At 38.4% G+C, this 143761-nt stretch overlaps 2 protein-coding genes and 2 long non-coding RNA genes across 11 annotated transcripts; 2 read left to right on the plus strand and 2 right to left on the minus strand.

The window, feature by feature from the left end:
- The first annotated feature begins 1926 nt into the window (after positions 1 to 1926).
- CSRNP3 (cysteine and serine rich nuclear protein 3) lies at positions 1927 to 111019 on the plus strand. 8 transcript variants are annotated; one of them, XM_072874408.1, is made up of 8 exons: positions 1927 to 2199; positions 34448 to 34618; positions 79383 to 79553; positions 95194 to 95453; positions 102532 to 102828; positions 104365 to 105813; positions 109886 to 110020; positions 110933 to 111019. In XM_072874408.1, the coding sequence occupies exons 2-6, from the start codon at positions 34471 to 34473 to the stop codon at positions 105406 to 105408; spliced, it is 1920 nt and encodes a 639-aa protein (XP_072730509.1). In that variant the 5' UTR covers positions 1927 to 2199; positions 34448 to 34470; the 3' UTR covers positions 105409 to 105813; positions 109886 to 110020; positions 110933 to 111019. The 8 variants fall into 8 exon arrangements, with proteins under 8 accessions (XP_072730509.1, XP_072730510.1, XP_072730508.1 ...); XM_072874409.1 differs by adding an exon at positions 31606 to 31657 and having other exon boundaries at positions 109886 to 110970; XM_072874410.1 differs by lacking the exon at positions 1927 to 2199 and adding exons at positions 21246 to 21260; positions 31606 to 31657 and having other exon boundaries at positions 109886 to 110970.
- On the minus strand, positions 56117 to 66210 carry LOC140657433 (uncharacterized). Its single transcript, XR_012044315.1, has 4 exons — positions 65746 to 66210; positions 62010 to 62333; positions 56796 to 56951; positions 56117 to 56360 (listed from the first exon to the last, which is right to left on the minus strand). It is a non-coding gene; the product is annotated as an uncharacterized lncRNA (long non-coding RNA).
- A 15965-nt stretch (positions 111020 to 126984) lies between the features above and the next one.
- Positions 126985 to 138163, minus strand: GALNT3 (polypeptide N-acetylgalactosaminyltransferase 3). Its single transcript, XM_072874416.1, has 10 exons — positions 137646 to 138163; positions 136097 to 136269; positions 134703 to 134852; positions 134211 to 134445; positions 133317 to 133434; positions 132712 to 132912; positions 131451 to 131582; positions 130421 to 130522; positions 127612 to 127764; positions 126985 to 127107 (listed from the first exon to the last, which is right to left on the minus strand). Exons 1-10 carry the CDS (start codon positions 138155 to 138157, stop codon positions 126985 to 126987), a joined length of 1899 nt encoding a protein of 632 aa, XP_072730517.1. The 5' UTR covers positions 138158 to 138163.
- LOC140657434 (uncharacterized) lies at positions 132469 to 135342 on the plus strand. Its single transcript, XR_012044316.1, has 3 exons — positions 132469 to 132932; positions 133372 to 133478; positions 134257 to 135342. It is a non-coding gene; the product is annotated as an uncharacterized lncRNA (long non-coding RNA).
- Positions 138164 to 143761: the final 5598 nt, after the last annotated feature.

Consider the following 143761-nt stretch of genomic DNA (forward strand, 5'->3'; position numbering starts at 1 on the left):
ATGTGTACATGATGCTTAAACCCCTTTTTCATGTCAGGTATTCTGAGACAACTAGAAAAACAGATGTTAAAGAAACTATCTAGCTATCAAGGCTGCAAACCAGTGTGTATAATTTCAATGATATTTTACATTTGAAGTGAATAATTATCTTTGTGTTATAAGAAAAAATTTGTTTGGTACATAATTTGTAAAATATTTACAATTTATTATTTTGCTTTAAGACATGAGGGGTAGAAGTCAGCAGGAACTTTGCTGGAAGTTTTGGTAAAGCATCAAATTTGTAGGTTTTTTTTAATCTTAGGGTGCTGAATGCAATTATAACGTGAAAAACACTATCATTTTTAACTTCTATGGTGAATTTACAGACAGTACTTTTCACTGTCAGGGAGCTGGCATACACATTGAGTGATGTGAACATGCCCATGGAAGGGCTGATACCAGAATGCAGAAGGTAGGTGTAGAACAGGCATTGCGAGAGTGGTGGCAGTGGAACTGAGAAGAATTGTGAATTTGGGGGGAAACAGAAGCATTCATTGTGTCAGTCTTGTCATGCAAATTACCTAATCTATCCCCACTTTACAGAATCCCTCATGAGATGCTTGGAAGTATGTTGGAAAAATGCCTGGTATCAAAGTATTTCTTTTTCCCCTAGCAGGGCTTCCTATACTTTGAGACACAAAGCAGTTTCCTGAAAAATTGAAGGACAAGAAATTGTCATGAGGCTTTCTTTTGACTATGACATATGACTACCCATCTCAATGCATTAAAATGAGATTTCATTTACATTGTTGCAAAGTCACCTGTGATCCTGTAAAACATGTGAAAATTGGTTCTGAATAAAATAGCATTTGTGATGCTGAAAGCACTAGAGCCAAATTTTTAGGGAGCAATCACATTTGAGTGCTATTTCTAAAAAGAAATTTTCTCTGTTGTAAAGTAATGCCTTGAAGGTAGGATACACTGAACAAATTAAAAGCTAAGGAAAACATGCACAAACTCTAATAATCATCACAGATGTGCAGACTTGTATCTCTGTAGAGTATCAGGAAAACCAGACATACCCAATCATGTATGTCATGTGTAAGTCCTAGCTTTGGGTGTGGACCCCAGACCAGGAGAAACACTTCCAAATGGAGCAGTAAGATGGTGCTCTTCGTCTCTTTGAAGAGCTTTCAATTACCAATGGTCTGTTGAGATTGTTTACTCCAAAAATGAGTATTGCTGTACTGATGGAGCAAGCTCTTAGGCCACAGTGTCGCAGTTAGATTTTTTTACCTCTGCTTATGAAAAACAGTTGTCAGGGCTGGGCCTGAGATACGAAGAGATGCGAGAATCTGAAATTCTGTAATTTAAGGACCAAAGTTATGGCTGGCAGGTTGGTTTTGTGGAGGGAAAGGTATGGAAGAAAATGCAGATACATATATTTGTACGAATTAGACCATTCAAAAAATAATCAGTATGCTTCTTGTAGGGATTTATACTTAACAGGAGAGTAGTACCATTAAAAAAAAAATGAAATACCTCAAAACTGACAAGCAGGTGGTTTTGCTTGGGTCACCCCCCCGTTTTTTTAATGTATCTGTAGATTTCCTAAAAACACCTGCTAACACATTGAAAACCAATGATGCACAGGTCTATTCAGCCCAGCCACCTCCTGCAGTTCACCCGCTCGGTTACAGACGGCCCCCCGCTCCCCCCCCGCCCTCTGCGGCAATCGCGGCCCGGCTGAGGTACGGCAGGCGCCGGGGGCCGAGTAGCCCTACTGGCCCCTCTCTCCCTTGCTGCTCTTTACGAAGCCGCAGCGAGCGCTGCCTGAGGCTGGGTCCCCCTAGGCCCCCTCCCGGCTCACAGAGGGGGCCCGCGGTGAGGCGAGCGGCGGCCGCTTGGCTCTTGGCCGCTGCCTGCCGGCACGCAGCTCCCGCGGCCGAGTGCGGCGGGGCGGCCCCCGGCCCCGCCGGCTTGCGGCACGCAGCGGCCCCCGGCCCCGCCGGCTTGCGGCACAGCGCCGCTCCCCGGCCGCTCCGCGCGGTGCGCCTCGGCCAGCGCCGCCCCATCCTCCGCTCGGGCGGCGAGCGCGGCGCGGCATGGAGCGGCGGGGGGGGGCTGTCTCCCGGGCGGGCAGGTAGCGAGCGCCCGCTCCGAGCCCGGCCGCCATCGGGTGCCTCGGGACCTGCCCGCGTCTGCAGCCTCCGGGGACGGGTAAGGGCAGCGCGGGGAAAGGCCGGGCGGTGAGGGCGCGGCGTGCCGCGGGCAGGCCGAGGGCTGCTGATCTCCTGCGGGAGGCAGCGAGCTCCGGGCGGGAGGCGGGGGCCGCGCGGCACGTCTGCCAGCGGCCCGGGCAGGCGGTGCGCGGCGGCCCCGGCCCAACGGCTGGCGGGGGCGGCCCCGGCCCGGCGGCAGGTGAGGGCGGCCCGGGGGAAGGCGGCGGCCTGGCCTTCGGGCGCCGCTCGGTGTCACCCAGCGCCAGAGCTCGGGCAGCGCCGCTTTGCAGGGCCTTCCGCTGGCGATGGAGGGCAGCGGGCCAGGCGTTCCCGTTACTTGTGTTATGCGTAGCTGCCAGCGTAGGACCGGTTAACCTAGGCGGGGGCAGGATTAGTGGAAATACCAGTTTTTCAGGTGAGGACCCGTGAGCGCGTTGGGTGTTTCTAACCGCAGAGGAGGCTGTGGAGCGAAGCTAACGGGCTAACCCGTTGTTAGCCCGGGAGCTGCCGGTTTCTTAGTGAGGAAGAGAACGAACTCCACTAGTACACGGCTCTGTAAGTTGCCCCGAGAGAGCAGTTGTCTGTAAATCAAACGCTTACTGGATCCTCTCCTATAAAACTGCCCTTCCTGGTGTTTCTGACACTTGAGGCATACAGAGGTGAGGCGAGGTGGCCTGCAGCACCCTTTTAGGGCTCCGTGGGTTTTAGCTGTCCCCAGGCGCTGCAGGTGCCCCCGCACCTTCGCTCCCGGCTGCGCCAAGCGGGTCAGAGCCCCTGGGTGGAAGTGGGTCTGCCGTGCTGAGCCAGACTGGGGAATGGGAGGGCTGGCGTGCAGGTGGGCATCCAGGCCTGCCCGCCTCGCTGCACAGGTGGTGGCAGAGCGCTGTGAGGGCGGCTGGTGATAGCTGGTGTAGCCACAGCTGTCCGCTGGGATAGCGGAATAAATGGGAAATGTTTCATGGGGTTTCTGTGTACTCTGTGGTTCTGGATGAATCCTGTGCTGCTGCAAGACTGTGCTAGTCCTGTGTGAGAAACCACGTTCTGAATCTGCTTAGCGCGGCAAACTCTGGAGCAACCGATACCACCAGTTCTCTCTTTGCCTGAAACGCCTTCTGGTCTAAGTAGGCAGGAAGGACAAAGTGTTGAGCAGGGGCAGCGGCTGGCACAGACTAAAGAGCTAAAGAATAAACAGGTTGCTTCAGGATGAAAGACATGCTCAGTTTTCCCTGTTCTTTCACTCATACTGGTGAATTGTACCCACCTGATTTTGCAGTGTTCTGAATGAGGATGTGTTTTACTGGGGGAAGGTTTGTTAATTAAAGTCCACCACGAATGATTGCACATCCACATCTGTTGCCTTTGTTTCATCAGTGTGCAAATTGGAGAATGTATTTTTTCACATAGTACGTGTGGAAAAAATAAAGCTCTAAGAAGTTTGTAAATGTTAATGTCTTTACTCTGGGAAGTGATGAAGTAAATAAAGACACAGGGGCAAAGGTGCTGGAGTGGCATGTCCTAGGGTGACTCCAGGACGACTTCTGTGCTGTTTAGTCTTGTCAGAGGAAAGCAAACTATAATAATTGTGATCTCTAAAATACTGCTTTTAAAAATTGACTATGAGGAAAGGTCTGCCCTTTCTGTATGCCTGTTCTTATCTGTGGTTTTTGTTTTGATATGTTATTTTTGTGTTTATTGTATGAAGCATATTTCAGGCTAGCCCAGCAACATACCTCCCTAGTTGAGGGTGAGTCACTAAAAATCTCATCTATCACTTGTTTAAGATAGAGAATGCAATAAAGAGCAGGAACACCAGAGAACTCACAGAGATTGTTTATCTTTGTGATTAAGCATCCTTTATTTTAAAATGTTCTTAAGTATCTTAGCTCTTCAGATCTATCTAGCTTTTATCATGAAATAAACAGAACTTTCTGCAGCATGTGGTGTAAGTTTGGTTGAACCTAGAGAAATCTACTTGTAATTTGAATTAGTTAGGTAGTCTCAGATTTCTGGAATATAAAGCATGTGAATGTAGGCTGGCTTCTGCACTCTGTGGGGACCCTTACTTGTGTAATAGACTGAGAAGTGCTTGCAGCATGCAATGTTACCTTACTGTGAATTTATCGTTGTTGCATATCTTGTGTCTTACTGTTTAGATTTTTGGATCCTGTCAGGTCGTTCTAATGACAATTTAAAATTATTTCCTGCCTTTGTGATTGCATAGCAATGGCGGCGGGGGGGGGGGGGGATAAGCAATAAACAACTGCAGGAGGTTGTAATTGTGGTGTTAGAACACACGTCACTATTGTAAATTGTTGTACTTTGGAAACAAATGGCCTTGTAGAGATGCTGCAGATCAGAATACAGCCTGGTTTGGTATTTGTCACACTGGTAGTACAGTAGTAGAAGTACTAGCTTGCTTTAACCACAGACAGATGTTACAGCACTGATGTAATACATCGATCTATTTGTTCAAAGGAGAGGGGCGTGAATGGGGCTGAACTGTGGTTTGTTTTCTTTTCTAAAAAGCTAAATATAAATTAAGGAATCTACTACAAGTGGTTGATGGTGACTAATTTAGAGAAACAGTGAGCCAGAGGAAAAGGAGAGTTGGATGTCCCTGGCAGCGAAGAGGTCTGCCTAACAGTTGTATGAATCTGAGAAACACAGAGCATCCGTATTACTGAAATAATGACTCATCGAATAGACGCAGTGTTAAGTGAAGGACTGATCTATGCAGATAAAATGATCTACAAGGTTAAATATTTTCATGCGTCTTTTTGCTATTTGTAGTATACTCTGTTGTATTATATTAGTTACTTTCTTACTCCACAGCCCTTTTTCCGCACCAGTCACCTCTGAGGAAAAGACACTTGTATTTTTGCTAATCCTAAAAACTTGTCAAATGAATAATGCCACACTATTATGAATACAAAATTTTACCTTTAAAAGTACTGTTTCACTTTGTTGTTGTAAATTGCTTGACTTCTTGAGCCCAATTTAAATACATTTGCAATTTTTGCAAGCCATAATAAGGATGCAGGTATCACCCCCCTGCCAAACCACCATCATCCTGTTTACTGTATGGCTTGGACAGGTAAAAAAAAAAGCCTGTTACATTTCCCAGGTGAGTACACGCTCCATTGGAAGAGCCTTCCATTACTCTGAATATCCTCAGTTGTTTGATGATTTGTCCAAGCATTTCGCAAGACCTGTGCAGTGCTGTGCCAGGGTGTGCAGGCTAGGTCAAAAAGGAGAGTAGGCATGGCGAACTTGTAGGTAGCTGCCCTAATCTGCGTTCCAGGGAGGGGGATGAAATGAAGAGTTAATCAAAATTAATTGGTTTCAGTGGTACTATGTTCTGTATAATGTGCTGTCTGATAAGCAAGTGTTGTTAGAACAGATAAAAAAGTATGTGTTTTAAGAACTGATAAAAAAGAATGTATTTCCTGATTAACGGTTCCGCAGAGCCATCTGGAACCATGAACCAGTCTGCAGATAAGACTTGTACTTAGTTTGCAAGGTTTCTTTTTAAAGTAGTTTGTCAGAATCTAATACTTAAGTAGTTATAATGTTAAAAGAAAAATCTATTTTAAAATATATATTGAGACTGCTTTGATGTGCAAAAGAATTTTTGCAGATACTGTTCTGCAAAACTGTTTTCTCCAAGGTTCTTCCCACCTTCATTGTTGTGTTACAAATCAGCATATGGCCTAGAGGTCATATCATTTTAACAACATTTCTATGTAGTACTTTTCTATGTAATGTTCTCAAGACATTTTATATCATATACATATTTGACAGGAAAATAAATCTAGCACCTCTATAAGATTATAATGGGGTGCTGAAAAGGGTATGTTTGATAGTATGAATTCCATGTTATTACATGGATCCTTTGATCAGTGTGTTGGTTTTTTTTATTCACACTTCTGGGAACTGTTTGTGTTCAAGTGGGAATTGCATGACTCTAGGTTTGACACTGATTTTTTCACTTTGCTTTGAAGTGCCAACAGCTTTCTCAAAAGGCATGATATTCTATTTTAGTAATCAAACACTACTTTTTGTTACCTGGTGAGAACACAGATACAAAGGACGAATTGCATGTATAACTAACCTTGAAATATTGTTTTAAACAATTGCATTATAAATCTTGCTTTATACAGTCTGTCTTATGCAATATTCTTTTTTTGTGTGTGCTTCTCATCAAGTGCTTTAGTCTTTTTTCTTTTAAGATCTGTTTATTGTCCTATGTGTAGATGGACTGAGCAATGTAAATCACTAGTGCACACTCTGTACCAAGTACATCTGGAAAAGACATATGTACAAGTTGGTATTCTTGCATTGTATATAGTACATGCGAAACAGTAATTTGCTTACCTTGTTTTGTATAAACTATATATATTAAAACAAAGGCAGGTTTTAGTGAAAATTTGCAAAATATTTGTGGGAGGAGAGTTTGGAAGTAAGATTTGAGGAAGCATTTTGTTTTCAGGTTGAAAATGCCTAAGCATTTTTGATATGAAAACCTGGACTACTGGTAATTTCTCAGCAAACATGTTTCTGTATAGCCTTGCTATGTCATGACTGGTTTTTCGTGCAGTTTCCATGGCAACGAGGATTTTTGATCTGCAAAGCAGAATACTGTATATGGTTTGAGGGGGTATACATTTTCTTTATTACAGAAGAAGTTTTGATCCATGAAAGCTGATCAGGCACCCTGCTGCCCCCCTGCCCCCCCCCCCTTAATCTGTGTTTTGCCCATAAGAGTACACGTGAACGTGAACTCCTATTTGACGAGAATATAGTTCCCTGTTCTAATTTTTGACATAGTATAAGAGATGGTGGAAAATTTGTAAAGGCTTACTGTAGTGATAGCATGGAGAAAGTGTCATCTTCCAGGTGGAGTCTTGACAAACAGGAGGCTGTTGTATATGCATATAATTTGTATGTGTATATACTTGTGAACATTGTACATGCATAGAAAAGCAATGAGAGTTAAAGTTGCTCAGGATTTGCATTGGCTTCTGCTGATGTTTACTTTGGCTTGGACTGGCTTCCAAGATGCATTCAGAAAATATTTACTTTTACATTTTAACTAAAGAATCTCAAAATACTGTACCTGATTCACAAACTAAAATTTGTTAACAGTGGCAATAATCTTGTGTTTTTGTGTGTGTGTCTATCCCTCATCTTCTCGGATGAATACATGGGTGGTATGGGATGTATCCTGAACCAAATAGTCAGAGGAGAAGCCTTGATAGAGTAACTATGCTTAGGGCATGGGTCATTTTTTTTCTAAATTAGATAGGTTTTCTGTGGTGGTGGTGTTTTTCTTTTTCAGCACTCGTTCCAAAGAAAGAAGCCAATTCAGATTTGTCGAGTTCCCTCCACACCCTGATTAGCTTCTTTTCTTTTCTTTTCTTGGTAACTGCTAAAAAAGAAAATGGGAATGATGAGTTACTGAAACAAACAGCATAGGTAAACTAGGCAACTACTGTTTTGTAAAAGCCTCTGAATACTATAACTAAGAAAGATATCTTCATGACATCTGAAAGGCAATTTAGAGATGCACTAAAAACAAATTTGGAAAGTAAAGTCTGCTGCCAGTGGCCTGCTGGTCTTCATGTGGTTTGGGCTGGGAGACCTCTGTCTCCCCCTGCCACCGTCGCCACACACACACGTAGGATTATTATGGAATCATGAAAATGAACAAGCACCGCATTGGATGAGTAGCTTCCGTTGCAGAGATCAAAGACTGCATTCAGTTCTACTGGAGAAGTATTGTACAGGAGTAGGGCAACCTAGTATTTAGGTAACAACTTCATCCAAATACCTGTTTGTAAAAGATTTTTCACTGGTGCTATCGCCTGTCTATGTCATAGCTGTGACAAAATAACTTACATATACATGAGAGAGAAATCGAGCTTCTCGCCTGTAGCCAGGCATGAATATCCTGGATGTATTGACATGTGCAACAGTATCCGTTTTTTCAAGTGAAGCTAGACGTTCTGAAATGACTAATTCCCCCCCCCCGCCCACCCTTCGTGACCTTCTGGGAGATGGATTGAACATGGTAGGTGCAGGTAGTTTAGACCTCTGTCACCCTTCTCATGAAGAACAACTTTCAAGTCAGTTCAGTGCTGATGTTGGGGGGAAAAAAAGCTTATAGCCTACAGTAGTGTATCATTCAGAATCCTGTATGTCATTCTGGAGCGTCCTTATGTTTGGGACTTCAAGAAAATCGAGGTATGAAAACTGAAATTTTGAACATGGGTCTGCAAAGATTTACGGCGACTGATAGCATCTGGCAGTGTATTGCATGCCACCTCCTCCCCCGCCTCCCAACACAACCTCAACCCATTTGTAAGAGCTTGAAGGTTTATTTTGATACTTGTTTTTCTGGCTTTGCTTGTAATACTAGACAGTATTACAGTTTCTGCAGTTTTTCACTGAATAATTTGTCCAGTGCTCCCTGAGAATGCAAGACAAAAGATAGTTGCTAGCTTGGGCTTTATGCTTGAGAAATGTGCAAAGTTTAGGAGAAGGGATCCCCTAAATGCAATTAAAGAATAAGAAGAGTTGTGAGTTGCGATGTCAGATATTTTCCATTGTATATGGAGAGGACGTGGGGCTGGTGATTCTACGTGAAGCTGGATGAATAGGTCAAACAGCTAGCTTCTGCATCTCTGCTGGGACGCATTAGGAGAAGTGACAATGCGATGACATAATCGCTGACCCCAGATTGTTCTTGGCTATAAATCCTCTGGATGCAGTCTCCGCTGTTCCTCAGCATGTGCCGTTCATGTTTAAGGGCTTTTCAGATCATCTCCATCACCATCTGCTACATAATGGCAACAGAACAATTGTGCTGTGTGTGGAGCCAGCTGACTCCCCAAGGGGAGACGGAGGTTTGCAAAACACATCTCGTCTCTGAGAACTTGTTTGTCTGGTTGGTCTCATTCACACACTGTGCACTAGTCACTAGGCTGTCGTTATGGATGAAAAATAAAACGAGGTAGTGACTCATTTACAGGGACATGCACGTTTTCCGAGCAGGTCAGATACTGCATGCTATACGTGTGTTCTCATGCTTGTGTACAAGAAATACTGCACATCCTAATGCCTCTCTAATTAGAAGAAGGGAAACGTAGTCCATATGTGAAACATCTTGTCAGCACAAATATATTGGTACCATTTGTCCTGCATGGGCAATGAGAAGATAAGCAACGGGATTTCTTAACTGCAAGTGTTCACTAGGTGTCAGTGCATGATCACACCACACTGAACTTCTCGCTGAGAAGTTCTTTGATTATTGTGGTACCTCCCTTATGAATAGGGATTGTAAAGAAAATTCCTACTTTTGTCTCCAGAATGTAGTGTGTGTTAAATTTTAAAGAATAACTAATGATTAAAAGTAATTAATTCAGTCTTGTTTTTAGGAGCAGTCTGATAAAAATGCTGATTTAAAAAAACCCAACATGTTTTGTGCATAATAAAGGTGACTTAAAGACTTAGAGTAATCCCTGTGTTGATCATTTTCTGGCTTTCTTGTCAATATCTGCTATATTACTGATCAAACACTCTACGTGATACTGCTGTTGATCCTGGATGTGACTAGAATTCCTCTTAAGATGAGGAAAAATTACAGTTTTCATAGTGATACATTATTTGTAACACAAACACATTCACTTAGTTATTTGCAAAACTATTGTTTTCCTTAAGGGATGTAAAAGATCAAGTCTGTAAATGTCAGCCGAAGTGGAGGAAAACCCTGTGAATATAGCTAAGAAAATCTTGTCCTCTTGCCATATCGTGTCACTAGAAGGAAATGTCATGTTTATTAGAATATCTTGTATTCCTTGCATCTCAATATTAGGGTTTTTTTTTTATTTTTAAGCAGATTTACATTCATAATGTTTACCCAAGTTTTACTGATGGATGATTAGGGAATGTATCTTTTCAATCTGTATAGAGTGATCAGCATTCATTTAGAATTTTAAATTGTTGCAAAATGGTTTTTTTTTCCTGTCTTGTATGTGAAAGTATTTGGTGAGAAATGTACCTTAGTAGGTTAAAATAGCAAAAATAGTCATTTGCTTGATAAATTCAAATATTTGAAATGGTTCTCCTATATCTTCCAGTTCATACTGAACTTTTCCTAATATACCTAATATATTTTAATACATAGTGCTTAATGGTGAATGATAAAATCATTTACATGTTACCCTTTTATATCTAGTCTATTTACAGGTGAGGCCTTTTTTAGCACTATTCGCAGGTACCCTAAGGGCAGTGTTACTACTTGTGCTAATAGGTAAGAGAAGTTAGTTTGGTGACACGTACACATTTTTTCACTCATGCTTAACACTATATTGCTACATATTCAGTATGTAGCAGAAATACTGATGTGATTGTTCAATGGCTGACCTTCAGTATTTTCCCTATTGTTGTAGATGCATAAGAGGACCATCTTTGGTGCCATCTTTGTTTATTCATACCATTTAACTGTCAGATAGTTTCCATCTGATCATCAGACGAAGGCATATTTCTTCCACCCCAGTGTCCCTCCGGTTACATCATGCAATGACATTTAAGCACTGTATCTCTTATCATGGGACACAGCCACCTTGCCTGTCCAGATTTTAAGACAAATTCTGATTGAGCTCGTATAAGAAGGTCCATAAGAGATATGGTAGAAAGACTGTAGAGATTAAAATAGACCATTGTCTGACATACACCTCTCCGTTACACAGACAGACTGAATATAAACACATATAACAAGTTCTCAATCTAGGAGAGCTTTAGTGACTTCTCATTGCACGTGACTCTTGACTTTGTGTCTCTGAACGTTGAATGAGCTTCATTCAGTGTTCATTCTCCAGCTTCAATTGCTCATTAACTTCACCAGAATTATTATCTATTCACAAAGATGCAAAAGAGAGCAGATTCTGCCATTGTCTTAAAAATTGTTCCTAACTAAGGCTTAACAATTTATGTATAAGAAATGCTGATTTTTGTTTTTAGTGACAACTTTGGGATTCTTCTAGGACCTCTCTTCAGAAGTTGGTATGTCTGAAAAGAGATCTCTCTGCCCAGTGACAAAATTTTTATCTTCCCTTGTTTGACGTGTCTTGATAAATTTGTTTAAAATAATTCCTGATGCTTGGTTTCTACTGTCCTGCTTTTCATTGCCAACCGTGACATTGTGTTGGTATGGTTCCTTTGAAGGTAATGATTCTGCTGAGCATTTTCTTGCAGGCCTAGTGCTGCACTGAAGGTGATTAAAAAGGCATTTGCAACTCAGGAAATCAGTTTGGTTCTCTGCAGCTGCAATTTTTGAAGTAACACATGCTGTGTTTTTAGCATAGAAAATAGAGCTTGTGTCTGTGCAAAATATGCAAAGAGAAATTCAGTCATCCTGCATTTCACTGGGGTTTCCACCTTGCTGAAATGGACATGCTAGCACAGTAGGATGTCTGAATTTCTGAGCTGCTTTAGAATACAGGCAGCTGTGTGCTCTGACAATCCAAAGCACTGATCCCTCTTCTATGGGTGGACTCTTAACGTAATACGATTTTCTCTTTCATCAATGATAGACATGTACTTGTTTATTGTAGTTGAGAGCGCTTCCTAAGAAAGTGAGAGACTTGGTTACTGTTCTTTCCTCAGCCTGAAAGTGTTCAAATCCACAGCTGCATCATCCAGAAATGTACCATAATTGACAAGCTATAAAATAATTAGGGGAAGATAGTGCTAAGCAGGGGTCTATCTTTTCTTTTGGGTGATACTGGATGAAAAGGGGCATAACACTCTCACCTAATATTAGGTCATTCAGTTGTGCGGAGGGGTATCTGGGCTTTCTTACTCACAAGATTGTTTTGGAAATAGGGGCTAGACTCCTGTTCCCTCCCAAGTGAGTCTTCTCTTCTAGAACTTTTGCAAATCTATATGTGAAGACACAGGTGGATTGTTTGCAGAACACTGTTGTCTTTGGTGCAGCTGAAGTTCGTGTCACTTGGGGAACAAGTACATTCTAATTTATCAGCAAAACTATGCATTGACATTTTGAACTCCACCTTAGCTATGACAGAGCAAAAAGGTAATAATAATGACCTTTCTTGTTGCAAGGAGCATGACAAATCAGGCACCCGCTGAATTTCTGAAAAGGCAACTGATCTTTCATATAATTTCTTTAGGGTTTTTTCCCCTTCTTTTTTTTTAACAGCTCTGCTGCTTACAAGCTTTATGTTTGTTTACTTTTCATTCAGTAGCTTAATTTAATGCTGTACTGGTCATCTGTTAAGATTAAAGATCTTTTATGTTTGTTGCATGTGCAATGGTGAATTTTACCTTAAAGAGCCTATTATGGTTTTTTAAAAAATACCTACTAGAAAAAACACAAATGGAACCAGTGAAAGAATGGCTCCTATAAAGCAGTAGTATTGAAAGGCTGGTAAGTACTGGTTAGTTACATGTCCTTATGGACTGGACGCGATTTCCTCGGATGCTCTCTTTCCCTGTCTGTTTTGGTGAGCTGTGCATTGGCAGCACTGGGAAAAACAGTGGTTACAATCAACAGGAATGGTGCATGGCCTTTCTTTAAAAGTATGCATGGGGTAAAGGAGGAGCTCCTTCAAAGACTTCTGGAATTAATTTTGCACAAGTGTATTTAAAAATGTAGTACTGATATTGGTAGAAATATAAAGTAATGTTATGGTTTTTTAACCAGAAATGAGTTTATTAAAAAATATATGTTTTATGCTTGTATAATGTACTTGAGGACCAGATTCACCATTTGGTCCCTTCTCTTTGATCACTGGTTGGCATATGGATGTGCAGAAAATCCAAAATGAGACAGAAGGAGGTTGACTTTCAGATATTACTGTAGCCTCGTGATCTCTCTGGTGATGTATGTGGACTGATTGTGGGCAATCTCCCAGTATTCACTGTGCCCGAGTATAACGCTGCTTTTAAGTGAACGCAACCAATATTTGAGGCTGAGGACAGGGTAGCTGTAGAGTCATGCGTGAAGTTGGGCTGGGTGGAGAGAGCAGAAAGTTGTAGGGAAGAACTAAATTAAGAGGGCTAGGACACTGTGCATATGGTTAAAATCAGGATGGTAGCACACAGGGCAAAATTTATCAAATACAAATTAAGTTGATTTTTAATTTCGTTCTTTGAAAAATGAGAGATGCCCACAATGCTAACTTGAGGTCAGCATCAAATGTTTGGAGGAAGTGTACTGTGGTATTATTCCTGTTCTTAATGTTTTTCCACCTTTCCTGTCTGAATTAGATGCTTGTAACTAACTGCGGTATAGCTGCTTAGGCTTAGAATATTCGGCTTCACACTTTTATGTTTTTGGACTTCTTATTATGTTGTAGTACTCTCTGCAATTAAGACTTCTGAAAGAACTACTAAAGACTGTCAAAGAAAGAAAAATATTTATGATATCTGTTTGTTATTAATAAACTTCCAGGAACGTTTGAATACACACACATGCACATATCTCTCAAATCAAATTTCAAGCATTTTCTCTAAATGTATGTTCAGTAACAACATCTGTGGGAATCAATTACCATGAGCATTCCATGTAAACCATGCTTGCTTTTGAATAGGAACTTTGATCCCATGACAGAAATACAGGTATTAAAGTCTGATGTTGTAGTTCCTTCATCAATAAAATCCCTTATTCATGACCGTAAGAGAGAGGGAGGGGAAATAGATCTTATACTTTCCATGTGTGGTCTTTGGTATTTATTAAAGTAATTATTAATAAAAGAATTAAAATCTCCAGGCAACCTGGGACACGGGGAAGCATATTTTTTTCAGGCATTGTTATGCGTAATTGCCAGCTAGGTCAGAACTGGCTTGACTCAAAATCAACTTAAAGGTTTCATCAAGTCGGTGCATTAGGTAGGGGAAGAAGGAATATAAATAAAAGAAGAAACTGGTCTAACCTGCAAAATAAGCAGAAAGAAAAAGAACCCTTATTAATCTTTCAGGTACTCAGCTGTGGTGACTAAGTAAGATCTCATACGGCGCCTGTCATAGCAATGAAAAGTGGTATTCCTCCCTGACCTAGCTGTCAGTCTGTGTCTGTGTTCCTTCCAAAAGTAGGTTCCTTCCAAAAGTAGATGAGGTAGTACCTCATCTTTTTTCTTAGCCGTGCTGTGCCAGCATTATGCTCGTCACTGGAGCAGATATGGCTGAAAACCAAGAAATTTTTTTACAGCTAATAAAAACTGGGTTAGTAACCTTGTTCAGGTTTGCTTAATTTTGCCTTTCAGTCATGAAGTCTAGATTATGGTTCAAAAAACCCTTGTTTTTAAAGTCTGATGTTTTAGGCTTGTGTACTGTTACTTATTTATGAGAAGATGATTCCTGATTTTTGGGAAGAACTTACCTGACTTAGTTGTTGGTATGTAAATAATTAGAGTTGGTAATAATTTCCATGATAGAAAGCTGCTTTATAAGATAGTCACAGATAAATTAATGGAAATCTATGTATACTCTTGTGCAGAAATTCTTTGCTTACCTTTTCTCTCTTTGGTGTCATATATTATACTCACTGAAGGCAGATGACTGTACTCTTGAGTTGATTGAAGGAATATAAATGGATGTTGGTAAGTGGGTGGGAGTCTGAGGAAGTTGAAATTTATGTAACTTGCATTTCTAAGAGGTGAAAATTAGTCTGCCTTGAATACGTTTCTCAGTTTTGCCCTGAGATTTGTTCCCACATGGCGCTATTTTCATGGAGGTTTCTGGTGGTTTTTACACAAGCTGTTTTTTTTTTTTAAGAGGAAAGGAGAATTTGGTTTTGTTTTGCTTGGTTTTGTTTATCAAGGAGTAAAGAAAAACTTACCTGTTGTAACAGAGATGCTGCAGTACTGTTTCTCTTAAAACTAAGGGAGGAACTAACACACTCTGCTTTCGGCCTTCAGCTGCACAACAAGCAGTGTAGTTTTTGTGTGTGGGTTTTTTTGTGGGTTTTTTGTTGTTTTTGTTGTTTTTGTCGTCCGTCGTCCCCCCCCATCTTCGAATGGTTTTTATAGCTCCTTGGTAGATAATTCCTCCTAAAGTAACATGTATTCAAGCATCAGATCCACTGACCAGTATGGTCACTTTCTGGCATCCTGGTGTGCCATATAAAACAGGCTGGGTTTGTTACTGTTTTAAACTGGAACAAATGCTGTTCAGCACAGCTGCTTCAGAGACAGCAGAGTCTTCTGGGTTCTATTAAAGAGTAAAAATGTATGAATGCTCTGGTAAAGTAATCCTATTCTTCATTCCTGAAGCAGTTTTGATTTTCAAACTATAGGGTGATGTGTTTTCACTGTGCATCGCCCATAATTATCCAGCTTCTTCTCCAACCAGAACAGTCATCCCTTCAGGCTTCATTAAATGCAGTCAGTAGGGCATTGAAGCCAATATAGCTTGTTGTATGGCTTCTGCATTTTAATACGTTACTATTTCTGACTGCGGAGTTCTGGTTTGTTCAGAGACTCATGGAAACTATCACACACGTCCTATTTGATAGCTTCTCACTATTTAAACCTCGGACTACTGGAATCCTACATGCCTTCAGAGATTTCTGTGGCTAGTAGATGATGGCATCTGTCCACCATTTGTGAGAAAGAAACCTCAATTCTCCATTTGTTTTCAGTCATAAATCATAAGTAATTTCCTTGCAATGGCAGCAGCTTCAAATTAAGGAAACCTTGGCCTGGATTTCATAATCAAACATCAGTGGGTTCCAGTTCTTTTGACCACGCAGGATTTTTCCAGGCAGCAGCCCTGGGTGCACACCAGTAAGGCATACATACGTCATTTGTCACTTTCTTCTTTTTTCTCTGTTAGTGTTTACTCTGCTCGGGGACCATGCTTGCACATTTCTTAATGACACTGGATGCTGAGTTGCCGCATGGAATTGGCAGTGGCTGTGAAATCCAGATAGTTTTTTTGCTGCCTTACAAGCTTGGTCCATCCCTCTTCCAGGATCTTTCCACAGACCTGTAGGATGCTGAGAAACAAGGTGTTACAATGTCTCTCTCCATTCAGGAGATCTAGTCGATCTAATGTGTGGAATGTGACATACCTTCCTTGGATCTTGCTAGCAGAATGGTGAATAAGGTCCTTATTTCTAGACTGTGTGAGAAATTTGTTCTGACGTCCTAGTAACAATATTTCAGGAGAGTGATTATGGTGTAGGAAATCTGACCTCTGCCAGCATTAGTAGGTGAGGTGATAGCTCTTTTGCTCCTGAGCTGGACAGTAGCCACTATTTTTCTGTGGCAAATGTCTGATCCTGTGGTCAGTAGCCTGGTGAACAAACTACTAACAGTCTCAAATGTCTTCCTGTAGCTTTCTCTAAATATTGAGCTCCACCTATGTCTTCATTAGGCAGACTTAGAGCTGATCTTGGGCTTGACAGAAGAGATCTACAGTAATTGGTTTCTAATGAAGGACTATGTGATCAACTGTCACAAAGTTGCAGAACCTGAGGATAGCTGCTGGGAGTCACACACCGTATGAATGCCTGTGTGGATTATCGAGTGGAGATCAAGAGAGATGTTACTTACCAGTAATCGGAGTTCTTTGAGATATATAAATCTACAAGTACCTTTTGCCCCTGGCCATCGTTTCCCTTTCCTTCTCTCCTACTTGCAAAGATTTGCATTTCGGAAGAAACTAAAATGGTGCAGAAGGTGCTACCCAGTCTCCTAAACGTGAGAGCAAGTGGGAAATCAGCACATCCTATACTAGACTGCAGAAAGAAGAAGTGGTCTAGTCTTGAAGTGAATGTACATGTGAACCATGGGGAACTGCAGTTACTGATGAGCTCTCATCCCCATCTCACTATATACCCCCCCCCCCCCCAAATGTGAAATAAAGGCCAGTAACAGAAAACTGGATGCAGAACTTAACAAATCAAGGATCCTCTTTGATAATGAACACTGTTGCAAACAGGTTTTAGTATTGATTTAGCTTTAAAGAATTTTAACTCCTCTGTCTTTAAGTAAATCCTTCATGGTTATAGGAAGGAAACTGGTATGTGCACTAAAGAAGCAAGTATGGACCAGATGTGGGATAGAATAAAGGAGAGAGAGAGGAAAATAATCTGATAAAATAGAACAGCTGCAAATATTTTTTTATTAAAAAAAAAAAAAGTAAAAAAAGTTTAAAAAGCATAAGGCCTACCGAGAAGGATAACTGGACTACTGGTAGAGCCTACCAAGGGAGGGGAGTGGAACAATTAGCTCTGCTAAAGGAGGAGGCTGAAAGCAGATACCATGGGAAGGATCATGTTTAGTTTTAGCAGCATATGTTATGAAATACAAGAGATTTGTTGGAGGTTCTAATTATTTACTAAGCCGTGTCAGTTCATCTTTGCAATCAGGGTTGTCTAAAGTGTTAAGATAAACATGGGTTTTATTTGTTTTTTCCAACATCCCTGAGTGTGGAAGTGTGTATGGTTTAATTATCATCATAAATAACTTGTACTATATGAGTGTCATTTTGCTTGTCTCCCATGGGTCTGTGCAGCACCTTTCAATTTTGTGTCCACCGTAGCTTCTCACTAACTCTGGAGCAGGAAGTAAAAATCTTGGCTGATAAGCCTGGATGTTACAAAGAACTGTGAGTTGCAAGTGCAACCTGAACCGGGATCTGTGAATGGTTTGTAATGAACCAAACCAAGTCAGGAGCTGCCTTCAGCCCTGATGGCATAGCTATATAGATTTAGTCAAAGGACACTGGCAGCCTTGCGGTTTCTGATTTCAACTTACATTCTTCTAATTTACTTGGTCAGTACCATTATATGGTAAGGCAGAGTGGATTACTGAGAAGTAATTTATATATACTTTCTAAATTTTTTTCTCTGAAGCTTTTTTCAGGAAGGAGGTGATCCTGTAGCATATTATCCTTCCATACAGGGATTGCCAAAAGAAGCTTCATTCTTTGTAGAGCCAGAGAAAATGGAAGCAAATGTTTTAGTAGCAACAGACGTAATCAGGGAAAGGAGAAGTGAAGAAAGTCATTGCAGGAATCTGCTTCCTGAAGAAGCCTTCCTTTTGTTCAATGTAATAGCTCTGGAGTAAAAAATTAAAATGTATGTTGTAAGGAGTATTAAGGATAGAGAAGTTTTAAAAAAAAAAAGCTGAAATAGCCAAACGAATATAAGCACACCCACTAATCACTTGAGTCACAGCAGGGACTAGGTACAAACCTGGATTCGAAAAGGACCCAATTTCCCTTTCTCCATCTCTGTGTGTATGTGAGTAATTAGTCCAATAATTGCACTTTGGAGCCAGGAAGCATTGTTAAGGCTTTGCAGGTGCTGGCTCTGGAAAGGAACGGTTGGGTTCAGGCGCCGTGCTGGGGAGCGGCCAGGGCAGCAGGCGACTTGGAACGGGCAGGTGAGCCAGAAACCGAGGGCGGCCCAACAGCACCGAGCGCGGCCGGCCTGGGCACGGCCGCCAGGCTGAGCCCGGAGCCCGGTGGTCCGGTCTGTAGCGGCGAGGCAGGCCTGAGGGCCCCCTGCGGCAGGCAGGCAGGCAGGCCTGTGCTCAGCCGCACGGCCTGGCTCAAGGGGGTGCCTGGCCAGGTCCGGGCAGGGCTGTGGCAGGGCGGTAGCGGAGCTTGGGCAGGGGCCCAGGGCAAGAGGCTGAATTTGCCAGCAGCGTCCTGGCGCAGGGTGGGCAGGCCCACCGCGGGGCTGCGGCTCCCTCGCTCTTTCAAGGCCACCAGCTGCGCTGTCTGGAAGTTGGCCTTGTGCCCAGGCAGCCGACCCCCCCCAGCCCGCACAGGGGAACGTCGTCAGCGCCCCGGCGTACTAGCAGCAGTGAGTTTCATCTATTTAAAATGCATTTGTCAAGTAAATGGCTTTACTTAATTTTTGATGTGGAAAGCGGGGCAAATTTCACGAGGGCTGTCTGAATGTTACGTAGAATGCTGAAGAAACTGGCAAGTGTAGTTACAGAGACTGCACAGCCACCGCTCTGCTGGGGAGGCTTGTGTGTGCAGCGCTTGTCAAGCGCGGGGGCAACGTCAGCCTGCTTAGTGGGGATCGTTTCTTGTAGCAGGGCTATTTGTGTTTTATTTTAGAAACACTGACTGTATTACAGTTGCTTCATTCTGGGACTATTTTAGAGGTGTTGGGTTTTTTGTTGCTAATAACCTCCTTTTTTCATAGTAGACTTTGCAAGGCACTCTGATTTACTTGTTTGGACTGCCTGTTTCTCTGTGATTAGTTATTCTAATAGTGCTTCAGGGCTGGAACAGTGTTGCACCTTGCATCTGTCTTGAAAAGATTTTTATGAAATCCAGTTATGAGACTACAATTCTGTATGTCCATGCATCTCCCTTGGCAGTCAGGCTGGTTGAAAGATGAAGCCTTGATGCTCAACTCCAAATTTCTTTCTGCAGATAAAAAAGAAAACGAAGTTGAAGATGTCTTCCAGCCAGTTGCTTACAAGGGCAAAATGTCCATTTAGATTTTCCTCAGTGTTCCCCACAGTTCCTTTCCACTAAATAAAATTGTATTGATTGTCTGGATTTGAAACCTAATAGTTATTTTAGTTTTTTAATGCTTGCGGGAACGGATTTCCATTTTCCTAGGCATCTAGGAAGGGGTTTTATGTTAAACTGAGGTAATTTGGGTAAAAAGACACCCACTTTACTTGTTAAGACAGAATCTGAATGTTATGCACAGGATCCACTGGCAGTTCGTTATGATGAGACTGACAGCTAATTTTTTCAGAAGCTAAACCAGCTACTACTTTATAGTGAAAGTATGCTAATTGCTATAGTCTTGCTGTGGTTAAAGATCAATAGTTCAGTGAAGAGGATAGATGCTCTTATTTAAGGGAATTCACAGTTAATTTTATTGGAAAGTCATAGCTGAAGATTGAAATTTGTAAACACAAAGGTATTTGTCAGCTTCTGCTGCATAACATTTTTCCTTTCAAGGGGAAATCCTGGAGTACAAATGCTTTGATGTGGCAGTAAACGTTACCTTAGCTAAGACTGAAGTCTCGTTCTTGATTTTGATTTTAATTTTAAACTGTCATAAAATAAATCTAATGCTCTTGTCTTTAGCTGAGCTGATACCTGATTTATATGGATATATAGAAAATAAAAATTCCCTGATCTTGGAAAAAAATTTTTTCAACTAGATTTAAGAGGCTACAAATAGACTTAATAGGATATTTGAGGCACATTAATTGAAAATTGTTCACGCAGTCATTTTTTGCATTTGAAGTCTTATTTAGGTAGAAAGTTTTGTGTGGACAAAGTTCACGCAACACATTGGATTTTGGCTACTGTATTATAAATGCAGTAAAATAAATGCACGTGCACCGATTATACAGGTAGAGCTTTATATAGGTACAACTTCAAGAAAAAGTATCTAGTAATTATTCTCTTTCAGGTATTTTATAAATACTGCTTCAAACGAAAGAAAATGTATTTAGTAGGAAATTACTGACATTCATCTCTGAATTATTCTAAATTGTATTGAGATTTCAGATTCTTGCTTTCTATAAAAGCACCACTTACTTTGATAATCACAAAACTTCTTAAATACACAGCAGCACTCTTCACTGAAGATCTGGATAGCTGAGTGAGTCTCAAAGAAAGTATACAGGCAATAACTATGTTCTTACAGCTGTTTGCTTGTTTTTTCCTTACAAAAAGGAGCTGAAAGGGAGAATTGCTATTCACTAGTGGAGCTGAAGGTTATTAATAGAAAGAGTTATTTTTTTTTCTTGTCTTTAGATTTTGTCATTACCTTCCAGTACAGAGCACCCTTGCTGATTACTAAGTAGCTCATTAAAGCGGGCTTTTGGATGTGCTTTTTTGTTTTGTTGTCTTCTTGCTGTTTTCCCATTTTGCTAGCATGCAGATGGGGGTGGGGAGTGGGAAATAAGGGAGAGAGCATGTTCCCGAGGATGCCAGGATGACTTCAGTTATTGGATGACTGCTGTCTGATGGATGGAAAAAGGGGGAGTAAACCTTCCAGTCTGCACTGACAGAGCTGAAACACAGAAATCCGATTTACAGGTAAGAGGGAAAAAAATTCCTATTCTGAATAGCTATTCTTGATCCTTGCCACAACATTTCTTGGGTGTAAAAAATGCATGTGCAAGCATCGTATTGTTTGTTCTTCATTAATGACTTTGAAGCAGCTTTTCAGGTTATTTTTTCTCCTGCCTAGGAGGTTTCAACCGATGTGAGATCCATAGACAGTGAAATCATAGGCATGCCTGATGCTATCTTGACAACTTTCTCATGTGACAGTATAGGCATTGCATCTCATTGATGCTGAAGTTGTTCAGTAAGCTGTAGGAAGAGAGGTCTTTTGTGTGATGGAAATACTCGCTGTTGAAAATACAGTGTATGCTACCAGCAGGAAAGTAGTGCTGGAAGATCTAAAAATGTTTTCTTTGAGTTTGGATAAGAAAAGGACTTACAAATGAACTGCTTCTAAAACCAGATGTGTTTTATTTAGTGTTGAACGTACAGTAAGAATGGCTCCTCAGAGCAACTCTTAAAAGGTTTTTGTGGATTTTTGCATTATTTTTTAGGTTTAGAATGAATGTGGTTTATAATTCAGTCATAAAATTATCTTTGTCATAAAGAAAAAACGTGATGCATATAATTAAATTATGTGTACAAGACAGATGAATCTTGTAGTACCTGCAGCAGTTACATACCAGTTTTAATAAACTGTTGAAATAGCTTGTATGGAACCTGCTCTGCCGAGTTTACGTCTTTATCAGCAGCTGTTAGTTCACAGACGCTGGGGATGGCAAGTAGCAAATAACTTGCTTGGAACAGAAAATAGATTTGTTTATCAAGCCACGTTATTTGAGGATACAGGACTACAGGCAGAAGTCCTGGCCCCACTGAAAGAATTGGAGATTTTGATATTGGCCTCACTGGGGCAAGGATTTCAACGCATCAGCTCTCTATTGACTTATTTCTACGTTTTACATGTAGCAAATAATTGTTATACTACAGGACCCCGTTTTGCTGGTTTGAAGCAGAAATCTTCATTGAAATAAATGAATTGTGATTATAAATTGTTGCCAATGTATAGGTGTGATTTTTTTTTTTTTTTTTTTAAAAAGCAGTCAGACATTTGCATTACTTCACATTAATGATGGAAATAGCACTATGGTGGGAAGTAATTTGTTTTAGATAACTATATATTTGGTGTATTTAATCTCTTGAGTATCTGCAGTAGCTCCTTTAAGATAATTAAGTAACCGCTATATATTTCTAATGTGACCTTTTTTCTGGAATTTCTTGAAGTTAATTATAGTATATTATTAAGAAATATCTAATCTATAAGCAATTATCAGTATATACGTTTTATGGAAGAGGTTCCTTTTTAAAATAATATAAAGCAGTTGTTAATTCTCGTGATACTTGTCCATGTCTTTTTAATGCTGTATTCTAAATTAATCCATTGATAGAAAAACTGGGGATGTTATTTTGTGAACAAATCGTTTTTAATTAGTTCATCGTTATACCGCATTGAAAATATAATAATGGGATTATTGTCACAGTCCCTTTATATAGCACTGAAATAAAGGAAAAGATCAGAAGCTTTCTGCTTGGTTTGAGAATATATAGTCATAAAATATATTTATAAAGCTAAAACACTGGGATTTAGTTTTAATACATTTCAGAGATTAAAATCAGTAAATGTGTGTATCCTTTTTTGTTGTATTCACTGAGAGTGAATGCCCTTAGAGTAGACCTGAAATTATTAAAAAGTGATGTTATTAAAAAAAAAAACTGGACAAGGTCAATAAAACTCTTACTGAGTACTAAAGAGGACTGGAAGAAGCTTTGTCCTCTGTCCACTTATTTATACACCTTACCAGCTGCAAGCATCTGGAGTGGTGTCCTTTTCTCCTAGCTGTTTCTTCGGAGAATGGAGCCTGATATGTTTGCTAAACAAACAATCAAAAAAATTAATAACTTACAGCAAATGTCAGCGATTCACAAAATTATTTTAAAAGATTGACGAACTGTACTTTTTTTTTTTTAATACTGGAATGTGAAGACTGGTAAATAATACTGACTGAAAAATAGATGAGTTGCATCATAACATTTGTTATTTGTAGGGGATGGATATCTATCTGAAAGCATAAGCACAACTGTTAAATTACAATCTCAAATCTATGCATTCCAATCACTTTTCTTTTCCCCCTCAAATGAGAAATCTGACTCAAAGCAGCTCCAGTAACAGAGAGGAGTTGATGAAAACAGAGATCTAGTTCCACATTAAATTATTCTGTCTCCTTGGAAACGCTGCTGCTGCAGATGGATTTGGCTTTTGGTGGCTAAAAATATCTACCGCTTAATAATGACAGCATGAAAGATACTGAATAAAACTACTGTGTTGTCACTAGTTTTAAAGTTCCCTAATGATTCAGGTATTCTACGTGAACTATAGATTTGCATTTTCCGTCCAGTATTCCCTATCAGGGGCTGCCAGCACTCACCAGCTCGGTGGAAATGAGATAAGCCCATTAGCCTTGGTTGCAGACCCTACTGAGAGTGGGAGGTAGGACAGCCGAAGAGTTTGAAAGCAGGTAGAAAGTTGGAAAAAAATTTCATGGTGGTGGTGCGGGTATGTGTTGTGAAATATTTGACGATACAGGCTTATTCCCAGTGAAGTCAGTGGTAGGAAGACTATGCTTAAGCCCTGCCTTTGTAAGTTAACAATTTGTAAATAAAAGAAGGTATTTTTCTTTTATTTATTGCAGAATCTTTAGTGAACGCTTCCTTAGCAGTTGTATGTGTAGGTGATTTAAATATCACACAAACCATTCTAAGTCAAATATTAAATTACCTTAAACAAAAGCCAAAACCTAAATTACTAAAGAACTTCTTGTAAGCAAGAAATAGCATTACCTTAGTTAGCATTACTAAGAAATTTCATCCTTTAAATAATTAATTCTTTTCAATTAAGAAAGTGTAGCCACTACCTTTTTTTGTTACCCAGTTCTTCATTATTTATAGTCTCCACATATCACAACTTCTTTTGTTGTTAGCTGGTATTCAGTATATATGAAAAATACCACTTCTATCTCTTTGATCTCTCCATTTGCATTGGATGGCTTCCTGCTTGTGCCCAGAGAACAGAACAAATGACAAACATGTCCTCAGTGCTGCGTGGTGGGCTAAATACACCTCTCTTATTCTTTCGTTTTGTTAGTATATATGTGATTTGTTGTAGCATAGATCAAAATTGCCAATTAATTTTCCATTATTGAATGAAGCATTTTTCCTGTTCTGCAGTGTCTCAAAGGCAACATTAAAATATTGCAAGGTATTGTTACACATATAAATAATTAATTATCTGCAAATTAATACTAAAATCCATTTTTAGCTGACAACACAAATACCAAAGGTCATTTAAAGTAAAAGTTGAATACTTGGTTTTGATTAATTGAAATGAGTAAGAGGAAAGGATCTGGTATCTTTCATTCTATAAGAGACTATTAACATATTAATAAGGCAGGTTATTAAATGGATTATAGAAACTTGTCTGTGAGGACAATAAAATTTAATCTTAGCAGGCCTTCTTATAGAGAATAATTTGTTTTGTATTAAGATGAACAAACCTGGGTTGCTTTAATTTTAAAGACCCCTTTCCTATGGTATGTAATTTAAGATTCCATGGAGAAAATAAATAAATCTAAACACTGTTTGAGGAGGTAAAGGTGTGATAAGTTGCTGGAAGTAGCATCTTTTAGTGGTAGTCAAGTTGTGGCAATTTGATGTGAATCCTTTGATTTCTGGATATAGAAGCAGAAGTTCTCATCTGCTGAAAATAGTAATGGGAAAGTTTGTTGCCTGTTGCCTGTCATTATGTCTAGGTTGTGGAAGATAGTGATGATAACATGGAGAAAGTACTGCTTTTTTGTTTTGTTTTGGTTTTTTTATAACAAGTTGCAGGCAGATGAGCTGCGGTTTCTGCCAGGCTAGGTTTTTCCAGCAATTTGCAGCATTATTTGTTCATGCCTGAAGAAAGAGAGTTCTGTGCTATACAGCTAGTATCAGACTGTGTAGGTGAAGACAGACTATCTTACCACATTTGTCACTCTCCAAAAAATCCCCAAACTATCCATTTGTCTTCTTTTCTAAACTCCAGTCTCCTAAAATTAGACATTTTTAATCTTGTCACATACAAGTAGTACCATCATTGTCAATAATTATGTCAAGAGCAAGGTATGAAGGATTTGGTCCTTCGTTATCTAAAATTTGTATTATACACTCCCCTATCCCCCCTCACACACACCCCTCCATACATAAACCGTTAAGCTGGAAGAGTTTGCTCCTGCCTTTTCAGGTAAAAGAGGAAAACCTAGTTCAGAGTTACTTTTGCAAGTATGTTCCAGTACATTTTTGTGTCACAAGTTCATATTGCACTTCTTGCAGTTCAGATGTTCTGGGTTTGGGGGTGTTCGGGTTTTTTGGTGGGTTTTTTTGTTTGTTTGGTTTGGTTTTTTTGAAACTCTGTTAAACAGTACAGATTTCAGAGGAGAGAATAGCTAACCCTGTGTCAAGATGCAGAGATCATGGGGCAGAAGGGGAGAGCTGTTGAATTCATGCTCTCTCTGCTGGCTTTGGTGGCAATGGTGAATGAGCAGCCAGGCTGTGTGTTAAATAGCATGCAACAGGGGGCTAAGTGGCACGTGTCAGGGCTGTAGAGGTGTGAAGGCTCCTTTGGCATATACCAATCTTGACTGTGCTGTACTTTGGCAGGAGCATACCGAGATATACAAGATATCCTACCACGTTGTGCAATTCCTCTGCAGGCAGTGCACAAGATTGATGTTCATGAAAGAACAGTGTGGAAGATCAGTACTGAAATAGTACGAAGACAGGTTGCAGTGTGCCAATTAATATTACTACCTTGGCTAATCGGGGCAAAATTTATATTAAAGAACACTTATTTCCAGCACACTCTAAGTTGATGGCATTTCCAATCTCCACTACAGAGCTGGACCCTACTGCCATTCTCGTAGCTGGGAGCAGCATAATGCAAAGCCGCTGTGCCAAAAACATGCTGAAAACACTACTGCCAGTCTCAGAACCTCACTCCAGTTGCTGGGGAGGGGCTAAGCAAGCCAAATGTTCTCTGTCCTTTTGCAAAGAGGTGCAATAAGGATGTGTTGTTAGTATGCTGTCTCCCATATAGCAGATGGAGCGGTTCTTCCCATCACCTGCATGCTCACTCTTTGCTAAAAGGCTGTGTATCTGTAGAAGTCAGTAGGACTGGTGGCAGTGTTTTTCTGTTTTCACATTTCAATTTTATGAAGAGTTGTAACATCTCCTGGTCAGAGCTCTGCTGCAAGCAGTCCTGCAATACAGTCTAAAAAGTAGCAAGTCTTTTCTGGGAGCCGACATACAAACGTAAAAATTTCTTCTGGGGTACAGATACTTCTGTAGTGGAGGCCAAATGGATTGCACTGTATTTTTTTTTTTCTTCAAACAGAAGCAAGAGAAAATCTTCCACAGAGATTTTGAGTGAAGAGATTTTAAGTGATGAAATCTCATCATCAGAGCTTAAAACCTAGAAGAGAAGTGGCCAATACCAGGTCTTCAGCAGTGTTACCTGAAGACTTTGGAAGGGACTTAATGACAGGCCCAGCTAAAAGTGTTCTAGGTGGCTTAGACAGAGGTTAGGCATTATGAACCTGAGTTTGTGACCCAGCTTCAGCATGACTTTCTCCTGAATCTCCTGTTTTGCCTCTAGAACTCAGTATCATTTATGCATCTTTCACTCTTGTAGAAGCAGTTCTTGCTGCAGCAAGCTTAGAAAATTGTTATAAACGAAACACAAGCTTGTGTGGGCAAATCTCATCTTGTCAGGAAAGTTGTCTCGCTGAATGCCTCTGAATCCCCTTCTACCAGGTTATGCCTTCGTCATTGGAGACTGGAATGCTAAGCCCCTGGATGCCTGGTTGAGTTATCATTGCCTCTCACTCATCTCATTTTGCTCTCTGGGGAGCATGCTGAGAGAAGACTTAGGAGAACTAGCCTAGAATTTTCTTCTGTTGGCTGAATTATATGAGCATTTCATTTAACTGTTAACATCAGTTGATGTAGCTAAGAGTTGAACTCGGGCATCAGAAGGCCATTTCACTGCTGCCACGTGTGGGAGTTTTATATTTGAATGATGGAGAGGGGGATGTTTACTTGCTTGGTGCATGTAGGACCTTATGAAATGCTTCTGGAGGACTAAGGGAGCCAGATCTACCACCATGGCATCTGTACTGCGTGTAGAGACAGGAGGTGAGCATATGCCAACATCCTTTCTGCATTCTAAATTCATTGCCAGTGGAGCTAGTTGGCGTGTGTTGGAGTGTACAACAATGTGTAGGCAGTCTAGAAGATTAGTGGATTAGTACTCAAGTGTGAAATCAGGAGTGCTGTGAAGCGATGGTATAGAAACCCTGCAAAGCGCAGACTTGGCAGGATTTGGCTGCAATGCCAGACCAGATTCCCTAGGTTGAATTGTGCAGCCTTAGCTTGCAGGATTTACTTAGTGCTATGGATTTAGCTAGACTGAAGCAAAGAAGCAGAGAAAGACTTTTCCTAGTTTATGTCTGTGTAGCTTGACCACTGCTGTAAGCACAAATTTATGAGTAAGATTATACTAATGGTATTCCCTGTGCCTATACAGAGCAGTCTCTTAAGTGGAATTAGCTTGCTATGTGTGTTTAATTTTTACAGATTGTAGTTGTGAAACTATCGGAGCCTACCTCTGGCAACTGGTACTTGTGATTACAGCTGCCAAATACAGCAAAACATGTATTGCAAACATTAATTTGAATTCTGAACAGCTGTTTGATTCATGTTCATGTACCTCTGTTGTTCACTGTTTGCAAGCATTCATGCAAATTGATTTTTGTCTGCATTAATGCAGTCCTTTACATGAATAGTCATTTTCATAAGCAAATGATATTCTTTGTGTGAGTGATGTTGTCACTGTAGATGCTTTTGGTTTTGACTCTTCCCACCCTCCCCCCCCCACTTTAAAACTGTCAGTTACACAAAGACCAAAATAATTAAGTGCAATATGTGGAATCAAGCAAACACCTTGATTAGTTCACAACCATCTCTGCTGCTGACATTTATTCAGCAGGTAAGAAAAATGTCTTTAAAAAAATCAAGCTTTGTTTGCAAGCTAAGAAAAAGATCTAAATTCAAAAAGAATATTAATCACAACAAATAATCCAAACATCTCTGCTTGTGAGCATCAATATTCATGATTTAACTGTGAAATTATTTGCCAAGTCTCCCTAGCATTTTGTAGTACACGCTGACTGGCCAGTGGGTGGGAGTTGTTTGTGATGAGTACTTTGCAGTCATGTTTTTTGTGTAACATCTGTTTTCTGCATCCTCCTGTTCAGTTTGCAGTCATTTGCATAGAAGTGTTTTCTATTTGGAAGCAAATCTGTATTGCTACTACAGACTTTGTCTAAATTTTTCTGTACTTTCAGTTGATACATTTGAGACAAAGCAAAATGCGGTGTGACTCATAGGTCAAGTCTTTGTTTGATGCTTGCCTTTTTATTTTTATTTTTGTTTTTATTTTCAGATAAGAACTTTTATCCAGGTAGATTTTGTCATGGTATGTCATCAGCTCTCAAGAAGGAATTAGTACAAAATAAGGTTTCATACATGAATGAAAGAAGCAATTACTTGGATTTTTTTCTCCTAAATGCCAGTGTGTTCTTGGACTTTTTCTCTTGTTTTTCCTGAGCTTTATCAATAACGGATACCTATAGTGGGGCTTTGCTTTAACTAATGAGGATATATAATCTGAGGCAGGTCCTATTTTATTATTTAATATCTGTTTTGTTATGCTTACTGCATATGGTACATACTTGATGTTTATGTCTTCTCAGGTATGTTCCATACCTGTTCAATTTCCCATGGGACGTTGTATGAGCTGTATACTATAGTGCTGAGTTTTGCAAAACAGTCATTTATTTGAAGATTCTGACCAGGATGAAAATGTCTTTGGATTTGTCTTTGTCACTGCACAGAGATTTTTGTCAATTCCCTATTTCCATATTGCAGCTTGTTGTCTGTTTTATTAGTATCTTTGAGCACATTTCAAAGCAATAACTGAAGTGCAAGTTAGGAGAAATGCTTTTACCTCTCCCTATAGTGCCTATCCAATGTGGTCCTGGCGCTTTTGTTTTGTGGATTATTTTTTTGTTTTACTTTTTCCTGTCCATGGGTGTCAGTGAAACACTGAGGATATGGCAACTTAAAGTTAGGTTTTGTAGAGCAAGTTTGGCAGTGTATGTTATGGAGAAGAAGCCTGGGTTGAGAAGAGGGGTGACAGGTAATGTGCTGTCACCCCTCCACTCACTGAGTAATTCTAGCATCACCTTCCTTGGGCTTGTAACTGGGATTTGGAGATACCTGCTTTCTAAAAGACTGCTGCTATGAGATTGTTACCATGGTTTTCTAAAATTTCCAGCCCTTTCAGGTACAAGAGAAAATCAATCCAGCCAGGCTTTTACATTATTTTACTTTGTAGGTTCCAGGTAGTATTGTGACTGTTTTAAATATATCCCCCACATTTACATGGGATTTTTGTCTTCTAGTAATAACATGTTGCCTCTGAACTTTTAAAATGTATAGCGCCTGCCAATTATCTGGCATCGTAGCAAGGCAAAGCCGGTTGCCATGGAGCTTTGAGGACTTGCTTCGCCAGTCAGCGTACCTGCAGCTAGAGAACTGGTTAAATGATCTCTTTGTGGCAGTAGTTTCTTCAGGGTGGAGGAAAACTAGGAAAGGAAGGAGGAAAAATGGATGGGGGGTGTTTAAGAAAGATAGCTCCTTCTCCCAGCCCACATCCACCATATGCTTCTCCTGTGGCGAGTTGCCATTTCCTTGAAGAATCCTTAACTGTGTCAGGCAATTGGTGTTTGACCTAGAGCTCACAACAATGTGTGTAGCTGATTTTCCTTGCTTTAATACTGTTCCCTCTGTTTCAGCTTTGTTTTGCTTTGCTGTGGATTAATGCCATGTTAGCATGGTGAGGAGCATGGCAGAGGATGATGTATCACATCGCCGTGCGGGGATTTTTTTGTTGTGAGGGATACATCAACAAACAGGAAAGCTTCCAGTGTCTGCTTGTTACTCAGTTGTGTGAATCAGTAGGATGCTGCTCCAAATCAATCTTAGCTGCTAGACAGCTATTTAATAATTATCCAGAAAGGTCTGTTTCTAATTGAACTTTTCAAGCCAACTTTCTCCCTTTTTCACCTAAACTGACAATTTGATGTAGCAGTTCTCTAACTGTAGCTGGTGGTTGTTTTTCAGAGTTTGCCTCTGAAGGCTGGACCTCACTGGTGTCGTACTGGAAGTCCAAGAATAGTGACTTACCACCCTGTGCATTTGTTTTTCTTAGTCATGTGATGTTGTTTGGTTCCTATAGTCAGTCATGGACTTTCGTGTACTGGATTTTATGCAGAAATACGCACATCTGCTCATTTTTCTTCAGAATATACATATTGCTATAGTACTTCTCTGTGTTTGAGATTATTCCCATCCTAAATGATGTACTGTTTTGCATGCCAAAAGTGACTTTTGTGTTAGCAAAACTGTACCACCGTGTACTTATATTACCCTTATGATTCTTGTTATCAGATATGAGGTTTATTTATAGTTTTACTTTCCATTCATGTATTGAAAATTTGACTTATGTAAGTCTTTGGTGCTTTGTCCCCTAAACTTGTAGAGTCTTCAGTTCAGATGAGCTTGAATTTGGATTTTTGTGACTGCAGTTGCTTCAGTTTGATTCCCCAAAATCTGAAATTACTGATTCAGTCATAGCTATGGTGCAGGAAAAAACCCGACAATTCAATTTGAGTTCCCTGTCCTGGTTCCCTGATTCTGGACTTAGGGAACCTTTAGAGATATCAAAACTTCGTGACCTCATTGCTGTTAGAAGTTTGACTGTTACTTATTCCTGTTGGTCTCTGTCTTCCACTGGGATATAGCGCATCATCAACAGAGAGTGCAAAATAATGCTTTCATAAACAGTATTGGGTTCTCTGTCACCATGCTTATTATATCCTATTTCCTGGAGATGTGGATCTCACTCAGGTACTACAGGATGCCTATGTAAACAAGGCATGGGTTAAATGTATCAGAACAGGCCTCATGCGCTACTGTGCAGATGTGCCTCTTTCTGAAGAATATTGGCTTATGGAGCGGCAGCTGTTTATACAGATGTTATTCTAAAGGGATCTCCTGCTGGTACATAGTGTGTACAAACAGTTTTAGATACTCTGTAATCTATCTCTGTGATACCCAAGCTCTTGAATAATGGAAGTGTCTCCTTTCCCCTGTGTAGCGTTCTCCTGGGGAGACTTCATAGCAGAGAGACTGGAATCCACAGATCTCAGGCAAGTGGCAATGCCTAAATTTCATCATGACTACTTTGTCAAACCACCTTCTTGATAGTCTTCCTGGAAGAGGTTCAGAATGAAAATTGGGCAACAGTGAGACCAAATATATGTAATGGATAGTTATGCCTTCTTTATGTGTTGTGGTGATACTCAGGTTCTGCAGTATTCCCGTACCTCCTGGCTTATCTTGATCAGCTATGCTGGGTGTAGAGCTAATCTGTATGCCACTTCCAAGGATCCTCGGAATCATTTGTTATGGTTCATTACGTAAACCTTCTTAATGAAACAGCTTTGCTGCTACCGGGTTGTGACACATGGTGCAAATGTAGGCTATGCTAAATGCAAGCAAATTTAAAACCCTTTGGTGTGAAAAATACTTGTTTCTGCTACTAGCTGTAAACAGTTCTGGGTATTGAGACTCTCACTATCTGCAAAGACTTTACTGATTTGCAGAATGCATGCTAGTCATCTGGTTGCTGTGTGGTATACTTGCAGAAGACAATGTCTGACAACAGGGCTTTTGTCTGGAAATCACTTCAGTCTATGAAATCAGTTTTTGCTCTCTGATGGTCAGCACACTAGTGATGGTTGCAGCTATTAGGTTTGCCTTGCAGTGCAGTTATGACTGAGGTTCTTTGAACCTGGAACTTCATGACTCCTGTAGCAACAATTTCAATGGGCATGGACGTGGATTTGACGTAGGTGTCACTTGTACGATAAACTCTTTGTCAGCCCATTTCTCACTCTCTTCACTGAGATGTTTGAGTGTAAGCATTTTCTTTCTCACACTCCAGCTGCTTCTTTACCCTCTTCTGCAGTCAAGCTGTAATCCTGTGGTTTTGATATTGCAGGCTGTTGCCATGGAAATAATGGTGATTTCACAATTTCAGTGCTGTAAGCACTGCAGGAGGCAATGGGAAAGGTGGTTGGCAAGAGATATAGTGAGGACGTGGGGGACAGTTCAGAGGAGTCAGTTCAGAGTTCTGAACCTGGGGTTTTTTTGGGTGTCTTCCCCCTCTCTATTATTGTGGGTTTTCAGTGTGTGTGTGTGTGTGTTTTGTTCCTCCCCCCCCGGTAAATGTGATTTTATTAAAGGTTGATGATTAACAATTTCATGTATTCTTACATTTTTTGCAAAGGTTATTACAAAGTGATGCTAAATGCTCCTTTCCTTGTCCTCAGAATAAAAATGCAATGCTTTCTTTGCAGTTTATAGTAATTCATTTTTGGACAAAAGGGCAAAAGTTGAGATCTAAGCATGTTCTGTTTAAATCATGTCTTTAGCCCGCAGAAATCCTTTTCAGGAAAACAGTTTTTTCATATATAGTAAAACAAGCTGAGAACATCATGACAGGCATATGCATTTAAAGCTGTCTGTGTGACTGACAGTATTAAAACCTAATATATTCGTTACTTAATTTTTAGTGTGCTTTGCATACAAACAAGTTCGGTGCTGAAGATCCTCTTACGCAGCATCTGTTCTTAGCATTATGTTGTGATTCCACATCTATACTGAAATCTTCTCTCTAAAGTAGACACATCCATAAAGGTAGAATGAAACTTACTGGAGGAAATCATCTTTGTTATAAAATGAATTGAATTGGCATCTTAACAAGCTGAAGGCAAGTAGCTTTCAGAAGAATGAGAATTTTTGATACTATATGCTTGAAAGCATCAAACAGCAGCCTTTTTTTCCCAGCTATTTACAGCAACGTTCCACTGATTAGTGTACTCAGAGAGTAGATATTATCTGTAACTTTTAAATTAAGATCTTACAATTAATTTTCAGCCTTCAGTAGGATGTAATCAGTAACGATGATGACAGTAAACTTTAAGATCTCTTTTTAATTAAAGATAGAGAAAAAATTGTTTTGGCCTATCAGATGCATTAAAATGATCTAGGAATTGCTTTAGAAATATTTTGATCTTTTTCTGCTTGGTATTCCATAAATGGAGATAAGAAGATCAGCTGTTACATATGAAAGGGAAATAATAAGGAATGTTCAAATGACTCTGGCTTTGTTGGGCAGTGTTATTAGGAAGGCAAGTTCATAAGGATAGATTCAGTCCCTTTATACTTTACTTGTGTGAATGGAAATAGTCTACATGTATGCCAGTACTCATATCTGAATTTCACAAAAGCTCTGCAAGAAACTTCTGCATAAATTAAAATGACAAAATGAGCCAGAACTGTGTTTGCAGGGCCTGGCCTGAAAAGATGCTGAGTATCTCATGCTCTCAAATCTAATTGAGAATGTGGGCATTTGATAGTACTGAGTATTACATAAATCAGACCTTTAAAATAAATCAAAAGAACATTTTCTTTCTGAACTATATTTGTTAGTGAATGCTGATTTTTGTCATGTAATGTTTCTTGGTGCTAAGTAAGTTTTTAAGTGTTGTATAAAGGTGCATTTCTGCTGAATTATATTGGATTCTATATACTTTATTCTTGTCCCAGATTTGCTGCATAACTGAAATACTTACTTTTTTTAATGTATGAGATTGGTTATAGAATTTTGCCTGTGCTGGTAGAATACAGGTAACGTTTCCCTTCTGTCTTAAGAAAAGACTGCCCGTAAGAAAGTCAGGGAGATGATGAATATACTGACGATGAGCATTTTTGACTCCTTCCTGGAAAGGTTGTTTAAAACTCTTGGTAAGGAGCTGTTTAGCTACAGGTAGTAGTACCTGATTGATATAGGAACTCCTTCATGGTAAATGAATTTGAAGACCTGGACAGCAGGCAGGTGTTTCAGTGCCTCGTTGCCTCTGTTCCTGTTACAGGTGCATGTGACAGCATTGCAGTGATGAGTGGAATTTTAAAGAGGAAGTTTGAAGAAGTTGATGGCACCTCACCTTGTTCCTGTGTGTGGGAATCAGATGATGACATTTCTAGCAGTGAAAGTGCTGACAGTGGAAGTAACGTCCATCCGTCCACTTCTAACCATTTTACTCGTAAGTACTAAAGTGGTGTGTAAGGCATGATACTCCTTTTTATTCAAGCTAAGAAAGGTTCATTTTACTTGGAAGAAATACAGTGCAGGCTGTCTGCTTTTATTTTGAGGCATTTTTCTGTTTTATTACATTTAAATGTTGACACTATGAGGAAATACTACTTTTTTGGAAAAAAAAAAAAAAACAACCAACAAAACTATTTCCTCTGGTAGTCATTTATGTAAAAATTTGTACGTTGGAGTGAGTTTCAGAGGAAACTCCACTTTTATACTATATCATTTACATATAGATAGTGTGAAATGCTTTGAGTATAGAGGAGAACATCTTCCATTTTGGATGATGATTTGGGGGAAGAGGGGAAATCGTCAGTAGCAAAGCTTGAAGGCTGGTTCTTCTGCTTGACCCTGTCTGTTCAGAGTTGAGAGTAGCCTGCACGATCTGCAACAGAATAGCTGATCCCTCTGATCATTCATCCTGGCACCTAAGCCAATGCAACCACGCAGCCCTCAGTCCTTTTCTTCCATGCATTACAGGAGTAAACAGAGGAAAAAATGTGTAATTCTCCCTGAGAAGATGTTAGATTCATATTTGATATCTCCATGAGACAGTTGAAGAACAGAAATCCTGTTCTCATTCCAACCGGCTGTACATGAATAGTTAATTCACTGCATATTTTTCTTTTGACTTCTCAGGTTGAGGTTACCAGTTACTAAACTCGCATAATTTGTGGAATCTACATAAAGCCTCATATCTGCAGTAAACCATGTGTGTAAATGAGTAGCAGTAAGTGATCTGGACTTTATCTGACAGTTCATATATAGCAGCTAGAAGGGTGTCTACTTTTTTAAGTTGTCTGCCTAATAAAGCTAGGCTAGAGCTATTTGTGAATTACAGCTGACAGTAGGGTTAGGGTTAGAGTAGGGTTAGTGTAGTTCCTTATCTGAAACAGAAAAAAGCTCCTCCGGGTAAAGGACACTTCTGTACTGCCTTCGCTTTGAGTGGACTCTTCAAAAGCCCACTGAGGACTTGGATGTTCAGCTGAGGGTGGTGGTGAAGGGGTTGTCCTCTGCCTTGAGGAGGCACCACAGGAGACTGACCTGAAACCTGTCCTGCTTAACATCTTTATTGATCACCTGAAGGAGGTGACAGAGTGACTTGCATCAAGTTTGCAGAGAACCACATTGAGGGGAATAGTTGATGCCCTTAAGGGAAAAGCTGCCATTCAGAGGGACCTAGGCAGGCTGGAGGTATGGGCTGACAGGAGACACAGAAAATTCGGCAAGGACAGAGGCAGAGTAAGGCACTGGGGGTCTTGGCAGACAGGCAGTAAGGTGCAGGTGAGCCAGCAGTGTGCCCTGGCAGCCAAGAAGGGCAACAGCCTCCTGGGCTGCATGAACAGAGTGAGCTGCACAGCTAGCAGAGCAAGGGAAGGGACTATCCCCCTCAGCTCAGCACTCATCACACTGTACCTAGAATACTGTGTCCAGGTTTGCCCCCCTAAGGCAAGAAAGACATTGATAAAGTGGAGCAAGTTCAGCAGGGGGTCACCAAGGTCATGAGGGGGCTGGAACATTCACCGTGTGAGGAGAGGCTGAGGGACCTGGCCTTGTTTGGCCTCGAGAAGGAAAGGCTGTGGGGGGACCTAGTAGAAACCATGCAGTACCTATGAGGAGCTTATGCAGAATGTAGGCAGGCTCTTCCCCGTGGTCTGTGATGGGAGGATGAGAGACAATGGATGTAGATTGAAACGAGAGATGTTCCAACTGAATGTAAGGAGAAACTTCACCATGAGGACAGCCAGGCACTGGAACAGATTGCCCAGAGAGGCTGTGTAGTCTCTGTCCTTGCACGTTCTCAAGATCTGACTGGCTAAAGCATGAGCAGCCTGTCTGATATCTTAGCTGACCTTACTTTGAGCAGGAGGTTGGACTAGAGACCTGCTGGAGTCCTTTCCAAACTGAATTATTTTGTGGTTTTATGGCTTGTGTGCATCAGAGATTCCGAGAGAACTGAAGTAGCACTGCTTGTTCTTGTTCCAGAACTGGGCTCACTGGTAAGCAGAGAGTGGTAGCAGCAAGCGTGTGTCCAGAAGCAGTTTGTAGAGTGCTGTGAAACCTCGACTAGGCTGCTTTTGGGCCTGTTCTGATAAGTCTGTAGGGAACTGTGTTTTGCTTCATCAATTTACTAGCTCAAGTCTCTGCTAGCTCTGGGATCTATTTGCCACTTCCCACTGCCAAATGTGCCTGTACATTCTGTGTTGTGATTCGATACTTTCAGTTTTGCTGCCCTACCTCTGTGAGTGCAGGTGGCAGCCAGTACTGAGTGGTTTTGAAAAGCCCAGGTTTTCTGTAGGCTTCCTGCTGAATTTAGAGTGCTAGTGGGAAGAACAAAGACTGGGATGATTTGACGCACAGGTAGATGTGAGATGTCCCCTCCCCAACTCATTACCCGGCTTTGATTGTATTTGAGGCTCTTGCTGTTGGCTCTTGAACTTGAACTCTCCAAATTTAGCGATGGGATTTTCAGCCTGGAATTTCTTCCACTTGGCAGTCTGCCAGTGCTTTTGTCTACTGAATAGGCTTCAGGGCACGATGCAGATACATTTATTTTGCTTAGCTTTCATTTGTTTTCCATTTTGATGTGGTTTTTTGGTTTGTGGGGTTTTTTTGTTGGGTTTTTTTGGTTTGGTTTTTTTTTTTTCACTTTCATTCTTGACAAAGCCACAACCTCTTTGCTTGTGTTTCTGTAGGCAATGGCAGTACTTTTTAAATGCAGCTCAGTCTAGGTAAGTACTTTGTAAGATTTTTGTGGAAAACAAAAAAAACCAGAACATCCCTGACTCCTGCAACAGCAGACTTTATAAATCACAAAGTAAATAAACTAGTTCAAGTGTTTTTGTAAAGCAGAAATAAACAACGATTGATTTAAGGAGCTTGGCTCTCCATAGTTGAATCTTGTACAATTTAGTGGTGTCAAAATAGAAGCCCTATCTGCTTCTTTTCACAGTGGTGTTTATATAGAATGGTGAAGAATCAGACCTATAGCCCAAGACAATGTAGTATTTCATGTAAATTAGCTGAGGAACTTCTGGCTATTTTCCTGTTTGTTACCTCAAAGAAAATTTGGCAATTCCTATATAACGGTTTTATTTTCCCAATTTTACTAGCATCTGTTGTTTTTTGGAAGTATACTTTTATATTTTTCTGGGGAGAATGGGTTTATTGGAGCGATTACTGCAACAGTTTACTACTTACTAAAGGTTTTTCAGAGGATCTGGAATTGCGTATTTCATATCAGAACTCATTTCTTTTCAATCAGATACCTGTCAGTAGTGGTTTTCAGATTCCTGTCCTCTGTTGTTGTTGTTTTCTATTAGTTCTCAGCTTCTGCAAAAACCAAATGACAAATTTACTAACAGTCCAAAACCTGTAGATGTAAAATGGAAATCATTAAGAATATTTGCAAATCAAGATTATTTGTGTGAGAGTTGCAGGATTGGGTTGCGTAATCTCTAGCCTCATCTGAGACCAGTGTCAAATTCTTTCCTCCTCAGCACACTTTTATGCAGTAATGTGTTTATTCTGTACACACGTTCCCTGAAGTCTGGGCTCCTATTGTGTCCCCAAAGCCACTCTGCTGTTCAGAAAAATCTAAAAAGATTCATATAAATTCTTACTACTCTCTATCAATACATGTGCAGATTCATTGCTTCTCCAAGGGACTGCTGAGAAACACAACAGCAGTTTAAAAAATCCTCTAGTATGCCACGAGCTCCATTAACCCCTGTCAGTACACAGTAATTCTTTGTGATAATGGAATGTAATGTTATAATGGTATTTTGTAAGCTGCATGTAGATTAGGACTGTTATTAATAATTAATACTCAACATTTTACATTAATCTTTAAATTTCTTTTCCTGTGGTAGCATGTTTTCTTCAAAAGTAAAAGTTGGGCATATCCAAATCAATTAAATGATTACAGTAACATTATATTGCTTTTCATTTTCTCAATGGCATCCATGGAAATGAATGTGCCTTTTTTCATAAATATAGATATAGGTCTGTGTGCATGCGTACACATGTGTGCATGTATTTATAGCTTGAAAAAAGCATAACTATATATGTGTATATATATGTAATTTTAAAAAGCATATATATGTGTTTGTGTACATATATATGTACAAGTGCAGTAAATGTGGTAATGGTGTGCAGAAATATTGAATGGTATTTTAAATGTAAAGCTTGTGCCAGAATGCCACAGAACTGAAGAGAAGAGTGAGAAGCTACAGGGTTTATACATATTGTTTACTAGGGTCCCAGTCATGGTAACTGAAGAAACATATCTGTCTCCCTCCCCACAAGGTTTAGGGAGTTGTGTGAATCAGGTGCTTCTTTTCTAGTAAGAAGCCTGCACAATATATGCAGGAAACAAATTAATTCATGCCATTCATGTTAAGGAGAGGTGATTTGTGCTTGTTTCTTTGTTCCTTGAAGAAAGTTTACTATTTCACTCATGGGTTGTTTGCTAATCATTTTACTGGAATCAGGATTTAACTTTGTTTTAAATCAGAACTTTTTTCTAAACTCATGGTTAGGGAAGTTGACAGGTGAATCTGTGCTGGCCCAAACTTTATCTCAGATGCAACTGGAAAGTTTCTCTAATTTATGTCAGTTAACCTTCTGTGAATTGCTGAAGCATGTTACAGACCAACTGTGCTCACCCCGCCATTAAATACAATTCTTAAGCAAGGTGGGGGGGTGGGGTCAGTGAAGTTGTCTAACAGGTCTGAAAACTGCTAGATACAATCATTAAACAGTTTTATATTTAAGATAATTCTAGGAAAGCACAGGGAACACCAGTACTTGTTTGCTCTTTATTCAAAATATGTGTACCTACTTATTTGAAAGAATAAATTAAAGCTATATAGTGAAAACAGGTCTCAAGGAAACTAGCTGAAAAACCAAAAAAAGTTGTTTAAATTTCTCCATAAAACTCAATTCAGGGCTTCTGAGATTTTTTTTTTTTTAAAGATCTGAATACTTCCACATTCACATTGCTGCTTTTCATATTATTCATGGTTAAGCTACTCAGTTTGCTCACCCGCAGTGAGGCCAGCCCAGCAATATTCCTGTGTATTATGTTTATTTTCTTTTCAGCAGGATCGTCTCTGCTTAAAGGGCAAATGGGTGCAGTAAGCCAGTCCTGTCAGTTAGTAATTATGAAGTGTCAAGTGGTTCCAGTAAAAGGCAGGAAGAACTCTGGTGTGTGAAGTTGCTCTGGGAGATGGAGAGTGAAAGGCTCTTGTAGCCTTTGTTAGTCGAGAGCAGAGTTTTATTTTACTGAGTTTCATGTCATAGGGAAAGAACCTGAAATAATGTTTGGCGTGCAGCTGGACCACCTTGGGTTGGGGCAGAGGCCTGCAGATTGTAATTCTTTTTCTGAACAGCATCTGTAAGAGACAGAAACTAATGGCAATATAGATTTTTAAAGTGATTTGCCTCAGTTTAAAATGCCAAAAATGGGATCTCAGGAATGCTGAGAACACTGACCAAACGTCCCTCCAGGGTATCTCAGACGTGTAATCAAAGAAATTCAGTCCCCTTACGCGGAGGCTTGTACCGAATGTTCTGGGAAGAATCTGTCTGCTGTTAATGCAGCCAATGTGTAGAGCAGGAGTAATAAATACTATTACTTTCCAGACTCTGACCGGATTATAAAAAACAATAATCATACCTGTTGTTATAAGATTCTTTGTTAGATTTGGGAAACTGCTTGACTCCCTAGTTAAATTCACTGAAGCATTTCCAGCATGAAAACCGGAGCCAGCAGACATTTTCCATTATCCTGTTATGTCATGACTGACTTCAGTTTTTACAGTTTCTATGACAACCGTGATTTTTGATTGGTAAAGAATAAAGTGCTAAAAGATTTTTTTTTGACTGTACAGTATTTTTCCATCAAAGGAGTTGAGTGAAAACATCAAGATGTTTTTTACTAATCAGTATTGTAATTGAATTGCTGCCTAAATGTGGATACCTGTTTGTGGCAGACTCCACATACACTAATTTTTCAGATAGAACAGATGAGAAAATAGCCCTGTTACAGTTGCCAAATAACTTTTGGGAAAATTAATGATAATTTATACTTACAATTTAAGACATTCTTATTTTTCAGATCACGTAGATATTTACATTCCCATGTTAACCCCTAAAGAAATGTACTTATCAAGACATGGCTCGAAGCAACACACCAGGTCATTTTCTGAGATTCTTTGCAAGTCATCAGCAAAATGGTACTTGGGAACTAATGACAGAATTTCATCAGGTGGGAGTCAAAAATAAAGGAGAGAGGAACAAGAACACGACTTGCTGGATTATAAGAGAACAGAGCGAGGGGTCAGAATGCACAGGTGAACAATTAATTGTTACCGGGGAAATACAGAGAGGAGCTAATAAAGAGCTGATCAGGGTGGGAAGATGGCTTGCTGATTGTCGTGTATGAAGGAAAAGAGAGAAGGAGGTTCCCCAAGACAAGAGGAGCTTGACAAGCATCAGGGTGTTTTTCAGTAAGAGCAAGAAAGCAGTGGTAACAGATTTTACTTGGTAAATATGTCAGTTTGCAGAAAGGGCTACAGATTGGCTGGCTCATAACTGGCAAAAGAGGGAGGGCTAATGAACAGAATGAGAATGAGCTAGCTTATCAAGATCAAAGGAATTTAATGCTCCAGCAGTTGGCAAATTCTTAGTCAGTGAAAGTGACTCATCCCCTTTCACTACATTGATGTGTGTGCAACATCTTTCAAAAACACATTAGAAAATTACTGGGAAACGTTGATTTGGATTCTGTAGCACTTCTGGATCTGTTCTGCGTTTATTAGTTAGAGAACAGCACTTTGCACTAAGAACATATGTATAAATCCTGGTCCATATTCAGGAGTATCTACTGTCAGCAGGTCTGGAACCATCTTTTGCAGGCAAATCTGGGATCCCTAGTTCAGAATGATGCTAACATGATGTGTGAAATGATATTTGCTGATTGGCTCTTGTCTGTAAGATTTGCTAAAAATTAAACATGATGATTGGATTTTGTCCTTGATTTGTGATGCAGAACAAAAATTAGAGTCGCAATTGGAGTAGTATACTAGATCGAGTCTTAGCCACTAGTTTTAGACATTTTATAGCGGTTGATGTCTTTAGATGCCCTTACAAGATGCAAAATAATTTTAATAACTTCACAGTCTTATTTATAGACATAGAATGTGAAGTTTCTTTTTTCTCACCTGGGACACGTGCATGCAATTTTAGAAACACAAAATCATGATGACCGTGGCTTTCTTGATGAAGAGGAATGTACCTAAGCCCAAAGTCTTTAAAATCCTTTCAGAAGTTCTTCTTTTCAGCTAACTTCTAGCTTGGATTTGAACTAGTCTTACCCAACATCCTTTTCTGGAGAAACCATAAGGTTGGGATGTAGGTGGGCTTTAATTTAGTGAAGGCTTGCTCCATGGTCTTTGGCAAATAATACCAGAATTTTAAAATGTGTTTCTAAGTGTAAAAAACGTAGATGTCTTGGGTACTAAAAGTACATGTCCTGCTCTTCAGGCATCAAGAAACATTATGACAACATTTGGATACTAGTGAAAGCTATGGGTGGCCTGATACCATTACATTAGCTTCTGTAGAGAAATAATTCATGAATCAAATCATAAAGGAGGGAAAAATGGATTTTTCTGTTACCAGTTTATAACTTCTAATAGCTTAATTTTTGTCTGAAAAATTTTCTTCATGCTTGCTTTCAAGACTGCTCTATCCTAACACTAGCTTTTACTCCTAGTGAGAGTCCCAATGGCCCTTCACCAGCTTTCTTTGAATTTGCTTTATGTGCTCTTACAAAGCAAATGAATCTTCAGAAAGACTTACAATATCCTCTCTTCTTATCTAGTGCCATGTTTTGTTTCATACGTTTAGTACATTTTCTGCATTTTACACTGGTTTACAACTCTTTACTACCAGTCTTTAAAGATGGCTTTAAAGATGTTTTGAAATGTAAAACCAAGTTAGAATTAGTGCTTTTAACAGATTATATTGTCTTACTGTCCGTTACTGTAAACTTTATAACTAATTTCAGTGTGTACCACCCTCAGTACATGAGCCGTTGGGTAGTGCTTTCTCCTTGCTGAACGCGGCTCTGCTGTTCTTTGCTTACACAAGCAGTAGGCACGACTTAAGGGGATTTAGCAGTAGGCACAACTGAGGGGAGTTAACACCAGGAGAACAGGGACATAAAGGCGCAGTTTCTACTGGTAGTGGATCTTCTTTTAGAGGTTCCTTCCATCCAGTGGCTTGTTCCTGCTCAAAGGTTTTCCCTATCAGTTGATACAGCTTACAAATCTGTTGTTTGTGTGACCACGCTGTAAGAGATCTTAAGTCTCTAGCAGTGAGCTGGGAGCAGCCTTCTGTGTGGTTTGGTTTTTTTGGTGTGGGTATTTTTTGTTTGTTTGTTTGTTTGTTTTTCTGTTTGTTTGTTGTTTTTTGTGGGTTTTTTTAATAGACTAGCAGTTGTGCTTGCAAAGCAGAATTAACAGGGATGAACTTAGGAGTTTTATCTTTTCTTGGTGCTTCATGATGAAACTTTTTTCTAATGCATACAAGAAAGATGCAACTGTGTTGTCTTGTCTGTGTTTTCAGTATTATCAGCCTTCAGTGATCAAGAGCTTTATATTCTGATTTTTATTATGTCATTTGTATTGTACTAGGGCTTTTTGGCCCCATTGGGCCTAGATTTGGACCTGCTTGAGATGAAGGCCTGTATCTGCATACAGAAAATACAGACAGACTTCCTCAAATAATTTACAGTCTTATAAGACAGCAAGCATATAGAGTAAATGTAGAACTGTAGGGAGGAATGGATCCATGGAAATTACTGACCTGTGAGCAAAAAATTAAAGAACTTTGATTGAAACATTAGGGGAAAAAGAAAAGTACTCTGCCTTCTGGAGGCTGTATTGGCTCCTTGCTTTCTTCTTCCTTTGTAGACCAGCTTCATCTCCCACATGTATTAGAGTCTTGCTGTTTGCTGAGATGTCCTGGTGCTCATGGCAGTCCACTGGTGTGTACCAAGCATGAAGTGTATTGAAGATCCTGATACTTACAGGAATAAAAGTAAACTGAGTATCAATCCCCCCCAAAATACCGTAGTGACATTTTCAGCAGCTCCAGTTAGGAAAATACATACAAACTATTATTTCTTTGGAATTTGCCAATTCAGTGAAGTAAAAACAGTTACAGGGATTATTTGATTTTTGCTAAAGCTCTGATGGAAACCAGACAGCTTTCTCAACTTTCTCCGTTCTATGACAGTTTGTCTGTTTGGTTTCCCAGCAATCTTGCAGTGGTGTCTTGTGTTCATCTACCAGTGGTTTTGAGCTTGCAAGAGTTTAAAGCAAGTGAGGGGACATGATTCTTCATTGATGCTATTCAATGCTATTGATCATCGTTCTGTTCACTAAATATGGTGTTTTGATTGTGTATGTGAATACTGATGCTACCCTACCACAACGTATTTGTAGCACTAATAGCATTAAGGCATGTGGGTACCATCCAGACCTTGAAGCTTGTATTTCAGAGTTTTCATAATAACCTGTAAAAAAAAAAAAAAAAAAAAAAGGTAAGTAGCTGGTTTAGTCTGAACTCACGAAATAGTGAAATGACTCTGTTCTAAAGGGGAAAACCAGTTAGCAGTTGTCAAGGACACTGACGTGTCCTGTTATTTCCCAGTTCACTATCGAAGACCATTAGAGTCTTTTTGTAATGTGGAGTCTTTTGTATTTTAATGAATTCATCATCAACTATGCATGCCCCAGAGTAATAGTGGTGAGAAAGGGATTTTCACCATCAGACTGACTGAAGACTATACTACTTCCTCCCAAGTGAGGCTTTAACTGTTATTATCCATGGCTCCAGCCTTGTTACATGATTGGGTTTCACTGTGTGCTTGTGTGCAAAATAATAATACGCCAACCCATTAAGTCCCACTTGCAATGACTGTACTGAATACATCATTGGAGAACTCACTGCATGCTTATCAAAGACAGCTTAACCTAATGTGAGTGCTTTCTGAACTTCTGTATTACTGACATTTGGTGGGTTGCTCTGTATAAATATTTTTCTTATTTGCAATTTCTTGTAAAGTTGGTTGTCTCCATTTTGGAGACTCCAGGCTTGAGATGCAGATAAAGAGTAGATTTTTAGACTCCAGGCTTGAGATGCAGTAGAGTAGTACTGAAAATTAGTTTTTGTGTGCTTCCAACTGGTTAGCCGAGTAGTTTACCTACACAAGGATTTTAGGGGATACTTTTGAAAGTGTTAAAGCAGGAGTTATGTTTGGAAGTAAACTAATTGCAATTCCAAGCATTTCTTTAGCTCTTTCTTATTTCAACTGAGGCAGGGCTGTATTTGTACATCACCTGCTAGCAAAGAAAGCAGCCATAGGCAGTGGTCATCTGTAGAGCTATAGTTCAGGACTGGTTACTATGGAAACCGTAGGTGACCTACATTTTACCAAAAAGTGATAAAGTTTCTGTGACTTTTTTTTAAGTGAAGCACACCTATTGATTTCTATTACTGTTTATAATCTTTTACACATTATTTCACTCAAGTAGTATTATTAGTTTTGAGTGATTAGTGTGAAAATCTTGGAGCAGAGATACCATTTCATTGTTACACTACTATTTAAAATTAGTAAAAATCATCACCTTTGCTGTCATGTCTAATTGTATGTTCTTAGGAAGAAGGTAACACAATTTAATTAATTACAGTGTGCACTATAATAATGTGTTATTTATATAGCTACCAGTGTACGGTCTATAATAGCTTGCAGTGGAAAGGCTCATTCTTGTGAACTTATCTATTTGACTAACATTACAAGTCAGTAGGCTACTGTATGAATAAAGTTACTCAAACTATTGGACTTTGAAGAAGCATCAAAGATGCTTCTGGCTTTAGTAAATTCAGCTTGTCGTTGCCTTTAAGTGAGAATTTTCTCAAAAAATGAGAATATATTGCAGACATTGTTAGAGAAAAGAGCAGCCAGAAGAGACGACAATGTGTGATATCTGAAATAAAGCTCGAGTTGGCATTTTAAATATACATTTCTCACTATGAGATTAACACCAAAGGGTAAGTGTTGGGCTAGAGCATGTGCCTAATGAAGTCATTAAATGTTGTGATTTGTCTAGAACTTTGGCTTGCAGATGAACCAGGCCTGGATTTTCAGAAAATTTTGTTAAAACAGGTTCTCAGAGAAAGGATTTACATTTAATGTTTTTTATTTGGGTGGCTTTGTTGGTATTTAGATAAAAACCCTGTTCTACTTTGAATTGCTTATTGTACTTTGTAGTGTGAAGGAATCTTTAGTTTCAAAGAAATTAAGGACAGAGAAAAGCTAAAATATAGACTTGTTTGGGACCAAATATATTTTCCCTCATTACTTGATGGACCACCTGCTAATTAGAACCCTCTCTCATAGCCATCAGAGTCTATCATGACATTTGGTGGGACTACTAGAGGTTGAGGTGGGACTATACAGATGTATAACTGCCCATATTTGCAGTCCTTCCTCACTGTTCATAGATGATCATATGCATCCTGCAGCTGATAATGGAACCACATCCTGATTTTCTCCTCTATATCCCACTTTCTCTTCTCTGCCCACACATCTTTTGTAGCCCCATTTATTGCTCTGAAGTTCATACAGCCTGCTCAGTTTGATCTATACTGCGTGGCGTGCTACGCTCCATCACTTCAGTCCTGTGTTACTAGATTAGCTACCAACTCATTTGTTTGCATACCTCAAAAAATAAAACATTTTTTGTTTGTTACCTTCTTTCTTGCCCCAGAAAGCTCGAGTTGCATGCACTGTGTCCATCTGCCTACACTGATACATTCAAACGGCAGCAGTAGTATTGGCAAGAAACATTAATTACTTGTGTGAAACAGCCAGTACTAAATGCTTTTGGGAGTTGATCTAGTTTGCCTTTATGATGCAGACTTTAATTATCACCTAAACTTCCTGTAGCATGATCAAAAAATTTGTTTTCCCAAATTATTTTGAACCTAAAAAATCTTAAGCATGCCTTAAATAGAGAATGGCGCAATAAGCGCTGCACCACTGATGCTTAAGATCAGAGCAAGGATGGTGTGTGGGAGTTATATGCCCAGAGAGTCACGGCCTGTGCTGAAGGAGGATATGAAAATTGCCAGAGGTCTAACTGGAGTCTGTACCAAAGCTTCTTTGTAATCACATCGTTCTGAACTAGCCGTGAGCCCAAAATACCTTCCAGGCACATTTGAAGTGTATCTCTACTGCTTCTGGCCACAAGCCTGTCTCCAGCTATGCTCAATTTTCAGTGCCACAGTAGAAGGTGAAAAATGATCAGTCAAACCGTAGAAACCAGATTCTACATTCAGAAATGTTGAAATGAATATTCCTTTCTGATCCTCTGCAAGTTGAGTTGAAATACAGAACCAAGATAAGATTTTGATGTTGTTTTAAAGCAGGATCACAAGTGTTAGGGGCCAGAATGGAAAGTGACACAAACAGGCATCTGTGATGGCAAAGCCAGAACTGTCGCTGGCTTGTGCCACCAGACCCTTCTCCCTTTACCACAGCCATGTCCACAAGTGTGCAGTATGGATCAAATATTTTTTTCAAAACCTATATCCAAAAATGTCTTCTAGAAAGATATCAAACCTTGCTTTAAGGACTTCAACAGATGGCAAGTCTGTCACCTGCCTTGGTAAGCAGGATTAATGTTTAATTGTCTTTGCTGTTACTGAATTTTGTTCTCTTCAGTGAAAGCCAGGGAGGTTTGCAGACCTCCCGTTGTGTCAGAGCAGACGTAGCTCATGTGTACCAGAAACCGAATGTGCATACGGGCTATGTGCTCAAAGGTTGTATGATCATTTATACTAAAAAGTCAGGTCTGCTCTTCTGAAATTATAAAATATTTTATATGTTAGTCAATAATTGTTTGCAATAATTAAATATTTTGGTAAAATAACTTCTGTGGCTTACTCATACATGTGACTCATGCTGTTCTGTTTTTTTTCCCCCCCTAATATGGTAATCGGTTTCATTGCAAACAAACTGAATTTTCTGTTTATTCTGTGAGTGTGCATAAGGCGTCGCTAATACTTTGATAGACATTCTAAAAGTTTGTTGGTATCATTTTAACAGTAATGAGACGTGAATTTCATTTTTTTAAGGACAGATTAAGGAAATGTCTACAGACTGAAAACATGATTTCAGAGGTCTAAAAATCTCCTGAGAGAAACTGGCGTTCTTTGAGGTCACAAGGTCAGTAGTACAGTAGCAGTTATTCACGTGCGTAGATCTATACAATTATGCAGGCCCAATTTCAATTTTGTACCATTTGATGGTACAAAACATGATGTTATATTTTACATCTCTGCAGAGATTTTATTAGCAATTTTAGAACAACATTAGTAAAAAATTCCAATTTCCAGCTGCAGCTTTATGTTTAAAAATGCTTAAAATTCATGCTAAAAGCTATTGGATTAGTATACATCAGCAGCTTCCAATGTAATTAGATTTATACGGGGAAAATGTTTCTAACTTGTTGCCCGTGTTTGTAAATGAATTAATTATTGCATATTTGCATCTTTCTTCACTTGCTTGCAAAGGTACAAGCTGTTTAATATTTTGGAAAAGGAAACACAAAGTTATCTGAAGAGGTACTTTCAAAGCTTGTATTTTAATTTGTCACATCATGATGTGATTTATTTTTTTCCAGAGACTAGAAGTAGTGGATATGATTTATTCAGCTACAAAAAGCTAGCCAACACATCTCAAGTAGTAAATGTGTTCAGAGAACTGGGTGTAATCAGTGTAATGTTTTAATAACATCACAAAGTAATTTCAAATGCTTGATAAATAGCAAGAAAATGATGATAGCATCTTCTCTTGGATAATGTGTTCATAATTTGTTGTAAGTTTTGCTCAGATACTAGAAAACATGTATAATTGTTATCTTTTAGATGTTTGTTATTAGAATGTTATTTTTAAATGCTACATGTACTGATGAAGGGAAAGTCAGAAGGCAAAAGTGTAGTTAACAGTTATCCTGAAGGGTCTGTTTGGATTATGGATTAACCATGATATGAATGCAAACGTTAAACCTGGCTTTTCATGAATGACTGTGGGTCTAAACGTAGTAGTATGCTGCTTATGTACAGCATCATGTGGACATGCACATGTAGGGCAATATTCCATGACCACAGAGTTACTGATCTCCTTTTCCTGTTTACCTTGTTGAACATTTTTATAGCCTGACTCAAATGAACTTTTTATATGATTTCTTTTTACCTTATCTGGATTATCCTTATCACATATTACTGAAGGCAACTGGCAGTTGATTCTCTTTCAGTGGCTTAAGCCTTATATTATGTTGTGTCTGATTGTGATTATCTGATGAGTTTCTACAGTGAAGAGGAGGACGCATGCCGCTTAATGAAGGCTCACTTGGCCCAACTTTCTTCATCTTTACTGTATAAGTGAAGATGAATTCATTAGAATTTTCACGTAATAATAATTTAAGAAAGAATAACACTTTCAATATAGAAAGATTTTTCTTTTGCTATACTCAAGTGATATGAAGTGTATTCCTCTTACTTGTGTGCTTAGCATGCAGTAAGGTGGAACTATAATGGAAAAAAACCCCAGAAAACAGTACTGCTGACTTAAGAGGTGCTCCATTAAGTTAGATTGGTAAATGCTGCAGGATAACTTTCCAAATGATCCTTGGTGTTACCATTGTTCCACTGCTGGGTGCAATTAAAAACGTGATTTAGAAAGGTAATAGACCAATATTGCTTTAGTGGCTGCATCAGAGAGGGGGGTTGTGGGGAATTTTCAAGTACCAAGTCATTTACATTAAGGCAAGCTGAATAGCTCACTGTTAATTTGTGCCCTTCTCTAGACAGATGGGATATATATGTAAAATTTTGAGAAAATCTTCAGAAGCGTGTTATGTTTGTGTTGCGGTATAATAATAACTTCAACTGTTTTTGAATTATGGCATATAAATAGATCTTGCAACATAAGGCTTAATCATACAGTCATTATTGAAGAAGAACTTGAAAATGAGGCTTACTATCTACATGATAATGCTGTATGTGTAACTTTCTTTTCAGGGTTCTGGTGATGTTTGTTTGTTGTTTTTTTTTCTTTTGTTCCCTCCCCACCTTGGCTTCATTAACTCTTAATGGGTTTTAGAGATCAGAGGAGGCCTGGCCAGAACTCAGTAGTAGTAACAAAGCTGTAAAGAGATTTGGTAATTAATAGATGTGCAAACATATAGAATCCTTTGGATTGTTCCTCCAGAGCATAACACTGAAGATCATCAAAACCAATGCACTGAGTGCTATGACATTCTGTTCTGTCAACAAACTATAACATAATTTTATATTAAAATTCATTTTAATTCAAATCTTTAATATTTATATCAAAGGAAGAATGTATTAGGATTTCTCAAAAGTACATGATTTAGGAATCTAAGCCTCATTACTTTTTAATAGAATGAAGGCTTGTCATTCAGTTGTGTACTTTAATCAAATTTCTGTCAAATAACGTTGTGTCACATTGCTCGATCTTTTCTTGGTAAGAGTAGTATTTTAGAGCTCAAAGGTACTGTAGAGGAACCATTGTCTAACATAACCTCAGTTTACTAGATAATGCTTGCCCTGATCTTGCTTAACATATTTTAGCATTTATTGTTTTGCTGAAAATGGAAGTAAGAAAAAAAAAATTCATTTATTTCAGTAAGCATGAAAACGTGTCAGATTTCTGAAATTAATTTCTTAGGTGCCTAAATATTACTGAACTTGCAAAAATTGTTGATACAATTGTACCTAAAATTCTGGGTCATCATCAGACACTGGAAGACAGTTACTGCCTACTACTAATTCCTGGTTATATCTGCTATCGTAATCCTGCAGTGGGAAGCCAAGCTTTTGTCATAGTGTTCTGATTTGAGACGTGGAGGAAGGATCCGAGTTCCAACCCCCATCCCCGCTTCTCCCGCTGGTACTCAGAATTAGGTTTCTGGACTATGTAAGAGCTCAGTTGAAAGGGGTTTCCTTTTCCAGGCTTTATTTAGGAAATAACATAAGTAACCTATCTAATACATGAGGTAATAGCATAAATAAATAACATGATAACAGATGCTATCTATTTTTTTGGATTTTTTTTTTTCTCCTTGTCCTCCCTTTTGTGAAGGGGAATTTTTGTTCTATGTGCTTTTTAAACGGCAGGTTAACTGCTGTAGCTAATTCACAGGAATAAGCAAATTCCAAAATAAGGACAAGCTGGGAAAATTAATAATTAACCTCAGAGAGGTGGGATCTGCACAGAATTACAATGAAAAATGTTTGCAAAGGCTTTTGTGTTAACCACTTAAGTTTAAAGTAGCTTCGGAAGTGCTTGTTCTGCAGTTGTTTCATGACAGACTACAGTCTGCCAGTTCAAGTGTCTTGTCACTTCTGTGCCTTCTTCCTCAGGCATCTTTTCCACGCTTTATGGACACCCCCTCTACACCTCCCTTCCCATACAGTGTCACAACAGCCTCTGCTTAATTTCTTTCTCCCTGTGGATCGGCCCTTCTCAGAATTGTCAACAGTCATCACAGCCTCAAAAGAGCAAGCGTATTAAGGTATACACTTTGATGCATCAAGCAAAGCCATTTTTCCATTTCTGGAGTGGTTTCCCCTCTCTGAATATTACTGGATTTGAATTTCTCTTTCAGTTACGGAACAGACAAATGATAGAAATTTCTGCATACCTGTAAGATGACAGATACAATTTTGAAGAAATAGGTTTTGTCTCTACCGTCCATAAGAGGGAGGAATTGCTAGCTGATAACAATTCTGCTCTTGATTTTTTTTTTTTTTTTCTTTCTTTCTTTCCGTGTCCAAACACAAGGTTCCTGTCCACCATTTATCTCCACACCCCAATCTCTGGCTAACAACAAAGGGAAAACAAAAAGCAAAAAACCTCAAACAGACCCCAAACCAAACCCCATCTACAACTCTTGAAATGACTCCACATTTACAAGGTCTGAATGGTGATGGGGATGAAAAAAGTACATACTCAAATCTCAATCCACTGTCTTAAATGGGGGGAGCAGAGGGACAGCATAAATCACTAATCTAATTGTGCTGGAACAGCTGCCCAGATATAACAACTGTGAAATCTGTAGTAGAAACCTGATTAAGTTGTTTTTTAACCACTGTGTTATCTAACTTAGCTCTATGTGCTGTATCACAGTGTCTGGATCCAGTGGCTGCTTTAAGACATTTTAGCTGGTGGGGATAAACCCCGGTGAGAGTTACTGCACAAATGCAGTATATACATCCTCTTCAGTGGTGCTGGCTTGGTGCTAGCATGTGTACTCACTTAGCACAGGAGAGATGTGAGACATGCAGAGATTTACTAAAGGCTATAAATTGCTGAAGGGGACGACTCCCACTATCACAAATCCAACAGTTTTCCCATGCCAGGATATATAAAACTGCAGGACAACTGAACAGAGGATATTTCAGGAACAAGTGGCATAGTCTTATTTTTAAAAAGGACATAATTCAATTTTATGTGATGGTGCCTGCATTTTAATGCATAGCATAATAAAGCCTGAACCCTTTGGCTGAGGTCAGCCTATCTACTAGTGTCTTCTTTTAGGAGTAGTTAAGCATATGAAGAAAAATTATTCTCTTCCCTTAAACATTTTCCAGTGGTTCAATACAAGAGTTTTTAATCAGAATCCCAATATATGGGAACTTGGAAGGTTTATGTGACTATAAATTCCCTCATAGCACTTTTCTCCATAGAAGTTAGAAATACAGAATAAAAAGGCATGTGTCCCATGTTCCACCTCGGAGAACAACTGCTGAAAAATTTGTCTCATAGTACTAGAGGCTTGTATGGTAAGTTGTGGGGCTGTGGTTTCTATTCTGAGAGTTTTGCTCAGATACCAGTATTAGCTAAAAAGAATTATTTACTGGAGATGGCAAACCCCAGTATTTAGAGAGCAAAATTAATTTGTACATTTTGTACTTCTTATTATGTAAGCTATAAAAATGCCCAAGTTGTCCATTTCAGGACTGGGAACCAGTTTAAAAATCTGAAGTAATGCCACTGGAGAAGGTGTGTATTATGTAAAGAATAAGTACTTTCATAGTATCTCTACCCTTTTGTCTGTGAAGATACAGATTGTGTTGATAATATGATGTAGTGTTTGAAATGGGACACAGGGACTTCAGAGACTTGTATTCTAGGCTCCAGAGTTTCCTTCCTTTGGGAATTTGAAGAATGAATTAAATAAATCTGGTCAGGAGAGATTAAAGCCCTCTTTTAGCAAGGTGCTTAAGTTATATTCATGCTTAATGGGAATAACGGTGCTGGGATAATTGTTTTTTAATATCTGTTCTCACTCAAATGGGGCCTTAAAAAATCCAACCATCTAAAATTACAGCAGAATAAATGGTGAAGGATACTGAAGAAGAATTTCAAAAAAACATATTATTCACACTTAAATATTTTAACAATCTCTTTCTCCCTACCTCTGTTTCTTCATCATCATCCCTATTATAATTTTGATTGTTTGAAAAGCATTATAATTCAGTGGTCCAGTTTAGTACTTAAGTAAGTCCTAGACACATTCTTGTTATTTCTAATCCATCAAGAGTACCCAACAGCTCCTTTATTTTCTTTATAGCAGTCTAATGAGGTCAGAAAGGTCAGAAGAAACTAGCAAGAAGGGTCAGAATGTCTTATGCATGGGTCCTTTTCTGTAGGCTGATATTCAGCATGCTGGGAACGGGTCAGGCTCTACTGTTTGGATTGTGCAGCGAAATAATGACATGACCAAGTTGACAAGTAGTCTTCATTATCCTTTCCCACAGAATGTATTTCCACGACTAGAGCAATTAGTAGGGATTATCTTTGAGAAGAGAAATAAATGGCTTTTAACTGCTTTGTGTGTACTAAAATAATGGTAGATGGTTTAAATTTTTCCTAGCTGAAGAATTTTTTTTTTTTTTGTAAATTCAAGTGACAGGTATCACCCTGTATGAGAAGAAACAGTACTTTCCCATCCACTTACTGCTATTACTTAGAAATAGAATTGTAAAGCTCGTATCAGGCTTAAATTTTCAGACTTGCTACTATAATTTTCCTTTTTTTTTGTTTTTAATTTTGTTATTGACAACAGTGCAAAACAACTCCTGATTGATTTTTCGTCCTCTAATAATTTTGACTTGTTCAATGAGACAGATTCCCTCTAACTGGTGGTCTTGAAGCATACCTTTTAATCACTAAGAGCGCAATTGTGGGATAAGTAACAATAAGATGATGTTTGAAATTTTTTTTTTCATATGGAGAAACTTGGCATGGAATAGTTAAACTGCTCGAGGTCTCACAAAATCACTCGTTAGAAATGGCTTTCAGGGTTTTAACTGTTCAGGGAAACTGATTTTAGGTCTCTGCTGCCAGTCCAGTGCTAGCAGCTAGATAGATTCTCAGTTTTACAATCCAGAGAAAAGTTTTGAAATAGAACTGTTAGTTAAAAGTATTAATAACACCTGTGTAGTGAAAATAACAGTTGTGTAGCAATTAATAAGTGCTTGGCAGCTTCTTTGTAATATTTCTCTAATAAGAATGCATGCTATTTGTTGCTAGCTTTTATTCCTGCTGTTGAATTGTACACAATCAGGCTATGGCTTGAGAGTCCTCACTGATTACTCACTGTCTAGTAAAAATTCCCCTACATTGTATTTGACATTTAATGTATATGTGCGCCTCTGAATTTTTGGCTTTGTTCTCTGAAGGTTTGGCTTTGGTTAATGGTTGGGTGTTGGATAGAGGGTTCCAGTGCTCCTACCACTAGCAGAGTCACCTTGTTTGTATGCTTAAATTGAACAAAACACTGGATGTGTGGACAGGCAGGAATTTTCACTCCAGTTCTGGTTCAGGCTACATTTGACTCAGCTGTCAGCCTGTCTAGTATTTTGGGTGTTGGCTTCCCCCACCCCTATCCATAGTAGTCTGAGGTCATTGGTATATTTTCACCAAATATTCTGATTTTGTGTCGCAAAGTGATACCTTTCATATCTTCCACTTTTTGCTCAGTGCACATTACACTTTGTACCTCTGAGTTTGCTGGAGGGTTTGGATGCAAGGGAATTGCTTTTTATTACTTCTTTTTTAATGGATAGAATTATGTTCCTAGCAAATGTTGGCAGTCAGTGTCACAGTATGGTATTTCTGGTATTCTCATTCATTTACTTTACTCTGTCATTCAGTTACTTTAGGACCCATGTGCCTTATTTTCTGTATATATGCATTAGATACAAATGTATTTCCTAGATCTCAAAATAGACATTTTGGCCTCATCTTCCACAACCCATCTTCAAGAGTTTACCATCTTTCATCTTCTGAAATGTTGGCTTGCCTGTGCTTTTTTCCACTCTTGGTTCTTCTACTCCTCTAATTGCTACTCAGTTTATTTTTGAAAAGGCACTTCATTTTTTCCTTCCCCATTCTACACCTTTCTATACAGTTACATTTTGAGTGGCCTTTTCATTTCCATCTGTACTTTTTCTGGCTAATCAAAAAAAAAAAAAAAAAAGGAAAAAGTTCATTTATGTGGTCTATGCTAACAATAGATGTATCCCTCTCAGAGTTTTACTATAAGATCATTTTCCAGTGAGCAGTTTGTCTCTCCTCCAAGATAGTTAACTGAACTCATCTGTGAAGCAAAAAAATCTTACGCAAACTTTTTAGCATTTTCCATCTCAATTTTCCATCTCAAGTACCACTAAATCCTGGCCTTAACAAATGCTTTCTTACTGCGCTCTCCTGTATATCTTAATGCTGCTTCAAAGGTGATGTTACTTTGACCTGCTGATGCATCTCTTTGTATCCCCTTTAGCATCACACTTTTTTTTACTGTCATAAATGTATATTCTTTGCCTCTGCCTCTTGAAATAGAGGCAAGTTCTTCTTGGTCTTTTCCTTTCCACTTACCTGTCAGTGTTCATTAATATTGGTAGCTCTTAAAATTTTCAACTCCCATGCTGTTTCTAATGTTTTGGAGCAGTTCCTGCAAATGTATTTCATTGGTTTTTAAATTCTTTTATAAAACTCACCTTTATCATTATGTATATAAAATTTTCAGTTGGCATGTAAAAATAACTGTTAGGAGATGACAAGTGATACCTCTTTGTTTTCTCTGCAATCCTAGGTCTTTGAATCCACCTTTGTTTCCTGCTTGACATTTAAGATATTTAGCTTCTAAGGCTATATATCAGAGAGTGTTTTGAGGCTATATATAGCTTTTAAGGCTGTTAATGCTGTCATTATTGTGGTATGATAATCTAAGGATAACCACCAGACAAGGTTTGTTGGGAAATTAGTATTTTTTAATTAGATTAACCTCTACAGATAGAAAAATAGACAGGCTTTTGTATGTATGAGCCCTTTCTCGTGTCCTCAAAAGGTTCAGTTTTCCTCGTCGTCTCAGCTTGTCTGCTTAAAGATACTGCTTTTCTCTGCAAACTCTGCCTTTGTCATTGCTTGACATGCTGAATGTCATGACAAGGGTAGCAATTGTTGATCTGGGTCTGTTCCAGTATGATTATGGATGTAACTTTTTAAGAGTTGTTTGCAACTGCAGGAAAAGAATAAGATGATCAGCACAGAGTATGTACCAATTTGCTGTTTTAAGTATGTTACAAGCTAAATATGACAACTTTTCAGGAATTCTCACAGTACTGGAGATAATGAGAAAACTGCAGGATACACAATGCACAGTTATGAACTCACTGCCATTGTAAATGACACGAAATATGTTTTCTGCCTGTAAATGGGGCCACTCCTGTCTCTCAATCCAAGATATCCAGGGCAGTGAGAATGTCTTTTGCTCTGGAAAAGCAGAACAGTTGGCCCTGGCAAATCTTTGAAATCTTAAATGGCTGAAGTCTGCATTTACGATCCTGTATCCTGGAGACTTACATAACCGCTACCGACAGCGGACTTAGGGCAGAAGGAGAGCAGTTCCAGGCAGGCAGCTAGAGCAGTGGTAGGGTCACTGAAATCCACTCACCCCAGGAGATGGAACGAGACAGCCAAGGACCTTGTCTTCCTGCTCTTCAGTGACAAAACTGGTGAGTTCTTCCATGAGCTTGGAGCTGTTAATCTGGTAAAAGTCTGTTAACAGCAAATGACAGCTGGTGCTGTCAGCTTGCACCTTTGCTGTAACCTGGAAGGTCAAAACAGACACGTTGACTACACTCTTTCTAAATATCTGACAAGACTAGTATTATCTCCACTTATTATAGCAGAAATAAACAGTCCTCATGTTCCTAAAAGGAAAAATATTGTGACAGACACATTATCCTCAGTGCTTAAAGATGCCGGGCCAATGGGATGAATCTGACTGAGAAACCACATTCAATGCAGGGATGCCAAAAATCAGACCGAGGTAGTAATTGCTTCTTTTCTGCAACATAGGAAACTGTCAGATGATGCAACTTCCTATCGGGTGATATCAGTGGTTCCTACAGTCCAAATTTTGTCTGTGCCATAAATTGGTGAGCCTTATTCAAAGTATTTGAATATAATCCTGGTTGGAAGTCTTACTTATTTTTTTAATCTGTTCACTGGAAAAGATGTTGAATAATGATTTTAAAGAAGAGGGGGGAAAAAAAAAAGACTTTTCTCTACTGAAAGTGCACCAACACAACATAAGAGGCTGAAAACCTTCAGTCTTTAAGGGACTGTAGCCTGACATACTCCGCCTGTGGCTATTGTACTTCAGTCAGGTGATGTGTATCTACTTAGTACTGTGAACAAAAATCTAACTGGAACATTAAGTCCTGCAGCTGGTAGGTATCAAGCAGTTTAATTAAAAAAAAATGGATGAAGGTTGCTGAAATCCTGAAAGAAGTTTGGGCTATTAAAATGCTCTAATAAAAGTCTTCAGTGCTGATGCCTTTTAGGTAGAACTCTTAGATAAAACAGTCACTTGATTACCACTTCTACAAAAGAACTTCCAAAGTTGAGCATGTTGCAGAAATGTTGATCCTTGCACAGTTTCGGGGCATGTGACTACTGCAGTTATCCTTTGTACTCTTGGAAAGTTAGACTGAAAACACTGTGTCTTTGAACACCAGTTGAAAACTGTGTAATCAAATTGTAAATCAGCAGGCCATTTTGATCATTGAAGTCATGGATTTATATCAGTGCATCCTAGAACTGTCCACTGATTTGCTAATATGAATGTGGTTATTTAAATATTGCTAATTTATCTTCTTCCTATATGAAAGAAATGGCAGTCAGCATTCCTTAGAAAGCATATTTCTGAATTGGAGGGGCTTACTTTCTGAAGCTTTAGAACATTAGAATGACATAGTAAAAAGTTTGCTGTAAGAGTATTGTGGCTCAGGTTTTAACTTGATGAAAATCTTGTATATATGCTATGAAATTTATTTTGGATGCGAAAAGATATGATAGGATTTTTCATTTAATTTCTTTAACACTGATTTCAGGGGAAGTGAAATTATTACCGTGGTTTTTAGGGTATGAGGAGGGGAATCTCCTTCAAAATACTTTTACTTTCTTAATGTAGTCTGCTGTCATGGAATATATGGGGGGGAAATGTGTTGTGTTCTGCTGGTAGAGAAGACTTAACATAAGCAATAAAATTCCCAGTGCTGTGCTGATGTTATCAGTGATGCTGGTACACAAAGTAGTAAATAAAATTTATTTTCAAGCTCTGCTGGATACACATAAGGGAAAGAAATCAATGCTGGCCAAATGGAAATGGACAGAATTATTAAAGGAGAATCAGTTTCTAGGCTTTAAAGGTTATTTGAAACAGTGAAAAGTTACCATACAACCTAGAATTCAGTGTCCTTTTAAGCTTTAAATGAGAGATCTAAGGTGGTATGTGGGATGTACAAAGGCAGGAAGAAGTGTTGCAGCAGATTCACTTCCTGTGGAATGAGACCCTAAACTGATGTTCAGCAATTCAAGGCAGAGACTTTATTTTAGAATTTAGATATCTTCTTGTCTATAAGAATAAAAGTCCATGATGTATCTTATTCCAAGTAGTGCATTGAAAATGCCTTGTGTTGTAAGTTGGGATGCTTCATAAACTACTAACTGCTATAAAATGTGAAAAACTGTTTACGTTGCTGCTTAGATCTGTCTGTGTGTCTATTATTTTTTAATGTCTGTCTCTGCTTGAATTAAAATACTTGTGTTTATGGTAGACAGGAACAAATTCAAAGATTGTAACAATGAAAGATTCATCTTCCAGTGGAAGATAAAATCTAAAGAGCTTGTCTGCTCCACTACGGAAATGGTGAAGGTGAGGAATGCGGCAAGGTTGCTGGTTACAGTGGTGCTTTAGAAAGTTCTGTTGACCAGTCCAGTAAGGAAAGATGGTCTGCTTCCTCCTGACTGTATTGTACTCCTGTTTCAACTGTGTTGACTCAGTAAACTTCTTTTTGGTTTGCTGTGGTGTAAGGGGGACTAGAAGAACCAAACAGCTAGAGAAAAAGAGAAAATACTAGCTATCATGCTTGCTTCAAATATCTCTTAATTTTATTTATTTTTAAGCTTTTTGCGGGTCAACAGCCAAGTGAAATTTGTAAGCTGGAAAATGGTACTATGAGAAAAGGTGGGCTTAGTAACCAAGCAAGAGAAAAGGGATGGAGTAGGGAGTACGTCAGTTAATTAAAAACGAAAAAGCACCTTTGTTTCTTCCGTTTATGTCTTGCAGTTTCTAACCGCACCAAGCATAGCTCTGTGTAGTTCTGAATTACTCCCCGGCATGGATCATGTTGCTATGTCTGAGCTGTCATGGAAACTGGCTGGAGCAAAGCTGGCTTATGAAGCACATACAAGACAGCACAGGCAATCTCTCTTCTTAAAGTATCCCTCTTCTTCTAAGTCTTTTTTTATTTTCTTTTTTTAACAAGGTAACAAGCAGTTTGCTCTTTTAAAAGAGAACTTTGTTTTATTGGGGAAACTCCATGCTCTGCTGCTGTTTTGGACCTTGCATAAGGCATTACAGCAACCAAAATTAATTGCTTTCATTATTCACATCATCTAATGCAACAGCAGTCAAGAGATTCTTTTGCTGCTTGCTGTACATGTCTCAGTCATTAATTTGTGTGCCAAAGTTAATATGTTCTTTGGTTTTGGTAGTTAACCAGCAGTTTTGTGAAAGCTTGCGAAAGGAGAAAGAAACCCTGTATGTTTACTACAGAGAAGTATTTTTGTTCGCATGCAGTAACTCTTCTAACGCATAGTACCATTCAGTGGTATTTTCTGAAAGGAAGTGCACATTCCTCTGAGATATCACCCTGGTGAGGTTTGTTTTATCTTACAAAAATGAAGGTATTGTAAGATGTAGCAAGAATGTATCATTAAAAACAAGGTTGCTTTCAAGAGCTGTTGTGCTAAAAATCATGAGGAAGTGGTATGCTGTTGTATACCTCATAGTATGTGTAAAGAGAATTCACTGTTACTCTGTGGCTGCTTTGCACCACATGGTTTAGGAGTTGCTCCTGGCCAAGGAGATACTTTTTTAAGAGTCAGAAAGAAAGGAAACTATACATGGTGTCCTTCAAATTGACATGATGGGGCAAATGTGCCAGAAGTAGGAGTGAAGGGTGGCACTGGCAGCCTTACATTGACATGCTAGGGGTCACTGTATGAAGTTTGGAGATGAGATTGCTAAGGTGCCAGAAATCAGAACAGCTTCTCGCAGGCCAGTCCTTCAGTTATAAGCTGCTTTCTCCGTCCATCCGTTGAGCTGAGGATGTCGTCTTACCTTTCAAATAGATTTTGTCTGTTTTCCTGCATTTCACTGACTAGACTTTTATTTCAAAATATGGTTGTACTTCTTTGTTGAAATTGTCATTTAGGAATGTGTAAGTTTTTCATATTTGTGTAATTCAGGAACCCAAAGTATGTTAATCTTTCTGGCAGGCTATTGAAATCCATCAGGTCCCAGTATTTGGAACTGCGTAGTTCATGTGGCACTACTTGAAGATAGTTTAGCTGTGGCTGTGATGTATCCAGAGAAAGCAAGACATTTGGGGCCAGGGTGAGGAAATTAATTTGATAAAATTATATTTGGTCTGGAAAGAAATATGTGGAATTTATACTTTAGATCATCCTACCCCAGTGTTACTGACAGTAACTTCAGGTGGAGAACTTTAATTAATATTACACCGTTTTCTCTCATAGATGTGCATTTTTAATTCTGTAGGACTTTTTCTGTAATGGTAGAGTGCCATGGGAGGTTTGCAGCTATGCCTCATCCTGAGCTCAAACTAGAACTCAGGATGCTGGGTGCAAGTTTGCAGTGTGCAAGGTTTATAGATCTTACCAAAGGAGTTATCACAAACCATCTACTTCCAAACCTGAAAGCCAATGCTGAGGCATTTGGAGTTGCTGCTGCTGTAGCTCATAAAATGCAAACCATGGCATGCAAACCATGCTGTTTCTAAAAGCTGGAGTAGAGCATGTATGTTCCACTGAACACGTTTCATAAATCCCGGACTTCAGATCTTTTTTTGGTGCTAGACTGCAAAAGAGAGTTTCAGCCATTTCTTTTTCTCAGCTGGTGTGGAAGTTGTTGCATTTCTGATGGACCTGGAGAAGTAGGAGCTCTTGCATTTTATTGCAAGGTACAGGATTCAGCCCTTTAGAGTAACAAGGCATTGAGTGCAAGTTCCTCCTTTTTGTTCCATGAAATTGAATGGTGCTGTCCCAATAATTGTTTTGATTCATATCTGATTCATCCAACTGTGATACAGGATACTGAACAGCAGATTAAGCTCAATACCTAACAAAATAATTTAGTTGTGTAAGGTGGGAATGATTTGAAGTTCAAATCATAGGCTTAGTCGGTTTTGTGATATATGGCTGGTTTGGGGTGGTTGTTGTGGGTTTGTTGTTTGTTTTTCAATTCTGTGCAAGATCTGTATTTCAGTGCATGTAACTTGTGTAAAAGTACTCAAGTTTAAATGCATATAGGGTGGAATAAACCAGGCTTTACGTAATTATTCCTTACTAATGATGGAGATGATTCAGAGTCTGAATTTCCTTAGCAGTGCCCTTTTGCTGTAGCTGCTGTGGAAAGGGAAAGCATAAGAATGTTCCTGTGGGTTGCTTTTCCTACAAAGCAGATGTGGGATCTGACAGTTTACCCTTATTTGCAATTTGTCAGCAGGTTCTTGATTCTGTTTTCATTTGGATTCACAAGGAACCTTTTATTAGAGAAGAGAGAGCCCTTGCTTACCTCGACTCCCATGGGAGACTTTTGGTGGAAGAGACTGCTAAGCATTTGCATATCATTCTTCCACTGTTGTTTCAGAGAGTGGTGAATTTGGATTCTCCTGAAGAAGTCCTGTCTGTTACAGGGTGGATACCAGCAAGTATTGTCTCATTTGGAGCTCCTCTTACTATGGAGTGACAAGGGAGGTCTGGGTTCTAGCTACTGTGAAACTCTTGGGTGATCTATAACTCCTTTCACGGTGGCAAAAAGGCATTCCCCTCAGTAGTGTATTTGGGCGGAAATTCAACAAAATGGCTCTGACAAAGGCTTCCTTCCTATTTAGTAAACCTGTAAGAAGAGAGTATGGGATGGAATATAATTTAGCTACCTAAAAATGTCAAGGTAGAATTAGGAAATCCCACATTCCACTATGGAGGATTGAAGCTTCCCTCCTCCCACCCCCCTCCCCTCCCAACCTTGAAGAACTGATTAACTGAGGCTGCCTTTCGTACAGCATGAAGACTGCTTGCTGCTATTGTCTCCTGCAGAAACAGCACTTTCCTGCTAACTGGTTTAACTGTATCGTGTCCTTGAACATGTTTTCTGTAACATCCTTTCAGGATTTGAGAAGTGCTCCATAGCATATATAACGACACCCAGAAAATGTGACAATAGTACTCTCTTCCTGATCAGTTTTTGTTCTTTCCATCTGTCAAACATTTGCTTTTTCTTTTTTCCCCTAGTGCTACTGCAGCAAAAATGCCTGCCTTTTGTTTATGTCTTCCTACACTGGCATCGTGACATCATCAATGATATCGCCAAGGGAAAAAAATATGCATAGCTGTAGCTAAACCAGCTGTTCGTTAGCAACCCATCTAGTCTGCTTTCATTTCTTCTCATTAATGTATACGTGGTAGTGTTTCCTGCTTAAGAGATGTAGAAGGTTCTCAGCCACGAACCATCTGCTCGGTCCGTGTCTTTGGGTAGATAAAAATGGTGGCACTTTAAAATACACTCATTCTTGATAATGGCATTTTTTTATTAAACAAAATGAATGTGAGAGTCTAAAAGATGTTCATCACTGGATTTAGTTGTGGGTAATTCTCAATCCTGTACTACCCATCTTTTATAATTCAGTGTAATCATAGAGACCACATATCAACTGTTAGAAAACCTTAATAATACACGATGAGCAAGATGCCGAGAACAATAAAGGAAGGGGGAGTTTTGTCATTGATTTGCATGACGACACAGTAAAGCGCATGAATCTGTGTTCGTCACGCTTGTCCCTTCTTCCATGCAAATCAGTGGCAAAACTTCCACTGACTTCTATAGGACCAGAATAATGCCAACAATGAGCAACAAGCTGTCATTTATTCTAACGAGGGAGATCTTAAATAGAATAAGTAGATATTTCATTTGTGGAATGTTAATCAGAAAACAGTTTCTTTTTGCCATCTTATATTTTAAAAATGCTATGAATTATTCCAGAGATAATTGACTATTTCATAGAATAGCTGCATCTTTGCAATGTTAATATTACGGTTAATTATGTGTTCAGTACCAGTTTTCAGGGTGGAGAAGAGGTGTTCATTTATCATCACTAGCTGTATGTTAAGAGTTTTAAATTAGAATATTCTGGGAATTCACTCTGCAGTAGGAGTTAAGCTATCTCCAAATATTCCAAAATGGATCCCCGATATCAGTGAAAAAAATCATTAAATATTTATCTTTCTATGTAAGTGCTTTCACAATTTTGAATATAGATATTCACTTATTCCCACATAAAATGCTTAGGTAAATATTAAGTATTTAACCAATATAAAATGTTATTTAAATTTAGAATTTTGTATTTAAAAAAAACCGACAAAACCCAAACCAAACAAACACCACCCCCCCCCCACCCCCCCCCCCCCGAAAAAAAACCCAAAAAGCCCCTCGAGTATCACTAGCTATTATCAAGAAGAGATTAGACTTCATTGTACTATGTAATTTGTCATTTGGATTTGAGACTAATCCTTGCTCAAACGGCTAATTCTTATTCACCTGAGTAGTCTCACTGAAACCAGCAAAACTAATTTTATGACCAAAGATTACAGGATAATGCCCTTGACTGATGAGACAAATTTAAATCAAGGGGCTCCTATTTAGGAACAGTTTTCATTCAGAAGCTCGTCCTCTACGTAAAGGATAAACACTGACAGATCAAGTGTTGGCAAAATATTACCTCTTCAGAATATTAATTTCAGTGTGCGCTGTATGTGGAGCGATGCAGACAATGAATGTTTTTTGCCACTCCCCGCAAGAAAAAATTACTTTTAACAACTCTCTTGAATTTCTACTTGAACCTGTGTTACAATGGGAGTAATAGTAATAATAATAATTAAAAAAAAAAGTTGAGGGGATTTCCATAGCGACTGCTGTCTTAATGAGGTAAAGAAGCTTTAGAATTTGTTATTCCTTCCTCATAGTAGACCTCAGCTGATAAAAATATCCACAGCCGGTGAAATCAGTGGCATGCCTGGCTTCCTCAGACAAAACTCCCATGTGATCACACAGGCAGCCTCAGTGAGCCCGAAGCTGCTCAGCAAGCAGTAGGTAATGAGTCTTTGTGCAGAGCGAAGCTCTTGTGGCTGAACAATAAAGCATATGGTACCAGCAATAAAGCACAGTGCTGGGAAATTTAAGAAGATTCTGCTGGAACTAGGAAGACAGTGAATATGTCAAACGTTATAAAATGATGATCAATCTGGTTTGGTTCCTAATTAATAAAAACAGTGCATGGATTGGAAAAACAACAATTTGAACAGGTCAGTTGCGTTACAGATTCTTCAGTATTTTAAATTACACTTCAGTATTTTAAATATAAGCGGGGTTTTTGCTATTTCCTTATTATTAGTAAAGCCAGGGTTTTTTGCGTTTTGTAAGGTGGGATTGGAAGGATGCACATCAGTGTGATACCAAGCTAAATAAATTAGACATCTAAGTTCTGTGATCAGATTCACTGTAAAAATGTTTTTACTATTATTCCTATGCAATTCAAACTTCAATTGTGCATGAAAAACTGGATAGCAAGTAAAATTAAATTTATGCTAGATGGATCATTTACCAATATCATAAAATATTTAGTAACAACAATCTATTATTCTGCTATGTATTCAAGACTAATTCTTTCTCAGTAGGAAATCTGTAGTGTCTGTGTTTGGTTAAAAATAATATAACATTGGAGCATATCTAACAGTGCACTTAGATTTGGTTTTTTTCCTCCCCATTTTCCTTGGATTATTTTGCAAGTGATGTTTTGTGTTGGTTTTTAATGCAATTGTATACACCCAGGAATGATGCATTATAACCCTCTGCATTTCTTTCACTCTAATATTAATACAAAATATGTTGTTATTTTTCAAGGAAGTATTTATTTCTCATAGTAGTTCTTAGTTAATTGTACATAATTTTATTTTTTGAAAACTGCCCCCCAAGATTTTAGTGGCCTGTGTTTGTCTTACAGAGGGATAGACATTTAATTTCTCTGTCGTATCCTATCGCATGGAAATTAACTGTGTAAAAGTTTTTATCCATAAATCTCTTTCTTCTCCAGCACTCGGAAACCATGAACTAGATCTGCTGGTAATGCCTCAAAGAAAGAGATCTGTTGGTTTTTGGAGAGCATTTCAGCAGTAGGGACGTTGACCCTTGGGAAGCGATGGGGAAATAAAAAATAAAACGTAGAGAACAGGACGTCATTTTCATGCGAACTTACGCTTTCAACGGAGAAGCGTTCTTTAGAAATAGCCCTTGGGCCAGCCGAAGAGCCTTTATTTCGCCGCTGTGGCAGGAGGGGTGGTAACTCCCCGTGCAGCCGCAGGCACCGGGCCGCGCAGGGGCGGCTGGCCCCGGCCGCCCGCGGAACCCCCCGGCCGCGCGGGGCGCGCTCGCGTTGTGTCCGCGCAGTGGCGCTGCCCGGTCACGTGCGGAGCCGACGCGAGCCCTGCGCGGCTTAGAGCCGTCGCTGGCCCCGCGCTGCCGGCCCTCCTGCGCGGGGAAAGGGGAAAGGCAAAGGAAGCCCGCGCTCTGCCTGCAGAGCCGGGGGGGGCTGCGGGTCTCCTTGGAAACGGCGGCGGCGGGCTGGCTCTCGCCCGTTTCCGGCCGGGGGGCGGCGGCAGAAGCGGGCGCTGCCGCCTGGCCCCCGGGGGAGAGGGGGGCCCGCGGCCCCGGCCCCGGCCGCGCTGCGAGGCGGGGCGGGGGCGCGACCGCCGCCGCGGGCCGCCGTGCCGGCGGGCCGTGCCCGGCATGCCCTGCGGCGGGGGCGGGCCCATGGAAATGAGGGGGCGGGCGGCGAGGCGGCGGGGGCTGGGGGGCGGTGTCGGTGCGGTGCTGGGACGCCGGCGTCCCCCGGCGGGCACCGGGCGCGGTTGCGGAACGGCGCGGTTCGCACCCCGCTCTTTCTTCTCGGCCCTCGGGGGAGCGGGGCGGACCCGCGCCTCGCTGGATGCCGCGCAGAGCGAGAGCTGCCCTTGCAGCCATGCGTGCGTGGCCCTGCGTGGCAGCGGGCTCTTGGGCCCGCGCCCTTTCACATCCAGAAATGCGGTCTGTCTCGAAGCGCGGAATCTTCCAGTTACAAAAGCCCGGTCAAGGTGCTTTGCCATCACGGTATTAAAACATTTCTCCTATAAGAAGTAATGCTGTAGAAAAAAACAGATACAGCTTGGCATCTCTCTGAAAACAGGCTTGTTCGTGTTTTAGACAATAGACTTGAAAGGACGCGTTAAAGTATCGTTTCATCGTACTTCTCATACGCAACTAGCAATTTGTTTAACGGAGAACACCGGTAAAATTGGAGTAACGCCTGCAGTATTTACCATCAGGCTGGATGAGATACGCTGAATGTGTCATTCTACGCTAATTTAAATGGAGAAAATAAAGCAGTATATAGTCATGCAGTTATCATGTAATTACCGTATTTGTCTAAGATGAGTACAGCGGGTTTTAAGTTTAGATTTAGGAGGCAGGTAGGTACTTACAGTAAGTATGTACATAGTTAAAATTAACAGTGTGCGCTAAAATAACAATAGGAACGTCCCCGTGGAACAGCATTCCCACTGTTGCAGTGGAATCACAGCTTTGGGATACACCTGCCTTTTTCCATATATGCACACAGGAAACAAAAACCTACACATTTTTCCTGTGGATCAGGCACTTCATGTTCTAAAGCGCTCCCGGTATAAAGTTAATTAAAAAGCTTTAAAGAAGGAAAATCTAAAGAATTCCTGAAGCAAACAGGTGTTCTGTGTTGCTGCCAAGTTACAGTAATTCTGAAATACTCTTTTTTCCCCCATCTAAACTCCATTGAAACTGTGGTTTATATAAACATTTTGTGCTGCAATTTGAATGCTGGATGTTGAGCTCCTTTAAGCACCGTAAATAGAACCAAAGCTTTCTGCATGCATCAGACGTTTTGGAGGCAGAGACATGATTCTGATCTCCTGTATTACTGAGGTTCAGTGTTAATTCTACTAGTCTTAATTTACTTCTAGATCTGAGAAGCCTGAGTCTGGCATATAATGTTTGGGTTTGAGCATGCACAGTGTTTATTGTGTGTCTTAGATATTTGGTCTCATTTGTTTATTGGAAAGAGGAATTTACTTTTGTTGAAAAACACCTTGATTTGGACAGATGCAACAGCTGAATAATGAAGTTTAGGTTTAATATTAATTGAACACATCTAAGTCATGGTTTAGGGTACATAGTGGCAAATGTTTGGAAATTCATTCCAAAGCTTAAATATTTTCCCCAAAATAGCAACAGATGATTCTGCCATCTAAAACTCTTACTTGCTCTTAAAAGGTACTTCTAGTAACCGAACCTTGAAGTTTAGGGTTTTTTCCCCCCTGCACAAGCAGATGGAAGATCATACTGAAGCAAGGCAGGTATTGGTAAAGCTGTCTGAAAGATAAATTTACGTGTAGCCTGTCAGGATGTGTCTTTGTCCTTGCTCTGAACCAGCTACGATGCTGCGAAAATCTGGATTATAAACATGCCGATCCCTCAGTAAAGCATCACCAGACACCATCACATCTTTAAAATGCTGATTCTGTTTGAAGTCCTACCGGTGAGTTTTGATCGCTGTTGCTTCATTGCTCTTCTACAGGGTTTTTTGACCCTGAAAAAGGGATTGAATGTAGATAAAAGATAGATATGACTCATCTACAAATGCAGACAAGCAAAAAATATTTACTAGGTTAAAACAGCTCTGGGATAAATAGCATGGCTTTAATTTCTCCATCTCTCTACAAATATGGATACAGTATTCTAAGGAAACCTGTTATAAATGGGAGTTGTAAATAATAGTTAACAAAAAAAAAAAATCTAGAAATCTGTGGGCTTTTTCCTCTTTCAGATTTACATATAATTCTCTCCAACAACTCCCTTTCCTCTAGTCTTATCCCCCACCCTCCAAAAATGGTTGCATTTCTAGGACCTCTGCTTCAGTTCTCCATCACTTCCTATCTTTTTTTCCATGATGAAGTAGGGAAAATGGGAAGAAGAACATAGATGTGTATCACCATAAAAATGTGGTGGAAAATCTGCTTAATATGTAAGTTGTCTAAAAGCAAAATTAGGGATAAAAGAAGGAACTGCTTGAGTTTTTCAGGTTTTTGTATGTTTAAATGCAAAAATATAAGCAAGGATACTTCTTAAAACTTAACATCGAAATGTGTTGGACCACTTGCATTTAGGCTTTCTGATGAAAAGATAGAGGGCTTTTGGTTACTACTTCATAAGTCACTTCATGAAATATTTAAGTTGATGCCCTGATTCAGTTTGGGGCTGGTTAGTATCCTGCTCTTTCTTAAGCAACAGGGATTTGCGTATTTATTTTATTGTCTAGCGTGAAGTGGGAAATCTGGGCTACATGGTATGGAGCCTGGCCCTCATCAGTTTTTCTGAGGGATGTGGGCAGGAACGAGAACATCATTTACTGATTGTAGCTTCACCGTCCCATGTAGTCCTTGGATTTTGATGTGGAAATGCAATCAAGTGATACTGTTACGTAGGGTAAGGCTGCAGAGTAAATGAGCCTCCGTGGCCCTTTGAGGGTAATGAGAGGAATTTGGGGTCGTGTTACATTTATTTATTTCATACTGGTAAATAATTTCTATGCGTGCCTATAAATAAGTCATGTTTTTCATCTGTGCTGCAAATCGGGTTAAATTGGTCTGTGTTGAGCTCCATGCTGCCGCAGCTATTCTGGTGTTAGTACCTCGGCTAGCTGGGCCAAAGCTGGGCTGGGGATCTGTAGCACCCTGCGGTAGAGGTGCTGCCTGCTGAAAGCAGCAGGAACCGCTGCGGTGTCTCTGCAAGCACTGTCGCACGACCACGCGAGGCGTGGAAGGAAAGGCTGACAGACCAGCACCGGGGCTTACGTTTCCCTGCTGGGGGTGGCAGCTGGGGGAAGGGGCTGCTTCTTCACACCCATCTCCCTGGGGTGCCTGTGAGTGGGGGCCAGCGCTCCTCCGGGGCATCTCCCATGGGCATCTCCCACCTGAGGAGAGTGCCACCTGGTACTTCTGGGAGGGTGAAGTAGGCTGGCATTGCCGTGACCTCAGGAGGAGGTTGGGGTTTTTTGAATAGGGACCTGAGGTTGATAATGAGCTTCTCGGTGATTTGAAATCTGTTCTTCATTGTAATTGAACAAAGTCTCCTTTTAACGTAGCATGAATATGTTAAAAAAGTAAGCTGGACTGCACATGTTTCCAGTTGTACTTCCTAAGCGATAGCAATCTCTAGTAAATGCCATTTGTGTGGGGGTGAAAGGGCAAACAAAAAAAACGTTGAAAGCCACGAAATGTATTTATTCATTGTTTTTAGTGTGGATAACAAAGGATAGCACTGCTTACTTCCAACATGAACTGTGACAGCTGAGCAGGCTATTCTCAAGCAAACGTTTTTGTCTTCAAGTATTTTATTATGGCGGTGGGGGGGGGAAACCCCATGACTCTGGGGGGACTTGGAGTGCTTGCAGAGCTGCCTTTGTTTTGCTCTCTGGTAGTGCCAGAGTCTTTATTGAACCATTCACTTTCAGAGTAGCTCAAGGTTTAACTTTGTAGCTTTCAATTAAGTTGCTCAGTTGTTTACCATTGTGCCCTCCTCACCCGCTCTGACTTCTAAACAAACATCTTTTAACAATAAAATGGAGAAGTGAAAATTGCAGGGTATTAACCTTCTCATCTCAGCCCCTCTGGAAAAGACAGAATAATCGGAGATTTGATAAAGCAAAATATCATAAAATATGTCAAATAAAAAGAATACCTCGGGTTGCGAGTGGAAGCCACATGCCGTCACAGCAGTGCATTTCAGGAGAACGTAGGGCAGATAATTAATTTTGTCCCAGCAGAGTCCTCTGGCTGAGATCTCGTTGAATGGTCATAAGGTGCTTACAAGTCAGGCAATGCTGTGGGAATGGGCTAGCTGCTTAGTTTCTATTCATCACTGTCTCGGTGACAAGAGTGCCTTGGGAATTGGATGAGTACGTCCTTGTTATTAGACCTGCAACTCTTCTGTCAGCCTTCTGGAAGAGTTTTCAGCTTTGAATTATAAAGTGAACTGAAAGGGATTTTTAGACATGCTTATTATGATGCCAAGTCACTACAGCCATAAACTCCAGATTTTCTTTAGTATTACAAAAAAGAGGAGAGTCGATGTTCAATTTTAACACAATTGGGATCTAATTTTAGGTCAGTCTTACTGTGGTCCATAGCTTTACACGTTCATGTTGTGATAACGCCATATCCCCTTCCTTCATGTGCCTTTGTGTCGAGTATACAAAGGTACACGCACACAGGTAAAGACCTATGTGTAATTTTTGCTGGCCAAAAATACGAAGTTACTATTGGAAAGATTGGCTGTAATTGAATATGCGCTTTAAAAATCCCACCTTTTTGTGGTTGTTAGTTATTGAAATTACTGAGAAGACTCCTGGCTTACAGGGAATTTTTTAGTTTATTGATTACGCATGTTTTGTCTCTCTTCATAAAAATCAACCATCTCATTCTGTGAAGCTGTGGTCACTAAATTTGGGAATTTGAAATCTTAGTATAGCTGACGTTTTTGACTGATTTCTTGAGGAAAGTAGGCTTATGCAGTTATGCTTTCTCTATGCCTATCATGTTGTCCAATATGTCTGTCATATTTTCCTTAGTTTGTTTTTAACCCGTTACCTCATTTCAGCTGAGCTTGAAAGAGAAGTAGTAGATCTTCTTCAAGTATTGTGCAAATGGGTGGTGAGATGGAAAAGAGAGAGACTCTTAGTTCACACCAGTGAAAAAAAAATTGCACTGTGACTAAATGCCTGATTATCAAAGTAACCACACAGAGGAATGCATTAAACACCGCGTCCCTGGGGAAGACCATCAGTGAACCAAACCCCCTACTGTGCCTCAGGTAATCCCATCCAGAAGATGCAAATCTATAAAGAATCAGCTTCTGTTAGTTTCTCAGAATATTTTTTTTTTAAACTTGAAATTAAATTCTGCTTGAATTTTCTAGCTGATAACTGAGTAGCTTATTTTTACCTTGTCCTTTTCTTAGAAGGTGAATTGTCAAGACTCTACATATGTGTCAGTGGCAGGAGGAGTCTTATCAGTTGTTGTATTGTATAAATTCACTCCTTACTGCATTCAGTAATTTGTTGTGCATGTTATGGGGTTTTTTTGGTGACTTTCCCCCATCAGTGTTTATTGTTGAAATAATATTATTGCTAAAAATCTTCAGGGTTTTTTAAATAAACGTATTGGTTTTCCTGGTTGAATAGATACACCATGCATGGTGACAAGTCAAAAAGCAAATAATAGAAACAAATACTAATTTTACGTCTTTTATTTTTAAGTGTCATTTTTTGTGGGCCTGAATGCCTACTTAGGACTGTCTTGGGTGTGCATTAAACCTGCAGATTGTAACATTATATGTTGGTTGTGCAATGTCCTTGATTTAGATAGCAAGCTTGAATTGTTATAGCCATAAAGCTATTTTTGAAGATAGTAGTTTCAAAACATCATAGCCTTCCAGTAGATATTAATAATTTATATTTTCCAGTACGAATAGTTTTATTGACTCTATTCTCCAGGGAGAAAGATGCACTTAAACATCTTTTTACTAATTTTGGCTTCACTTGAGGCCAAGCCTTGAATGAAGTCATGATTTTACTCTCATGCCACAGAGCTATATTCATTTCATCGGTGGCAATTGCATGTTGGCTCCTGCTGACCAAAATTGTTTTTGTTTGTAGGGGCCTGTTTCATACACTCTTCCTCAAATATTTCTGCTAAAGAAAGTAATAGGTTTTCTGGTATTTTTGAGCTGCTGTTTAGTTTCTACCATTCTCTTTCAGCTTCCTAGTAGAAAAAAGCCACAGAGTAACCTCTTCAAGAAGTGTTTTGGGCTACCAGAGACGCCAGTCTGCCACCAAGTTGTTACTAATAGCTGTGCCAAATATTTATTTGGTGCCTTAAAAATGCGCACAGCCCTGTGAGGGTATTAGGGAATTGGGTTAACGATGTTTTTTCTAATTTTAACATTTATTACAAAGATAAAACCAAGATGTTATGGGAGATTTTCATGGTTTTGGTGTTCAAAAAAAGAGAAAAGGAAAAGGAAAAAATAAAAAGCCCATCAACCCAAAATCTTTCGATTGGTTGCTTGTAAGTTGTCAGATGCAAAGAACCAAGCTCATACCATAAGTTTTAAATGACTCGTTACTGAAGTTGGAAGAACATGATCTGAGCATTGTAGCACTGGGGGCCCCACACCAGTTTCTGTGTTCTCCCTCACTGAAAACCTGGAGCCTCCTGGAGCTCCCAGGTCTGTGTCAGTGCTTGTATAGGCATAGGAGAAGGTATTCCTGCAGCTGTGCCTTTTCTTGGGTGGATGTGACAAGACAAAGGCATCGGGTTGGACAAAATCATCTGCCAAGCTGGAATTTGAACGCTGAATTAAGGAGAGGAAAGTTGAAACAGTCTCCATTAGGGAACGTGCTGAGCATGCCTATTGTATAACGCTGCAGCAATACTGAAACGCAAATGGCTGCTGGCTGTGCACAGGCAGTTCTTTAATATCTCAGGATTTGGTGTATAATAAGCCAAGACCATTTTTTCATGCTACCTATGCGATGAATTCTTACTAACAATATTTGTTAAGGCATATTAAACATCTACATTAAACATGTATACATAATTAAGTTTTACCAGTGTGTGACAAAAGAAAACCTTTGTTAGTAGAGCAGCAAAATTTGCAGAGCTAAGCAATGAATAATTGGCAAATAGCATAATTTTTGCAATCATATGACCCTTTACTGTGTATTTATTTTGATATCCAAAGCAATGTATATTTACACTTCAGAGATGCCTGTTGAAGCTAAGAATACATTTCACAAGGGTACTGCAAATGGTCTAACTGTATTACGGCAGCATTCTGCTTCACAAATTTTCCTGCTGAGAAGTTGGGTATGTTAGTACAACTGATCTTCTGCTGATTGTGCTGGCTTGTTCAGAGTGAGCTGAGCTCATGCAAATCCTTAGCTGTATGTTCAGATACATAGCATAGATGAATACCTGCTGCATGATAACACTCAACTTTGAGGACACCCATTTTTTTTTTTATATCTGCTTTGTTTACCTTCTCCTTTATAACTGGCCTCCAGTGATCATGACAGTGCATGGCTTTGCTGTTTCATTTATATTACTCTTGAACAGTGAAGGAAACTTGAAGCTCACTATTTCTGGATCAGAGTCCAGCTTCTGTAGGAAAGGAGGTTTTTTTATAACCTTTTACTTAAGTCTTCAGTCCCTCCTCATCTTTTTTTCTCTCTCTAGGTTTACCTCTTCCGTTGTGCTGTTATTCAGTCCTTATTGTCATTCTCAAAAACTGACTAATTTAGGCAAATTTTCACATGTTTAGGCACATCTTTGATATTTGAGAGCTGTCTCCACTAAAAATTTCACATCTTTTCCTTAAAGTTCTTGGGAGTGAGAGTGCTTTTCAACCACTGTAGTTGCAAGGTTTTTTTAATTTGTTATTATTTTTTAACGCTGATAAAACAGTTTGTCTCTTTTTACTTTTGAAATATTTTTGCCAAGTTTAAACATACGTAAAGGCATGTATGAAACTTGCAAAGTGAGAGAATAAGAACAAGCTCTTCATGTTCCCCTTTCTAGAAGAACATATTTAGAGGTCAGAATAGCCAGCATAATTGATTCCTGCCAGAGGCAGTATGAATTTATATCTTTACCCTTGACTTGACTTTTAGCCTATATTTATTTAGCCATTTAAATTGTTGTAGCCATTTCTTTTGACCATCCCCTTGGCAGTCTCATTGTTGACACTTACACTTCACTTCCTCTGCATTTGAAGTCATAATGGCGGCAAATATTTTTGAAAGAAAGCGTGTAGGCTACAACTAAATACTGTGTCACTCTAATTCCAAGTGTTAATGCTTTCTCAGTTAAAGCAAGCATTGTATAGTATAAAGTATATTTCCTTATAGGGAAGTTCTGACTAAATATTTAAATTGTAATCTTGACGTTACGTTAGCTGTGATATGCAAACTTAATGTTTTAAAGATATAGTTAAGGGTGCTAAGAGAGCCTAGTTGATTTTAAGATGACCAGAAGATAAATTAAAGGAATCCAATTGCCTTTTATTGGAGGGGAGAGGGATCAATGTTCAGAAAAAGAATTTTGAAAATGAACAAGCCAAGCTATCATTCCCCCAGAGATCCTATTATTTAATACATCTGCTTTGTTTTTCAAACATTTCCTTTTAAAGTGTTTTAGAATTGATCAGAATCCCGTCGTGTTTGAAGACAAGGCACAATTACAGTGCCAGCGGAGCTCGTTCACTGATGCAGAGGTCCAGTAGCATACTGTAGGGAGGAGTGTCTGTTCCCCACCAGTGTCGAGATGGCTGTAAAATACCCTGTCCTTCCAACAACTCTCTTCGAGCAGATCTACTTTTTTTTTTTCTGGTAAGGATAGGCTATGGTCATTGAGGACCACCGGTCTTTTACTTCTGAGTAAGGTTTCAGGATTAGTCCCTAAGTCACGTCCCCTTATTGAAATAAGAAGCAAGGCAATTAGAGGTTAGATGCTTGAGAGTTACATGTTTTAATCCCCAACATCCAGGTGGTTACCCATCAGCATGGAACCACAGCTCAGCTGTTTGCTCTCGAAGCTCCCTGTGCTCCACAGTCACAGTCCAGTGCCTGCTCCTGAAGGCAGGCGCATAAACCTTCCCTTTCAAGACAGAGTGTAGCTCACTCTTCCTCTTAAAACATCTTTCTTGTAAAGATCTGCCACTGAGTGGGTTTCCTGTAATTTACACAGTAGTTCAACAGCTAAGGAACTTACCAGGATGCTGGAGAGCTTGAATCTGTTGTTCAGTAATTGCTGCCTCTAAGCTAAAGTTTAGCGGAGAGCACCCTAGTCCTTTGCTTAGGTGGAGACCGTTTCACTGTGTAGAAAATAATGCCGGGATTCATAGTCCAAAGAGAGCGTGCACAGGTAGCATGCCAAGTGCTGTACTGTATTAACCAGCCTTCGGGTACAGAAACAATCACTGGCCTAACCTTCCCATCCCTTTTCCTTCTCAACATGCACTGCACTCATACTCTGTTTTGCATTTGTTCTTAGACACCTTGCTTGGAAGAACACCAAGTTTCAGGCTCCTAGGGAGACCTGGACATGAAGTTACTCAGGCATCTCAAATCTCGGTAACTGCTGGGTATGCAGAAGTGGCCTTTATGCTAGGGGAGCTTCAAAGTGAGAAAGTGAGACCCTGAAAAAGCTCAGATGCCTTTGGAGAAGACAGTTTGGTGACAGATGGGCAGAGCCTTCTAGGAAAGGGGTTTTGATTTAAGGATGGGTCAAAGACAAGAACATTGGAGTCATTTAAAAGTTACTGGTTTCTCAACTGAAAGCAGCTGTTTCTCAGTCAACAGACAGTAGTCAACCATTTGTCTGCCCCTGTGCCCTTGCAGGGGGTGACTGTGGCTGGTGGTGGCCGTACTGTGTTGTGTGGCAACGCGTACCTGTAGAGATTGCACATCACACCCCCTGCTTTTGTTTTCTGGCCCTAGGGAATCTGGCACCAGTTCCCAGAGCAGGCTCAAGATGGCTGTATCAGGGACCAGTACTCCCTGTATGTTACTCTCAAGAGGTGGATACCTTCTGACGGGAATCCATGTCTTGTTCTGGGAATCAGTAACTCAGAATTGGGAAGAATCTGTTTGAATAGTAACCGAGTGCACAAGTGTTTTCAGACCTGTACGGTTTTTTGCTCACTTTCTCTTCCTTGTTCTGGCAGATGAAAGCTTTAGTTACCACATTAAAAGTGGAGTAGTGTCAGCAAGAGGCTGTGCTGCTTTGGGGAGGGACTTCCCCAGAGGCAGGCTGTTAAGGGTTCCGCAGCTGGGAGGTTGAGAGTGTAGGCAGTAACATGCCAGGTGCTTTCCGGCAACTGCAGCAGTCGGACAGGCTCCTCAGCTTCAGGATGAGTAACTCGATGCTGCAGTTCCATTTGCGTCTCCATCGCCATTCCCTCCCTGCACACCCCCCCAGGTATAAAGGCATTTCCTAATTCCATACAGGATCAGCAGATGCACTGCACCTCCCTTGTAATATAATCGCTATTGGCGATTGAAATGGAAATATCACTATAAAACTGCAAGAAGACCTCAGTGACTTCTCTTCAGCTATTTGCACTTTGTGGGGAGTACCTTTATGTGTGGAGTTCTATCTAGTACAGCATGCTGCTAGACACTGGCGTGCTTCTCCTGCTGTTTACTGTCCAAAATATCATAAAGACTGAAATTGCTGTGATTTTGAAGGGTCTGTGGCTCTAGTTTCAGGAGATGTGTTTTGTTGTGGTTTTTTTCCCCCAATAAACTAATATGAAACTTGTTGCCTCAGGAGAGTAAGTCAAATGAATTTATAAGAGGCTGTGCACTGTCATATAGCAACATTTCAGCCTTATGCTTAGGGGAAATTGACTGCAAGGATGAGGAGGCAGAGCCATGTATCTGCAGTGGTTGTGGCTGGATTTCTCATCCCATTGCTTTCCGCTGAAGCGTTAAATACCGACTGCTGCTGGAGACAGGATATTAAACTTGGTGCAATCATGTATGTGCTGCTCAGAGCTTTTGCTTCCTAAGAGATGAATGAACTCCCTTATTATAAAACTTCTGTTCTAGTCCTCGTAATTAAATAATATTATAAAAATGTTATATAATGTATCCATAATTTCTAGTTTTGACTTACAAAGGCAAGTTTAAACCTGCCCATAACTCCCTCCTGCTGTGCTTAGGAGCTGGCAGACAATGTAAAAGGCTTTGTCAGCAAAGCAAAACAAGTAATTAGAACTAACTTTCTGTTGCACTGGGATGAAACCATGGTATTCTTGCCACCTCAGTCCCAGGATTTCCTATAGACAGACTTCAGTGTTTGCTGAATTATGATTTTGAATTAGTCCTACTAATTGGGACAATCAAAATTGTCCTAATTAGTCCTGTAACCTGGTGAGCCCATCAATTTTTATTTTTTAAAACTCTCAGCTTCTTATACGCACCCTTATCCTGTTCTAGCTTCATATGAGGCCAAAAGTTGGTTGCAGACCTCTTCACACTGTCACTTTGTTTTTTCCAAGAAGGGAGCTGGTGCTGGGGCTTGAAGGGAGCTGTAGAATGCATAGGAGACATTGAAACTACTTGGTACTGGACTGAGTCTGAGCAAAGATACCAGAGGATCTACTGAAGTTCTGTGCTTACAGAGTCAGAACATAGCAGCTACATCACTGAGACTACCTCTATATTAATTAAAAAGATAAAAAGATGCAGGCTAAGGACAGCGTTCTCTGGCTTCTGCTGCCAAGTGGCAGGGTACAGTTCTTGTCCACGGTGGCTAAACTGCCAGCCCTCTGCCAAACCCCAGGTGCCCTCATCCAGCCTGCCTGCCTTGAATGGTTCTGGCACCTGCTTCATCCTGCGTTATCCAGGAGAGTGCAAGGTGGCCTGGGCCAAAACTCTGAAATATGCTAATTGTTAAACAGTATGGTCAGTACTTGAGTCTCGGCCTTAACCTTGTCTTACTTACAAGTAGTCATTTAGCCCAGCATATGTTAGCTTCCTGACAGATTTATTTTTTTTAAAACATATAGCCATAGAAATGTTGGTCGGAAGGGGACTCTGGAGGTTATCTAAGTCCAGCTTCCTGGATGGAGCAGAATGCAGCTGACTTGGAATTAATGAGTTCTAAAGGTAGCTGCAGGGATTTTAAAAGTTCTGTTTCAGTGAGGAATGCAATTTTTGATTTTTTTCTCTCTTTCAGTGGGATTTGGCAGAACCCTGTGGTAAGTCCGTAGTGCTAGGTTGTGTGTCCTATTCGGCAAGTCTAGCATGTCATCAGTCCTAGACAAATTTTTTGGCTGGATAAGTATCAGCGCTGCTTGCCTCTTCAGTGCTGCGGGCGGCGTGGTGGCAGCTGCGTGGCCAACAGACACGCAAGGACAGCTGGCAGCAAGCTCCAGCTGTCCTTGATCTCTCCTCAGTTAGTTAAGGGTACACTTGCTCCTTAATTACGTGCAATTCATGTTATATTTCTACCTCTGCTGCTAAATTTCTGCTTGAATACTTTGCTTCATAATCTTCTACTCAACCTCAGGAGTATATTAGGCATCTCATTTCTTAATGTGGGAAGGAGAGAGTTTGGGAGGCAGTTGGTGTCTCTAACTGGAGTGGGGAATTTCTGAGTTCCAGGCATTTATTGAGCACTAAATTGGTATATGGTCTTTGTGACTTCGTTGTCTTTTATCTGTCCGTAATACTGGAATTATCGGATGGATTTCTTAAAGGGGTGATGTGAACACTGATTAGATCACGTATAGTTGGCAATGCGAACTGTAGTGTTCAGAGTGATTTCTTCTTACTTAATTTAATCCCTGATGGTGACACTTCTTGCTCCCGTGGCAGCCAAGGGAGGGACCAAGTGAGGGTGTTTGAAAAGAAACTCCCATTTTTGCCTTGTTTGAAATTTCACAATGTAACCTAGAAATCGGGGATGCTATTGACATCAAAATGGGAAAAATACTCCCTGAAAGCAATCTGTTACACGTTATTCTAGCAAAATAACCATCTCCATACATGTCAAGTTAGAGTATGAGTTTTAATGTTTTTTTCCTTTCCTATGGCTTCACTGTCTCCTAATTAATTATATCTAATTTCATACTAAATGGTTAGTCAAGACCAGAAGTGGCAACTTATTGGTACTTCTAAGTAAAAATGACTTTGGAGATTATGACTGCATATTCTGCAGTTGGATGTTTCAGTGCTTGTTGCCTCTGTTCCTGTTGCAGGTGCATGTGACAGCATTGCAGCAATGAGTGGAATTTTAAAGAGGAAGTTTGAAGAAGTTGATGGCTCCTCACCTTGTTCCTCTGTGCGGGAATCAGATGATGACATTTCTAGCAGTGAAAGTGCTGACAGTGGTGATAGTGTCAATCCATCCACTTCTAATCATTTTACCCGTAAGTACTGAAGTTGTGTATCTAAAGAATTCTTCCTATTCCTCAAAATAAAATAAACTTTATGGTTAGATAAACATGATGACTTTAAATTGAACAGATGATAAAATGGAGACACCGTGGTGTTCAGTTTGTGACTTGCTCAAAATGACTTAGCAAACTTGCACCCTTTTGCCTTCTTGTTAACTACATAAAACTATTTGTCATTATAAAAATTTGAAGTCACTTGGAGGCCCCTGCCTATTTGCTGTTTGAATTATGTAGCTGTTTGTAGTTAACATTGGGAGTTGTGCTTAAGGTATTTCGAACAGGTACTGTAGGGAAGGTACTTTAGGTAAGTTTGTTTATTTTGCTTAGATAAGTGTAGTGCAGCTGTTGGCTATCTGCAGGATTGTATTGGTGAGAGTTCTTCTCCAAAGAAAATAATAAGCTTTCTTTTATTTGGAATTGAGGAACATTGTGCATGAGACACATTATTGCAATACTTTCTATTCTTCATGTAGGGGAGGGTATCTCTGTACTAGGCAATGGTTTTGTGTACAGATAAGAATTTGGTTTTAAGTTAGCAAAGCTACGTGTGCAGCATATATATCTAGGAAGAATGAATTTACAGCTTATATTTGTAGTTTATTATATTTGCTTTAGGTGGTTATACTGTTTTAATAGTGAACTGCATGTTTTAAAAAGCAGGGGTCTGCCACCTTCAAGTCTGTTGCATATAGATCTCCCCACTGGAGTTAGGGGCTGTAAAGCTGTTTTCTTAAGACCGTGGGCCAAGGAGTAGGTGAGGCTCCTCATCACTGCCCACACACAATGTGATCCTTATAACTATGTGGTTTAGATTGTGCCTAGAAATCATGTTTGTAGCATGTGATACAAATATTTTTATACCTGATTTGTCTACCAAATGCCGCTGTGCAGTTTGAGCTAGGGTTTGGATGTGAGGGTCCGAATCCTCTTTGCTCTAGTATGGCACACTCCTGTGCAAAAGGTTACACAGGCACAACTTTTCAAATGTGTTTACATGTAACAATCTTGATGTAGTATATTGTATTTAAGATGCAGTACTAGTAGGAGACCTATTTTATTGAAATGTGTACACAAAGGAGTAAGTGACCCAGTAAATCTCTTTGGTAGTATTAAGAAATAGCTTGGTGACAATTATTATCTGCATGCTGATCTTTTAACTTTTGCATCTGTTTAAGGACTTAGATGATTATTCATCATAGACTGAAAGCAGTCCTTTTCCATCAAACAGTCATTGCCACCCACATAGAAGACAGCAATTTTATTGTGAATGCACAGATAATACAAAGAAGGCTCGTAATTCAGGGGAGAAACTTGGAAGTAGTAATACATGCATGTAACAATAAGCTTTGATTGTAGTTGACACAATAAATAATTTAGTTTTTTAATAAAATCTGTAGGGGAAAACTATAGCATTTCAGTGTTATGATTAATGATTCATATAACTGAGATATTTGTGGCCAGAGTAATAAATGTTTATCTGTGTGCACACTCACACACACAGATGTATAGAAAAGGTACGTTATACTTTTTAAAATACGTATACATATCAGTTGGCGATACAGAAATAGAAAGAGTAAATTGTTTGCATATGCATTGATACTACTTTTTAAAAAGTATTGTCCTTAATATAGATGCAGCAGCCTAAATTCCAAGAAATCAATGCAGAACAACCCCAGTATTATATAAAGCTGCTTTGGGAAGAAAAGAATAGAACAGGTGGCCTTGGTGCTGCATTTGATAGGCAAACCTCAAGGTCCTCAAGGAAAAGACTTTTGGAGACTAGTTTCTATGCCACTGGAACATGGCATCTTTCAGTGTCTAACATTCTGCTTTGCTCTTACTGTAATGCAGCATACTTGCAGGAGCTTGATAAAGGTAATAATTTTTTATTGGTAAGAAAATAGAGGATGCTGATGCTCAGATGAAGTATAGAATGGAAAGGTGGTTTTATCCCTACCTAATTACTTGCATCTTGCATCCAGACTCTCTTCCAGTGTGCATCATTATTTTGTAACTTTACCAAGGACACTCCATCTTGCACCTGATGGGGAAGTCAGATTTTGTTAATTTATTGTTAAAATGCTGCAAGTGAGATTTTGCACCTTCTCCTTCTTTTTTAACGTTAAAGCGTATCAGTTACTTATATGTTTACACAATCGACATCTACCAGTTGAGCAGTGTTAGAAAAATCACTTAGCTAGCCTTAGGCACATCTGCTATATATAAGAGCAACTCTGCGCTAAAAATGTGAGTCTTAGTGATGATGTATGATAGTACAAGTTAATATGTGTTTGCAATAAAAACTGATCATGTTTATACTTAAAATAAATGCAAAGGAGTAAAGATACTTGACAAATGCTGAAAGATGTTTTTAACTTGATAACTGACTACCTCTAGACAAAACAGGTTTTTTGTTGAGATTGCATTTTTATTTTGTTTTATTCTTCTCACATTTTCTTGAGTCTTCATATGCTTTGATTCTGGAAGGAATGTTTTAATGGGACAATTGGTGAACTTTTTATACACACTGGATTTGTTTTCGTTTTGGTCTGTATCAGTTGGTTGACATCAGTTGTGTGTGTAATGTTGGATGCCCTTCAGGGCAGGAGCACTCTTCTGTGTATGTGCTTAGATTTATTTTTTTTTAACCTCCAGATTTTTTAAACAATATTATTTGAAAAAGCGTATTTTGAGTTCTAGGAAGTGATAAAAAATGAACTGATCCTACTGAGCTACTTAGCCCTGTCTCGTCAAAGCAGAATATGTGGAAATTGTCAGTGTTCATATCTCATGAATACAGGTGTCTTACAGAGCTACTAAGTGATGCTCACTTGAAAACTACATGCAGATGTGTTGTACAGTAACGAAACTGTTAACAGTGTACATTGAAAGGTGCTTTGTTCATTCTTTAAACACGTTCATCTCCCAGAATAAAGGATAAGAGCTTTCCTGTGTTGAATATTTGAATCTCTACTTTTAAGGGCATATGGAAAGGAAGAGTTCTGTGAGACTTTTTCAGTAAAGAGACTGAAAAGAGCCAGTGCAGAAGAAAGGCTGGCCAGATTCTTTGCCTCTGTTACATGCCTGAGTACCTCCTTGATGGAGGTTATCTTTCTAAGCCATTTCCTGACACTTTGTACCATTTTCTTTTCTCTTTTGTGAGACACTGCCAGAGCCTGTGTACTGTCTTCCTTCCGGTCCATTTTCATACAAGTAAATCTGAAATTCAGTATAAACTCTCTTTTTACTGACTGGAAATGTGTGGGTTGTGGGTGACCTGTAGTCAACATCGAGATCTTTATGTTAATTCTTTAACTGAGCTTTTTAAAAAAAGCCTAACATGGCCCTCTGAGCCTTTATTTTTCCTTTCTAATTGACCTGACAAAGAGATAATTTTTTAATCACTTGTAGCTACAACTCTTTCAGTGCTTCAGCGAGCAGGCAGTTTGCGTATAAATCTTATCTAGAATAGTTGATGCATCTCGGTATTTACACAACCCTTGGAACAATATGTGTTGGGTCAGCTAAACAGGAACCTTTCAGCTATCCTGCTCCATTAGCCTTAAGGTCAGTTTAACCTGCCAGCTAAATGAGGCACACAGCTGCGGTGGATCATTCAAGTGGGGCAGAACCACCTGAAGATAGCTTTGATCTCAGCAATTAACCCTGTAGTGTGATGGCAGAAAATACATGACTGAGATGTCCCTAAGTGCTATCCCTTGGGACTGCTACTCAAGGATAAGTACAGAGTTTCTTTAACAATATATTTGTTTAAATAAATCAAGACAGCAACAACAACAACAAAAATATCCCTAGCCTAAGTTACAAGTGTCTTGTCTTTTTCTGAGTCAAGAGGTGAAATTACAGTCCATAAAGCATAGACAACTGTTACCATGTTCATAACCAAAAAATAAATAAATGCAGTATTTTGTTGGTCAGGTATGTGTGTATATACATCTGCACATTTTAAAATCTCTGATCAAATGGTGATGGAGTGCCTTCATTACCACTGGCAGATATAATCCCTACCATCTTTTTTACTTACTTTTCTCAGTCTATTGAGGTCATTTCAGTTCGATTCAGCATGCTGTTAGTCACACCGCAGATTTACCTTAATGGATGCCAAAGCATATTACTAATCAGTCCACGTACCTGTCCCATTTCATGTCCCCTCCTCCATGTCAGAAAGAGGGGTGTCCATCTTGAAGTAGCAGTCCCAAGCATGCATATACAGTACTAGTCAGGACTAAGAATATTTTTTTTTCCTTTTTCCTTAGAGGTACATGGAATACAGGGTGGGAACACACCTAATGCCATTTCAGCTCCTTTAAATTGCCCTGTTGAGCTAGGACACCCTGCTGCTGTGGTTCATCAGCTCCACAGCAAGTTGTCTTTGGAATTGCCGTCCGGGATGTCGGTACAACGCCCTGACAGTTCCTACGATTGTGTGTGCTGGGTTCCATGCTCCAGCTCAGGTTTGGGGGGTTCTTCCTGCCTTGTGGAGGTACCTGCCCCTAAATGCTTGGTCTATTTCTCTGATAAAGAAAAATGTCCAAATTTAAGTTGCAGAATTGCATGCAGTTGAAAGACCTGGGAAGACCTCATCAAGTCCTGTCTTTTGCACTTTGGTGCTGGTAAAAACTCCCTATACCACGTTACTAACAGATGCATCTCTTAAGAAACATACTTTGAGGAGCTGCTGCTTTCCTCTGCCATTGCAACTTTAGTGTAGTGTAGCTGAAACTTTCAGAGTAATGACTTTATTGCAGAGGCTTCTCTTCTTCACCTGCAGAGGCAGGTGAAATCTCCAGCACCAACTCTTCTCGCAAGGTGCTCAACGGGAGGTGGAACCATCACACAGTCTGGTTGATATCCTCCGTCGATTATCTGCATCTTGCCATTAACGTTATCACTGTCATTAGCAAGGTTATCCTGCAGCCAGCTGTAATCATAGGTCCTGTCATTCTGCTAATTACGGTACTGTCTTTAAGAGTATTGGATGCCTTAGGTTCACTATGAATGTGGCTGGTCAGTAAGGGTTCTGAGGAAACCCTGCGGTCTCTAAATGCTCTCACCATCTTTTGATTTTACCATTAAAGATAATGAGGAATTCGAAAATACAAATACATCCCCATTGCACTTCTTTCCATATGCCCTTAGAAGTACTGTTTTGAATATTCTAGAGTCGCTAACATATTGAGATTGCCTCATCTATGTGGCCATGCAGAACTTAGAAGAAGGTATCAAATCTTTTGAAATCCTTAGGAAGGTCTAGCTTCTCTTAAATTATCTTTATGCGAAGGATAAAGTTTTATTTGGTGTGAGGTCAATAGCACAAGGCATTACCTGAACTTTGAGCTCATGCTGTGTGTTTAATTGCTGGTTAACGATAGAAATCTAAATGAGTTAAAGTGGTGATGCTGGCTGATAATGGGAAAACACTTAGAAGGTGTAGCTAAATGCAGGCATTCTTTTTTCATGGCATCTTGCAATTATTTATATTGCCTGCAACCAGGCTTGGAATTTCCTTGTTAATGAGGAGTATGTTCTTGTCGTTATTTGTTGACTCATGTTATGAAATGCAAACAAGTTGAGAGATTCTTGATTTTAAAACGAGTAGGCTCATCTGGGCAGTAAAAACCAAGAAATGCAAAGAAATTCAGTGAAAGGTATTGCAATGTCTTCGCTCAAATACTTATACAGAATGACAGGGCAGGGTATGCCATGACCGAATCTTGCCTGCTGTCTTTCATCTGGAATAACGACTATTGTAGAGGGAGTTTTTAAAAAATGTAGAGGGGTGAGCAGGCAGGCTCCCACTAGTTTTTAGAAGGATTTGTGCAACTAATTCTATTTCTATACTTTTGAAAAGTTTTCTTCTATAAATTAGGGCATTTCATATACTATACAAACAGAGGGACAGTTTTTGCCTTACATGATGGTTTTTTTGGCTTAGATAACATATAAACAAATTTTTTTTGTTGAAGCTGTTCATGACATATGCAAAGTAGGTTTGCAGATGCAAAGTCACGGACAGCTAAATGGGTAGTTGTATTTGTATCAAATGGCTATTCGCAGAAGTCACCCATGAGGTGGGACAACGGATTGCCTGTAGTGTCTTAGGTGAGTTCAGCAAATACAATTGCTATGCGTGGGTGTTCCTGCAGGGATCCGTGGTAGCTGCTTTCCTCCTCACACTGTTCGAAGCTGGGGCCAAGGTCAGAAATAATCATCTGCAAAACAGCAGCTGGCATTTAGAGTAAATGGTGAGGCAGAGAGCAGTTAACCGTCTCCACTTCTCCCCGCAGGCTGATTATATTTGCAGAATGGAGAAACGGGACTAGTATGGTGAATGTCACAGAGAAGCATTCTGGAGATAGAGGGTGCTGAGGAAGTAAACTTAAAGCTTTCACTGAAATTTTAGCAGTGAAATTCCAGCTTTTAGCATGCATCCCAAGAATTTAACATTTCTGTGAGATTTTAGACAAAACTCTGACAGTGAGGTAAAATGCTTAACTAAAGTACGAATGAAAAACCTCTCTTATTCATGTCAAACTTGCTTGTGAGCGAGTATTTTTCAAAAACCGTTTCAAATGTGACATAAATAAATGCAGTATTAGGCAAGCATTCCTGTCGAGCCCCTCCTGTGAGGTGAATTTAGCTATGGCTTTACCTGAGAAGAAGGTAGCAGAAGGATGGAGCAGTGAAATGCTACTAGGGTAGGTGTTGCTGTTCCACAGGATTGTCCCTGTCCTGTCTAATTTCCACTGCTCATTTTACGCCTTTCTGGGTATGCAGTTCCCTTCAAAACTTCCAGGTTCAAATTTATTTTAGAAAACACCTCCCTGTCCTCGAGCTCACATGTTTCTTTGGGAGGATATATTGTATGTCACAGCATTTCCTCTTAATGTGGATTTCCAGCATGTAGGAAAAGTGTTTCATCATTAAGGGTTTAAAATTTGTAAATGTAGTGTATGGAGACTCTTAGAAAAATATCTTTTGGGAGGCAGTGGGATAGAAGGAGAGGTAGGAGGCAGAAGTAGAAGCAATTTCTGGAATACGACCTTTTCCCAAGTTTTTGTTTTCTATGAAGATTGCGAAGCACGCTGGGTTTTATAAGTGATGTTCTGACCTGGATTACCATGATGGATTAGGTTTTGCTGTTCTGTGGTGTTAGACTTGATGAAACACTGTGTGGGAAAGTCATGGAGCAGGTGGAGAATGGTGTTAATCCTTCTTGCCATAGTGGTTTATATGGCACTAAGAGTATGTAAAAAGCAGACAAATGGGTAGTAGAGTATGAGAAAAGCAGCATTTCCCCCGGTCTGAGATAGAGCTTTAATCCAGAAGGCTGCTTCATACACGTTTTTTCCAGCCTTTTGAAATTTTCATGTGCCTAAGATATTTCTGCGCTGGTGACAATGAATTGCTTTGCCCTCATTGATGCAAGAGTGCTAGTAATCTGCCGGGTAGCCATATGGTTCACGTTTATTTTAATGTGTCTTTGACATCAGGAGAATAGCTGAGACAGCAGAAGAAAGTGCTTATGTCTTGGACTTCAGCCAGAACTGAGATTATTTATGTTTCGTAATCAAAGAACTACCAGTTTTCTCAGTAAAAAATGTTTGACAAACATGATGGGCTTAAGATCTCATTCCTATCAGGATTTTGTAAAACTAGGAAGCAGGCTTTGCATTTCATAGATGAATACAGCCGCAGCGGGATCTCTTCCCGGGTGGGGGGGGCTGGATTCTGTTTTGGCCGCTAAACGCGCAGAGGGAAACACTTTCACGGGTTTCACACTGCTGTAGAGCCTAGAGAGCTCTGCACACTGCCTAGAGAGCAAAATGAGGATGTTCAAAGGCGAACGAAAAGTGCAGATGTACAGTGCGTTACACCTATGTGAGAGCAGTTCAGGAAAACTTTGTTTCAGTCTGCCAGCACATTATTACTGTTGCTTGCCTATTTCATCAGTTATGATTTATTCATATACAAATGAGACTTGGATGTTTCTCATAAGGATACACTGGACTGCTAGTGTAAATATTGATTTTCCCCTTTGGCAAACTACTTTTATTGGGATTCAGGAGTTGGATGGGCCCATGATGACGTCTGTTACCAAGACATATAAGAAATATATTATGAATAAATACAATAAAACCTAAATTTTTCAAATGTGGAAAGAGTTGGGGGGTTTGTGTCTTTCATTTTTCACAAATTCACAAATAGATAAATAGCAGTTATTCTCAGGGGAGAGAGCAGAAAACACAGCTTGAGGTGGAGAAGGAAGGGGCACCAGAAGCAGCTGCAGAACTTCATACCAGCTGTGGGAGGAGGCAGTGGCTGGGGATGCTGGGTGACGCCTGTGTCTTCCCCCTACGCCTCTCTGGGCTGGGGGCTTCCTCGCTCGGTTGGTTCCCGTGGTGGGAAGGGCTGGCAGACAAACAGCTCACCCCCGCGTGCAGAGGTCAGCAGGGATGGCCTCTGCCTCGAGCTTTCCGCTCCGTGCTTTGAAAATACCCTGGTATGGGGTAGGGGGAGGAAAGAAGGGCACACAATTTCCGAAGTCAGAGAGCTGCTGATACATAGCTTTGAATAACCTGCGGAAAGAGCTAGTAATAAAATTCTTCAGTGTTCCAATAATACGTAAAATGAAAAATAAATTTTGTTTGCAATACAGAAGGTAAGCGCAAAAAATCTTACAATTATGAGCCTGTTGGTAGGAATAAGGTGATGGCAACCATTATTTGAAATTAAGCAGCAGGACGTGGCGGTTTCTTCCGTGTAACACTAAGGAGACCATCTCTAACCATAGTGGTCTAGTTACATTAAAATATATTATGAAAATATTGATACCGATTTGTTACAAATCTGTGTATTGCTACATATTTCTTCACCCTTGTCTACTCACACGTTCCTCTAGATGTATATTTAAACTTTTCTGCCATATAAATTGCTTCATTCTCTTTTATTAACTGTTGATGAACAAAGGCTCTTCTTTATTCTCTAAGCTCACGTGACTTGAATGGCTCTCATTTTTCTTACCTTCTTTGTTGAGGAGTCTTTTTGCAAACCCAGAAAGTATTTCCTTACTTGCTATGTTTGCTGGTGACAGAATTCCAGCACAGATCAATGCTTTGTACAACATATTTTAGCCAGGATGAATCTAACAGGGAGGTTTTATTGTCAAACTGCTATTCATAATATTTGCCGTTCTCCCATTAATCATCATTGTGACGGAGATTTATGCGACACAGGAGCCTAAGCGAGAAAGAACAGCAGCCATGGAGGCCATTTTACAGAACAGTTTTATTTTTTACGGCTATTGTTACTTTCATGATAGCTGTATTTTTTTTTACATTGATACTTTCTTCAGGTTTGACTTTAAAGTTTTATCTTTAGAGTATCTTTGAAAAATTAATTAGTGGGGCCTCCTGTTTCATGCAGACATATGGGACACACGGTGTCTGGAAAAATCCATTTAATGCACTTGAGTGAGTACCTATAAGCTTAAAAAAAAAAATCTAAGGAACACTTAGTCTTTCTGGAAGAGGATCCATAAACCATCTTGTATGCCATTACTGTTAGCCACTAGGCAATAAAAATTGTACTTTTTATTTTGATAGATAAAATGTTACCATTTTAAATTGCAACCATTTTAATAGAAATTATGATAATAAAAGTTATTACTTAGTGTCTCAATGTAGGAGATGGTCCTCAACTATGTGTATAATTTACCACCTATGGGAACAACCATAATGATGTTTGTGTGGTTATTCTATTTTTAATCTTTTGACAGTTGATCTCCCCGTGTCTATTAAACCACAGGCAGGGTAAGACAGGCTCATCGAGTCAAGCCTTAGTCTGTGTCATCTGGAGGGGGGGTGTGGGGGGGTGGTAATGTGTAGAAAAAGGTTGTCTGGAATTAGACAAAGCTTGTTTCATGTTGGTGTGCAGCCTTATGAATAAATCACTGAAATCTCAATTTCTTAAACAATTATCTCTATTCTGTACTACAGTTGATGACTGAAAAAGGACCTTACTGAAATATTGAAAACTGAAGGGCTATAATAAAAAAACTTGATATCTAGCATTTGAGCATTGCACCATTCTGCAGGTCTCTGGCTCACCATACAGGTGTTCTTAAATTTTGAAACCTTAGAGGTCCCTTGTATGTTCAGTAGCCAGAGCCTGCATAAACCAGGAATTGTGCATAAAGAGAAGTGGCAGAAATATCATATGTAGTCATGAAATAAATTATAACTGCTGTGGATAAAGAGAATTGTTATGAGGGAGAGAGGTTAATAACTGAGAAAAAGATGAATAAACACATCCTGCTGTGTACGTGTGCAGGCACATCATGAACAAAGATAGCAAAAGGGTAAGCACAAAGAGCAGGTTGGGTTTCCAGGATGTGTTAACCATGCTTGGGTTAAACAATTTTTTGCTATTAAAAGTTTTCCTTTAATTCTTTTGGCCTCACCTTTAGGAATTTCGTTTACAGACAATTGCCAGTTTTGCCATAAATGGTCTGTGGTGTAGATGCCGTGTGCTGTGGCTGTTAGCCCGGGTCGGGTGCTGCACGGATGGGGCTGTGCTGTGTCCAGATACAGCCCTGAATCTGCAGCAGCTGCTTTTGCGTGGCAAGGAGCTGATAAGCCTACAGGACCTGGCTTGACTCCATGAGGGGGCAGCCAGTTGCAAGCAGGCTATTAACTTGGGCTCTGCTCTGCTAAACCCAGAAACAGCCACTCAAATGTCAAATGCCAAAAATCAACATTTCAGCAGTTGATACTATTTCAGACGAGGAATTCTGGCAGTCCTGTTTGAAGATACCTGTCTGAAGACCTTGTTCAGATATAGTGACCTTTTCTGAGAGATAGTTCTGTAGCAGTGATTAAGTTCTTAACAGTATCGTCTTTCCCTCCAATAGTAGATGTATTTTATGCATTACAGTACTTATGTATCTGTCAAAAATATTTAATTCCATATAATCTTGAAACATGGAACTAAAAACTATATTAATTGCTTAAATACATGAGAATGGAGTATTTTTTTCCTTCCATGGAATATATCAGACTTGTAGTATATAAATGTGTTAAAGATCACGTGTGATCCGTAGGACAGTTTTAGGTGATGATGAATATTCCTATTCCCTCTGGCATCCTCGCTCGCCATGAACTGCTGGAGCCAAGATGGTGGCGTTCGTTTTCCAAAGCCACCTTCTAGTTCCTATTGACAGTGTGTGTCCAGCAGCTGCTAAAACAACACATCTCTGCCTGGCAGACTCTGCCTGGAGTCAGTATCACCCTTTTTTGCGCAGACCAGATGATAGTGGCATCCACTGATATCACTTGTTGCACAGGCAGATGGCATGTAAATACTTTTTTGAGACTGGCCAAGGAAGGAAGCTGTTACTCGATTTCTGGAAAAGTGTGGTGTTTACACTCTCTTTGGATAAATTTTTAGGTTACGAGCTTTTGCTTCCCTGCAAAACTTTTGAAACTGACTCCAAAGAGGCATGCAAGCCTTGCACAAGCTGTGCTCCTCAGTCTGAAAGGAGCTTACTAATTGATTAATGTCACTAAATTTTGTCTGGGCATATGTTCATGCTTTCCGATATATCAGAAAATACATATTTTGTATGTCCTTCTGCTCTGTCTTGAGTTAAGCAGTGTCCTTAGCAGTAAGTAGAACTGATTTGAACGTACTATTTAAGGGACAGTGCATGCAAAATAACATATGTCCCCGACTCTTGATAAGATGATCTGAGAATCTGAGTTCTGGTTGGCTTGAAGCAAAAGGACTGGATGAGTTATAGAGCGCTTTGCCCCTGATGTTGGAAAATGTTCGACATTTCCATTCAATATCCAATAATAGGTTTTTTTGAGGTCACATTAAGGCAGTCCTTAATCTCTGCTCAGAGATTTTAGGACGCATAGTAGAGCAAGAACATAGCGCCTTTGCAGTGCCGACTGTGCTTCCTTTCACGTCCTCGGTTACTGACATGGTTGCAATTCCCCAGTCCCCTCACTGACAGCTCTAATCTATGCTTTTGGGTAATCAGATAAAATCCGATAATCTTTTGCAGTTCCTGCCTGATCTGTTCTTGTAAACAACATGCGCATAAATACGAATATATTCTGACTACTTCCTAGCAGTAACATAGAAGAGATGACTATAGACTTATTCACAGAGCCTTAGCTCTTCCCTTCAATGAGCTCTTGGGTGAGACAGAAGCAAACCCAAAAGATAGGACGTGTTTCAGAAAAAAATAATTACATGTAATCTGAGGGCTCTGAATGTTTACATGCTTGTTTAATTATACAGATTATCATATAATTTGTCTGACTCAGAACTCTAACATTAATAAACAAAACCATGAACTTTAATGACATTTACAACAAATGCATGTCAGCTCTCACGCTGTCTTCAATACAGTCGTATAGGGCTGGATTTATAGTGCTGGTGGTGTTGCAGTTACAGTATGCCAACATTTTCTTGAAGTTCAGCTTAATTTTGTTTTAACACAGTTTTTGACAGTGATATATTAAAAAAACCCAAATAAACAACTTTGATGGTGTGTTATTGATAATTTAATTACTGAAAGTGATAAGAACTATAGACAAGTTGAAGAAAGGCATTCATGGGTTCTTTAGGACAGCTCATGACAACTACAGTCTTACTGAGAGAGACTGCTGACCAAACTTTTAGGCATAAACGTACGGCACTGTGTGAAATTCATGTTGTAAATTTTGACAGCACACGCATGGGCACCCCCACCCCTCCCCAGAAATCCACATAGTGGAAAAGCTTATTCATGTAATCTAGTTTTTATTGTAGATGACATTCTTCTTTTCAGCTGGAAGTAATTAGATCGCAGAGTCTTCTGCCTAGCTTCATTTAACTATTAGTGTGTAGCATGTGAATAAGACTTAAGGTTGATTTCTTTATGTATAGAAAGTAGTATCTCTTCCATAAAGAGATTGACAGACTTAAAAAAATGGAAGCACTTTTATTGCAGCATTTGGTGTTCCTGCCAGTAAGCAGCCATGTCAGGAGTTCCATAGCTAAGGTCTAAAACAAATTACTATAAACGTAGACCTTATGTGGTAGATACTGAAGTTTACAGATGAAGATGCAAAGGCATTCGCTAGCTTGCGCGATTTACAAGCACTATTACCTTCTATTTCCTCATGAAGCATATATATTTTTTTAAGATTAACCTTCTATCTTTTCTTTCCTTTAATATTTTACTGTAGTTTTATCTCTCATTCCATTTGTGGCTGGTTCTTTTACTTAGTAAAAAAGCTACTTGCCCTTCAATAGCTGTCAATATTTCTTCCGAAATAGAGGCAAGATCCAGTTGAGATCCAAATAACACCAATACTGTTATATCAGAAATTGGATACATCCCAGAATGGTTTAAATACCTCCTTCAGCAGAAGCAGGATTTTTTAATTTGCACTTTCCTGTGTATAAGAACATATAGGCAGTGAAGGTTCTGATTCAGAGTATTTGCTTTCATGCTAAATTGAAAGAGAATGTCACAATATCAAAATTACCCCATCTTCCAAACTCTAAAAATTTGGTTTTATTAAAGATAGTTTTGTTTTGAAACTGTGGCATATATGAAAAAGAAGAGTACATTAAAACAATATTTAAAATCATTCAAAATTGACACACCTCTATCAACTAGTCTCTTCTAATAAAATAACCCTCTTTCCCCATTAAAAGCTTCCTATAAATATTTTTGACAGGCTCTGTTGATATGAGATTTACTTAAACTTGGATGTAAGGATGTAAGTTTAAACATGCCTAATGTAACAGAATTTGTCTTTCGGTTCCTCTGTGTACAACCTACATCTTTTTTGGAATTCCCTTCACTGAGAGCATGTAAGTGAATATAGGACCTGAGCTTATTTATCCGTTTTATATTTATAATCCAACATACCTGCAGCATATCTGAAGAAGTGCATGTTACTTATATAATAAACCATAATTTTAGCTGCATATCAGTATTTAGGAAAAATAACACTATTTCAGTATTTTACTGAGACCCAAATAGGTTTATGGTTATGTCAGCAGGGCATACTGTCTGTAATTTGGTTACAGGACTGTATTTTCCATCATACTTGTTTTTCATATAGTTAGGTAGATTATGCTATTTTTTGGACTGAGTTACTTCTGTAAAAGTTTGGGGTTTTTACATGTGTGCTGATTAACGTTTCACTACATAATAATATGAGGGAATGAACTGTGTTTTAACTGTGACAATAACCCAGGCCTGTTACGAAACTGAGGCTGAAGGCCAAGTGCTTCCAATCTCTAGCGACGGTGGTTTTAGATTAGCAGTGTACATCATGATGCTCTTACTGCTTTTATAGGATGGTTCCAAGTCTTTCAAGAATGGTCAGGCACCTTTAAATAATTTTACTGCCTGAATTCTGGCAGTTAGGTGTCTCGTTCACACCTGCCCAATTGTTGCCTGTAAACTGCAAAGCAATGACTTCTTATCTACATCCTCAACATCCTGTTGCCGTTTTGCAATAAATCAAATAAATCAGGCTGTTCACCTTAAAAATCAAGGAGTGTCTCTTATCTTTCTCTAACGTTTGTGTCTTTTTTTTTCTCTGAAGGCTCACCACTGTTACCAGTGAGAAACAATAGATCAGTATCGTTGGAAGGAGTTACTAAATGCCTGTAGAAAAAAGAATAAGATTTAACAGTTAAAATTTGGCATTTGTTTTTAAACAAATCCATTTAATATGATATTGCGTATGTGTATCAGAAAAACTGAGCACAAGTGTGAGGGGAATCAGAAAAGAATTAGGAAAGACTAGATTTAATTTTTTGTCAAAATTCTACACATTAGAATATATATATACACACATGCGCATGTGTTCAGTGGATGGCAGCAGAAAGAAGGATGGAGGTAAAGAAAAAGGAAGTGGTTCTGATTGTTAATCAGCATTATTGCTATGTTATTCTGTGATGATGATGATATGAATTTCTGAGACAGTCTGAACATATTGCCTTTATAGTTTTCCTAACACTAATTTCTCACATTTTAGATTTTAAGAGAAAGGACTCTTTTCTGCCAATGTGATCCAGTGCTTTAAAGATGTAGTTAGAGATCTCTACAGCTAAGCCGTGCTGACAGAATAGTAACGGTGTATATAGGCCTGTGAGAGACATGGGTCTGCTGTTCTCACTGCTGTCATATGCAATGTTGTTTTGTTTGCAGGGTTTTGAAGAGGAGCAAGTCAGTGGATCACTGTCTTTGAGGTGACACTGTGAAAGAAGTTGCTTTTGCTGGGATTTATTTGCTTCCTTGGTAAAAGGATAAAACATTTTTATAATGCTATGGGAAAACACAACTGTCCTGGCCAAGAATTTATCTTCTAAAGTAGACAATAGTGTTCATGATTGTGGCGGTTTGTAGTGGCTTCTAGGTTTGCATATACGGTAAATATATCTAATGTTATCTCCTCATTTAGACTGCACACCTCTGAACTTTAGTGTGTTGTTAAGGTAGATAGAACTACACAAGTGACGAATTTGCTGTATGACTGCAAGTTATCATTCATACTGTAATCTGCATCTGTTCTAGCTTCTTCCATCCTGAAGAGAGAGAAGCGGAAGAGAACAAAAAATGTCCATTTTAACTGTGTTACTGTGTATTACTTCACGAGAAGGCAAGGCTTCACCAGTGTTCCCAGCCAAGGGGGAAGCACACTGGGAATGTCTACGCGCCACAACAGTGTGCGCCAATACACACTTGGAGAGTTTGCGATGGAACAGGAGAGGCTTCACCGAGAGATGTTAAGAGAGCATCTAAGGGAGGAGAAACTCAATTCTCTAAAATTAAAGGTAAAAATTATTCAAGACTTTGATCCCTGCCTTATTTATTTAAATGAGCAGTGTCAGAGCTATATGGGCCCAATGTGTGTGTTTTAAACAAAACCATTTCCTTTCTATCATTCCATTTCCAATCGAAACAATGCCTTTTTTTTTTTTTTTTTTTAAATTTTACTGAAGAACATCTTTTTGTTTGATATTACTGAGTGCTGCTGTAGCTCTTTTTGATGTGTACCTCAAAGTGCTTTACAGGGAGGTTGTTGTTTACGCTCTGTTTTCTACAGAGAGGAAAACAAAGGCAGGGGGTGGTGGAAGTTAGCTTTGAACAGGGTGTCCAGCAGAAGTCTGAAAGTGCCAGGAAGAGAATGAGTCTTCTGAGCCCTTGTACAGTGCCCTGTTAGACAAGGGAATGGTAACATCCTAAGTACAGAAAGTGAAACAGCTTATTTTCTTGGCCAACTTGAGCGAATTTGGCAAAAAGTAAGAAACAGTAATACTAAAAATATTTTCTTTTTTCAGTGTACCAATTTCTACAATAGAGTGTGTTTAATATTTCACCAAAGGCTGTCTGTGTTAAAGAAGAAATGTGTCAGACAAATTAACTGGCTCTATCAGTTTAGTTAGTCAGAACAAATCTTGGGTACAGTTTTGAAGGTGTTGTCTTAAATATAGCATAGGAGAGGAAGGAAACTGTGTACTTGAGTAGAGGAGAATAGAGAAGGGGGTTGTGTTCTTGGAAGTGTCCCTTCTGCCTCTTTAAAACTGGTGGCAAAACTTCTGGGTTTGTTATGTTTTTGTAGTGGATGAAACATTTCCTGTATAATGGCTTGTGTTAGATGTATTTCGGGCTCTTTTTCAGATCAGTTCTGTAATTAAAAGTGAACAATATTTAGAATTGTAACCGAACTGCTGTGCTCCATAGCCCCTTCTTTCGTGATATTCTGTTTCAGATGCTACTACAGTTGTCCGGAGCAAACTGGCACCCTCCAAGTTTAAGAAATGCCTTTCAGCATTTTTCCCATAGAAAGAACTATGTTCATGAGTTCTATGTCTGAACTCCTGAAGAAGTGTATATGACCCTTATTATTGTAATTACTTTTTTCAGTCTCCCAATTGTTCTTTACTTGAATAGCTAAATAGATTCATAAAACTTGAACTGTCATAATGAAAACAAACGAACATAAAACCACTAAGGACGAAGGCAAATTAAAGACAGATATTTGGACAGGTTTGAAACCAAAGGCTAGAGTGTTAGTAACTTGTCACTGGACAGACATTATACCTCTAAACATCTCGCATCACAGGATCTTCAGAGCATCAAGTGTGAATTGAGCTGTGTCAGTGTAACCAATGACTCTGTGTAGATCCCTTGGCTGACTTCCAGGAATCAGCTCAAAGAGAGGAGTCCCCAGAGGAGTGAGTAAAGAATAGTAAGGCATGCAAATATTTTACTTTTCCTTTTCTTTTTATAGCTAGAAAGTAAATCAAGAAAAATCACAGATCCTATTTACCTCTAAAGATTGGATGAGGCCTTTTAGCCTTCATCTGTATGGAGTAGAGCTTGGCTCTTTGTGCTTTCATATTTCTCCTCATGGCTGGAATGGATCTTTCTTCATTAACTTGCTTCACTCCAGCCCACTCGTTTTTTGAGATGTAGACTTTACTTTCTGCTCCTCTTCCAAATAGGTGTTCTTCCATCTCCCCAGTCACTTGAGTGGATGATAATCTTTACTGTGACTGTTAAGTTCCTGCAAAATCTCTTCATAAGTATTCAGTGAATAATGAAAGCCCGATTTGCATTCCTTCCTCTGTCCTAATTTTAATTGTTTCCTTTAACCAAATAAAAAAGTCCTTTTCCTTGCACTTAATTCAGCAGTGGTGAGATTCTTTCTTCATTGATCCTCAGCAGTTGATGTGGGAATAGTTCACTAGCATGTTCTGAGACTGGTAAGCTGACTCCAAAGTTTCAGTTAAAATATTAAGAAATTGTGGTTAGGTCTTTAGAATCCTGAGAGTGGCTTAGAAATGGTAACATCTTACTAGTGTAAAATCCTTTACTAGAGTGACATATTTCTCTTCACTCTAGAGCATATATAAAAACATAGGGAACAGAAAACTTCCTTTTTGAACTAGTCCATTAAACTCAGCTCACTTGCATCCCTGGTTATACACTTGGGGTAAAAAGAATAATAAACACCCCAGCTTTCCTCCCAAAAGCAAATCCAGGACTCACTGAATTATAGTGAAGAGTCACTGTAAGGCACTGAGCGTGTTTTATTTGATTAAGCCAACTGGGCCTTGCTGGTTTCCCATTATAGGGATGGAAGAGCTGCTTGGTCATTCACATGGTTTCTAAATGAATACAAAAAGGAAACGCTGTAGAGTTCTAAGGTGACAATGTCCGTGACTATGATCTTCAATGAAAATGTATTAATTGGGATTTTCATCTAAATTACTGTACATCTGCACAGAAAAATGAAGAAAATGAGAAAATGCAGTAGGGCAAAGTTTGCTCAAAAAGGTTATTCTGTTTGAAAACGGTTATGCAAACAGAAAGTAACATTTTCAGTGTGTTTTTTAATTTCAGTTTCCCTGGTTTTTTAATTTTTTGCATTGGATTAAAGTATGCAAGCCTGTAGGTAGAAAGTATTCTGTCTTGTAGAATTTGTTAAAAAAAAAAAAAAAAGAAATACAGGAATATATTGGAATTGAGTCTCCATAATATTAGGTACTGTTTATTATTTTACTCGCTAAAAGTGAGGACCCAATAAGAAACTTCTTTTAATTAAAAGCAGATAAAGACTTTAAAATCATCTTCAAGTCACTGTAGCCATGTAGCACCAGCACTTTGGTGTGAGCACAGCTGACAGTGGCATAAACACTTGTTAGCAGCAGAGTGTGAAAATTCTAATGGCAATCTGGACATAAAAGCCATCTTGTCAAGATGAAAGGTACAAGGTAGGCTTTACTTTAATACGTTGTCATTTGAGAAAACATTATGAGTAAGCACATTAAATTAGCTGGAAGAGTCCTTATTGCTTACTCATAATGTCTCCTCAAGTTAAGATCTATGAAAATGATTAGCATGACCCTAGTCATGTTAAGGCTCCTGGGTCTGTGGACACAGTTGGTTTCCTTTATGGGAAATTGTAAGGAATAATTTCCAGCTAGGGCAGGCAGAGGTGTCCTAAATTTCTCATATTTTACAGAGTTGAAGTGAATTTCACCCAAAGGCTTCACACATTCATTGGCCCTTGCCTTGTTCTGTTGTTATGACATTAACCTTTAGCTTTATGAGAGGAATTTTACCCATCTACATATCAAGTCTAATTCAGATGAGCAATATTATGACAATCAAGAGAACTTAATGTTCCCCTGCCGTTCTGTATTGGAAAATGTATTTGATGGTTCTTGATAATCTTCCTCCCTCTGTAGTTACTCAATTACTTGTTTGAGAAATGTTCAAATCTCTCATTTTATTAATTCATTTGTTCTTTGTGTGACAAAATTGCGAAAAAAATCAGAGGAGACAACAAGGAAGTCGTGCACCAAAGGAGTCGGGAGCTAAGGTGCTTTGAAATGGCAAACTGCTGTCTAATCCCACTTGATGCCCAGGCTTTTGAATTTACAGCCTGCTGGATGCATACAGTATTCAGCACGTGACTGCAGTCCATTCCTTAATGCTCTACCGCTGTGTAGCAAAGCAGCTAGGATTTGCAGGAGGAGGAGGAGAAACACATGACAGGTTCTATAGGTGCTTGTGTAAGCTGAGCAGGTACAGCATTCACCTCATGGGTAAGAGCCCTGAAACTTAATTTTTATTAAATAGTAATTGAATAAATTACTAAAATGATTGCAGAAGCAGGGATTAGAATTCTTCCCTTTCCCCAGTTTCAAACTTAAATTCTCATAGGCAATTAACAGTGATCTGCTCAAGCAGTGGTTTGAGGCCTGTGTATTTAAAACTAGAGAAATCAGAATTCTTAGGTAGGTCATTCTCATATGACATTAAAAAAAAAGAAAGCAAAGAAACATAAATACACTGTACTTACTTAGTTGTACCTAGCTAACAAAAAATGAAAACTATAAAAAAAATCAAGGTTGCCATTCTGGATTTGAACATTCAGGCTGAGTTGCATCTACAGTGGAGTATTCCCTCCCACTGGCTTCAGACAGCTGATTCAAGATGCATTTAATTACTCTGTGGATTTACCTGTCTCTCACCGTAGATTATACAGAAACAGGATGACTTCTAGTGTTGTCTCTCCTACCTTACTGAACCTAATATGTTGAAATACCTGGTGTAAGTAATCTCTCCATTGCCCCAAGGCCAGGTAGAGCTGATTAAAGAGCTATTACCCCCTTTTCCTAGCCACTGTAAAGTGAATAATAGAAAATAGAGTGAGAAAACAATCTGAAGGAAGTTTGAGAGGACATTTTGAAAATGCCTGCATGTAAGATGAAGAAAGAGCTGGAAGTGTATGCACATAAAGGGATTTGAATGTTACAGGGATAACAGACATGGTAAATAAACTGAAACATGAAATACAATGAAGGCACTAAACTCCAAAGGCTGCAGTTACAGAGAAAGATAGAGAACACATTGAAAAGAGAAGGAAACAATAATGCCTCTGAAGCAGAGCTGTGGAAGTGGCAGAACACCTCTGCATGAACTAAATATGGTGCTGAATTGCTAAGAAGGGATGATTACTGATCTCGGGAGAATTTTTCTTTGTGCAATGTAAATGCGTACACATGCACTGTATGTAAGGACTACCAGTCATGACACTGAGACTCTTCTCCTTCAAAGGGAAGAGTATTGCTTTTAACCTGACTTTACAAGTCAGGAGTAATCAGGGATTTTTTTTCTGTGATTGTCTTACACAGTTGTTACAGACACAAAACTGCAATTACAACAAAGAGTAAGCAGTCAGTAGTTTGGTGTCGAGTAATTCAATAATGCCATAAATGACAGTTACAATCCAAAAGATTGTGGAAAGGACAAACTGTTAATATAAATGGGAAAACGAAACAGTTGGGAATATAATAAAAGCAGAAAGAGTGGCATGAGTAAGATTCAGGACTGCTTTCTTACACATAAGAAGCATAGCTAGCTGGAGGCGACAGGATTTAGTAGCAGAAAAAAAGGGGAGTTACCTTTACAGTGATAATTGTTAAATGTCTAAACATTGAATGCACAAGAAACAGGCAACGGTAGTTAGGACTTCAGTATTTCATCTGTACGTAAAACTGGTATCTAAAAATTTATTTGGGATAACAGGCCAAGCTGAAATTTTCTGCAAGTAAATAAGGCAAAACAGAGAAAGGATTTGAATGGCTATTTTTCGATAGGTAAGAAACATTCAAACTACATTCACTGGGGGGCATTTTTCGGAGGTCGTGGTGATGCCCATGATGAAACTGTTAATGCAAATGAGACTTGCGACTTCTCCGGTGTATAATTATCACATAGTTGCACCATGTCTAATTTACAAAAGTATGAGACCAGGTGCTTGGCTAGCATAAATCAGCACCCTCATCAATTGAGAACATTACATAGAGCAGGGTGAACATTGGGAATCTTTTGTTTGTTTGTTTTTCCATTTTAGGCAAAATTATTTCATACAACAATAACACAAGAAAAAGGATTTATTATTTTACAAAATAAATCCTGTAACTGCACTTGCTTCATGTTTGCTATGTAGTACGATGCTCAATCTGAGTAACTTGAGATTGAGAAAATACAATTTTTGTAGTGAGTGTCATAATCTCTCTGAACTTTTTTTAACATTTTATATTCTTTTGATTCTCAGGCAATTTGCTCTGTAGAAGAACTTTTCTAAACCCTGTAGTTGTGTCATCTGGCAGATACAACCAGTGAGCTTTACCATGGATGGGAAAATTAACCTTCCTTCAATGCAGTAATTTTTTTTTTCTTTTCTCCTTGAATATATACACCCCTTTCTATATGAGATGAGTTACAAGAGTGTGGTACAGAAGTGTGCTATCTTATGAAAGTGGCACTGGATGTTTGTGCTTGATGCTCGTGGCCATTTAATTTTGAAACGATTTTTGAAAGGTTTGAGAGCTAGGCTATACAGAGGTAATAATATGGTGCCAGGATACTTGTATCTATAGGGGCTCAAAAATTCATATCCCTAGGAAAGGAGCACGAATCCTCTAAAAACCTTTCTCAAGATCTTCTGCAAGAGGTTAACAACTTACTTCCTTTTTTTCTAAGTTTATTCATTCATTAACTACCTACTGATAATCCGGACTGGTTAGTGAAGTACTAAAATGTATGACAACACAAAGCTAAAGAGGTTATTTTCAGGATCAAAGAGGACTAGAGGGAACTTCAGAAGAGCTATATGCATCAGCGCTGTGAAATACATTGCAAATAAACTTGAAGTAATGCAGGTAGAAAGGGGCAAAAATTAGGTGACTTCCAGGCTTAAAATTGTCAACTCAAGAAGCAAATATAGGCACCTGCCCAAACGATTAAGTGGAAATACTGCTTTGTGACCTCAGCTCTACAAACAGCAAACAACTTGTCACGCTAAAGAGGAACATGATAGCAAATAGTACAGAAAATACACCATTTTACAAATCTGTGATTCATCGTAATCTGAAACAGTGTTGGTTGTATAATTACTATCTCAAAAGGGATATTGAGGAATTTAGGAGAGCCCAGAGACAGGAAGTAGAATCAATTAAGGGCTCAAAAATTATCTTATGAAACAATATAGAAAAGACTAGATTTTTAGAAAGGCATGCGCTCTGGCAAACAATGACAAAGGACATAAAGAACAGATAAGAAATTAGAAATTTAGAAAAAAAATTAGCTTCATGGCAAACATGAAACTAAAAATGTGTATTATTTCATTCACATGTTACATGTGAAAGAACTGCCTTTTCACCCCATCTGTAATCACATTCTGGAACTTACCAGCAGTCATGCAGCATTTTTACATACAGCTTTCCACATTCACAAGGCATTACACATATTTACATCTATGACACCTATATATATATATATATATGTGTGTGAGTATAGTTTAAGGACTTTGTTAATTGTTCTATGCAACAGATGACAAAGAATGGTACAGTGGAATCTGAAGAAGCTAATACGCTGACACTGGATGACATTTCTGATGATGATATTGATCTAGACAACACTGAAGTAGACGAGTACTTCTTTCTACAACCCCTGCCGACAAAAAAGCGAAGGGCATTGCTGCGAGCTTCTGGAGTGAAGAAGATTGATGTGGAAGAAAAACACGAGCTGCGGGCCATCCGCCTGTCCAGAGAGGATTGTGGCTGTGACTGCCGTGTGTTCTGTGATCCAGAAACATGCACTTGCAGTCTTGCAGGCATAAAATGTCAGGTAAATGTCTATATTATTGTCGTTATTTAACTATCAAGGGGAGGGGGAGGTGTGTGTGTGTGTGCACACACGCATGTACATTTTGTTGTTGAAGTTATAACTACTGGAAATTAATTAAGTTAATTATTAAACGATAACACTTGCAGATCTCAAACCAAGATTTTTAAGGCCCAGATTTAAGAGTCTATAGTGTGCAATACAAACAGTCTCCTTAAACATCTTTATTATATGATTGGTTTAGGCATATACATTGTTTAGGGTTTTTGTTGTTGTTCTTATACAAATATTCTGCTCCTCATATTCCTCTTTGGTCTTTATGTAAATATGCAGATGCAGACAACAGAAGAATCAGTAGCCTGCAGATTTCAGAAGGGATATTACCTTTTATTTTAGAGACAATTCATATAGTGTCCAAATGTGAAGTATAGTCCAAACGCAGTGAGAAATTATAAATGAAACTCTGTGGTACCGTCCTTTATTTAATATGCATGATACTTAAAATGCATGCATGATGAATTTGCATGTAGGTAATAAAAAATACATCTGCTAATATAGCAGGTAGTTTTTCCTCTGCAGACTGAAAAGGTATTTCGTATTACACATTTACATAGTGTCCTGTGTACAGCTGTAAATGTCCCAAAGTGTTTCCTAAAAGAGGTTTCCACTAATTCTCCTGAGTCGCTATTACGCAGCTGAGTTGATTTCTTCCTGAATGCATTTTTCATCATTTCTTAAATCCAAGCTAAACTTTCTCTGCTATTCTAAATAATATATTCCCTTTGCTGTTCCTGTTTTCATCTTCACATGTGGGGAAGATGTACTAGATTGTGTTATATGGTTTTCCTCTGCATCGTATTTGATGTTTAGGTGTTGCAGTGTAGGTGAAAATCATAGACCTTAAGCTATCTAATTGAACTATCCAACTTGTGGACTCAGTCACATTTTTAGAAATTTAAGATGGCTATTATTAGACATATAAGTTCTGCCCACAGCCTGTTGAGCTTGCAATATTGCACCTACAGTTGACTGGAATATCTTTTAAAATGTACTTGAGTTTTTATTCCTACTTTCTGTGGTCAGGTGTCCCCGTTGGCAACTTCATAAAGGTTTTTATATATAATTCATTTTGTTTCAATAGGTTTCTAGTTTCCATGATTTTTATCAAATTTTAAGACTCTTTCTGGTAATGCTTTTGCCTGGATTTGAGCACAACATGATGCAAAGCTGTAGCAGATCCATAAAGAGCAAAACTACCTATTTTTTTGCTCCACTGTGTAATGCTTTCACTTATGGAACAGAAATATATTTTTCCTATTCTGCGACATTGTTGTATGTATGGGTCCCTTACTGTTCCTATCAGTAGAGCTAAATTCCAGGGCTAACCCTCTGAATTATTGATAGCTTTGACTATTCTTACAAGTACTTCTCAAGGTGAATCCCACTTCACTAATTGTATTTCTAGAGGCTGTCTAGGTTCTGTCATTATCACCAGGCTTATGCTATGTATTGTTAATCTGTATTCTTTTTTTTTAAAAGGTGGATCGTATGTCTTTTCCATGCGGTTGCACTAAAGAAGGGTGTAGCAATACAGCAGGTAGAATTGAATTTAATCCTATCCGTGTACGGACTCACTTTTTGCACACAATAATGAAACTTGAATTGGAGAAAAATAGAGAGCAGCAAGTTCCGGCACTAAATGGCTGCCACAGTGAGATAAGTGCCCACACTAGTTCTATGAGTCCAGGACCCCATCCGGTTGAATATTCAATTGCAGAAAATTTTGAGATTGAAACTGAACCTCCGGCTGCAGTTATGCATTCTCAGTCAGCCGAGGACTTGGACTGCCCAGGGGAAGAGGAGGAAGAGGAAGATGGGAGTAGCTTTTGTAGTGGAGTAACAGATTCTAGCACACAGAGTTTAGCCCCTAGTGAATCAGATGATGATGAAGAGGAAGAGGAAGATGAGGAGGAAGATGAGGAGGAAGAAAAAGCAGATGATTTTGTAGAAAGCATGGGCTCCCATGCTGATATGGTGCCTCTTCCTTCTGTCCTTTGCTACTCTGATGGAACTGCTGTGCATGAAAACCACTCTAAAAATGCCTCATACTATACTAACTCTTCAAATCTGTATTACCAAATAGAGAACCATGTTGCTGGCACTGCAAACCAGATTGGTGAGACTTACTCAGAAAGGGATGCTGTCAAGAACGGTAGTCTTTCTCTGGTGCCTTACAACATGACTTCAGAACAGTTTGTTGACTACACGCGGCAATCAGAGGAAACTTTCAGCAGCCCTCATTACCCTTCTGCAAACCCCTCAGTGATTGTTTGCTGCTCATCTTCTGAAGGTGATAGCAGTGCTCCATGTAACAGTTTATACACTGAGCACAGGCCGAGTCACCCTCAAGTGGAATTTCACTCATACTTGAAAGGTCCTTCTCAAGATGGCTTTGTTTCCGCTTTGAATGGCGACAGTCGTGTACAAGAGCACGCTGCTGAGAATTCACTAAGCCTCCCAGAAAAGAGCAGACTGCACGAAGAGTGCATCAAATCACCAGTGGTAGAAACGGTACCTGTTTAATATTAAAATTATTCTAGGACTGACTTCCTGTATTAAAATGCACTCACATTGGATTTCCTAGAATCTTACTTTTTTAAGAGGTAGACAACACTTGGACTGTAATCAATGTTCCAGACACATTTTGTTTTCTCAAGCTACACTGGCAGTGGTATTGCACAAAAACAGTTCATGTAAAGATTTAAATAAAAAGAATCAAACTGTCTTTTGATAAAAATAAAACACGTAAGTAAAAAACACACCCACCATATTTCAAAGTAGCCTACCTATCGACATATGTGAAACCTGCCAAGCTATCTGAATCAAAGCTTCGTGTTTTTGATTGTCGGGCCTGTGCAAGATCGTTAAAAATGATACTTTGAAATAATCATGTTTAGAGTCCTAATTTTCAACATATCTGAAAAGATGGTAAGTTTAATGTAAAAGTAACTACTGTACAAAAAAGTTTTAATTGTTCTGTACTGTATGTATTTTATTTATGGTAGTTTAGTACTCATGTTTTGATAAACATGAACAGCATGTTCATTTGAGCAGAAGATCCATAGCTGGTTACAAAGAGCATGTCCACTTTTCGTCTGGAGTACCATGTATTCTTTTTTTTTTTTTTTTTTAATACCATTTCTGGTAAATTATCTTGAAACGCATTTTAGACTGTACTATTTTCTCTTTTACTGTTCTTGACAAACAGAAGAGTCAGAAATGGGGCATTAACATCTTCCAGAAAGGTGAAAGGTAGACAATCCTCCATTAAAACTGAGTGGCATTCCAGAACTAGTACCCCCTCCCCAAAGAAAATTGAGCTTGTATATATAATGGCAAAGCAGTAGCTTAAGCTTGCACAGCACCTTTTAGCCCAACAAACATTCAGATACTTACGCACTTTAGTGCCGTTTTGCAGTACTGTATTAACTGCGGGAACTGTGAACTATTTTGGAGAAGTGCCATAGCTCCAGACTCTGAGGCGTATGTAGGATCTTAAAATTCATTGTAACAAAACCTGTGTGGTTTTCCCAAGCCAGTTTACGAATATGTCAGTAGGTAATTTATAAAAGCAGAGTCTTGCTGATGAAAGTTTAAATGAAGCATGGAAAAAAATGTGGAAGTGTCTAGATTTCCTAAATATTTAACAGTTTTTATGAAATACAACACTGGCTTTTGTGGACTTCTGATTGTACCTCAAATTTACAGAGTCATTTGGTCTAATTAGGAACCAGTAGATTTAGTGAGGAAACATAGCTTCAGAAATTTTCTATCTGCTAAACTTTGCAAGCAAAATAGCACGTGCATCATGTGGATATCCGTTACCTTGTACTCCATTTGCTTTTAAATGAAATGGGAATTAAAATACCTGCTGTATCTCAACCTTTAATTTATTAACCAACCTTGCTTTCTTCAGGAAAAGTATAGGAACCTGCTTTTCTCTACACTGATAATTCTGCACTGCCTTATTTTGATTTCAAAATCTATTTTAACATTTTTGTTTTTCTAATACTGAAGTTTTATTATGCATCAAGTGGGTTGACGTGTAGACCTGTCTTGTTTGTCAAAATAAGGATCAGCATCTTAGTTTTTATCTGTGTCAAATCTAGATGGCTAACCGTATGCATGTAAACACAGTGTAAATTTTAGCTCTGTAACAGTGACTCTTCTGGTTAGAAACTCTTTAAAACATCATGTACAGTACTCCAGTAGAAAAACTGCCAGATTTAAAATATGCTTTTTAAAAAAATAAGCTGACTTAATTGTTTTTATATGAAATCTGGGCAAAGTGATTTCTCATTTTTATGCTAAATTAGCAAAATATTTTTACTCCATGTAGTAGCTGGAAAGGTTTTTTATTTACTTATTTCCACAAGAAGTCCTACATGTTTTATATGAACTGCATTGAAAAGTCCTAGTTCTCTAGGGACTGGATTCACCCTTGCAATGCATTCCATCTCCTGGGAAAGTGCGGTCATGTTGGTTATCTGGCTCAGCAGTTCCTTAGCCTCCATTCCTCTTAGGCACAGAACACTCTAGTCTCTTTCTCTAAAGGCTGAGTAGCCAGGTAAGCGCATGTATTCTTCACTTCCATATAGCAAATACCCATCTTTCTTTTTAGAGAGAAACATGTTAGTTCATAAAAAGTTCTGCATCTAAGAATAAGAATAATATTATTCAAGATATTCTATGGGCAAATGTAACAACGCTCTGTGTATATAGGCATCTTGCATTAACAGCAGGCCTAAATCTGGCACTCTTGCTCAACACCAGCACCAAAAGCACAAATCCCTTCTACTTGAGCTGGGACAGCAGCTGTGAATCAGTAGCAGCTTTTTAACCTCAGAGTGTGTTGGCTACTGGAGGATCATGCACACTTCACCAGGGTATTACTCTCAGGGGAAAGTTAAATGAAATATTTTGTTTCATTATTCACCCCGATACTGAGCAATAAGAAATTATTTTCTTGGCCCCTGTGCTTTCACACGAAAAATATCTTTAATAATATTAGCAAGCACAGTAAGCAATTAACTTTATAAAATACATCTCAGCTAGCTTTAAAATACTGAGATAACGGTTATTTAATATTTCCGTTGGCACAGGCTTCAGACCCCAGGCCTCCTCAATATTAGCATCTGTATAAACTTCTGAGTACTTAGGTGTGTACGTTCAATGCCATTGGGGCATCAGGGGTGAATATGGCTAAATTCTCTAAAGCTTGCAGCAAAGGATAATAAGCAGCGGCTTGTAATAGATAGGGTAGAGAAGGCAGTGACTATATAAAGAACTTGTGCTACACTATTTTCCCTTGCTTAAAGTAGCTAATTCCTGGGAGTCACAAAGTAAAATGTTGAAAATAAAGATTTATGTTGAAAAAATATTCTTAACTACCTGGTGATAATGTAGATAGAAATACCTTTCTTTTGATCCGATCTGATGTTTTGTGATCAAGATTTGATTGCAGGATGCAAAGTAAACAAATCTTGTTTAGTTCTTGCAACAAGTTACAAAGTCAAGTCTGTTTATAATTCATGGAGATTTCTGGGTAGCTATTTTTGGTTGATATTATTAGTATATAATATCAACAAGCCTTCTAACAGAGATAAACTCATACTGAGGGAAGAAACCCAGAAATCTCTTTTTTCAATATGGGCTAAAACCTGTTCCCCAAACAATTCCATACCAGCAAATAACAAAGCTAAGGCCTTTTCTAGCATGTATAAGTTGACTAGAGTGAAAAAAAAAAAAAAAGAAACAGTCACAGCCCTGACCAAAACAGGTGGGCTAATTTAACTGTGAAATCTAGAGTAGGCTGCAGGAATCAGGTAAGAGTCAGGATTCCCACCCCTTGATTAGACTTTCATGAAATCGTGAGATGGAAAAGGTTTTAATGTTCTTTTCTGGGCTAGTATATAATAATATATGATGTGTCCCATTTCCCAGTTGGTTAATATTCATAATGATAACCAGTCCTTTCATTTTGGGTAACCTTATTTCTGCGTGATAAAAGTATTATGTTACTAAATTATAAACAGCAGTATTTGGTTCTGTATCAACACGGTATATAATTTGTGGAAATGTTTACTTTACTGATAGTTATATCAGCTTTATTTCCTAAGATATCTGGCTACTGATAATCACTCCTAAGAAGCCAGGTAATAAATTGGTAGATAGTTTACAATTACACTACATAGTTCAGAAAAATGAGTCGTAACAAAAGCATTTCCCTCTGTTAAAATAAAACAGAATTTTCACACAGAAGATCACTGGAACAGCACCTAAAACTGGATGCCTTTTTGCTTATAATGTGAGCTTTGCCTCTCGGAAAAAATGCATTGTTGAAGTTTATATATAAAGCTTTTAGTGGCATTAGACATAAAATTAGAACTTTTCTGGCAAAATTGCAGCAATTGCAATTGTTTCCTAAGAGCTATAACTCATGCCCACTGGACATCCTTTAAAAAATTAAAAGCTGGTCAGTAAAAGTTTCTAACATTCTTCCCTTTCTTAAAAAAAAAATTCTTTGATGAGCTGTGTGCCATTTAGATCAGAAAGTTCTAGATTTGCAAAGTCTTACTATTTTTTCATTTACCTAAGTTCCTGCTAGTGAGTCATAATGTGAGTTGACATTTATTTATTTTAAGGCCATTGCTTACACTATCATAGTAACCATCAGTCGCTATAAATAAGGTTCAGCCTGCTCACTGATCTGTTAACTGAGTCAGTTAACAATGTGATCCTGCCTTTTGTCTGAGTTCTGCAGAAATTGCATGTAGTATTCATGGTGTTGTTACTCACTGGATTGCTAACTGATCCAGATCCAGTTTCTAATCTTACCTGGGTGTTGCATTTCAGTAAACGTGTGAAAAAACTGATCATGTAGCATTCCCTGCCTCACAATCAGGAGGATATCTTCACGAAACACAGCTAGTTTGTTAAAGCTTGTATATGTACATTTGTATGCAAAACAGAACATGTATTGTGTTTTTTAATATTTCAGATGTTCCTGACTCTTTGGTAGAAATGTGATACACTGGATAGAGAGTATTGGGCTCAGACAGAGGAGACCTGGGTTCTGTTGGCTTTGCCTTTGTCCCGCTGTGTCACTTCCATTCTATATGCTCTGGTTTGTAAGGTACTTGGAGATACTGTGATAAAAAAAATAATTCTATAGAACAGGCAAAATACCCTTTTTTTAGTCTTTTTTTGGCATCATAACTAAATTTTTGTACTGCAAATGCAGTCACTTTCCCAATAAAGCCCATTCCAGCTCAGAAGTTAGCAGAAATTTTGTCACTACCATGAAACACAACAAAAGCAAGCTCTCCTTTCCAAGGACCGGATTAATGAACAAAAGTTTAATGATAAATTTCACAGTGAAAATTAGAATAAAAGCCGTGTTGAATATACAACATTTACGTGTCAAGTGCTTAACATTTGAGCAGCAAGATTGTAGTTTGCCTGCAACACCATACTTGGCAGTAATAGGCAGTATTATTCCCCTTCATGTTGTCTTCTTTTGCCAGCTGAATTCTCTCAGTTGAAACTCCTTGTCTAGGCTGCTCCTGCAGCGAAGCAGGTGCCCTTACTCAGAGCTAAAGCAAGAGAGACCCATGAAACTGCTTTAAAAGGCATTTGCTAAATAAGAAACTCCCATGTTATGGCTCATGAGTTGTATAAACTCATGTTCGTTGTGCCAGTTGTTTAATTTCCTGAAGCAGTCAGGAACAGGGACAGAAGAGGATGATATGGGAAATCCTTAAGTGTTTAGGGGTGTTACGCTTTCCCAGTGGGGCTAAAGAGTAATTCTATCATCTACTCTAGTATGGTTGCAGAACATTTGATGTAAAATACTTAGAAAAACTAGAATTAACTCAGAGAATATATTCTATAGAATTTATTTCTAAAATATTAAATCTGATTACTATTTTTTTAAAATGGTAGAAAGCTACTGTTATTTTCAAAACAGAGTCTAGTTCATTAACATGTTCCTTTGTATGAGAAATCCTAACATTTGCCTTTTCAATGTTTCAAAATTTTTTTTAAGTATTCCTTAGTTTTGCTGTTCTCTGTAATCGCTGTCCATGTGCAAATTATTAATTGTCCATTTTCTCCAAGAAGTGTGAAATCCAAAGCATGAACATTGTGACGTGATGAACAGGTACGATTTAGTTGTAAAGATGTCTGAGTGAACACACACTTAAGTTCTTCATAAGTAAGTGCTTCCTGTTCACTGTCTCTTCCCACTCCTAAATCAGAGGCAGCTTTTAATCTTGTTGCTAATAAATGTGCCAGAGTATTGTTTTCACTGAGGGAGGAAAGTTATAACATCCTTGAGAACTTTCTGTTACCCTAAATGGCTGATACCAAGAATTTTACTTTTTGTAAGAACATCCAATTGATGAAACATCTGTTTTGCAGCCTTAGTCTTTTCTTTTTAATTACTTCCTCCCTTCATCTTAGTGTCTGGGAAAGGTCTGTTGTACAGTAAGGCTTTTCATTAAAATCGAGCACGAGGGCAACTCTAGTGTCCTCTGTGCTATCTAGCCTTTATTTTACTAAAAGAGTTCATTCTATTTTTCACTTAATGCATGTAGATAGATCGCAACTGTGGTGAAAAATAGTCCCCCATTGTCTCTGAATATGAGTCATGAGGGAGCAACCCCAGTGGGGGTCTATAGACTCTCCCCTTCCATACACACAAACAGGAAGGAAACCTACCCCACAGGCTGCAGAGATGTGGCAGGGGATCCTCGTTGTCTCCTGAGGCATGCAGATCCAGGGGAAGCGTGTCATTCTTGATACAGCATAGTCCAGTACAGGATGAAAATCCAAGATTAGGGAAAGCAGAAAACCATCACCTTGCGGAACAAAAAGTTTCCTTCAAACTACTGTTATGATTTTTTTTCTTTTTTTCTAATACAAGTAATAAATAATAAATTAAAAAAACTCTTTATGAAATAGAAGTCATTTAGATCTTAAAAATGAAAAGTTAAAATGTGCATTGCTCTACTGCTCTATAGTCTTTATGGTTAGGAGGATACCCACTACACAGAAGGTCCCACTGACTGGAGAACCATATTCATGATACTCTGTATTGCTACTTCTCAATTGAGAACACGATAGTCCTTCATCCAAGGCTGGGGTGGCGGACAAGGAAAAAAAAGTCAGAAGGCAAACTTCATTTGTTTACTCAATTATCTTAATTTGGATCTTAGCAATGACACTTTTGTTTTACTTGGGTATTTTATGAATGAACGTCAAATAGAACCAAGTCAAAAGAAGTTTGCCTCACGTGTATGTTCTTCTCTAACTGTGCACTTTTCCAACAAGCCATGAAGACTGGATTAGCTTTTCTCAATGAACAGGAAAAATGGTGGAAGACACAAATGAACACCACTGTTTAACACAAGAATCAAGATAATCCTTTGTCTTGAGGCATGGGTGGATACACCCTGGAGTGAGTGAGGGGAGGACAGAAAGGGCAATTTAGAGGAAAAGGATGAAGGCAAGAGGTAGACTGATGAGGACATTTTTTTCTTCTAAAGGGCAAAAGAAAACCTTACATATGAAAAAAAAGGAAGGAAAAAAGGAAATTAAGATATCCCCAGAGCAAGGATGGAAAAGTATATACATGTTTACTACAAGCTTGGCCATGTTAGATCATAATATTAATTCTGTTATTTAATATATTTTAAAACAAACAGTAACTCAGTGCAAACAGGAAATGTCATTTTTCCATACCAGTTGTATACAGGCAGACATTAAATAAAAGACTTATCCAAAAGCATGGGGTAAAAACTACAAAGCAAAGCAACACCCTAGAAGCATTGCTACCATGTCTTTGCCTATGTCAACTGCAAAGTCATGTTCAATATCATTTTAGTTAACTCTGCTCCCAGGCACATGTTCTAATATAATCTGTTTCTCAGATAACAGGAGACTAAAAGCAACAAAGAAATACGTGTCCTTTTTATTAGCATTTTAGCTTGGGATTTTCAAATGAGACGTAGTACATTATGGCAACTAATTCTTTTAGGTTTCTCCATCTTAAACTTTTTAAAGATGTTCTTAAGAATGAAATTTTGGGTTGGATTATGGGTGAACATCAACCTTGCTGGGGTATTGGGGGATCACCGTGAAGAACCAGCCATCCATTCGTGAGTCTCTCTCTGATACACAGACTGAGCACGAGTTTTCAGCTTCTTGAAAAGATTGCATCATTGTGTGCACTGGCAGCTGGTTCTCTTAAAACAAAAACAGAAGCAAGCATGCTGTTTTTTCAAACCATTTCACACAAATACCACCACTTCAGTTCTTACATAACAATGACCATGTAAACCATGCTTAACAACTGGGCCCTTCTTTTAATTGACTGATTGTAGGCACTTCTCTGGAAATACATCTGAAGTGTAGTTTGTGAAACATGTTAAAAAAGTGTTTGATGTAAAATAAGCGCTAGACATTTAACAGTGCAAAAATAGTCAAAATCTGTAGATTACAAATCCGTTCCTAAGAGCCTCAGCCTGTAATATTGTCTTAGTAAAGTCGATCTTCTAAGTTAAATTGCATTCTGGTGTAATAACCTTTTACAAACAAAGTTATTAATACAAATGTACTGGTTAATTAATACCTATTAACATAAAACATGGCAATTAGTTATTTTGATTTGTTTCCATCTACAACTAATAGATAGCATTTTTGTAAAAAACAGACAAAACCAACAGTTACTACATTTTTTATGTTTAAAGTGTTTTCATTGTTTTAACAAATACAAACTATGTAACATTTACACTGTCTAGTTTAGAGCTGTCTTTTAGGAGGTTCATCTCTGTATATATATATTTCCCCATAAGCATATAAAATTGCTTTTGAAATTTTTGTTGGCAAGTGGTAAACAACACACCACGGCATGGATTCAAAAGCACTTAAATTGATGGTCTTTCAGACATGTAATCCGTTCAAATGGGACTAGTAAAATTGTGGTGTAATTGCAGCCATTTGTTTAAAATTTGTACATTACTTCTAACTTTTCTAATTCTTGAGAAAAATAATTATGTTAAGTACTTAACATTTTCCATTACAGATGATCTTGCATACTGAAATTATGGAGATCTCAACAGTAAAGCAACATACTTAATTGGACTGCTGCTTTTAAACTGTTTGAAGAAGCGAAGGGAAAGAAATTTCATCTTAAAATCTGTACACGGAAATAATTTTAGGCTTCATGAACTACACATTTCCTTAATTTCCTTTCTTTTTTTTAAAGAAGTTGTAACATCAAAGATGCCAAAGGGTAATATAAGCTACAATAATATTCAACAGAACTTAACCTAGACCTTATGTTGTAATAATTTATTCAAATTAACTGTATTCTTCTGTATTTATATTTTCTGTATTTATTATGAATGATATGGAATTTGATGTATTTATTGTGGCTTATTACTGCAGTGTATATATTACAAAAATGAGCATTTTTAAGTCTTAACATTAGGGTTTTTGTTAATTAGTGGCACTTGTATTGGCTGTATTTTTATTATATATTGTACAATATATATTGTCCATTTGTTTGCAATGAAGTAAAACAGGTTTCTACGTTACATCATGGCTGCCAGTGCATTGTGCATCTTATTTCTACTGTGCAGTCACTAGACATTCCTCTCTCATCTAACAGAGCCAGAATTATTACTGCACCTCCTCCCCAGACCTGCAGAGCTTCTAAAGATGCTCTGTGAGATTTCAAGCATTTCTGCCATTCCTCATAGTCTGATAGTGTAAGGAGAAACAGTTTCGGGTTTGTTTTGTTTTTTTTAATTTACTCAGCATATAAATATTTAAGAAATGAACAGAAATGCCTTGTTAGGTATATCCATTTGCCCTTTAATGGTACTACTGCCTACACTTTTTGGCCAATGGAATAAACTACATGATTCATCTGCACCTGTCATGGTGAATTTAATAATTTTGGTTATAAGTTAATGAATTGTTTTCAGCAGCCGTTGGAAAAAAAAATTTTGCAACAGCTCTCTCTGGTGGACAATTTGCAGTAAGTTTATACAACAAATCATTTCAATGGCTACAATGGCATATAAAGCATACTGTTAAATTTCAGGACAACTGCTTAATTAGGTTGAAAACTGCTGATCAACATTGCTTCATTATGAAAATAATTAACAATCACAGGTCTCTGCCATGTTTTTATTCTGATATTTATTAAAATTGAGCTGTACATTTGTAAAAGGTAAGTTGTCCTTAAGTGTGCATTAATGACAAATTACATATGGCTAAATTATTTGCAATTACAAAACCTGATAAAGATCAGATGCTGTTCGCTAGCTTATAAAAAAAAGTTCTCACAGGATTTAAGGTAGCATTTGTTTTTAATTTGTTAGGAGTTACACAGAATGGAATAGATGAACATCTGCTATCAGACTGCTTTTTGCATTGCCATGAACCATGGTTAACAGTGCTGCTCCAGGGCTTGCTAAGCCATACTGACACAAAAAATTTTGTACAACAACTTTCAACACATGTTCTAATTCAAGACATCAGGATGACAGTTCAGAAGTAAGTAAGAAAGACGACTTAACACTAAGGTTCAGTTGTAAGTTGATCTGTTAACCATACTCACATAATTCTATACTCACAGTAGTGTAAATCAGCAATTACTCCCGAGGGTGATGAAACAAAATTCTCAGCTCTGGTGAGCTGGTGAAGTCCCACTGCAGTTAATGGTGTCATAACCAGGTAGAGCCACAAAGGACCAGTGGGGCCTCTTGTTCATGGGCAGGAGCTGCCCAGAGCCACAGGCCCTGAAGTCCAAGAACAGTTAGGACCTGCTTTGTCCTGCTGGGAGTAAGGCTGAGCTGTCCTTGCCTGAAATCAAGCCTTCTTCAGCCCTTGTGATTACTTTCCTGGATGTGTAAGAGAGCATGGTGAGATGGAGGTTAGCACTGATGCTAGCTTTTCTGGTAACCTTCAGTAGTTTACATAGCCATCTGATTGACTGATGTAAAAATTTTTACATGCTGTATATGTAATAGTATTTCTTTTTTTCCCCTCCATGGGGGAAGAGAAGAGCATAATACCATTGCAGAAAGTGCTTTAAATTAAAAAAAAAAGCAGTAAGAGAGCCAGAGGAATCCCTGCAACAAACTCTGATTTTCAGCATGCCACTTATGTGAATGTTAATGACATCCAGAAAAGCAGTAGGTAACATGAGGCACTTGAAGATGTTTTAGTTGGTTTTTAGACATCTAATCCAGCATTAAAAAAAAAACAAAAAACCCCCAAAATTCTTCACTTTGATTTATTAGCTTAGAGAAGAGTAAAGGCTTACGATTTACATGTTTCAGTGCATACTATGACCATGATGTCTGCAGGACCAATGAAGATATTTGCTGAAGGAACAAAGCTAAATATTTTCAATAGACATTTCAACAGAAATTTTCTGCTAACAAAACAGAAAGGAGTTCTGGAAGGAGGGTGACATGATACAAAGTGGACTGTAGCCCAAGGGAAAATTCAGCTAATTTTAAGCTGGTTAAGGTATAGTGATATAGCATCCTGGACTACTTCACTATAAAAGAATTATTTCTCTATTACATCATTACTGAAGAGTGTTTTGGATTATGCAACGAATATTTCTTGGTTTCTGGTACTAAAATGGGATTTAGCTTGCATGAGCTTTTGTTTGTATAGCTTAGTTTTATACACACACCACAAAATGCACTATGTAGGCAGACTGCAGAAACCATTTTTCTTTCCACATCTGTGTTTAACTGGTTTGAGTGCTACAAGCTGTGGGTAATGGCAAACTGGCCTTTGCGGAAGAGATCTTCCACTTAAACTGGAAATCACCAGGCAAAAAGCATTTTTAGTTCTATTTCTTCTAGCATATCCTTTGGGCTTTTGACTCCAGTCCCAAGCAAGTATTTGAAATGCACACTGGAGCATCACATTACCTTTTTGGCCACACCTCTGCCTCTTCCTTCCCTTTCACATCAAAGGCACAGGTTACCCCTCATCTCGCTTGGCCTTTGCATGGCTCCATTTTTCCCCAGACCCCATCTTTCTTGCTCCAGGTTGCTGCCAACAATTAGGGCTGCTTCTGCTTTAGCTCATGGCAGATCTAAAGCAGAAGCTCAGCTTTTAGGCAGGCCCGGCCCAGCCAACCCACAGAAACCAATTTTTGTTCCACAGCCAGCAAAAACATTGCAAGTCTACACTTCAACCGCAGGCCTTCAATAAGTCAATAGGTGGCCTTCAGCTCTTAATTTCCAGTTATCTAGACAGGGAGGTAGTAGCCATGATTTGCCCTGAGCTCACTAGCTTTCTCTTTCCCTTATTCCTTTTTCCTCTCTTGTTACACATTCCAGTCCCTTTTGAAAATATACACAAGAGCTCTTGGATTAACAATCAGGCAAGTATATTCAGTAAATGTTTCCTGGTCCTAGAGTAGCACGGTTCAACATTTTAGGTAAGTGTGCTGTGTCATTGTGAACTGCTGTCCCCTGTTAAATCACAAATCTTATTATCTCATAGAAATAATTTCATTTCAAAGCAAAGGTTAATGCTAAAGCAAAGATTTTTATTTAATGCAAGGTAATCTATGTGGGAAAATGCTACCTTACTGAACGGCCTTTAGAACCAATTACACCAACAGCAAGTGACAAAAACGTATGTAATTGTCTTCCCTGGCAACAGACCCAGTAGCTAGCAGCCTGTCAACTAGCCAGTTATCAGTCACAACGCATGTGATTATTTCTCTGATAGCATACCATTGTCAACCACTTATCTTTTTCCTGACAGCACTGCATGTTTCAAGTATGGAAGGTTTAGCCAAATGGAGAAGAAAGCATCTAGACTTCTCAGACCTATATAATCTAGGAGGCACTGAGGCACCCAAAAGAATCACTAATTCAGTGAACTTTGGTGAAAGTCATCGTTAAAAAAAACTCAGCAGCACTTTATGATACTAACCTTGGAGCTCTTCCTTAAAGTGCCCATATACATTTCCTGTGTGAACGCCATTTCTGACAATATTCTTCCCACCAGACTCCTCGCTACTTCACTTTTCCATCTTTTCCTCAAAGTCTCACTGCCCTTCACTTGCACTGCTGTCCCACTCCTAGAGGAACCTGTCCCCTACTTTCCTTGCTTTTCCCCCCACATCTCTTCTTTCTCCCTAGCGTTTCTCATAGTCACTTTTCAAAGTCCACTCAGCCCTTGACTCAGCCCAGCTTTCTGCCGTTATCACTGTTCCAACGTTCAGGCTCCATTAGTTTTTCCTTCCACCAGATGGGCAGACGGCCCCTTTTTCTCAAGATTTAAATGTGCCAGAAAATTATTTTCTCTTCCTTATACATGAGTTAACACCTGCTAGGTGTAAGCTACCTTTGTTCTGCAGCTGTCCTCACCAGCCATTTGCACCCAGCACAGACTGTTTATATTCCATCATGCAAGATACTATGTTATTTTCACTTTAGTCATTTACTAGTTTGAAATGTTTCTCCATCTCCTACACATTCCCCAGGACTTACTGCTAGTTGCAGTGGTTTCAGGCCTCAGTCATACTGACTGATCCTGGATGGAAATTTGACTACGTATAGCCGTAGCACTGCTAAGTTTCACAAGCCACAAATTCACCTAAGTAGATAATTCTTTCTGCAACTGCATTGCCAAGACATTACCAACCATACTATTGGTTAATACTGGACTACTACACATCGGGCTGTATGTCTCTTATACTGCATTTCAGACTGCTAGAGACTTCCACCTTTCTGCTTATTTTGAGCCAAAAAAAGAGCTAAGAAAAGAAAGGAAACAAAATTGGTGATAACAGAAGACTGGGGAGGACAGCCCCCCAAGTTCCCATTTTAGGACCAGAGTTTTCTTCCACTTAACTTCTGTCCTCCCCCTAAGCCTCTTTCCTGGACAAATTCTGTTCCCTTTGCTGTTACCCTTTCAGTCACCCAATCCTTCATGCTACTGCAGGCATTCCCTTCTTATACCAGACATTACCATATGTATTTCTCCTTCATGAACCCAAGCATCAGATATTCCTTCCTGGAAGTTTGACACTTACTAACTTTATTCACAATATTTAAGACATTACTGGCAAGACAGCCTTTGGCTGTCTTCAGAGTCTAGTAATATTAGGTACAAAATTATAACTTAGTACATGAAGTATTCCATTCTGTAGGCTTGAAAAAAATACAATAATCACAATTGATTAAGAAGCTGTGAAAACGTTTAGCCTTATCTAGACATGATAGCTGGAGTTGGTCAAGAATTATGAGAGAGAAAGACTAATGATTTGTTAAAACCAAAGCATTTTTACAGAAATTGTACTGGCTTCAGACAACATTCAATGAAACAACAGTAGAAAGAAACAGTGTTTCTTGCTAATTCACTGTATATGTTTATTAGAGAGCCAAGATTTTTAAGATCTGCAGAGCAATCCCATTAACTATGCTAAATAGGGATAGAGGTCCTGGTAGCTTTTGCCACTTCAGTGGGTGGTCTTAAAGGATCCAGACCCTCTACAAATGCAAAAATCAGGTCAAGGAATCCTGGGCAACCAGAAACAGACAGATACCTGATTGAGTCCAGTTAAGAAAAAAAATTGTTTCAAAAATAAATATGGGCATTTCCAGCAGAAATTTTATGAAAAACATTCAGAAAAGCAATGTCATGAGAAAGTAAATTCTAACAAGACAAAAAAACCTCAGAGTGTCACATATGTATTAACCTATGGCTGTTGAGTCCCCCAAACCCCGTCTGGCTGTCTTACCTTACATAGGCTCCTATTTTTGTGAAAAAAAATGCACTTAAGCCTTTGAAATTATGCTACTGCATATGCCCAGTGGCACCAACATTCTGGCTGACTTCCTGAACAGAGTTAAGGAGAAAACAGACATTGACAATCTAAAAATCAGGTTATCTTTGCATTTAAACTGACATAAGACAGCATGACAACCATCCTGGTTATAGCAGTGGCTTTCTTTTGCCCCGAAATAGGTGGATGATTAAGATTGCTCATGGTAAAGAGAAAGCGGCAGACACAGTGATGTCCACTTAAAAGTTGGGAGGTTAAAGGGACTGTCAGGAGGGAGGAAGAAAAAGCTAGTGGGATAGTCACATTCAAAAGAGGAACTACTTGATTCTCATGCCTCTCTACATACTTTGGAGCAGTCTAATAGTAACGACATACTACTAGCAGCAGTTTGTATCGCTGCTTTTGAGTTGTGCTGAGTCAACTTATTACAGTCCAGAATTCAGCCGTTCAATGAAGGGAGACAGTTCTCCAGTCACCCTGTTACTTTGATCTGATTAACTAGTTCTACCTGAAAGACTGAGAGGATCCTTTTGAAAGCCACCCAGAATGGATTTCATATTCCCAAAATGATGCCTAACCTGCCTCAATCAGGTAGGCCACATCATAGTGCCTCAGACATCAGTTGATATCTTCCACAATTAGTCAGTCTTATCTTAGGACAAGCCAGTCCAACTGAACTGAGAATAAAATTTCGCATACAATATCTGGGAATATAATATTTTAGGGTAGCATATTTGTTTTGAGATCATTATCCCTAGGAAATTCTCCACTCTTAGCAAAAAGCTTTCCTCATGCTTTGTGCACTCTAGCACAATGCAGCATGAAAAATACACCAGGAAGAAAAAAAAAATTAAAAAATAAACCATAACAACTAGACATTTTAATGTGCATCATTTAAGTATAATATAATGAAGTATTATATAATGATAATCATTAAATGAAGTGTGTGAAAAGTAGATCAAATATATATCTAAAAAGGGAAGCCAGGATATATAGTATTAGTAATAAAGTGACAAAAGTCGATGTGTCACATCAGCCATCTTCTAGTTCAGTTGCAGACAGGAATAATACCAAAGGAGAATAAAGGTATTTCATATTTAAAAAAAAATCTATTTGAAATTTTAATTCCAGTTGACGCGCCTTCAAAATTTGTTTTTGGTATTGCCTGAGCTGTAACCCAGAGAGAAGAAAAATAATGTTTTGACATGCAAGCCAAAATGAGAAAAGAGGAAAGCAAATTAGGAACAGAAAAAAAAAAATCCTACAAAATCAACATTTTAAGTGAGCAAGGGTACTATATGAGATATCTATCTTTGAGATTAATTTTTTGTAGGGTTGCTGGCTTTAGTAGTAAATGCCATTTTAACAACATAAACATTATTCATTAAACAATTCTTATTCCTTACCCACAAGCCTTTTTATTCTTGAAACTCCTCTATCCTATGTAACAGATGCAGTACCTGTCAGAAAATACAGCATTTCTATCTTTTATTTTGCACAAAGAGCTGAATTGTAATTTCATAGCTTTTCAGTGTGTGAATATAATGTTGATCTGATTCTAAACAACTTTTAAATGCAATTTCCCATCATAAAACCAATGAACCAGAACCTCCATCATGTAAAACTATTTCATGAGGAAGAGGGTTGGGCAGAAATATGACATTCACTTTTTGGGGTTTTTTACTTTTGTTTGCTGAGCCTGGGAACCCAGTGTGTAATTTTAGTATCTGTATGGAATGCTGTACGGTTTTAAATCATTATATCCATTCCCCGCAAAAAAAAAAGGGCACCTAGTCTAGACAGTGATATTTCCAATACAGCTCTTTCCCCATCCATCTAGCTCCTTCCTATTCTGATTTTCTTTTCCTCTTCTGGCTTCCAACCCTTTGATAATGCTTTACTTTTTAAAGGTTTTTTTATTCCTTTAAAAAATTGTAATCTTGCATTAATTTCTCCCTCAGACCGGGGAGAAACTGAACAAGACATGCTAAAGTTATTATTGTTACCCCTTATAAAATATAAATTCAAGCTAACATTTACATTATAAAGAACAGAATCAGATATTGTAGATTTAACTTTAAAAATACACTTTTCAAAAACTTATGATGCAGCAAAGCTTTTTAATAAAAATCCATGATTTTTTTTTAACATCATAATATTAAACTACTACTTGAAATTGTGCTATTGTGCTATTGACACAAGTGCAGTTTTGGACAGTATGTTTTAGCAGTGAAATCCTTACTTGAAGAATTCAGGAGGTACGTTAAAATACAGAAAATAAAAGATTACATGTCCCTTCCTTGGAATGTTTGATAGAAAGTACAACCCTAAGGGAGATCCGTGCACAAGAAGTTCAAAGGACTGCCTATAGTTCTGACAACTCAGCCACTGAAATCAAGCCCCCTACATCTCCATTTAATATTATAACCTTAATCAGATGGATAAGATTATAAGACTCATTCCCAAAATGTGGGAGATTATTCTTTAAAAGGAAATAGTGTCCACAAGTTCTTTCAGTTTCCTGTATTTCTCAGTTAGAGTAATTCAACATATTTAAAGAAATGTATACAGCAAAACATAAAGTATAGAAAAGTCAGTACTGCATTGTAGAATGTACCATAATTACTCAAGAGAATCATGCTGGAGGAATAAGTTATACCAAGGAGAACGTCTGCTTCTGCCCTCTAAAAAACCCCTTCGAAATAGTTTACTTTTCAGGAAAAATTGAAGACTGGTGCTAGAAAAGCCCGGAGAAGACACACAATAACTAATACTTGAACTGCTTGCAATGTTTCTTACTGCTGCTTTGTGATTACTTTTGAAAAAGGAGATTTTTAAAAATGTAATTAATTAAAAAAAAAAAGTTTAAACCTCCAATCATATTTACAGATGTCCTATTGCTCTTCTAAAATTGTATTATATCTATCTATATACACACACATATATGGTGCATATTTGGAAGTGCAATACTCAATGTAGACACAGAAGCTAATTTCAGATCTTCAAACAGAATAGAACAAAAAAAGTCACTTAATGTCTTCCTATGTTTATTGATCTGCTTCCCTCTTTTCTGGCAGGTAGTAGGGAGTCCAAGTAAGAATGAATTGCTGTTGTACCAAGTACTGCAAAAATACAGACTAAAATACCACTCATAGTTTAGAGAACAGATAGTAAACATATAAAAAAAGATTAAAGTGTTTGCAACAGTAGCAATGGTTAGAAAGCCTATGTTCAAGTATCTTATGGATTTTGGACTATTGATCTATGTTAGGCCAGAAAAGAAGTCTCAAAAAAATGAAAGGAAAATATTAAAGAAAATTTTAAATCACAGAATAAATTTTCCCCTTCCACAGCTAGAACTGAACACAAAACATAACAACTAGGTGACCTATAGGCTATTCCTAATCTTCGTAGAAAAGAGTGACAAGTACATATATTGCTATATCTGTTATACTATGGTCTTAGATTACCAACTAGAAAACCAAAAAAGACAGAGTGGAGCTCCTCTAGCACTGAACTCCTGCTCATTAAGAGATTCCTACCAAGTGCAACAAGTTCCCTTGTTTCCCTGCAATTTAAATTCTATGCAAGTTTTGAATATTACCTCTAAAAAGAAAAACTGGTAATGAGTAGATAAATGATGTTTAATTTATGCAAATTCCAATCTGACAAGTTTGTAAGAGAAACAGGCTGCATGAAAAAATTACCCTTTAGTGGTATTAAAAATAATATAACGCACTTGCTGTGTAACACAAACTAGGAACTAAAAGAACTCAAGTCCTTTTAAACAGTTATGCTAAATACCTTATCTTCTGGAACAGGTTCCTTGAACACTCGGTTTCCGTTTCATACCTGGGGGTCAACACAGCACAGCTGCTATCTACGTAAACTCCCATCCTCTATTCATGTTTGTTGAACAGTTCTCATTGACCTGCATCCTATTTTTCCTCAACTCCTCCAGTTTGTCAAGAGCATTTGTTGCCCTTCTGATACTGGTTTGATCTGCAAAAGTAATAAGAATACTTTGTATTCTGTTACTGAATTATGGAAATATTTATCAGAGGGCACAGGCAGATCTTGGTGCAACGCCATTCAATAAAGCCTTAAAGTTTAATGGTGGCATTAATAACCCTTCCCAATACCGTCTTTCAACAATTTATGTCCACACTGTAGCAAGTTATTTTAAGTCATACAGGTTTAACTTCATAGGATATTCTCACAGGTGTCACCAAAAGCCTTACAGAAGCCAAGACATGACTCAAAGCCATGATTATCAAGCCAGAAAAAGAAATTAGCTTAACTTAATGCTTCTGACAAATTCTTGCTGGTCTTGCTTATTCACTTGTCTTTTAGATAACTTAGAACTACTGAAAGGATTTCTTCTTGCTTTTCTTCAGAAGCTGAACTCATTAGTCAGATACTGTTAAATTAACCAAAGATAGGCTCCTCCCCGCATTAGAAATAAAAAAAAAACCCACAACATCATCCATCTATCCATCCACCAGACTCTATAGATAAATTAGCATTTATCTGAAATGATACTATTTATTTACCAGGACAAAAAGACAAATTTAATTTAAGTGTATTTTGTCCTATTCAACCTTTAATACCCACCCCTTCAAATTTATTCTCAGCTTTGTATTTGATCATGCAGCCAAATATTTTTCTTTGTCTTCACTTTAAAAATTTGAATTTTCTTTCCTTGTGGCAGCCATGACTTTTTCCTTAATATTCCTCCTCTTATGAATACAGTACTTAAAGGAAATACTAAGCATTTCCTAAAATATTAAGTGTTACTTGCTGCATCTAACTAGGCCTGATCTTACTGCTCAACTTCCCACTGTTATGTGCACCTTTCTTGAGATTCAGATTATTAATGAGTTCATTATTAAGCTGGTTGCTATTACACCTCCTATTTTCTTCCATTTGAATAGATACGATAGATGTTCAACACAATTCTTTCAACAAGCTGCAACGTCTAAGTACTTTTTACCTTTGATGTTTCCCAACCCTACTTAATAACAACACTGGCACTTCTAGATGACAGCAAGTCTTTTCCTTGTCTTTATTCTGCTGTTTCCTTCCCTTCCTAGAAGTTTATTATTTTAATTTCATAGCCATTTTCCTCCCATATCATAACACATGCAAATTTAAGATTATTTTTAAACCTCCATAATTTGCATAAACCAATTAAGTCTTCTCCAAATCAGAATAAAAAATTTTATTATGAAATAGTTTACCTTATTAAAGTGCAATTTTATGTGACCTTAGATGCTTTAAGGGTGGGACGTTAATTACTCTCACATTCATACCGTGAAGTAGACATTTTCAAGTAAGCGTACATCTCTGTTCCTAAAGAGGATATTTCTTGTGCAGAAGAGTTACCTTCCTTAAAGAAGGCCTGAAATAATCACAGTCAGAAAATGGGCATGATTGGTGACTGCAATGGAAGACTAACTGGAGGGTGTTCAACAAGTGTGCATCCAGTAAAATAACCAAAGAAAAAGCTAACCGTATCCTGGGCTGCACCAAAAGCAGCATGGCCAGCAGGTCGAGGGAGGTGATTCTGCCCCTCTACTCCACTCTGGTGAGACCCCACCTGGAGTACTGCATCCAGCTCTGGAGTCCTCAGCACAGGAAAGACATGGACCTGTTGGTCCAGAGGACCTGTTGGTCCAGAGGAGGGCCACAAAAAAAGATCAGAGGGATGGAACACCTCACATATGAGGACAGGCTGAGAGAGCTGAGGTTGTTCCATCTGGAGAAGAGAAGGCTCTGGGGAGACTTTATTGTGGCCTTTAAATACTTAAAGGGGACATATAAGAAAGATGGGGACAGACTTCTTCATAAGGCCTATTGCAATAGGACAAGGGGTAATGGTTTTAAACTAAAAGAGGGCACATTTAGACTAGATATAAGGAAGAAATTTTTTACAATGAGGGTGGTGAAACACTGGAAGAGGTTGCCAGGAGATGCCCCATCCCTGGAAACATTCAAGGTCAGGTTAGACGGGGCTCTGAGTAACCTGATCTAGTTGAAGATGTCCCTGCTCATTGCAGGGGTATTGGACTAGATTACCTCTAAAGGTCCCTTCCAACTCAAACTATTCTATGATTCCATGATATATATTTTTAAATACTTAATCAAAGGAAGGCTAGGCTATTTATGAAGTCATAGCTCTACATGATCTATTGAAATATACTTGTGGATGCTAACAAGAATACATTATTTAATTAAAAGAGCTAGCAGAATAGTTAGGAAGGCAAAGGTCTCCCTTGGACTGATAAAACTGAGGTCAGTCCTTTGTAAAAGGGGAAACAGCAACAAGAAAAAAAAATCAACATGCTAGTGTTTGCACAAGAAATTATGTACAGATAACATTAGAAACCATTAGGTAAACATTGCATAAATCACTAAAAGGTAGAAAAAAGTGGGTTTAGTAGATAACGTAATTTAAAAGCAATAATGAACAAAATGCAGAAAAATATGTGTTAAGCAGCTCGGAAATCTATTTCAATAACTGTCATAAATTTTAAAGTTCATGAAATATAAAAAACCTATACAAAAAGTTTTAGCTAAATAAAAGGAGATTAATATCAGAATAAGCACATTTTCCATTAAAATAATAACACGTACATATTTCAGTGAGAATTATTTTTTTCTTCTACAAAAGAAGAATTGACTTGCTAAAAGCTGAGCACAGTGTGGTAGCCTATTTGGCTTTAACCTCAAGATCAGATATTTAATTTTTCAAGTGAGGGAACTTAATACTGAGAAAGGTTCACTGACTAGAGCAAATGATTAAAAAAAATAAATGAAGTCAACCAATAGAGCATAAAAATATACATATAAAGCATCGTGGTTTTTAGACAGTATACAATAATTTCTTGAAACTCTACAGAGAAACCTAGTCTTCCTCAGAAGTACTTACAATATGTGGAAAAACAATATACATACGGTCCCCAAAGTGAAGAGGACATTAGGATCCATGAATCAGTGGTCAACATATAAAGTCTTATCATAGAAATATTGTAAACACTTTTCTTAATCGGGACCTCAATAATCTTTGGTATAATGGACTCCTAGGGAATCTCTGACGACACATTTTATATCCAACTTAAATAAGAAGGAAAAGAAACAGTTTAAACATTTTGCATTTAAAGTATGCATCACGTAAAAATGCAGTATACATATAGGATCACAGTTTAGAATGGATCTTTTCTTTTAATAACATGCTCCTGGCCTATAAATATCAAATCTTAATTGTTCTGGCCAAAGATCCACTTCTGGAAGGGGTCTGATGGATTACAGGATGCCAAACTCGGATGTTCTCCGTTTCCTGTAAGGCACATATGTAGTGCTGCATTGTACAGAGTTTGATCCTAAAGTGGGTAAAAAAGGAGGAAGAAAAAGAAAGTGAACAAACAATGAGCATGCTATTTCCCCCCACTCTTCATTTTTTCCCAAGTTCATTGCTGTTACAAACAGTAAGGCCATACAGGTAGCGCAGAGGGGGGGGCTAGCAAATGAGTATGAGTAGTATGCAAGTGCCAACTTGTTTTGTTAGAAAATTTTAAAAAAATATTTTAAAAGATACAAAACATTTGGAATTATTTCCAGGTGGATGCCCAGGCACACACACTAAAGGATATCAATTGTTTTTGTAAGTGGCATTTCTACTTTACATTTAAAATAGTGAAATCATCAAGTTTTGATCTGGTAACTGAAAAGCTGAAATTATCTTAATTTTCCTCCCAGAAATAAACTTACTCCTTTTTGGCTTCAGAGTTTTGTTTTGTTGGGGTTTTCTCTTTTATTGGAAATCAAAAATTAACTCATATAAAATATCACTGATAAGATGCTGATTCACTGTGCAGTCTAAATACCTTTTGATGCAGCCATTGCTCTTCTCCAAAGGCAAAGGTTTTCTGGCCTTTGTAGTTACATTCGCGAAGCTGCGCAGGTCCTTTAGAAGCATGCAGACAAAGCTCCTTCTGAATGTTATGTCGAATTTCATGGTGTGCAGAATATTCAAAGTACTATTTAAATAATTTTTTAAAATTTCAGTAAATAAATACAAACAAGAGTATTAAACTAAATTAACCCTTCTTTTATTATTCAACAATTTGAGACTACAGAATCATTCCTCTGATTTTTAGCATACACACTTTAAAAATGTTTAGAAAACTAAAAGCATTTTTAAATACTAATGCAATGGAATATATTTAGAAGTACTTAAATGTATAAATTGCAAATGACACTTGGTGCATATGCATTATGATGCAAGATCTCATTACTTGCTCCCCCAGGAATCATGAATAATTCAAGAAGACAAACTGAAGAGTAGAGATAGTTGCATGGATAACTTAAATTTTGGCATTTCTTAACTTTAAACATTTTTATTCAATTTTTGTGGCTGGATTTTGTTTTATCTTAGAGCAACCAAAACCAAGAATTTGTCACACGGAGCAATACTGATTGGCATACATCAGCTTTTGCTGCTTGATCTAAACAATAAATGCTAACAATAGGATGCTGTTATGTTTTCTTGTGAGCTCGCCATTAGAAAAGTAATATAAGCATGTATTTTGTGAGTTAATTTTACCATTATTTCCTGACAGCAGAGTACTCTTAAGGTTCAGGAATCCTAGGCTATAATTCAGGTCTTAACAGGGATTTAATTCTAACAGTTAGAGACATAGCTGTCCTTTTATACCTCTCATCCTACCCTACCATCCTGGTCTCTTCCTTTTCTCCCTCATTAAACAGCAGAGTTCCTATCATTACATCCCACTACCACTGTTTCTCGGCTCCATATGTCAGCCTTCTTCACCATCTTTCCTTTGACTATTAAGACCAGGCTCAGTTAGCTCCCTGTGGCTTTCAACTATCTGTCCAATTGGTCAACTTCTGCCCCCTTAGTGTCTTGGCATCAATGGGAATAGCAGTGAGCGACAAACAGGCATCTTACTCTTAAGTCTCTGCGCCCAACATTAGTCCCTGAAACAGGTACTGATAGGAGTGACCTGCTTAGTCACTTAGCTCTCAGACATAATAATTTACTCTAAATCTGTTAATCTGATTTAATCTGTTCTGATTAATCTTTTGAACTCCAAAATCTCTGCAAGCCCTGAAAATACCACTTGAAAGGTAGGTTTAAAACTTCATTAATTTTGGATATTGAGATGCTATTGAGATGGACGTGTTCCCAGCCCCAGAATATTCTAAAAAGGAAGAATGATAAACAATTGATGTACAACTCTGGAAACTAGGTTCCCCCTTCCACTCCCTTCTCCTTTCTCAAATATATGGACGAAGACGACAGGGAGCATGGAAAATTTCAGCCTACCCTGCTAAAGTCTGGTAAAGAACATAATACAACTGAAAATAGAGTATTGTAATGAGAAGGGTTAAGTAAGAAATAAGCACGTCTTGAGCATTACCAGCACAACCTGTATTAAAATTCTCTGAAGGCTGGCATTTAAAGGGATTTAGACTGTTATTTTATGGCAGGAGGAAAAACAAAAACCAAAACACTTGAAAGCACAGAGTTTTAGTACAGTCCAAGACAATTTAGAGAGAGATGACAATAGAAGCATACAGCAGATCTCTTAATACAATGTCTTGGTACAGTGTTCCTGCATTAATGACTGTGACAATGCAAAAAGGCTAATATAGTATTAATCCACCACAGAATAAAAAAAAAGTTCAATACTTTAAGAAGCTAACGTAACAGGGTAGTTGTTAATCCAGACAGTATTCCATCTCCCACAAAAATTGATTAGGAAAGCATCAACTAACTAGGATCATGTGTCTGAGTTTTCACAGTGCCATCAAATGGATGGCTTTTAAGACTGAAGATTTTATTAAAAAAGAAAAGAATAATTACAACTATATTCTAACAAAAACTTTTAAACCTTTGTTGATCTTTAGTTATTAAGGATCTACAGCTAATAAACTTTATTCCCCAAATAACTCTCTAAGGCAACAGAGAAGTGTTCATTTCTGGACAGGGAAGGAGGTGTTACTTTTATTAGTATTACAGTAGTGCCTGAAGGATTCAGTATCTGACATCTATTGCAAGTCATACTGTAGAAGTCATATTGCACCATTGCTCCCTCCAAGAGCTATGCATCCAAGAGAGCTCTTCTTTGACAAACTCAATCATATTATTCACTTGCATTAGCCAGTACAGAATAGACCACTTTGACCTCACACTATGAGGCTGCAAGCATGATAGGCAAGGTGGCTCAGGCCTGGCCACTTGGTCTCCCATTGGCCGGATTCCCACCAACATCTTCCTTGACAGTGCGAGTCCTGGTGGCAGAGAAAGAAGCAATAGGAGGAAGCATAAGGAAAGGAAGAATTAAGACGACAACACTTACAAGAAAGTAGTAAGGGTAGGATGAAAAGGTTTTGCACAGAAAGGAGAGATCAAGTGAAGCAGTGCAATTGTGTTAAAAATCTGAATCTGTATGCTGAACATAAAATGTTAGAAGTGGGACACAACATGAAGAGCAGTATGAAATTTTCCTTGAACAATATATATAGGAATTAACTCTTAAAAGAAAAAAAAGAGAGAGAGAGAAAAATTGCATATTAAAAATTAGTCAATTTCTCTAAAATAAATGAAAGCTTTAATATGGTAAAGTTACAGCTGAACAGGTCATAAAAATCAGGTATTGAATATTTTACCTGATTTCCTCCAAGTCCATGACAAGAATACATAATCAACGGTTTGCCACCATGGTTATTTTCGCCAACATCCAGACACATGCGGTTACCTATGTTTTTTAACTAAAGAAAGGGTGTTATCAGAAAAAAAAAAAAAAGCTCAGTGGGGATGACAAAAAATTAAACTGTCTCACTTGCATACAAAACTAACCTTTGGCTTAACAATTACAGCTGTTAGTTCATTTTTACTTTCTGCAATGCTTAAATCTAAAAATCCTGGTCTCTCAGAGTTAATCTTTTCTAACCAAAAGCCTAGTAACTACATTATGGTTGTCTACAGCCACACACTGTAACTTATTAGGCTACTGGTACAAAAGTTTACTGTTATTCAAATTACAATTTGAACGGATACACATAAAATATTCAAAATTGGAGGAAGGGGAAGTGCTAAACATTGCTAAACATTCACATTCACCTCAAGCGAACAATTATTAGTTGTTTAATATTTTGTTGGTTTTAGCAATGCCATGTCTAAGAAGTTATTTGGCAGAGGAAATGCAAAGTTTACGTATAACTATAAACACACATTTTCCTCATCATAAACCTAATTCTGAGAAGCAAACAGCTGTCCAGTTTTCCTCATTAACATGAACTAAAAATTCTCTCAGACTTCTTACTATATAAAGCTAAATTTACCTTGATAATTCAGGAAATCTTGCACCACTGGCTTATGCTTTTGCTTATGCTTATGCTATCATTTTAACTGTTAGTGATGGGCAGAATTTTGCTTATCTTAGCAAGCTGCAAGATCCAATTCAGCAAGGCTACTGTTAGTTATTAAGAAGCTTTGCTTAAATTTTGTATCGCCATTGACAAAACTATAAAATATTCAAATAGCAAGATATGCAGAAGAGATTCTTTGTCCAGAGTAGTGACAGAAAACCCTAGAACAATTAATGATAGCTGAAATGTAAATGCTATGGCTAAGGTAGCACAAAAGATTAGCAAACTTCCTGGATTATGGAAGACTACAGAAAATAATTAAACTTACATATCCAGAAAACAAAGGATTCAGGTCTGGCACATATGCTTCTGGATAAACATTACTGAGATACCAGGTAAAATTTTTACACTGCAGACGCTGCCTTAAATCAAGTCTTTTTGAGATGTCTCCAAATGTTTTCTGTTAGAGGAAGGGAAGTAAGGAAGGATGGAAGAGAAATATACTAACGTTACTAATATAAATTTTGTACATATAAATCTATAATATTCTGTATTGTAGCATTAAACAAGTTTTAAGCTTCATTTGGTTTGGGGGGGGGGGGTTGTGGTTTTTTTGTTTTTACTACCATACTACTATGGTTACTGCTGTTTGTTTTTCAGGATCCTAACACCACTGACATCCTGCCTGCAGCATTTCAAAGCACGTGCAGGAAAAATACATGGCAACATGGAAAGAACAGAAGTATCCTTAGTCCTAAGAGGGTTTTCCCACTTCATGGCACTGTGTTAAAGTACAAACAAGACCATACTGACAACAGCTTATAAAGCTAACTGATCTGACTAAAAAGAGTGAGCTGAAATAATGAATTGGATTAACTAAATAATTAGCATAATAGTCAGTACAATGCAGAATCTCCCAGACAAAATTCAGTTGTCTAGCTGCTAAACATGCGTAGGAAATCTAATGCTATTAGTGATGCAATATTCACAAAACATTTATCATACAAAGGGAGAAAAAATAGCTTCTCAAAGAAAACTCTAGATTCCAGCTGCTGAAAGACCAAAATTCCAGAAAACTTATAAAAATAAATAAACCAACACCCAAACCCCCTAAATTTAACTTAAGTTTTTAAGCAGATAGAGGCAGGGTGGATATCTATCATTGAATAAGCTTTATTCTGCAGCTAAAGAACAACAAAATCTGCTTTTTAAGTAAAAGTACTAAGCAACTTGAGACTAATGAGACATTATGTTTCTCACTCCAAGTTAGTTTGCATTTTCTGTGCTCAGTAGCTTTTCTCATGCTCTTCTGGTAGTTCTGGTAGCTGTTCAATGCAAACAACCCAGAATTTTAGAGAACATATGAAAAAATCCTACCAATCAAAAAATCCCACCACACAAAACAACACTATCACCACCCAAACACTTAAGTTTTTCATGTTTGTTGGGGCCATAGCACTAAGAAAACTGAACTCTGTCCTTTCATTAAAATATCTAGATTCCTTACATACTTTGTCAATAAATAACTTTTGCTCACCAAAACTTTCAACGCAGCAAGTGTGATTTCTAATACCACCACCACCACCTACTTGTTTCACAATTTTTGCTGCCTCTGTGTTTCTTCGGTAAAATATTTCTTTATATTCATCCATCCAGACTTCTGCAAGGCGGACTTGATTACGTGTGATCACTTGAGTACCTTTGGGGAAAGTATGGGGACTCTTGCTGCGAAAGACATGGCCAACAACAGAGCAAGGCATGATCTCCAACTGTCCACCACATTGCCATACCTAATAATAACATTTTTTGTGTAAGTGCACTGCAATTAGAATTAAGGGGGTGGAAAAAAAAATCAGCAATGTTATTGTTCACCGGAAAAAACTCCAAACCACTAGCAAGAGTGCATATATCAGGCATACCATAAGTGAATGTCCTAATCAAGTAAACCCTGGAAATGTACATTTCAGCTGTCAACCCTAAACACATTAAAAAAAAAAAAAAAATCAGTTCAGTGAGGATGTTTGTATTTTATTTCATAGGTCATTAGTGATTCATTTTCCATGTCCTTGTTGGATGATTCAGCAGAGAAGTCAAGATCTAATACTAATTTGTTCTCAAAAATCCTGTACACTGTCAGTATAGAGACCACTGCTAATTAAGTAGTTACTCTGAAAGGAAAACTCTGAAAACTTACTCTGAAAGACATTTCTATATTTTCACCTCCCCATATTTCCATTTCTTCATCATAGCTTCCAATGTGTTCGAAGTAGTCTTTTGATATTGAAAAGAGACCTCCAGCAAAAGTAGGTGTTCTGCAAAAAGAGAAATCTACTGGAGCAAGACAGAATTCAAATAGGTAGGTTTTTTAAAATATAGATGTAAAAACATGGTGTAACCGTTCTAGGAAGTTTCCGTGCATTTATCAGTGTTTCACTACATTGATACATTTTCTTGGCATAGATAATACTTCAGGCAATTAAATCTGCCCACATGGAGTCTCATTTGACAGTTTTATTTTCATTTATTAACAACTGGTTTAGACTAATGACTGCTGGTATAAAAGACAGCATCAGCAAAAATAACATATTTTCCCTGTATGGACGATACCAAGCAAAGTTATTACTCCTCCAGACCAGTAACCTGTCTGCGGCCAAAGCACGTACAATTATCATCAAATGCACCACTGTAACAGTCTAGTATGTTGGTGCTGTGAACCTTTGTTGTCATCCTTTCAAGGATGATGAATGAGGAGCCAGACTCTGTGGTACTGTCTCTGAACAGAACTGTTTATAACCCTCCTCTCCCCCTTCCCTCCTGATTAAAAAATATATATAGAAATTGCTTATTATGTTTCTAGTACATGTAGAAAAAAGGTAATGCAGAGCAATTATAGTCTTAAGGAGGCTATATTTTTATGAAAGCTTTAAAATTTACAACATGGTTCTTAAAGAAAGTACTACAAATACCACCTAAGATGCTAAGACTTCTGACCATACTCATCTGAAGAACTAGTTCATTTACAAACTGCTGTTCATAACAAAAAACCAGGAAAACTGAAGGATTTAAAATATTATTCAAATTATTTTACCTAATTGGATAGGTTTCATCTTTTCTTCTTTTATTTTCGTGTTTAGGAAGAGACTCCCATCCAAATGACAAACTCCAATCAAAATTTCCTCTGTTGTGGCTATGCCCGTAAGGAGATGGTTTACTGAATTCAAAAGTATTGAGATCTATAGAAGCAATATCAGGGCTTACAACAGCAACAGGGTTCTCAGCTATTCTTGCCAATAATGGCTCTAACCAGCCATAAAAGCATTCACCTATGGAGAAAATGGGAACAAGGACTGAATTTTTACTTGGCTATAAAGTAGTACACAGGGAATATTTTAACATGCCCACAGCAAGCCAATATGCACTGCTTTTAAATAGCATTGCTAATTATACTTTCAATAATATAAAATAGCAATAGGAAAGATGATACATTGCTAATGTTCATAATTCATAAAAAATCTGCAACATTAAGTCAAAGACAACAGCGTTATAAACCAGACCTGGCATAGTTACAGGTTACACTTACAATGAGCATCCAGAAAGGTAAGGGTCTCTCCTGTTGCTACTGAAGCTCCCAACAACCGTGCAGTGATTAGACCTTTTCTTTCCTTTTGACGGACTACTTTAACTATTTGAAACTGTTTCACATATTCATCTAGTTTGTCATGCAAGTATTCTAGAAAGAGAAATCAGTTTCAGGATATTCAGTGTATATACATGCCACTGCCTAAAATTTTACATTAATAAACTAACAGCATAAACAATTCACACTAATCCCAGGAATGACCTCAACATCAAAGCAGTAAACAATTGCTGACTGTTGAATGTTATTTTTAGGGGCTGGGTTTTGGTGGGGTTGGGGGTGTAGGAAGAGGTAACTGGCCAAGAACAGGGGATGAAACACTAAAAATATTCTAAAAGAGAAAGGACATGTGCTAGTACATCTCTTCTGCAGTGTTAACAGTTTGAATATCAATTCAAAATCCATTTTCAGAGCAAATGGATCATGTACCTACTTACTCAAGTTATCTGCAGAACATGCACATTTTTTCCTTAATGACGGCACATTTTACACCCAGTTTTCAAAGGCTACAATATTTACAACAGTGACAGAAGCTATATAAAAAACTCTTTAAGTGTGCAAAATTTGAGAAACAACTCCGCATCCCTCATTAAACATCCACAGCATCTTCCTTCCTCTGCCCATCCTTAGTATTAAACTGTACTACTGAACATACTTCACATCCAAGTGTGTCAGTATATTAAATACAGACTTGCAAAAAGTGTAAATCATTAATATAAGCATGTATGTATAGACATGTTCATCTAAAGTTAAGCATATAAAGTTTTTTGAACTTGCATTTGTGATCATACTCAGTATACATTCAATTATTTTTGGCAGTCAGCTTGAGTATTGAAGATTATTTTTCCATTAAATAATTTTACTTTCTAGGAAAGACATTGCCCTTCATATTAATTAAATTAATTTGCATAAAGAGAATCACTATGATAAAATGCAAATTGCTGCAGGCATTGGCCAATTTATCCTTGGATACTGTGTTCTATAAACTGTAATTTGTTTGAAGCACAAATTACAGAGCTACTTGTCATGCAACCAGTTACACAGTTTAAGCAGCACTAGAATTGGAATAATCAGAAATGGGGTTTAAAAACCTTTTAGAGGACAAGAATTTCCTATTTGACTACCTTATGAAAAAAAGATGGGGGAGAACTATTTTATATTTTATAGAAATACGACTTAGAATACCATTATACATGTTAATGATGGTAAACAGATATCCCCTTTTAACCAATTTATCAGCAATGCTGACATGTCTTAAATTTAAAAAAACAAACAAACAAACAACAAAAACCCCCAAACAAACAAAAAAAACAAACAAGAGAAAATAGACTTCTTACCATCTACACTGGCATCATCCACCAAAATAATCTCCTTTAGCAGTATGGCAGGAGATGTATACATCACACTGTGAACAGTTCTGAGCAGAGTGGACCATGCTTCATTATGAAAAACTATTATAATACTTGTGGTCGGCAATGGCGGGCAACGCTTAAACTTTTGTTCAATACATCTGCAGATTAGAAAGTGTCAAATGTTACAAAATGGACAAGAAGTTTTGACTCAAACTCTTAAAAGAAACCCTTCTCTTTCTAGTGCAAAGATTTATAAGTATGGACATTAAGTATTTCAGCTTCTCCACTTTCTATCCCAGTTTTGGAGCACAAAGGCAGGTGCTCCAACTGGAGAAGCTGTACAAAATATTTTTTTTAAAATATGATGAATAAGAACTCCATTTGAACAATTTGTGAAACAGAAGCAGAACTAAGTCAACATTTGAGTACGTTTCATATAGCACCCAGGTCTTCTTCAGAAAAAAATATATTATTCTATTAAGAGCAGCAGATACTGAGATGCAAAATCAGACTTTAAGTCATCATTACTGTTGAAACCCAAACATACAAATAAGATTTATTAGAAGAATGCAGAGTTTGCAAGGAAAAACAGAACAGATCTAATTCAGAACTTCAAAATTTTGTAGAAATACCATATAATCGTTAGGGCAGCATATCCCATTCAAGGGAAACAATTTTAAACCCACAGTTTTTCCAAGACTGATGCATACTGAACATAAGTTTAAATCCAATTGCAAGTCAAGATGACAACACAACACTTCTGTATTCATACGCTGCACACTTACTGCTTGTTGCCTGTCAACTTTAGAGACTAGAAGACTCCCCAAGGTAATTATCACAGCCATTGCCTCACAAAATACACACGCAAAAACTCACCAGTTATGCTCTAGCAAAGGTTATTGTGAGCTGCACCATGTGTAACGTGGTATTCACATTACCAGCAGCAGCTCAGTAAGGTTAGTCACTTCTGACACAGATAGCTGAGAACATATAATCTGACACTGACAGAGACTGCTCATAACCAAAACCCACTCTACCCAAGTCCTACAGTCTTGATTAATAAAATTTTTCAATACTACAAGATTGCTGAGATGTTCCATTGCCTTGTTCAACAGTTTACAATTCCTAATTTATTAAATTATGCTGGTGGTTTTATTAACACTGAATACTAAAAAAAAAGTGGAGGGGGGGAGAGAGGAATGGTGTTTAAATTGGGAAAAAGTTTAAAACACATTTTTAGTTTTCTTCTAATTAAAACTTATCAGGCTTCCAGAAAGTGACTCAGAAATTGTAGCTTAAAGGCAAAAGCAGAAAACCTTATTTAAATATAGTTACTTTGAATTCAAAACTATGAAAGAAGTGAGCCTTTCTAAACATTCTTGGCTTTGGCACTGTGGATCATTATGTACAGCCAATCATTATGTATAGCTGGGAGACTTTCCTAAACTATCACCTAATGATGAACTCAAATCACTTTGCAGTCTGCATTTCTAACAAGTTTTTCAACTATCAGGACATATGCATTTCAACATACTCAGGAGGTCGAGTGTCTGGTCCAAGATCTCTGTGTAAAGAAATCCTATCACTTGCAAATGCGTTAAAACAGTGTTTTTCTTCTCCACGCTGTTTTTCTTTCTGTTCTTCTGAATTTAAGTTGATGGTTTTAAATGCTTTACCAGAAGCTCCAGGAGCATTAGGATCTTGAAGGGGTCGATCTAGAAAGGGTTTTAGTTCTACTGCTGTATAGTGTCCTGGCAAACAGTGTCTCTCTCCAGGAATCTTAGTTTGCCTAACAGGTGCTTTTATCTGCATTTTTGGCTTTGCACCTTTGATATTGTTCATAGCATTTAACATGAGACCTAATACATGACTTTTCTTTCCAACAACTGGCTCAATCCCTGCTTCGTCTTTAAAATCTTGAACACCCACTTCTCTTTGTAATAAAAATAAAAATACCAGAAAGACAAACACAATAATGCTAAACTTCCAAATTTTCCAATGAAAAAATAGTTTCTTGAATAGTTTAGGTGTTTTTTTCAAAGCCATTCTAGTTTCAAAAATTTATCACAAGACAAAAGTTTCTGTGAAAGATGTTCTTCAAATAGGTCACAGCATTTCTTGAAATTGTAACACCTGTAAATTAAAAAAAAAAATTAAATTTAGACATCTAGTATATTCAACAATGTAAAACCACAATAAATTAATAGGCAGGAATTAATTCACAACTCCCAACTGTCAAACCTTATGTGTCTATCACTTAAAGATAGGTCAAACCTATCTATATGATACCAAATATGCACTTTCCCTGGTTTTGGGGGGTTTTTTTGTTTGTTTTTTAATACATTGCAAATAGAAGAACCAGAAAGCAAGCACTAAGAATAAAACACTATTGCTACACAATGCCACTATTTCACATTAATTTTCTTCCAACTCTTGAAAATTAAGTTGCTTAAAATGAGAGGGAAGTGTTGTTTTAAGTCTTTTAGAAATAGGGAATTTTAGTTCAATGATAAGATTGATTCCATCTGTTTTCCTTCTATATGGTAAGAAAGATGTAAGAAAGATCCACATAAAAGGTGAACTATAAAGACAGGAAGGACTTCTCAATCAACTTATTTCAATGACTTGGAAATTTCCAATATTAAAAAAAAAAAAATCAATTTCAAGATTAGAGTTAAGTAATCAGACTTCCAAGTGGGAAATTTTTAGATTAATTTAGTTATCTAGTATACATGCTCGATGCAGATTGAATACAGGTAATTTGGAGTAGGTTGATTTAGCCTGAGGATCAAGTAATCATTCTGTATATTTCTTCATTCACTTGTACTGCATTTTCTGGCATGTGCTGCTGCAACTCATCAAGAGAACATGTCAAAGAGCTCTCCTCTTTTAGGAACTCTGCCACAATTTTTTTCACAGACAAGCAATTATTCAGCGGCTTTCAAAGATGGGGAATTATGAAAAACATTTGAGGACTACCAGAATCCAAGTGATTTGAATTAAATTCTCTCTGCAAAATTGGCAGTTTACAAGAAGAGGAAAAATAGCAACCAGCCTGAATTCATAACACAGATTTATTTTTGTGTAAGTTGCATGTACGTGAACTGAGAAAAGAAATAAGCATCTAGATAAAAGCCACAGTTAATTCCTGCTTGCTAACTACTGACCACAGAATTGCAAAAAACTACTTTTCTATTTCATCCTTTGAAATACAAATAGATTCTGCATTTCTTAGTTGGAATAACTTCTCTTCTCAGGAAGAGATAGAACTGATAGAAAACAGAAAAAAACCTCACCTCGTTTCCTTCAAGAATTTGCAGGATAAATTAAGCATCTGGACTTGTTCACATTATAGTTTATTTCAAAGCTTATGTCAGCTTTTTTTAATAAACTCATACATTCTAACCACAGTATTTTTACCATAAAGCTATTGTTATAAGAATGCATAGGGGAAGCTTATTACAGCCATATAGATACTAAAAGGTACCAAAAATGTGCTTCGTAAGGCTCACAAAATTTCCAAGAAAATGTATTAAAAAAAATCCACTCCACTTCTGTCTCACACATTATTTTCCCATTTTTCTTTAGTGCTGAAAAATTTGTACTACAATACCAATACTTATATGCTGCAAGACTAAAAATAAAACCTTTCTTTCCTGGTGAAAGGATTGCGACCAATTTACCAAACTGCCAGATTAAAAAATGCCTTGTTTTCTCACAATCTCTGGTGGGTTGATCTTGGCTGCCTGCCAGACACCCACCCAGCCACTCTCTCACTCCTCCTCTTCGACATGACAGCAGGGAGAAAATAAGATGGAAAAGCACATGGGTCAAGGACAGTGTGATCACTTACCAATTACTGTCGCAGGGAAAACAAACTCAAGGATGATTAATTTAATTTATTGCCAATTAAAAATAGAGTAGGATGGTGAGAAATAAAGACAAAACTAAAACCCCCTCCCCAGGCTCAGCTTCACTCCTTCATTCCCAACTCTTCTATCTCCTTTCTCCCAAGTGGTGTAGAGGCGATGGAAAATGAGGGTTGTGGTCGGCTTGTAACACTTCATCTCTGCTGCTCCTTCCTCTTCACACTTTTCCCCTGCTCCAACATGGGTCCTCTCCGCAGGGTACAATAATTCAGCAAAAACTGCTCCAGCATGGGTCATCCACAGATCACAGTTCCTGCCAGGATCTTGCTCCTGCATGACTCTCCATGGGCTGCAGCTTCCTTCAGGGCATATCCACATGCTCTGGCATGGGGTCCTGCATGGGCTGCAGTGTGGATATCTGCTCCGGCGTGGTCCTCCATGGGCTGCAGAGGAATACCTTCTTCACCATGGTCTTCCCCATGCGCTGCAGTGGGACAACCTGCTTCACCATAGTCTTCTCCACAGGTTGCAGGGGAATATCTACTCCGGTGCCTGGAACACCTTCTCCCCTCCTTCTTCACTGACCTTGGTGTCTGCAGGGTTGTTTCTCTCACATTATTCTCACTCCTCTCTCTCACAGCTGCTGTGCAGCATTTTTTATCCTTTCTTAAATACGTTATGACAGAGGCATCACCTGCTACACTGGGTGGCTCAGCTTTATCCAGCAGTGGGTCCATTTTAGAGCTGGCTGGAACTGGCTGTGTCCAGCACAGAGGCAGCTCTTGGGCTCTTCTCATAGAGGCCATCCCTGCAGTCATCCCCACCTCTCAACCTTGCCATATAAATGCAATACACAATGTAAAACACTAAGCGTATATACAGATCAGCACACAGCAAGAAGACTGTAACTTGTAAAACTACCATTGCTAAACCTGCAAGGGCTCTGCCTGAGTCTACAGCCTCTGCAACCTGTTAACCAGGAATATTTTCGTAACACCATAAAAAAGAAAATCACGTTACTGTCTCTGAGCGCACCATGCACAAGCACATATGATATTAGTAAATCCTAAAGCTTAGGAATCAATAATCAATATACATATATCTTCCTCAAATAGAAAAAAGAAAACACTTTTTTTTTAATATTTGATATACTTAATATTATAAGAGAGGTCTGGTCTTCTTTATCTCACAAGCAGTCATTAGACATAGTCCATCAAGCAGACAGCTGGGGAGGGGGGCATTAGCACTGGTTGATTTGTTTCCAAACATTGTTGCCCTCAAATTTCTTTTATATCACTAAACAAGTAACAGTGTTCTCTGACTTCCTCTAGGCCTCCTCCTCTTGGTAGAGAGACTTAAATTTGTCCATGGCAAGAGAAAAGTATTAATGAACATGATGGTATAAGATATGTGATGAAAAGAGATGTTAAAGTTAATTCTATATAGCAACATTGACTGTTTTACACTGAAATTATGCTTAAAATTGAGAACTTAATCAGTATTTGAGTCAAATATTTACAACTGTCTCTTTTTGTTTTAATGAGCTGGCATGACACTACTACCAAAGGGCTTCTCTTTGACAACAAATTGCCTTGTATTGGATACATCTGTCTTGGCTGCTCAGGTCTAACTACAGCAGGCTGCAGTAACACACAGGTGAAATGTGTCTGTCCTGAGAAATGAAAAGACAACTCACCTGAGTTAAGTCGGTTGTGCAAGCAGAGCAACACAACTTAACCCTTTCGAGTGGATTAGTACACTCCAGTAGCATACATGGCAGCATGCTGTACACAGAAATAAGTGCAAGTGAAGTTTCTTTTTTAAAGAAAGGATCAAGTGATAGCCTTGGGATAGTACTTGCAGCAGAAGTGAAGTGGACAAACACGGGCTCGTTTGCCACAAATGTACAGCAAACTCTTTGATATACACAAATGCTGAGTGTAGCTTTATTGGCAAACTATCTGATAGGGATATTGCTTACAGTAAGAGAAGAGTTCTTTGTTGCACAAAATAGTAGCAGTTTCCAGAACACAGACTACATTGTCCAAAGAACTTCTGTCATGAAAGCTGTATCTTCCTTAGGGTTTTTACCAGGATAATTTTGTAGTCAGAAATACAATCTTTATTCCCCACAAATGCCTCACACATTTTTATGGCATAGCAGTGTCAGTAAGCACAGACCAAGCTACTGTTCCATCCTCCAGGACACACTGAAGAAATATGTGGCATGATTAAACTCCCTGAGGTGACTGTTTAGCAAAGTGTTTAATCTTCTATTCATTAGTGTTATTTTCACTAATAGTAGTCTGGATTCTTACAGCATTTTGAAATAATTAGCAGTAAACATCAGAAGTTGGATTTTAGGGATTTTTTTTTTTTTTTTTAAGAAGAAAATAACCAGAAAACTAATATGTACTACAAAAGTCTTCTGAAAAGTGCCAAAAAGCAGCTGCCACACTACTTCAAACCACATCACATGGGTAGTGTGTGAATTCAATACACAGTCTATGTTACATTATGCCACCCACTAACTCTGATGTCAGACAGTCTGCAAAAACTCTGGCTTACAAGAAAGCCTCACTACAGTAGCCAACATGTAGACAACTCTGACTTTTTGTTAGCGTGGTCTGAACAACACTGTAGACAATAATTTTTAAAAAAACATTAAAATGTCAAGACAACCCAAATCAGCAAAAATTCTTTCAGACCATGCCAGTAAGAGAAATTTCTTGGGATTAGTATCAACGATATACTTGATCTCAGTTTTTAAAATAAAACTGTTTTAAAATTGACTTTTCTTTTATCTGAATGATAAACAGGGTTCTAATGTTTCCTGACAATGTTGCTTATGGAACATAAAAAAAAAAACAAACCCAAACCCAAATACTAAATACAAAATACCTAAGAAAAAAATAATTTAAAAAGAGAAAAATAGGAAAAAAATAACTTTAAGAATTATTCTAACCACAACTATTTAACTACACGACTTTGTTTCACCCTTAATCTAATTTCTTCTGTAACTCCAAAATCACAGTCTCATTAAAAAACTTGTCTATTTTTTCTTATTATCTAAGTATACAATCCCTTCATCAAGACCTTAATGTTCCCTTAATCAGAAAGTGGGTGTGTGAATAGAAACACTGAACAAATTCTTTAGAAAAAAAAAGATCTGACAGGCACAATCAACTGTTCTTACCAAATTAGCAAAAGTCTGCCAAAGATACATGTTTACATACGTTGGCATACTTTACCTGTAAGAAGTGCTACTTTCACGACTGCTATTTCTGCATCTAAAATTATAGACAGGGCTTTTTGTTTTCTTTGCATGAATGTCAATGTAGATGCTACTAAAACATTAGCCCCTGAAATAATCATTTTGGTAAGTGATATTCTAGTCTTCTACCACCATGGAAAATGAGTTTTTTCTACCAGAAAAAAAAAAAAAGTCACCGAACAAAACCATTTCGACTTCCTAGAAGTACATCCCAGATGAACATCTACTTGCATTGCCACCTCTTGTGACAGACTAAGAAATGTCCCATTTGGAGTGAACTTTTCATACAGGTTTAGCTGAATATGGAATATGAAGGTTCTCCACACAATCCAGAACATTCAAAAGCACTTCATAACTTGGGGAAAATGAAAACAGTTGCTTAAGTTTACCAAACTATGCTACCGTTTACAAGAATATTAGCACTTGGCTTAGCTACAGGAACAAATTATAAAATGAAATGTACAGAAGTTAAAGATTAAGGCTTCACATGAAAAGGAGAAACAGAAT

Source organism: Ciconia boyciana, chromosome 10 (assembly GCF_034638445.1).
Source record: "Ciconia boyciana chromosome 10, ASM3463844v1, whole genome shotgun sequence".
Lineage (NCBI taxonomy): Eukaryota > Metazoa > Chordata > Aves > Ciconiiformes > Ciconiidae > Ciconia > Ciconia boyciana.

Bases quoted from the DNA above. Each gene is read 5' to 3' on its own strand.
- CSRNP3 (XM_072874408.1), top strand. From the start codon at position 34,471: ATGAGTGGAATTTTAAAGAGGAAGTTTGAAGAAGTTGATGGCACCTCA. The intron at 34,619-79,382 runs GTAAGTACTAAA...TTCCTGTTGCAG, and splicing joins CACTTCTAACCATTTTACTC to GTGCATGTGACAGCATTGCA. The intron at 95,454-102,531 runs GTAAAAATTATT...TCTATGCAACAG, and splicing joins TCAATTCTCTAAAATTAAAG to ATGACAAAGAATGGTACAGT.
- GALNT3 (XM_072874416.1), bottom strand. From the start codon at position 138,157: ATGGCTTTGAAAAAAACACCTAAACTATTCAAGAAACTATTTTTTCAT. The intron at 132,913-133,316 runs GTAAGTTTTCAG...TGTTATTATTAG, and splicing joins ATATAGAAATGTCTTTCAGA to GTATGGCAATGTGGTGGACA. The intron at 127,108-127,611 runs GTATTTAGACTG...TACCCACTTTAG, and splicing joins AGCAATGGCTGCATCAAAAG to GATCAAACTCTGTACAATGC.